General features: G+C 35.9%; 8 protein-coding genes, 3 long non-coding RNA genes and 3 pseudogenes across 28 annotated transcripts in view; 6 read left to right on the forward strand and 8 right to left on the reverse strand.

The window, feature by feature from the left end:
* Positions 1–4,932, reverse strand: part of LOC116123551 — a 10,703-nt pseudogene extending 5,771 nt beyond the window's left edge.
* Positions 4,933–10,105: 5,173 nt separating this feature from the next.
* Positions 10,106–17,453, reverse strand: LOC116123526. 5 transcript variants are annotated; one of them, XR_004127047.1, is made up of 10 exons: positions 17,065–17,453; positions 16,633–16,776; positions 15,467–15,607; positions 15,228–15,378; positions 13,713–13,837; positions 11,834–12,588; positions 11,552–11,736; positions 11,071–11,181; positions 10,866–10,930; positions 10,106–10,390 (listed from the first exon to the last, which is right to left on the reverse strand). It is a non-coding gene; the product is annotated as an uncharacterized LOC116123526 (long non-coding RNA). The 5 variants fall into 5 exon arrangements; XR_004127044.1 differs by having other exon boundaries at positions 10,710–10,930; XR_004127045.1 differs by lacking the exon at positions 10,106–10,390 and having other exon boundaries at positions 10,483–10,930; positions 11,834–12,067; positions 12,476–12,588.
* A 2,148-nt stretch (positions 17,454–19,601) lies between these two features.
* Positions 19,602–20,636, reverse strand: LOC116123527. Its single transcript, XR_004127048.1, has 3 exons — positions 20,446–20,636; positions 19,773–19,995; positions 19,602–19,682 (listed from the first exon to the last, which is right to left on the reverse strand). It is a non-coding gene; the product is annotated as an uncharacterized LOC116123527 (long non-coding RNA).
* Positions 20,637–20,706: 70 nt separating this feature from the next.
* Positions 20,707–21,898, reverse strand: LOC116123602. 2 transcript variants are annotated; one of them, XR_004127061.1, is made up of 2 exons: positions 21,485–21,898; positions 20,707–21,368 (listed from the first exon to the last, which is right to left on the reverse strand). XR_004127061.1 is itself a non-coding variant. In XM_031409350.1 (2 exons), the coding sequence occupies exons 1-2, from the start codon at positions 21,699–21,701 to the stop codon at positions 20,992–20,994; spliced, it is 396 nt and encodes a 131-aa protein (XP_031265210.1). In that variant the 5' UTR covers positions 21,702–21,898; the 3' UTR covers positions 20,707–20,991. The 2 variants fall into 2 exon arrangements, 1 of the variants encoding a protein (XP_031265210.1); XM_031409350.1 differs by having other exon boundaries at positions 21,683–21,898.
* Positions 21,899–39,634: 17,736 nt separating this feature from the next.
* LOC116123590 lies at positions 39,635–43,163 on the forward strand. Of its 7 annotated transcripts, XR_004127054.1 has the most exons (8): positions 39,635–40,687; positions 41,079–41,158; positions 41,265–41,313; positions 41,601–41,664; positions 41,834–41,878; positions 42,268–42,356; positions 42,537–42,633; positions 42,723–43,163. XR_004127054.1 is itself a non-coding variant. In XM_031409338.1 (6 exons), the coding sequence occupies exons 3-6, from the start codon at positions 41,287–41,289 to the stop codon at positions 42,928–42,930; spliced, it is 396 nt and encodes a 131-aa protein (XP_031265198.1). In that variant the 5' UTR covers positions 39,676–40,687; positions 41,079–41,158; positions 41,265–41,286; the 3' UTR covers positions 42,931–43,163. The 7 variants fall into 7 exon arrangements, 2 of the variants coding, with proteins under 2 accessions (XP_031265198.1, XP_031265199.1); XR_004127055.1 differs by lacking the exon at positions 41,834–41,878 and having other exon boundaries at positions 39,641–40,687; XR_004127056.1 differs by lacking the exon at positions 42,268–42,356 and having other exon boundaries at positions 39,646–40,687.
* Positions 43,164–50,857: 7,694 nt separating this feature from the next.
* On the forward strand, positions 50,858–51,649 carry LOC116123594 (protein SUPPRESSOR OF QUENCHING 1, chloroplastic-like). 2 transcript variants are annotated; one of them, XM_031409342.1, is made up of 3 exons: positions 50,886–50,912; positions 51,010–51,167; positions 51,280–51,592. In XM_031409342.1, the coding sequence occupies exons 1-3, from the start codon at positions 50,898–50,900 to the stop codon at positions 51,353–51,355; spliced, it is 249 nt and encodes an 82-aa protein (XP_031265202.1). In that variant the 5' UTR covers positions 50,886–50,897; the 3' UTR covers positions 51,356–51,592. The 2 variants fall into 2 exon arrangements, 1 of the variants encoding a protein (XP_031265202.1); XR_004127060.1 differs by lacking the exon at positions 51,280–51,592 and adding an exon at positions 51,599–51,649 and having other exon boundaries at positions 50,858–51,167.
* Positions 51,650–51,750: 101 nt separating this feature from the next.
* On the forward strand, positions 51,751–54,228 carry LOC116123552 (annotated as a pseudogene).
* A 29,937-nt stretch (positions 54,229–84,165) lies between these two features.
* On the reverse strand, positions 84,166–87,937 carry LOC116123553 (annotated as a pseudogene).
* Positions 87,938–91,414: 3,477 nt separating this feature from the next.
* Positions 91,415–108,757, forward strand: LOC116123523 (chaperone protein DnaJ). Of its 2 annotated transcripts, none has more exons than XM_031409283.1 (11): positions 91,415–91,670; positions 102,436–102,504; positions 103,094–103,189; positions 103,385–103,509; positions 103,943–104,138; positions 105,117–105,292; positions 107,286–107,415; positions 107,591–107,751; positions 107,820–107,902; positions 108,025–108,133; positions 108,533–108,757. In XM_031409283.1, exons 1-11 carry the CDS (start codon positions 91,464–91,466, stop codon positions 108,720–108,722), a joined length of 1,542 nt encoding a protein of 513 aa, XP_031265143.1. In that variant the 5' UTR covers positions 91,415–91,463; the 3' UTR covers positions 108,723–108,757. The 2 variants fall into 2 exon arrangements, with proteins under 2 accessions (XP_031265143.1, XP_031265144.1); XM_031409284.1 differs by having other exon boundaries at positions 108,031–108,133.
* LOC116123525 lies at positions 93,814–94,894 on the reverse strand. Its single transcript, XR_004127042.1, has 3 exons — positions 94,865–94,894; positions 94,266–94,309; positions 93,814–93,842 (listed from the first exon to the last, which is right to left on the reverse strand). It is a non-coding gene; the product is annotated as an uncharacterized LOC116123525 (long non-coding RNA).
* On the reverse strand, positions 97,133–100,677 carry LOC116123524 (membrane-associated progesterone-binding protein 4). Its single transcript, XM_031409285.1, has 8 exons — positions 100,491–100,677; positions 100,333–100,409; positions 100,163–100,234; positions 99,946–99,983; positions 99,316–99,359; positions 98,833–98,879; positions 97,856–98,030; positions 97,133–97,669 (listed from the first exon to the last, which is right to left on the reverse strand). Exons 1-8 carry the CDS (start codon positions 100,596–100,598, stop codon positions 97,502–97,504), a joined length of 729 nt encoding a protein of 242 aa, XP_031265145.1. The 5' UTR covers positions 100,599–100,677; the 3' UTR covers positions 97,133–97,501.
* Positions 108,758–112,255: 3,498 nt separating the features above from the next.
* Positions 112,256–114,883, forward strand: LOC116123522 (probable inactive receptor kinase At1g48480). Its single transcript, XM_031409281.1, has 2 exons — positions 112,256–113,804; positions 114,010–114,883. The coding sequence occupies exons 1-2, from the start codon at positions 112,457–112,459 to the stop codon at positions 114,636–114,638; spliced, it is 1,977 nt and encodes a 658-aa protein (XP_031265141.1). The 5' UTR covers positions 112,256–112,456; the 3' UTR covers positions 114,639–114,883.
* Positions 114,884–119,893: 5,010 nt separating this feature from the next.
* On the reverse strand, positions 119,894–133,337 carry LOC116123528 (probable serine/threonine protein kinase IREH1). Of its 3 annotated transcripts, XM_031409288.1 has the most exons (18): positions 132,551–133,337; positions 127,212–127,276; positions 126,925–127,107; positions 125,446–126,828; positions 125,037–125,209; positions 124,619–124,865; positions 124,326–124,418; positions 124,104–124,244; positions 123,918–124,010; positions 123,096–123,300; positions 122,602–122,687; positions 122,171–122,259; positions 121,397–121,448; positions 121,227–121,283; positions 120,959–121,132; positions 120,769–120,846; positions 120,258–120,435; positions 119,894–120,166 (listed from the first exon to the last, which is right to left on the reverse strand). In XM_031409288.1, exons 1-17 carry the CDS (start codon positions 133,191–133,193, stop codon positions 120,355–120,357), a joined length of 3,843 nt encoding a protein of 1,280 aa, XP_031265148.1. In that variant the 5' UTR covers positions 133,194–133,337; the 3' UTR covers positions 119,894–120,166; positions 120,258–120,354. The 3 variants fall into 3 exon arrangements, with proteins under 3 accessions (XP_031265148.1, XP_031265147.1, XP_031265146.1); XM_031409287.1 differs by lacking the exons at positions 119,894–120,166; positions 120,258–120,435; positions 120,769–120,846; ... (2 more) ...; positions 121,397–121,448; positions 123,918–124,010 and adding exons at positions 123,613–123,705; positions 123,799–123,869 and having other exon boundaries at positions 122,158–122,259; positions 124,175–124,244; positions 127,212–127,279; XM_031409286.1 differs by lacking the exons at positions 119,894–120,166; positions 120,258–120,435; positions 120,769–120,846; ... (1 more) ...; positions 121,227–121,283; positions 121,397–121,448 and having other exon boundaries at positions 122,158–122,259; positions 127,212–127,279.
* Positions 133,338–143,393: 10,056 nt separating this feature from the next.
* The window catches only part of LOC116123588 (protein TIFY 6B), a 4,371-nt gene continuing 3,585 nt past the window's right edge, over positions 143,394–144,179 (forward strand). For 2 of the 3 annotated variants that reach the window (XR_004127052.1, XM_031409335.1), the window contains exon 1: positions 143,395–143,602. Coding sequence is in view for 2 of the 3 variants with exons in the window: in XM_031409335.1 (XP_031265195.1) it covers positions 143,518–143,602 (85 nt within the window). In the remaining variant the exon portion in view is untranslated. Of the gene's footprint in view, positions 143,603–144,179 lie in introns of all 3 variants that reach the window. The other variant, XM_031409336.1, reaches the window with a different exon arrangement.

The raw sequence follows: 144,179 nt of genomic DNA on the forward strand, positions 1-144,179 counted from the left end.
TGTTTGGATCACTAGTGAGACCGTAGTTCCTTAGCCATAGCAATGGCTCAATTGTTGTCACAGTAGAACTTTACTGGATCAGCAATGCTTGGAACCACATCAAGTTCAGTAATGAACTTCTTGATCCAAACCGTCTACACAGCTGCATTAGGTAATGCGATATACTTAGCATCAATTGTAGAATCCGCTGCAGTACCTTGCTTTGAGCTCTATTAAGACAAAATATAAACTCGGATTGTAAGCGAAAATCATCTTTATCCATTTGGAAACTAGCATCACTTTATCTTCTTGCAGTGAGCTCATCTTCCCCTTCATAAACCAAGAACATGTCCTTAGTTCTCTTCAGGTACTTAAGGATATTCTTGACATCTATCTAGTGACGTTTATCTGGATCTGATTGATATCTACTACAAGTGCTCAATACACATGAGACATCAATCCGAGTACACAACATGGCATGCATGATGGATCTAATCGTTGACGCATATGGGATCCACTTCGTTTTATCTCTCTCATCGTGTGTTTTAGGACACGTATCCTTGGAGAGATAGATACCATGTGGCATCGGAAGAAATCCCTTCTTGGATTCTTCCATACTGAATCTCTTTAGTACCTTGTATATGTATGTACTTTGACTTAGGCCAAATAACCTACGTGATCTATCACTATAAATCTTTATTCCGAGGATGTAGGCTGCTTTTCCTAAGTCTTTCATGGAGAAGCACTTGGATAACCAAGTCTTTACCGACTACAAGTTCGGTATATCATTCCCAATGAGAAGTATGTCGTCGACGTACAACACCAAGAATGTCATTGTGCTCCCACTTACTTTGTTGTAAACACAAGGCTCATCTTCATTCTTGATAAAACCGAACTCTTTTATGGCTTCATCAAAACGAATGTTCTAGCTCCTTGAAGCTTGCTTAAGTCTATAAATGGACCTTTGCAACTTGCATACCTTATCAGCTTATCTGTCAAGAATAAAACCATCGGGTTGTGTCGTATACATATCCTCTTTAAGGTTTCCGTTCAGGAAAGCCATTTTGACTTCCGTTTGCTAAATTTCACAATTGTGATATGCAACAATCGCAAGCATAATCCGGATAGACTTAATCATAGCAACTAGCAAAAAGGTTTGTTCATAGTTAATACCATGAATTTGTTTGAACCTTTGGCAACCAGTCATGCCTTATAGGTATGCACCTTGCCATCTATGTCAGTCTTCTTCTTCAAGACCCATATACACCTTATAGGTTTTACCCCTTCAGGTGGATCCACTAGAGATCATACTTGGTTCTGGTACATGGAGTCCATCTTAGATTTCATGGCTTCAAGCCATTTAACGAAAACTGGATCTGATATAACGACTTCGTAGGTTATGGGCTCATTGTCTTGGTAGACCAATACATCACCATTTTGAGTCACGAGAAAACCATATCTCTTGGGCTCATGACATACTCTCCCAGACCTTGTAGTTCTTGTGCTACTTGAGGTGGTTCACTTTGATCCACGGATTGTTGAGTAACCTCCTCAAGATGTTCAAACACCTCTTGTGGCACATCTTCCCGTCCTTAGTCTAATGTATCTTATGGTTCTAGAACTTCATCGAATTATACTTTTCTCCCATTAGTACTTCTTAGGAAAAATTTATTTTCTAGGAAGACACCAGTACGAGCAACAAAAATTTTGTGCTCTTCTGGATGGTCGAAATAGTATCCTTTGGTCTCATTCGAATATCCCACAAATATACTTTTACAAGATTTTGGGCCCAGCTTGTTCAAAGTTAATTTCTTGACATAAGTTTTGCAACCCCAAATCTTTAGATAAGTCAAGTTGAGCTTTCGCCCACTCCATTGTTCATATGGAGTTTTATCTACAGACTTTGACGGCACATAGTTCAGTATGTGAATCGCAGTCTTTAGGGCATAACCCCAGAATGAGGTAGACAAATCACTAAAACTCATCATGGACCTAACCATTTCAAGAAAGGTCATATTCCTCCTTTCAAACACTCCATTGTGTTGTGGTGTATACGGAGGGGTGAGTTTTGATACTATTCCACATTCTTTCAAGTATGTTTAACTCAACTTACCATACTTGGCATAGTTGTTATTTTGAGAATATCCTTATTGTCTATTTAAGAACACATTATTATAAAACAGTTCCATAAAGAATATTATTCATACTCAAGGACAACAATCCATTAATAAAGTAATATCTTTACTTGTCCTAAGTGGACACTAAAATATTATTTCTAGAAATCGAGGAAAAATCATAATAATCCACAAGTTCCAAGTAACAAGCCCGTAGGCAAAATCAGACAATAAGATCCTACAGCTAATGCAACAACACGTGCTCCATTTCCAACTTATAGGTCCACCTCTCCCACGGCGAGTAATCTATTTTGCCGTAGTTCTTGCACATCAGAACAACTGTGAGTACCACATCTTATGTCAATGACCCAAGGTGTTGACGGGAGAAGTTAATCCCAATCATGAACGTACCTACAAAGAAGTAGCATTCTTCTTCCTTTATGCTAGGAAGGCCTTGCAATATTTCCTCCGGTTGATGGGATTCCCACAGTGAGGACAAACGCCCTTCCTATCTACAACAATTCCTTCTAACGAATTCTGAGCCTTTTCCTTCTCACTTGAGTTGGCTTCAACCGACGTCAATGATTCTGACATTTTCATGCCTGACTCAGTAGCCTTCAAGATATCTAGAAGCTCGGAAAGGGTATTCTTCTTATCATCTTCAATGAAGTCATAGACAAATTGAGAGTAAGAATCTGGCAAAGATTATAATATTAGGTCTATTGCTAAACCCTCATTAAGTCTGCATCCTAAAATCTCAAGCTTGTTCATATACTCGGTCAACTTGAATATATGATCGCCAATTTTGATACCCTATTCCATCTTGCATCTGAACAGTGACCGAAACACCATATGCTTCTCATTTCTCTAGAGAAAATAAAGAATATAAGTTAAGTCCATATTCTGGTACTGCTGTCGCAGTAATGGTGTCATTGATACAAGCATAATGTATCTTGTCATTTCTGCTTTTGCATCATGTGTATGTTTCATATATACATACCCAGTCTGATGGATAGAACTATCAACAGGCTCTGGTGACAAAGCCTGCTCAATAGTGTATAATCTATCACTTGACTGAAGTATATACTAGTCAACGAAATTCTCACCATTCCATTTGTCTCCCAGTTCGATGATTTGTTGCAGTGATAATGGGATCATATTGCTCAATTTTTTTAAGTGAATCTACAATACAGAAAAGTAAAGTCAATATAATGTTTATTATTATTTTGATATGGTCTTTTATTAAAAATGCTTTCACTATTTTCCTCAAGCCAATAGCTCTCACTATTAACTCGGGAAAGCCCGTTGGCTTTCCTAGTGGGCTGAGATCCCATCTAGCCCATTTCAAACCTTCGCTTTAGCGAACAAGTCAAAATAAGTTGATTAGGTAGGCCAACAAACTTAATCCATATAAGTTGATAGCTCCCACTACCAACCTCAAATGCATAGTAAGCCAACAAACCAATCACACAATACAATGACCGAAGCCATTGTTCTCAAGTGTGATTCTCACTATCAGTAGAGTGGACACTATATGTCGCCACGTACACACAACAAGTGTACTTCTCTACTATGCCTATGACGAGCTTATCAACCTTCGCTTTGTCAAACAAGCAAAACTCATCATTTTAAGTCGACCCATCACCATTAAGAAAAACTCCAATGATATTCAATCTCCCATTGGTGGAAATGTACCATTCGCTTTGGCAAATAAGGTTTCAACGAACAGTGGTTTGATTAAACTCATGGTGATGGACAACATTTCAATTTTGACTTAATATACTTTAGTTGAGTGGTTTTTTATTTTATGTCTCACCAATTTTATCTTTCTTAGCATGTTATAGTCATAACATACACCCTTGGCATGCATACTAAGCGTAAAATAAACGTGTTGGTACATAGCCTTAACTAAAACCGATTTTCTCAAGTCAAGAGGAATGGGTAGGTCAACCTAGGTTTAAAAGGAAATGGATTCTTCAAGTAATTTCGCCTTTTTCCCTTCCATCGCTTCTTGTTCTCGAACATTACACAACTTTTAAAAATAAAATTACATCTTACATTATTGAAAAGAAACCTCGAGTTACATTCGAGGGGAGTGAGATGAGAGAAAGAATTTACATTGGAGGTTTAGAGAAAGGCAGGGCATGCAGACCCTATTTTAAATTACGTAACCCAAAAAAATTAAACTAGGTTCGTAGGCTTATGCACCAAGCACCATGCATATTCACAAACAAGAATCATGCATAAACAATCAAAATTTAATTTTGATTGGGTTGGTAAATTACAAGTTACCCCTTGAATTTCGACAGTGTTATTTAAGTCCAACAAGTTTTAAAATTTTCATTTTAGTCTCTTGTATCGGGCCTCACTCAATTGAGCCTCCAGAATGTTTCTAACATGTAGCAACAATTTTTTAGAAAATTATGGATTAAAAATATCACCCAACAATGTGATCACGGCCCAAAATTCAGGCCATTGCATCTTTACGTGGGCTACCCAAAAAATCCAGATTTGGTGCATGTTTTAACGCGCACCAGATCAGGCCCTTAGCTGAAAAACCAAGTGCCAACCGAGGCCAAGTGCTGGGAGCACTTGGCCACCACGAGGCAACCCCAAAACAGCAGCCAATCAAGAGGATAGTAGTGGCGCATTCACATGTGCCACTGCTGCGTGCGGTAGCAGCCTTGGTGTAGTTGCACAAGGCTATTGCTATGCCATTTGCGGTGGCATAGCCCAAGGCCACATGCTGGAGCTTTTGGCCAGCACTCCTCCCCGTGCAGCAGCGTGCAATAGCCACACGCAATTTGTGAAGCAGTAGCACACGTTTGCATGCTACCATTACTACTTCTTGTTGCTGCCGTGCGCGACAGCACACAGCAGCAACACACCACCCTACAAGGCAGTATCCTCTTATGACAGGAATCAAGTTTTATTTGATTTCGATCCCCCAAATACAGATGCAAGAAAAAAAAACAGATTAGCAACACTTTAACCGCAGCAGATTTTTAACACAAAAAATCAGTTTTTATATATCATGCAATAACATAATTGATACATAACGAAATCAATTCAACCAAACGTTGAATAACAACGTAAAAGGTATAAGGAAGGCTCTGATACCACTATTAGTCGCTGATGGGGTTTACGCAGTGGAAAACAGAAATAAAATCCCTAACAACAACATTGAACCCAAGAACCTTATACTTGATTTATGTTATTTACATGTAATGCCCACATCGAGATACATAGCTTTACTTATACCCTGATACCCTTAGTTGAATTTTGTTAAAGTTATCTTGAACAAGTGTGAAGAAAATTCCCTAAAATTCCATTAGGGGTAAAATGGTCTTTTTACTCATAATTAGTTGAAAAAGTGGGGAGGGAAAAGAGATAGAATTTCATGGAGAATGCAATAAAAATAAGGGCATTATGGTAATTGACTAAGGGACATAGATGAAATTTCATAGAAAGTGCAAGGGTAAAATGAGAAACTATAAGTAATATTTTGTTATATTAAGAGTTGAAGAATGAAACCCTAGCCATTTCTTCTCCTCCATTCACGCCACCTTCCACCCAAGTTCTCTCAAATTTCTTCAATCATTTTTCAAGGAAATTCATAGATGTTGGTTTATTTTAGTGGAATTTCAATCCCAAGCATGCTTAGGTAAGATCCTTGCACTAAGATATGAGATTTAATTTTTAAAGTGTTGAATTCTTATGATTTGTGTTCATAGGATTTAAGAGAAAGAGAGTTGGATCAAGGAAGACTACTAAAGTGTTGGATTGCTCACATCTAAGGTAAGTAAATCCAACCTTATTTATGATTGGAGTAATATTTTGTATAGAATTTCTTTTATGCATGTATGTGCTTATATATGAAGAATTGTTGATGGAATAGATGTTGAATGATGGTTAAAATTTATCCATGAGAAGTAGTGTTTGTGTACTTGATGTTTGATGAGAGTTTGAATGAATTATGAAAGAATTGGAGTAGAATTTATGGAGTGTAAATCCTAGACAGGTTTGACGTTAATCTTGGTGTGTTTTATTCCAAATTTTGGTGGCTTAGAAGAGAGGTAGAAGTGTAGCCAAATTAGAGTTAATGTGTGCATATAAATTGTTTGATGAAATGTCAAAGAGAAGTGCATGTATGAGTATGATTATTTGTTATCTTGAGATGAGTTTGTAGATGGTAGAAAATGACATATTAACATTCCATATTGCATTATTGCATCCAAATATGTGAATTTAGAAAGAATAATAAGCATGAGCCCATCTACATGCATACATACTCATAAGAGCATTAAAGAGCAATAATGAACATTAAAGTTAAAGAACAAACAGAAAGAAATGAGAAATATTAAGGAAGTTCAAATCTGAATTTTTATTTGAAGAAGTGTAAAAAGATAAATGAACAGAAGGTTGTTGCGATAGGGAACCGTGAGTGACATAGCCCCGCATGCACACCGCCTTTAGTGAGCGGCCTCAGAATCAGAAAGAAGGATTGTACAATCAGTTAGAAGTGCATGTAGATGAGGACTATACCCAGAATTAGAGTATACACTCACACAGCCAAGGTTCCAAATTCATGCCTCAACCGAGTACGATCAACAAGAAAGAAAGAAAGAATGAAAGAATGAATGAATAAATAAATAAAGAATAGAAAAGAAAAGAAAGAAAGAAAGACTAGAATAGAAAAGAATAGAAAGAAAGGAAGCGTAGAAAGAAATACAGAGAAAAGAAACAGAAAACAGAATAAAAAAAATAGAAAAACAGAAAAGAAAATGCACATTAGCATCATAACTATGCATGATACCATGCCTACTATCATGAGTAATGAGAAATTAGAAATAGAGAAAGAATAGAGAAAGAACATAGAAGAATAGTGAAGTGTGATGTAAGGAAAGAAATTCAGAATATGAGCAACGGAGATAGAAGGGTAGCATAGCGGGTTTACTTACTGAGCAATTAGTCCGCACCCTATTGTTCTCAATGTTTTTGCAGGTAGTAGGTGAGATGCGGTCACTTGGAATGTCAAGAAACGGAAGGGTTTGGCAACACTGTCGAGTTGTTTTTTTGTGACTGTATTATATTATGTAAATATTTGTATATAAAGAAAAAATAGATATGGGCACATTATTTTATACTCATCTACAAGTATATTTTCTTATATATATCTAGTGAGTTTTACTATTATTTTACGAGTATACTAGCTAGAGAGAGAAAGTATTACATTACATATGAAATGATATTGAATATAAAATTTCCAGATTTCATACCAACGTTTAAAGGCTCTTTCAATCGATACGAATTGCTCCCACTCTAAGATAAGAGTGAATTCTCGTTATCCACACGAAGACAAGATGACGATCGACTTGCGGTCTCAAGTGCTAGCAAGACACACAAGCAAAAATGATGCATAATTTTCTTCAAGAAAAATTCTCTTCTCCTCCAAGTGAAAAACGTGAGAGAGGGCGAGGTGAGTGACTTGGATTTAATTAATGTGTTCTCCCATTTTATTTTAATTTTAAGTTGCCTTTTATATGCAACAAAAATTAAAACCTTAATCTAGTTAGGAATAAATTTATTCCATGATTAGAATAGTAAATCATCATTACCAAACAAGGTAATAATCGACATGACATCTTATTCAAATTCAAATATGATTTTTCATATTAATATATTATCTTTATTAATATCATCAAATATTAATATTGAATATATATATTTAAATTCCAATATGAATTTCATATTTCATATATATTATCGTCACTAATATTAATATCATCATATTAATATATTAAATAATATATATATAATATTTAAATATATGAATATATTTAAATATATAATCTCACTAATTTTAATTTCAATATGAAATTAAATATAGACAACGACCTCAACAAATTTAATTGCACTATGAGATTATTAAAATGTCCTTTCGTCTCAAAAGATGAAAATATATTTTCCATCATAAATGATGAAAATACCCTTTCATCACAAATGACGAAAATACCCTTTCTCATCAATTCATCCTTAATTTGTCTTCTATGTGTGTGACTCGAAGGCTCTCATCATATCGGCAGTGAGTAGTCTCACGATTGACACAAACAATCGTCCCACTAAACACAAACCAAAATTGGCCTCTGGTAATGGCCACTCAATAGAATTGGATTCAGCAAAGTAGCTTGCCTATCAACGATAAGGTTACCATGCAATCAGATCATTTCATCATCTGTTATCTCATCAAGGCTAAGGTACAAAAACAGTGTCAGCCTTAGTTATCGTCGATATCCTTGTATTCAGTTATTGGACTGATGACTGGAATAATAAATTGGATTGGGCAACAACTCAATCCCACTGCGGCAATAGTTTAGTGTCATTGTCATTCACTGAATTACGCCGTGAGATAACTTCTCCCGTACCTTAGAGTGATGAATCCTTTGTTGATCTACCATAGTCTTGATATACTTCTCAATGTAGCCAATCACTATCGTATTGATAGCTCTAAATAGAATTACGTTAGACTGGTGTCAAACTACACCAATCAATGCACAAGACGCTCCGGTGATCTCAAGTCTAAGGATCACATGCACCACCATTCGTTAAAGGATTTATTCTATAGACACCAGGGTTACCATCTATATGGAATCCTCTGGTGGGTCTATCCAATGAACTTGCCTACAACAAGCACCCATGTATCGCACCAAGTTGTCGGCAAACCTTGACAAGTGAGATCAGTCACTGTCTTTCGACATAGTCGTTCAACACTATAATAGTCTTACCGTATTATCTGTGTCCTTGGTCAGAATAATGCTAAGGCTACGAACATTTCTAGAATGGCCACTATATATGATCACAAGGTTCTCACTATCAAGATTTGAAGCACTTGATACCCTCGTCACGGTTCTATCATCGTAAGGACATATATCAATACACGCAATTATGATTTACATGATATAGAAGAAAAATGTATTTTATTGATGAATAAACATTATTTTAGAGAGTCAATTCTACAATAATTAATTGGCTCTAGGACACCTACTCTAACACATATGAAATTGACAACCTAATGCTTTTCATTAGAGTAGGACGAAGTTTGTATTGGTAACCTTAGAATTGACAATTAATTGTCTTTCGTCATAGTGGGATGAAAATGTAAACTTTAAGATACGTGTATCAACCTTATAATACATGCACTATTTATGTAGGACTTACACAATAACAGAGAATCGAATTTACTGTAGAATGTGTTTGAATTTATAGTTTACACTTTGTTGTCTTTCATAAGAGTAAGATGAAATGCAAACTCTGGACACATGTCATAATATATGCACTATTTAAGTACAACTTACGCAATGACAATGAATGAACCTACAACATAACTGTGAGTCTAAATTCTCAATTCACACTTTAAGAGTCTTCTCTTTTTAACTAGTGAATGAACCTACGACAAAACCATAAGTCTAAATTTTATAATTCATAGTTTAAGAAACTCCTTTTTAACTAGTGAAAAACAGATGAAGAACAAGTCAAGAGCATGGAGCAACTTAGGAAAGTGAAAGTGCAGTAAATAGGTAGGCAAAAATGTTGGCTTCTACTGGCAAAGATAATTAGGCAAAGAGATTTGGTAGAATTAACACGTTTTAAGCAGATTGATTGTATGTATTAATATATTTGTCTGCTATGCACGTAGGGAGCTAATATGTCATTATAAAATCAATAAACAAACCATCACAAGTTTCATATAATTGAGCAACACCATCATTATCTAACCAATTAAAGACAAGTGTGCACGAGTGAGTGTCTACCAGCCTTGACGAGCAATCTATCCCTTCGCTTATCCTAAACACAAATGATCATGTTCATGATCATGATTAATTAATCACATTAAATTTAAAGGTTGTAAAAGACTTAATAAAAGTTTCATGGCGGGGCCTTTGCCTTGCACAAAAACTTTGACAAATTCGTCATTTGATTCACTAATAATTAGAGTTAAAAAGAAGCTGGTGGGTCTACTCTTAAAAGCCCTTGTGGGGCTTGTCAACTTAAATCAATTTTATATGACAAGTGTGAGTAAAAAAGAAAACTATATAGGAAGCTTACAAGGTGGTTATATGGAGTTGCTTTCAGGAGGTTGCAGCTGGAAGCTGTAAAACAGTTGTTGAAATTTTCGGCTTAATGGCATAAGCAACAGTAATTTTTGCTGGGGTTGAGTTTGGAACTTCATTGTGGAAGGGTACTTCAAACAAAAGGGATTGGTAAAGGCACACTTCATCTTCTTTACAGTAATAGCCCTGTAAAACATGGCAAATCATCACCCACAAAATAGTTAATAAGCTGCAAAGTTAAGTATGAATTTATTCAAACTTTTTTTGCGCCCCATCTTAATGCTATTATAGTCTGCATAGCCGAATATCAATTTGATCTTAGAACATAGAAATTTTGGTGTTACATGTGTTTGCTATTTTAACTTTAAATTGACTATACTATGCAAATGATGTTTCAATCAACCCATTTACATTTCAGGCCCTAGATCTAGATCTTTGGTGTTATTCTCATTCAAACAGCAAGTCCATCAAAACCGTTAATATGTCCAATGAGTGAACAACATACATTGAGAACATTAGTGAAGAGCCATGAGCCTGCAGTGTCACAATGGGGCTGCAAGCCTGAACCAGGTTGTATTTATAATTACTAAAACACCCTTGATTCCCCTGGTGTTGGTATTGAAGGCGAGGGTCAGTACCCCAGGTTGAACCAGCGACGTACCTCAAAGCATGGTTTTCAGTATTTGCAACATAAAGGATGTTTTTCTTCGCATTGTAAGCCAAGCCCTAGAGAAGCATGTGGCCACAATGTTACTACTCAGTACTAATTCATCCATATAAAAATTGAAGCATGAGATACCAAAGCTTGATGCATGCTTCTATTCATTTATATTGATTATGACTGGAGGTATTAACTTAATCCTTACTTGAGGATGATTAAAGATGGCCGTGGCCTCCTCAAAGGATCCATCACGTAGACCTTCCTCTCTTGAGCTACCGATTTGGACCATAAAATTCCCATCTAAATCAGTTACCACCTGAAGTCCAGATGTGACAAGATAGTTAAATAACAATCCAAGCATTTAACCATGCTATTCATTACTGGATAAGGAAATATTGGATTAATATATACTGATTATATGCTATTCATTACATGGTGGATTATCATGAGTATTGATTAGTACTTACAAACATGTCATCTAAGTACCATCATCAAGCTTTTAAATATGCAAAAACAATTTGAAGCTGCATATTGTTGCAGTTTGAGCACATTTAAGAATTCTTAAATTCTTAGGATTTCAGATGCTTCTAACTACCAAATTCTGAGGACCACCAAGAGATATATACATATAAAATACAAGTCTGCAAGTGTATATTTGTTTAGAGAGGGAAAGAAAGAACACTTACTATTCTATTATGGTTACTGTCCGAAATGAAGAGCCAGTTGTTGAGGATATCAATGGAAACTTCAAAGGAAATGTGAGTAAGCGAGGCTCATTGTCTTTCTCCAAAGTCATAAGAAGTGGTGTATTGTCAAGGAGTTTCTTCTCACCGTAAAACAGAACAGCTGCCTCAACTAAATCACCAAGATCCTTAGGAAAAAAGAAAAACTTTTTCAATTTTCTTTCTAAAAATGTACCATTTGCTAGCAAGTTTTAAGTTATTAGAACTTGACAAAAATAATTATACCAAAAGTCTAACGTTGAAGATAATCCTCAGAATTTCAGTTCATAATAAAGTATTAGCTAGAGCAACTCCAAACTCATCTTGCACAAGGACAGAGCAGGGTGCCACACAATTGTCCATTTCCTTAAACAATCCAACTACTTTGTCTATTTTTCATATGAGATAGGATATAGCAACTTCCAAATAGCAACTCCCAAACTTCCATATCTCAGTACTTCTCGCCGAGAACCCTGCAGCCTGTCCATAAATTCTGTGACCTCAAGCTGAAATATTTTCTCAAAAGGCTCTCTTTGCATGGTCAGAAAATGAAACTTGGAAACAAATATTTTTATGCTGAGATATTGAACTGCTCATCATTGGGATTTTATGCATACCGAGTATGTAGCGAAACAATTTAAATGATGCAAGTTAACATTCCTAAACATAGTTCTCTAGAAGACAAAATAAAAGCAGTATCAAAGGAAACCAATTTTCATGATGGAGCATTGCATCAAAAGCTCCTTAAAATTTGAATGTTGTTGGGAGAAACTAAAGAAATGGATAAGAGGGGAAAACTACAAAACTAATTATGACACAAAATAATGAATAGTGTGAAACATTAAACATAGATTCACTCAAACTCTGCAGATATAGACCCTGTCTTACCCCCTAAGCTAAGAGATCTTTGTCACTGGTAGCACCTATAACCTGGACAGGCCCATTATCTGTTCTTTCTTTGGGCATGGCAGATGAATATTCTGAGGGAAAACTCCCATTATCTGCAATGGCACATCCATATTAGATCTCATTGTGCTAGAATGTAAAAATTATTACTGTCCCCTTTGAAACAATTGGTAAGAGAATATCATCAAAAAGAAGTTCTAATTGCAATTTCTTGATCAACCATCTTATTAAAAATATAACATGATAGGAACCCACTCCAATAATTCAACAATTGGGTTGGGCCATGGATCTTTCATTGGCTTGGGTAGAACTCTCCTTGGAAAACCAGCTTGCTAAGGGAGGTGCCCAAACCCTTTATAACCCACATGTCCACCCTTTCCCTCTCAATGTGGAATCCTAACAAGCACCACCTTCCATCCACCACCTCGTGACCAAGTAATATATTCCAAAAGATACGGTGATCATATTTGCCAACCTAAAGTATACACATAAATCTAGGTTTTCTTGTACAATTCTATTTCCATCACTTAGAGCTAAAATATTAACTTTTAAAGATCCATTCCTTTATCCAATGCTAGCTTCTACCTCAATTAATCACATTAAATAACAAACTTTCCCAAAGGTTGGTGCAAGAGGAATTGATTCTTAGACCATCTGCTCTACTGTTAGATATTTAATTAGGTAGGCTATCTTCTAGGGAATAAAACCTAGTTGCATCCATCATAAAGTCCTCAGAGTTGATCACTAAAATAGTCTTGATGCCATATATTTAAGAACATTCCAAGTGACTCACTAAAAGAAGTAATAATTTAAACATAAATAAATAAATAAAACACCTTCATATGCAATAGCTCCAATGATGGAAAATGTAGGGTCTTAAAATTTTAGGAACAAAGGAATATAAATATCTTAGTTAGTTGATTGCTTCTTGTCTAAGAAAGATTTTAGGTAGCATATTTCCAAACAAATTTCTATTTAGAACTGGTACTATATAAACAGGGTCTTAGTTTTCAGTTAATAAAAGACTTGATGAAATATTAGTTTCTTCCCTAATTCTATTTGTTTCTCTTCCTAATTCCTCTAGTTATGTCATCTCTCTTGTTCTTCTAATTTATTGCCCTTTATTTCCTCCTATTCTCACTATTTCCTTGTCTCTCGTATTTTTTATCCTAATGCTCATACATCAACCAACCTTGGACTAGTGGGAACTGACAGTTACCTTCCCTTTTTCTTTAAGCATAGACTTGAAAATAGAGGCAGCCGCAGCACGTATTGCTTGAACTTTTTCTTCGACAACCCTCTTCAATGGAAGGACCCAGCAAGAGAAGTAAAAACCTTGTGTAACTAGTATGATAAAATTGGCACATTAATAACCAAAAAGCATTTGCCGTGCTAATCCAGAAATAAATCAGACTAAACGTGAATCAAAGAATCTCGTCACTGGCTTACTCCTTGCTGACACATACTGCTTGAAAAGATACTCAATAGAAATCAATTTATGCGTCTACAAACAAGTTCAATATAAATTCTAATAATGATAAAGGGAGATTATACGAGATTTAACAACTCAACAAACAAAGCATAAAAAAACTTAATCATAGTCTGAAAAGTTCACTAAGCAACCATAGTCAGCCAAGTGTTTGAAAAAATGATCATATTGTAAACATATAAACATGTCTAGAGCTGTTGAATGCATGTGCATGAGATGTAGTTGTGCACAATATTAGTCTGAGATGAACTAAACTCCTCCACAACAGTATAGCAGTCTTCTAGTATGTACACTGCAGTCAGTAGAGTCAACCTTTGAATACTTATCACTCATACAAATCTTAATACTGGTCAGCAAAGATGAGATAAGAAACTGGAAGCCATTTAAAGGCCAAACAGAAAATATCACACATGCAGACAATCTTTTGGTCCAAATTAATAATTAGCTAGCCCTAGTCCAGTTTATTAATGGGCGCACCTAATTAATGATAGCATCACAAACCAGATATTTAACTCAAGTTACCAAACAGTACTCATGGAAAAATGATGAGAAAGATAAAGAATAAATATCATTTTAAATTAGTTATGTGACAAGACAACTTTGCAGTGAACAGTTCAAAGAAAGAGCTGAAATTAAACCTCATACATGTAACTTGACCAAAACTCTACGAGGGTTCTGCATGGCATTAACTAGCGATCTTCCCAAGCTAAAACAAACATGAACTAAGCCATATTAAAAGTGATGCATCCTAGTGAAACAATTAGACTTCCTCATTATTTTTTTTTTTTTTTCAGTCTAAAGGATAGAAACATAAAAGAGACAAAAAGACTCCACAAAAGTTACAAAATACTCAATGGGTTCGTCGAAGGCATATTTGATTAACAAATTTAAGGGGGTAGCTTTTGGTATGTTCCACACTAGAAATTTAAGTTCCCATTCGCATAGAAATGACCAAAAAAACAATTCTCTTATAGTTCCCCAAATCTAATGTGTTTCTGTTCGCGAAAATAGGTTCAAGTAGAATATGTATTATGCTAAAATGCTAAGTTCACTTTTTCTTCCAAGGATGAATGAAAACATAGATTATCAATTCCAAAGTAAAATTGACTTGAATTGGTTGGAAAAACATGGCTAAACTGACCAATTAAATAGACACCAAAAATATAGATGCTGAGTTACTCCACAAGGATGAAACATGTGATGCTAAAAAAGAGCTCAAGCTATATTCTCCTCATTAAATGATACCTTTCATTCAATAAAAGTTCTGGATCCTTGCGGTCTAATGCCTCAAACCGTGCATCACTGCCCCATTTCTTTCTGAATGTCTGATAATCAGTGTTGTGGTCAATATCTTGAAAATGAAAATATGCTCAATAAACCACCTCCGGCCTGCAGTCTTAAGTTTATACAACTTAGTATAATTGTTATTGAAGTAAACATTAGCAAAATAAGAAAACACTTGAATTCAATATAAGCTCTGAAACCTCTAATGCTTCTTCAAGTAACTGCTTGAATCCCTCTATTGCAGCCTTCTGAGCTGCTCGTTTTTCCTTACATTCCTCCTCAGCCTGTGTCTTAACATAGTGTTCAAACAAGGCAATCCTTGCCGATTGACTTGGGATGGCCTACAACAGAAAATGCCTTTCCCAATCAGCAAAGCAGCAAACTCATTACAGTATGAATGAGAAATATTCCCATCTAGCTGTTAAGACTCCCTGCAATAATAACAAGCAATAGCATAAACAGTCCAAGATAACAGAAAATGTTCACTCAATCAAGTCTCAACCAGATTATACTACTAGAGAATGGAAAAGAAACAACCAAACAATTGACAATCCCAAACAGATAGATCCCAACAATTCGAAGAGCTAGGGACCTCCCACAATGACACTATATTGATCTCTATCTTCACCAAAACTGACGCTTTCTTTATATTACCTCCATGACTAGCTATTCTCTCTACTAACAACTTTGATTCCCCACTCACACGTGAATGTAACTAATTTCCCTAACAACCAACAGCAAGGCACCTCACACTCTTTACACTTTCTGACCCGATTGTCCCTTATGCCCTTTGTATTGATAAACATGTTTAATGGGAGGTCTATCACTAGCACAATATACATAGACTGCAGTATGCATGAAAAAAAAATCAAATTTGAAATAAACACAGACATAGAGAAAGAAAAAAAGGAGTTGCAATATAAAATGAACTTGTAAGTTAGTGCATAATAAACACACCGTCCCAAGGCTAGTCATATTTAACAGGATAAACTAGAAGATCATAAGCCTAAACGACTAAAAGGTATACCCAAAAGATGAGGCACGGGCATAGACAAAGGATACAAGTAGAAAGTGCTATGGATAACATTAATACCATGGTTTTCAAAAATTAACATATGATACAACAAGAACAATATATACCAACTTAAGAACTATAAAAACAAACAAATAACAACTTAAAACTCAGAAATTCTACGATTGCCTCTTAAAGGAAGACAAAAATATTTTATAGGCAAATTTTTAATATCACATCCAAAGCTACTAACCAAAGATGCAATATTACTTTTTTGATATAAAACAAAAAGATACATTAATCAAAAGAGAGATGTAGAAAGTGGACTAGATATCTACTAAGGTGTGAGATCACCTGTGGTAAAAGGCCTCCAATTCTCAAACAAACTATTCAAAATCTTCAGACTTGGCACACCTTAAAACGGGGTTCAAATACTATCTTTGGCAGTTCCTTCTCCCATTTTGAGAATGGTGCCACTCCTCTTTCCTTAAGCATTTCCTATAAAATTTTCATTGGCATGTTAAACAATTAGTTAATGAAACTAGCATTTCTCACAAGCTACATTTGAAGTTGCATCGAAAAAGAATATTGACAGCAGTAGCAGACAATATCATTCATAAAATATATGTATTTAATACTAGAAATAACACAAGAAAAATTATAATTTTTATTTATATATGAATCTATAGGACAAACACTGGAATTCCAAAAGGAAGGACAGTCAAAACACCAACTGAAATTGTTAATCTGAGGGAAATTTTAACAAAATAAGAGCAATAAAGATACCATAAATTTAGTAATGCACTCCTCCTTTGATGGTCCACTTCATCCTTTGAATCTGAAGAAGAGTCAGACATGTTTACTGTCGCCATTAGCATCTTTTAACTTTTCTTTGTTGTTCTCATTTGGCAAGCCCTTCACCGCAACCTCGAAGTAACAGGAGTTCCAGAGTCCTGCAGCTTCTTCTTGATCAAATCCAGGGCAGAGATGATCCTGGCCCTGAGGTTCTCAGAGTTGTGGCATCATGTCCGCTTGTGTTAACAGCCAGAGCACTCAAAGTTGTTGGAGCAGATGCTTTTTCAATCATGATGTTAGTACTTGGCATTGACATTAAATGATCTTTTGAAATGCCATCATCCTGCTTCTTTCTTAATTCTGTCACCTCATTGGTGATCTGCCAGCTGCTTACCTAGATGACAAAGCAAAAAGTACAATTTGTAAAATATATGAAAGCTATAGCCGCAACATCTGAACATATTTAAGGCTTAGACCTCCCTTTTGAAATGCCATCATCCTGCTTCTTTCTCACTTCTTTTCCATTATAAGCCTTGGCAGAATGAATATCATATCTCTCACTCATAAATCACAGTTTATCAACATTATAAAGCATGTACTTTTTATTATATAAATGCTATGACAAAATAAAATGTTAGCAATTTTATATCCCTTATATAACAATTAGAATTCGCATAAAATTGCTTATTCATATTTATATATACTATAATCATCAGTAGACGCCAATAGTTTGTACACTAATCACTCACAGAACTAGTTTTTTTAATTAGAAAACATATCAAAATTTGCACAAATATGGCCATAGCTAAAATTAGAGAAGACAGGATGGCCAACCACAATTCAAGAAAAATTATGCATTACACTTAACCTTGGAAATAAAATGTACACTAGATCAACAACTATCTCTGGCATTTTGACCAAGCAAATATGTATTTAGGGATATCAAGACAGATGCAAGAGCAGAGAAATTGGTCATATTCACATAAAACCTAAAAATAATAAGAATAACAAAAGAATAAAACATATTCAAATTAAGAGGAAGGCGAAGGAAACAATACCTCATCACTTGAATCTCAATTCTAACAATTTTGTGACCCATTTAATAAAGTTATATCCATCATGTTAGTGCAATCCGCCTCATCTTTGAAAAGAATATAATTCAAAACATACACTGATGTTTATTTTAGTTTTCATCAAGTCATCCAACTTTTCAAGTAACAAACTGTGAATACATTAACATGCTCGCACATACATCAAATTTTTAAAGGTAGCAGATCCTAATGCATAAGAGTCAATTGCAATCTCCCCCCTAAGGTATCATCAATAAATGTGTTGGTAAAGGTTAACTTGTAGCACTTGAATATCTTTTCGAGAATGCTATTTCTTCAACAATTGAATGTGACATATATTAAAGATATTTGTATGATAGTATACAACATTCCCTTGTCAAGCTGAAGATGCCAAGAAAGAAATCGATGTTGTAGTGAACAATAGACTCACAATAACATTTATCAGAGACAGGCAACAATTGAATCAATCCTGAGAATGCATGTTGTTTTTTCAGATGGATTTAATATTGATTCATGAATTTCTAGTGCAGACTATAGATTTCATACAATATGATTTCTTTAGAGAATTGAATAAGACAGGTTGACACTATTCATACTAACATTCAGTATTTTGAAATTAGTATGAACTAAGGATATACACTTTGAAAAATAAAATTCAGAGCACTGTGTAGATTATTGTTAAACAAGACACAGCTAATGGGACAGATAATATTTCTTTCTTTCTCGAATTAAAAGAGAAAAGGAGCCGAGTAGTAAAATTTTAAACATTCAAATGTTACTGGTTAAGGTTGCAAATTGATAGAAAAATGAAAGACACGGAGATTCAGATTGTCCTTCAATCTCTTGCGTGCTCTAGACACTTTTTGCAACCAACCAACAACATTGTTCAATAAATATTCAATAAAATTCCTTTTTCTTTAATGTAATGGTAAACAGTCAAAGTTTTGAGTCCATGCAAGGCAATGAGATAGACACATGGTGCATCACTAACTTTATAAAAAATAGCAGATACAAAAGAAGCTTCACAGAATTCAATAAAAGTCCATATTTATATAATTAGGAGCAGACTTCAAATTCTCAAAAGCATCTGCTGACACAATAGCATCAAACCTGATAACAAAAGGATAACAGTAAAGTAAACCTTGGCCATAGAAGTTGAAATTGCAGTCTAAACTTGAAAGTCTATACTAATCTGATTCCTAGATGGTTCTCTTTCCCACCACCCAAATATTGCTCAAGTATATTTTCGATATAGTCCTAGTGGTTTGAGTTTGAGTAAATGTGAAGGCCACAATTTTGATCATGGTAACACACCAATCACAGCAAGGGGGAGTTTCAGTGATCCACAGCCAAATGCAAAGCACTAAAAAATATGAGATTGAGGTAAATAGTCAAGTGTGTTCTCTAAACTTGAGAAACTTAGCCCATGACAAGATCAGCTTACATTGATATTGGTAATCCAGCAGCAGCTAAATTTGCGTCAACCTTGATGCAATCAGCACTAGATGCAACAGCAACTTTTAGGCCTTTGCTTTTGCACTGTTTTACAGCAGCATTTCATTGGCCAATCTTTAATCGCAGCAACAAGTAATTAGGAAAATGATATTTGAAATTATTTAGCTTACATACCTGATTAATCAGTTCAAGGGCTCCTAGAAATCCTATTCCTTAATTTGGTTTTGCATACTGCAAGCATTGAACGAAATCAGAGGTTTTCATTGCAATATGTGGTTTAATAGTAGGTTAATGACCTTCTCCAGATATATCTCAAAGAACCTCTTTTTGGCCACCTCAGGATCAAATCCCTTCATTCCTTTAACAGAAGCTTCACCCCCTAAGAAGTTTGCCTCGCCTATTACATTGTCATAGGACATGTAAATATTAAAAGCTAAAATTACATATCAAAACTCCAATTTAAAACAATAATAGAATGATCCATCATATTCAAACATAAATTAGTTCTCTTTATATTAGAAAACTGTATCTTTGAAAGTAATATCAATCCCACATCACCTTTGCTTCCTCATTCAATTATAACAAGTTATCCACCTCCTTTTGTTTCATAAACAGAAAAACCATGTTTATATTAATGTAAGCTCCAAGCCATTAAACACAGCCCATTACAATTCTTCAATTGCTCATCAATATCATAGCCATGAAATTGAAGTTAACAATTAATAATCAATTTAGCCAAAATCAAATTGATTGTCATTCAATAAAATACTACAAAAAGATTACACATTGAATCGCTTTATCAAATAAATTGCTAAAATGCAAAAGTAATTAGTGACTAAGTTCTTACCAGTTTCCATGAAAGGGACAAAGTCCTCCACTGTAACTTCAACTCCCATTTCAGCAAAAACATCCACCCCAGCCCTTCTGGAAGGTTCCTCACCAATTGATATATGCAATTTAACACCAATAAAGTATGCTTAAAACTGTTTCTACTACGGAGAGCAATAGGGGCTTTAAGCAAATTTTTAAGAAATGAGATCATTTACTAATACTTTTAAGACATCCAATCTATTAAAAAAAAAAAAGAAAAAAGAAAAAGCAATTTCTTCGTTATTACTACTAAGCAATATCTTCATCTTTTATCATCATTTCTGAAGAATGAAATCCTACAGAAGATCAGAACAATATTATCACTATTAACTTCCTTGTGGCTATAGAATGTTTGACAACTTAAAAAAAAAAACTTCCAAATCCTATTAATTTGACAATGAAACTCTAACTGTTCATTCTTTTGGTATTCAAATATCAAAATCACTAATCGTCCACTCTGCAACTTGATCCTGCCTACTAACATAAATTTCAGTCCCCAAGTCTATTAATGGCCAGTGCCTCTTTACAGGTTCTGTACCAGGATCCTGATAGAAGTAAAGTGATTGAGATAATCTTCCAACATCAAGCCCCCAGGTCCTCTCTTCGTTGGGTATCTGTAGTCGCCCCAAACTGGGTGTGGCAGAATCTGCAGGATTTCCCGAGGTTGAGGATTGCTAAATGCATCACTGAGATTGAATGGCTCCTCAGGATACTCAGCATTTCTTGGAGAACGGTAAACATGATGAGCATCATATGGGAAGTTTTCCACATCTGTCAGATCATCAGGTTTGCACCAGGAATATCCTACTTCAGGATTTATAATCATCTCACTGTAACGAGTAACATCTGAAGTCACATTCCCATCACAAGGCTGGCCATTGTTCTTCCAACAGCTTCCGTCTGCGAAAAACAATTAACTAATTAATTGAAAAAAACACATTACAATGAAACGAAAGAGAAAGAGAAAGACATGCAAGCCATTCACGGTGCCCCTGAAGGCCCTCCTTATTGAGAACCTTTACAGCGGCAGGGAGAGATTTGAGAGAGAAAGGAATTGGAATTGGAGAGATTTGAGAGAGAGAGGAATTGGAGAGATCTGAAGAAGTATAACGTTGGAGAAGATCAAATAAGATAATATTCCGTTGTAATGTTTTTTAAATTTGAAAATATTCAAATAAATCTCCTTTTTCTATTTATCTCCAAAAAAAGCGTACTTTTGTAAAAGTGTTTCATTGAAAGCCTTCAAGAATCCTTTCTTCTGTTATTAATTTTTTTTTTTTTTTTTTTTGCATCACGAAATAAATAGTTTCAGCTTTATCTCTCATCCTATAATCAAAGAAACATTTGTCCATGAGCAATTCTTGACAATCTCCGGACAGAGATGAGTGTGCTTGACGGACACCATTGGAGGAGAACCATATTTATTAACCCCCTGCAGAGACAATCCTTTTTGCCCATAACCAATCACCAAGCCATCTTTAAAACACATTGATGGGTTTCATCACCTTCCAGCCTTCACCCACATCCAAAGACTTTGAAGAGCTCCTTAGCAACAAAGGGCCCCTTTGCAAGCCCATGATCCACTTTTTCGCCCAGCCCACCAAGAGTAACACGCCCCGACCCAAAAATTTTAAGCTTTCCCTAACTTGGATTCGAGATAGCAGGACCTAGCCTTTCTTCATCTTCCTTAACGTTACCTAACCCCAATTTTGGCATTCCTCTGCCATCATCTCTGACATTTCTCAAGGGAGGGCTACCAGATCTATCTCAACCATTCTCATCATCAACAACCGTTACCTGATGGCTAAAAGATAGGTCATCTCCGAATCCAACGGCACCACCACAATTCCCAAGACCTGATTTCTAATAAGTAACAACCTTGCATTGGAATACATTTGAGGTATAGGCTGACGCGGAGAGCAATATTCCTAGTTTGGAATATTTCTCCTCTACTTCCGACTATTTTTCTAGGCTTAATGTGCTATTTGCTTACTGTTATTTCATTTCTTCGTTCATTTGATTTTTTACAGGGATGGAATGGTGGAAGTAGAAGTAGTAGACGACCAATATTTTAGCTAGTAGAAGAGAAGAGAAGAGGACTGTAGTGAGACAACTGAAAAAAAAAAAAAAAAAAGGGTTAGAGAGAAAGAAAGCTTAAGGGTAGTAAAGTTTCAAATTTAGTGATGAGTTAGGCCCTTTAGGTCCTTTAGATGTTGAGTTCTTGTGTTTCCTTCTTTTATTTTTTGTATTCCTTTTCAATGTTTAAGTTTTAGATTTGGTAATGCCAAATGTCTTATCTCCCATAGAAAAGTAGTACATCTAGTGAACAGTTTAGGGCTTTTGCTATGGCCTCCTATGATGTATAATAATAAAAGAATTTATATTGTAGTATGACTGTTTGAAGAAAATGAATTCTTGATCAAAGCACCCACTACAGTAGGAAAGCAGCTAGGAGACACAGCACCCATCGTAGCAGGAAACTAGCTAGCCTACCGAAATGGATTACCCCATCTCAGAGTAACCCTCAACCCCTCCACCTTCTTGCACCTTCTCTAGCCCAACACCCATACACAAGCAACAAGCACAGCAAAGCACGAGGCTCACTCGCCAGCCACACAAACACTATCAGAGATACTCCTCCTTCTCAAAATTAGACCAGCTCCAATAGAAGAATCACCCCCTTGCTGCTTTAGAGACTTTTTACTAGTGATGTTACAACCATTCACAGTAACAGCTGAATCCTCTTTAGCGCCAACATGTTTTTTACCTTTATCTTTACGGGGCCGTTTGGATTAGGTTGAAATTTTTTAATGTGGGTAATATTGGTTTAATTGAGCAGATAACCGTATTTGACATTTTTGTACAAAAACATTTCAGGAAAATAAGATGACGAACAATTCCAAAAAGGGGGTAAATTGCTGGGAATAATATTACCTTGGGGGGGGTAGGGGGGGGGGGGGGGCTGTTATTAAAACATTCCTCTGGTAATCATAATTTATGTCCAATCTTGCCCCTAAACAGTGGATTATGCGGACGAAAATATCCTTTGGTATATTAATAATTACAAAATAGCCAATTTGCACAAACAGACGTATTTGTCCTCAATTTTTTTATTTTCCAGACGAAATTGCCCTATTTTTTATCATTTTTTTTTCAAAAATGCCACGAAGATTGGTGTACCCATATTATATATCCTCAGATATTTGCATATTGTGACCAATATGCCCTTGAACTTCATTAAAACTACAGTATAAAAGAAAAAAAAATTCACAACTGTACAGCCACGATTTCCTTCTTTGCACTAAAACTTGTTCACTGCCGCTGGAATCTTCTTCTCGTCGATCTCATTCACCAGTTCGTCAGTCCAATCGCTATTTCTGGTAAGTCATTTGCCCTCTTTCCTTTGTATGTTGTGTGATTTGTTTGGATCACGATGCATAACCCTAACTTGTCCATTTTGCCTCCATTGTTGGTCCACCATCTCTGTCGCAGCAACGTCGGGTCTTCGTCGCCCTCTATTTGCTCTTGATAGCACTCCAGTCGCGGTTATCGATAAGTTTGTCGCCTTTTTATGGTGTAGGAAGATTATTAAATTGATAGAGTTGGTTTGTTTCATTTTCGAGAGGGTAGTATTTTCGTGGAATAACCGATTTGATCTTGAAATTACATGAAAATAGTTTGAAATGGCAGTAGGGATTACGGTTTAATGTCGTGATTTGTTGTGTTTGAGGTTAGGGTTCCTTTGTTTTTTCTATTTAAGGTTTGGCTTGGTGTGTTCTTTTTTATGTGTGTTAGGGTTGAAATTGCTGAAATTGTGTGTATGAACTGCATTTTCAGTCACTGTTATAGTTGGAACGTGATTTGTTTGGATTGCAATTTCAAACCCTAACTTCTCCATTTTGCCTTTGTTGTTGGTCTAGCATCTATGCCGCAGCAACCTCTGCTCTTCATCGCCATCTGTTTGCTCCCAACAGCACTCCAATCGGAGTTTTTGGTAAGTTCCTCGCCTCTTTATGCTATAGGAGGATTATTAAATTAAGAGGGTTGGTTTGTGTCACTTTACAAAGGGTAATATTGTCGTGGAATAATCGATTTGATGCTGAAATGACATAAAAATAATTCAAAATGGTAGTAGGTTGCTGGTTTAATGTCGTGATTTGTTGCGTTGCATTTAGGGTTGCTTTGTTTTTTGTATTTTATGTTTGGCTGGGTGTGTTCTTTTTTATGTGTGTTAAGGCTGAAATTGTGTGTATGGACTGCATTTTGGGTTACTGTTATGGTTGCAATGGTGGCTGGAATTTCATGTGTTTATGGTTGCATTTTTTTGTCGATCTGTGCATGTAATAGTGCTTGAAATACTATGTATATATGGTCAATTGACTTGGCAAGGTAATTGAAATGCTGAAATTGATTTATTGTTGGAATTTTGTGTGCATTCGGTAATTATTTGAATAATATTGTGGTTGGAGCTTTGGCATGTCTGGGTTACTTGTGCTTTGGGTGATATTGCTGTTCTTTGGACTATTTTAGGGGGCATCTACATAGATTTTTGGCTGCACGGTTCGGGTGGGTTTAGTATGGTGAGATGATGGTGTTAGTTGATATAAATTTATGGGTATTTGGCATGTGAGTGTGGCCATGTTTCCAAACTGGAATAAGTTATTCTCGTTATTATTAGAAATGATATTTTTAGTTGGTATAAATTTATGGGTATTTGGCATGTGCTTGTGGCTATGTTTTAAATTTTGAATAACTTATTATTGTTATTGGTTAAGCTTAGGGTTTTCGGTGTTAATGTCCTAATCTGAAAATAGATTTTGGTGTCATTAACCTTTTTGAAACTAGAAAGATACCTTTCAATCTCTTCTGACTTCCCATCAAGTACCATGTCCTCAAACAAATCAAAATCAAAAAATTTGATAAACAGAAATAACCAATGACATAAATAATCAACCTTCAAATCAAGTTACACTCTAGTTGAATGCTAAGAGAAATGATGGAGTACAAATAAAAAAACCTTTTTGTGGTGGGATTATTGTCTTTTCTTACTCACAATTTCTACAAAAAAAAAAAAAAAAATGAAAGAGTATCAGATTTTATTTTCGATAAATGAGGTCATTGTATAAAAGAATGAAAATATTACAACCTAGGAGACCAAACCTCCGCTGCTGCTAAAAACCTTGGACATGCCCAAGAAACAACAAACTATACAACGAAAACAAAAAACATTTCAAATAAATTGTGGTCCATGAGGTATGAAATACTTTGCAACATGAGAATGAGAATTCATTGGTTAGAAAGATAATAAAAATATATTACAATCGTTATTGGAATATTTTTATTGGACAACCTAAGAATTAATCAAAATGGGTTAAGCATGCGTAGTTACGAAACTGGATAAAATCAAATCTGATTGGATTCCTGAGATCAAGATAAACCTGAAAATGTACATGCTATTGAGCATGCGAATTAGATTGAAATATTTATTGTCCACAACACAAAAATTAACAACAAACAATAAATTTAGTCCTAAAACAAAACTTGTAGTACAATAAACTTAAGAAAGCACAATAATATAATACCAATTGAATTTCTAAAGAAGACAGTGTTGAGGGATTGATGTGAAATTTTTGTGATGTTTATGTTGGTTTGTGTGATGGATGAGAAATTTTTATGTGTGGGACGTTGAGAATTATATGAGTGTTTGAGGTGAATTTTTGTTTGGTGGTGAGATTATTAAATTTTGCTGTTTATGTTGTTTAGGGTTTGATATTTAGTTTGATTTCTTCCATATACAATTGCTTGTTATTGGTTTAAGGACTTGTACATGCTTGACTGACTTTATTATGCTTTGATCCATGAATTATGTGAAACAGCTATGGCTCGTTTAACAGTCAGGCAGAAGATGCACTTGGTTGCCCTTTGTAATGTTTCTCTTTCGCTAGCTAGTATACTTGTGAAATATACAGTAAAACTCACTAAATGTATCTATATATATAAGAAAATATACATGTAGATGAGGATAAAATAGAGGGCCCATACTAATTTCTATAACTCTAGTTTCTCACTACTCAAGATAGTGGAAATTGTATCATGCATAAGTATAATGCATATGCACAAATGCATAGGATGTGCATTTTCTTTTCTGTTTTTTTGTTTTCTTATTCTATTTTTTGTTTCTTTTCTCTATATTTCTTTCTTTCTTTCTATTCTTTCTTGCTGATCGGACTCGGATGAGGCATGGATTCGGAACCCTGGCCGTGTGAGTGTATTCTCTAACTTTTTCTGGGTACAGCCCTCATCCACATGCACTTCTAACGGACTGTACAATTCTTCTTTCTGATTCTGAGGCCGCTCACTAAAGGCGACGTGCATGCGTGTAACAACTACTGAAAACTAGTACAATGCATGCATAATAACAATGTAAAATTGGGCCCAAAGTTTTCTTTGTCATTTCAATTCATATGTCTTTATACACAAAGATACTGTTTACAAAATTTGTTTTAAAAGACAAAACAGGGGAAACAGTGTAGCTATTCCTCTTCGCTTGCGACGCCCCTCCGACTGCAATCACCTAGATCCTGCATCCACAAAGGAGAATAACGGTGAGCACAATATGCTCAGTAAGTAAAACCCTCTATCTGTCTGTCCCCGTATGTATAACTCTTAATTCTTTCCTTATACTATTCTGATTCTATCTCTGTTTCTACTAAACATCATGGCCTCATCTTACCGGAGTACGGCCGGATGGCGTTCACACAGCACCATCTCACTCTCATGACTAGCGGGTGGAATTCACACAGTACCACCCGTTTAGTGACTACGGAGGTGGGGTCACAAAGCACCTACTCGGTTCTCCTAACTATCGGGTGGAATCACCTAGCACCTACCCGTTTCTCATGACTCTTGGGTAACGATCACCAAGCATTAACCCGTCTCTAGTCACTGTCATGATGATCACAAAGCATCAACCCGCTTCACTAAATGTTGGATGATGGCCACAAAGCATCAACCCTTATCTAACAACTAACGGTAGTGGTCACAAAGCATCTACCCATTTCTACTACTCATCGGGTGACGATCACAAAGCATCGACCCATCTCTAAGGGCTATTCGGTAGTGATCACAAAGCATCAACCCGATTCCCATGACTATCGGGTGATGACCACAAAGCATCAACCCATCTATTCTACTCTTCTAATTCACTCTATTCTAGCATTTTTCAATGCTCTCTACCCTTAGAGTAGTTGTACCCACCAAGCTCTCTACTTATAGGGTACTTCCATACACATTTTCTTACACTTCTTAGGTCACTTTTCCATATACAACTAGTGCCTATGGATGGTTCAACTTCACCAATGCACTTATGAGAAGCCAACATGCAATGTTGCAAGAATTAAGGTTCACTACTCCCACTCAAACCTCTATTAGGCTTCATCAAACAACTCTGTGCACTAAAAACTCTATTATAGCAATGACTAAAACTTTTTCTACCCTCCAAAATGGGGAAAAACCCCTTCACATGACCACAAAACCGGTCAAGAAAGCACTTCCAAAAAGGGATCCATAGCACCCCTTCATTTCCTCAAACTACCTTTCAACCCAACAACTCATTTCTCATATTTGCAAGGTATAACTCACAAAGCTAGAAATCTCTATTTAAACCTCCATACGGGCAATTATATGTACATCACATACATACATCATCATTCTATCAAAACCCTAATCAAGAGAATTTATAAGTCTCAACTTGGTTGGGTTTTACTTACCTTGCTATGAGAGACTTCACCAACTCTTCCTTTCACTTGGTTGCTTGACTTTTTCTCTACTCTTAACAAAAGAACAAAAACCCTTAACTTCAATATAACTTAAACTCACAAATCACACAACAAGAAGGATCCTTACCTTAGGAAGCCTTAGGTTGCTTTTTTCTACCCAAATCACTTCAAAACCCCTTGGAATTCCTTGATCAAAGAAAAGAGAATTGAGAGAGCAAAGATGGGAGCTGCGTTTTTTAGAAAAAGAATGAGGGTTTGCTAACTCTTATTCTTTTTAATGAAATTTATACCAAAGTATTCCATTTTGCCCTTACTCTTCTTTGGGAATTTCATTTATAATCCTTGATCTTCAAACTCACCCCCATAACAACACATTCTCCATGAAAAATCCTTACAATTAACTCCCCACTTTTCCTGCTAATTAGGGGTAGAATGGTCAATTTGCCCTTAGGGAAGAAAATATCTAAAACTCAACAAACATTTTAAACGGTCTGTCGCCGCGGCGAAGAAACTTCTGTCGCCGCGGCGAAACTGTCCACAGAGTTTCCCCGTGGTTTCAACACATCTTCGCCACGGCGAAGATTCTTCTTCGCCCCGGCGAATCTTGGTACACTAAACTTCTTCTATTTTCAACCAATTTTAGGGCAAACATTCAACACAACACTCAACCAAACAATATTACCAAAACCAACTCAAATAAGAGCGAAAGAAGAAACAACAACTATGTACCTCAAGTGGGGCGTTACAATGCGGGGCTAGGTCACTCACGGGTTCCCCATTGCAACAACCTTCTCTTCTCTTTATTATTTCTCTTTTCTTTCTCTTTGTTCTTTAATGTTCTTTAATGCTCTTTAATGCTCTTATAAGTATGTATGCATGTAGATGGGCTTATGCTTGTTATGCTTTCTAAATTAACATGTTTAGAAGAAATAATGCTATATAGCATGTGAACATGTCATTCTCTACCATCTACAATCTAATCTCAAGATAACAAATAATCATATTCATGCGTGCACTTCTCTTTGACATTTCATCAAACAATTTGTATGCACACACAAACTCTAAATTGGCTACACTTCTATATCTTTCTTAAGCCACCAAAATTTGGAGCCAAACTCCTTAAAATCATCATCAAACCTGGCCAGGAATTACACTTCACAAATTCTACTCTAATTCTTCCATAATTCATCCAAACTCTCATCAAACACCACATACAAAAACACCACTTCTCATGGTGGAATTCTAACCATCATTCAACATCAATTCCATCAATAATTCTCATACAAACACATACATGCATAAAAGAAGTTCTCTACACAATATTGCTCCAATCATGACTAGGGTTGGATTTACTTACCTTAGATGTGAGCAATCCAAACACTTTAGTCTTCCTTTGATACAACCCTCTTTCTCTTAAACCCTATGAATACAAATCATAAGAATCAACACTTTAAAACAGTAATCTCACATCTTAGTGCAAGGATCTTGCCTAAGGATGCTTAGGTTTGAAATTCCACCAAAAGTGAACCAAGATCTATGAATTTCCTTGAAAAGTGATTGAAGAAATTTGAGAGAATTTGGGTGGAAAGTGGCGTGAATGGAAGGGGAAGAATGGCTAGGGTTTCATGCTTGAACCCTTAATATAACATATTATTACTTATATCTTCTCATTTTACCCTTGCACTTTTTATGAAATTTCATCTATGTCCCTTAGTCAATTACCATAATGTCCTCATTCCATTGCATTCTATCTGTGTTCACTCCCCACACTATCAACTAATTATGGGTGGAATGACCATTTTGCCCTTGAGCAAGTTTTCCCCTGAATTTCATTAAAAATTTCCAAGGAGTTCTTCGCCCCGGGGAAGCACTTTCTTTGCCTTGGCGAAGCACGCATTTTATGTCACGAATGTAGGCAAAGAGTACATTGTTGCGGCGACAAAATCCCTTTGCCACAGCGAAGTCTGCAAAATTTTCCCCAAGCTAATTTCATGTATCCATCTTGGAATAAACACTACAACTACGGGAAATGAGATTACGTACCTCGATGTGGGTGTTACACCCTTTTAGTCTTCCATTTGGAGATGTTGGAAACCATGTACACCATGCTCGTCCTTCTTGGGTTGGCTAATGCACTTAATATATAAGGGTAGACGTAGGGTTGGTACATCATATGCCAGTGAGTCTACGTCTAGGTTTAAGGTTAGGTCGTTGAATTTACACACCATGCTTTTCCAAAGTGATGAGTTATGTTTTGAGAGCTGTAGGATGAATAGGGCTCTATTTGACAAATTATGTAATTTACTTACTATACATGGCAACTTAAAATCAACCCGTCATTCATCCGTAGAAGAATTAGTTGGGACCTTTCTTCACATCCTTGCCCATAACCAAAAGACCAGAGTCATGAAACGTCAAATGCATAGATCCACTGAGACGGTAAGTCGCAATTTTCACTTAGTCCTAAACGTCGTGTTAAGGTTGCATACCCAGCTGTTTAAAAAACTAGAGTCCATTCCCGAGAACTCAACCGATGACCGGTGGAAATGGTTCAAGGTATAGTCTAACCACTAAGTTTAGGATGCACATGTAGCTCAGTAGCTTATTAAAATCAAACTTAGTGTTTTCTCTAAAATATTTTTGTTGTTCTGTGTTAGAATTGTTTGGGAGCCTTAAATGGAACATACATAAAGGTTCACATGCCTACTGACGATATACATAGGTATCGGTCAAGGAAAAGTGAAATCGCAACTAATGTCCTTGGTGTATGCACACCTGACATGCAGTTTATATATGTCCTCCCTGGGTGGGAAGGTTCTGTTGCAGATGATAGAGTTCTTAGGGATGCCATTACTAGGAGAAATGGATTAAAGGTCCCCCAAGATAATATAACAAAATAAATTGTATTTTTAATGTTAGGGTATGCCATAATAATGCACTTAGTAATTGTTATTGACTTGAAATTGTTTATTTTAGGGCAATACTATTTATGTGATGCTGGATACACTAACGGGGAAGGGTTTTTGGCCCCTTATTGAGGACAAAGATATCATTTGAGTAAATGGTGGCAAGGTCACCAACCGACATCACCGTAAGAATTTTTCAGCATGAAACACTCTCAAGCAAGAAATTGTATTAAGCGATGTTTCGGCATCCTGAAAGCTTGATGGGGAATATTGAAGGACACATCTGACTACCCCGTTAAAACTCAATGTAGAATCATTATTGTATGTTGTCTTTTGCACAATTTCATAAGGTCTGAGTTGCCCATTGACCTGATTGAAGCGAAGCTGCAGGAAAAGGTGAACGATGAAGGGCAAGAGGATGATGATGGAGAATTGATCAGGCACGTTGAGCCTAGTGCCACGTGGACTTCATTTAGAGACAATTTGGCGGCTGAAATGTTCAATACTTGGATGGCTACGCAGAATGAATGATTGTGCTTGTGTTTAGTTTATGTGAAATGTTGTGACTTTTCAAATTTCTGTCTTTTCTGATTTGCCATGTATGAATGAACCTAAACACATGCTTTGTTTGTGGACTTTTACTTTGACTTATATTTGCCGTAATGTGGATGGTTGAATGTTAATTGATCCCGTTCATGTATTATTCTTGTTGATTTACTTAAAATTATGAATATCGCACATATCAGTAGCTCAGACACAGTGTATAAACGAAGTTGTAACTTGATTTTTTTTCCTAATATCACTAATCTGCCTTATTTTTTTTATTTTTTTTTGTTTCAGCAATATGGAGAGGTCAGCATCGCAACCCAATGAGTCTGATAGGAGTATTAGCATGCATGACAACCTTGTGCCTCGAAAAATGGCAGAAAGGAAAAGGCAAAGGCTAAGGGAAGTAAGTGATAGTGGACAAAAAAGGAGGATGTTGTGTTGGTAGAGTGTCTGCTGGAGTTGAAAGAGCAGCCACTTTGGAGAATTGAGCGGGGGTTCAAATGCGGTTACCTAGCTGAGGTCGAAAAGATGATGTGGGAAAAGCTTCTTCATTACGGTCTGAAAGCACAACCATATATCGACTCGAGGGTCAAGATATTGAGGAGGCAATATAATGCAATCAACGACATGCTTGAGAAAAGTAGCAGCTTCGGGTGGAATGATGAGGAAAAATGCATTACATGTACCAAGGATGTCTTCGATTACTGGGTCCGGGTAAGTATGCTTATGCTGGTTTATTTGTGTACATTTATTTTCTGAACTTCATGTTTATATGTACTCATACAAATGTAATATATCTTATGATGATTAACTTTTTTGTAGAGTCATCCTTTTGCAAGAGCACTGCGACACAAACCATAGGTGCACTATGATTCCTTTGTCGCCGTCTACGACAAAGACATGGCCAACAGAGCTAGTGCGAAGACAACAGCTGATGTTGTTGAATATTTGGATAATGACACTACTGACAACAATGATGAACAGATGGACATTGATGTTGATGTTGATGTAGATCTCGATGTCGATGGGCAGACCAGTGCCCCGTAAAAGGATGATGTGGTTGATTCTACTTGTTAGGCGACCGCTGCTAGTCAAAGCAGAGTTGTGGTCAGCAGTAAGAGGAGGAAAAAAAAGGCTAGAAAAGCAACAGACTGGCACGCCACATTGGGCAGGTTTGACACTGCCTTGGCTGGAACCCAAGTTGAGCTGAAGGGTATTGTTGACTACTTCAAGAAGGAGACCTAAGAGAAAGACCGTAAAAGGCAGGTGTATTCGATCATTTCTCAATTGGATGCATTCACAGTCACTGAGATGTTGATACCCACCACGGAGATTTGCAAGGAACCTCACAAGATAGATATCTTGTTTGGGTTACCAATGCACGTGCAGAGAGATTTTGTGAAGATGTAGCTTGGAGCAAGTAATGAGTACCGACCAACGTTTGATTTCTAGTGAAGTCTTGTAATGGTTTTTTTTTTTTTTTTTTTTTTTTTTTTTCTTTTGCTGCACAGGGTTATTAGTATGCTGACATAGTAGTTGTATTTTGCCCATATTCTAACTGCATATAGGATGATGTCTTTTGTTATGTTGTTGTCAAAACCATGTCTGTCTAGTAATTAAATGGTAATGCTCTATGTTTGCAGTTAGTACGGGAAGGTATGGATCACTAATATGGAATGTAAAAAACTCTTAACTTTGGTAGTGATGTATAAAAGGATGTCTGCATGTTTGTGCGTTTAATGTTGTTAGGAAACGATCAAGTCATGGCAACAAAAAACAAAAATTATTTACAACATGGATCGTTCCTTAGAACCAAGATCAGGGCACAAAATTTACAGTCTAGAGTTAAGAAATCATATGCACGTTTGGAGGCTCCTCCAACGTATCTCTGAATGGGTTTCACTACCGACTCAAGGGTAGAATCGAACCAACTGTAGTCCACATGAAAATAACCCCAAGAAACTAAAGAGGGATTTGCTAGATCCTATTTAGCCTTGAGAACCAAGAAGGAATCAAATAATATTTGATTCAATCAAAAAGGCAAACTAGCGTGGGAAGAAGAGAAAGGGGGCTGGAATATTTTAATCTTAGTCATTGAATGGAATTTTTTTTTTTAATTCATAAAGTGTTGCACTTATATAGTGCACACTTTGCCCTATTCCATCATGGAATAGACTTAGGCACCAACCCAAATACCCCTTGTATCCAAACAGCCTCATTTAGATATTTAAATTTTAATTATCATTATCTCAATTCAATTCAATTAATATATATATTAACATTTAACAATAATGATAGTTTATTTAAATATATATGAATGCATATTTAAACGTAATCTCACTTATTTAATTTTAATATCAAATTAAATGAAGGCTACGACCTCAACAAATTTAATTGCACTGTGAGATTACCAAAATACCCTTTTTGCCTAAAAAGATGAAAACACCCTTCTTATAAATTGGCTCTTAAATTATCTTCTATGTGTGTGACCCATAGGCTCCTCATCATACTGATAGTGTGTAGTATCATGATTAACATCAATTAATCGTCTCACTACACATAGACCAAGATTGGCCCCTAGCAAGGCATCATGGCCACCCGATAGATTCGAATTCAGCGAAGCAGCTACTTGTCAATGATATGGTTACAGTACAATCCAATTCTTTCATCATCCGTTTTCTCAACGAGACTAAGACATAGAAATAGTGTCAACCTCAGTTACTCTTGATATTATGTGTTCAGTTACTAAACCAATGACCTGAATTATAAACTGGATAGAGCAACAACTCAATCCCATTGTGGCCACAGTTTTAGTGTCATTGCCATTTACTAAATTACGCCGTGAGATAACTTCCCCTGTACCCGGGAGTGATGAATCCTCTGTCGATCCACCATAGTCTTGATACACTCCTTGATGTAGCCAATCACTACCATATTGACAGCTCTGAATAAAACTGCGTTGGGCTAGTGTCAAACTACACCAATCGGTGCACAAGGCGCTCAAGTGATCTCAAGTCTAAAGATCACATGCACCACCATTCGTTAGAGGATTTGTTCCATAGACATTGGGGTTACCATCCATATGGAATCCTCTGGTGGGTTAGTCTAGTGAACTTGCCTACAGCAAGCACCCATGTGTTGCATCAGGTTGTCACCAAACAACCTTGACAAGTGAGATCAGCCACTGCCTTTCGACAGGGTCGTTTAATACTATGATAGCCTTACTATATTATCTGTGCCCTCATTTCAAAATAATACTAGGGCTACGGACGTTTCTAGAATAGCTACCATATGTGCTCATAGGGTTCTCACTATCAAGATTTGAAACACTTGATACCCTCGTCATGGTTTTACCATTCTAAGAACATATATCAATACATACAATGATGATTTACGCGATATAGAATAAAATGCCTTTTATTGATCAATGAACATTATTACAAGGAGTCAATTCTACAATAATTGATTGGCTCTAGGGCACCTACTCTAACAAATGTCTGTTGTCTTAGTATGGTGAATGTGGCATTTTGATTTACTTATGGAAATTGACATTTAGTTCACCAGGAAAGTACAGTCAAGGTATACTAGCATTTATAAAGTGTCAGTTCTATAATTTTCGTTTTCTTTCCCTCTTTGATGTGCTTTGTTTTGTGGGTTGGTGTGCAGGAACGATGGGAAGACCACCACATTGCCCAATAGTAAAGACAGAAAGTGCAAAAGTTCGTGAACAATGTCAAGAGAGCTAGACAGTTTATATAGATAGCAATGTGAAAGATATTACGATTGGATATTTATGGAGTCAATTTGTTGTATGGCTGGGAATAATGCTTATTAACGTAGCTCATAATTGATTGATGTGCAGATATAAGCAGGACCAGTCATTCAGTACATGAAGAATGTTAGGAGATTCCTTTAGCCTTAAAGGGCAGTAAATGCAAAGGTACCAACCTTGCAACTCGTAAACCGACTAATGCTTTTAGTTATGAAAGATGTTTGAAATTGTTTGCTAATATAAATGAATGATGAACATATGTAGGTGCCACAAATCAACGAAGGTCAAGTAGGCGATTGGCAAACAGAAGGGGAGGGGGGATGTTGAGTAGTAGTATGTTTGACCTCCATTTGGGGTACGAAATTGTTTTACAATTTACATGCTTCATGCCATATTTACATAATATGTTTACCTAATACAATTGACTGCATATTTCTAATATGTAGGAAGTTGTGGAGGAGTTTTAAAGGAGACAACTTGCACAATTTCATCACCTTGGACTGCATGTGGTTTTTTATGTACATAGAAGAAGTGTACAAAGGGAATGTGCTGAAGTGGATTGACGAATTGAACATATTCTCAAGGAAATATGTGTTCATTCCTATAGTCCTCTGGTGAGTGAAGATATTGTGTTTGTAGGCATTTGTTTTATACTTACCAAACGCAGACATGGGTTGATTTCGGTTACTTAAGAGTTGACATTGATAATATGCATAAATTATGATGACAGGTGTCATTGGAGTTTACTGATTTTGTGCAACTTTGGTGGAGTTGTAAACTTGGAAATTAAAACTCAATGCACGGTGCTGCTTGATTCGCTTGGATCAGAAAACGGAATGACACTACAACCTCTGATTCGATGGTAAACTTTGATTATTTCACAATTATTTGCAAGCACATTTGAGCACATGATGAAATTGTATTGTTAGAGATGTGGTACTGGAATGGGTTTCAAATTGTCCAAGCTTAATTATGCAGGTTTGTGAGGGATATTTATGAATCAGGAACAATGCCCAAGCATTTAGCATTGGCTGAGAAACTGCCTTTGCTAGTGCTTAAGGTGATAAAACAGTATATTGTGTTGGTTGATGGTAATTAGTGGTTGATATGTTCAGTATTTCATGTATTTGTTGTGACCGATAAATGCACTCACCAAGTCCCTCAACAACAGAACGACATGGATTGCGGATATTTCGTACTGTATTATATAACCAAGTTTGTGGAAGCTGCCTCAGAAGATTTTTCAATCAACGACGGGTATCCTTACTTTGTAAGTATTGCAGTCGTTTAATTGATCAGGTTGATTTGTTTATTGTCTTTTCAATTATAATATGTGGGTTATTGTTGTTGATTTTTATTCTCCACAAATGATGCATGATTGGTTTACATTGGCTGAATTTACAGCATTCTGTGACAAACTGTTGTGTGAAGTTGAGTAGCATAGACTGCGTTTTATTCATTTATGTATGATTATTGTGTATTGAGTATTGTGTAATTAGTATTTGCAGATGTCAAATTGAGTTCACTTAAAAAATTGTGGTGATTATGTTCATTGTTGCAACGTGCGGAATTATGTATTATTATTGGTTCACAGATTTAAAGAGCATCGTTATTCAGCTTGTAGTTAATTTATTGGTACATTGCTTGGATTCAGCATAATGTAAATGCATAGGTACCCCAAATATGTGATATGACAAATGTACCAATAATTCTCACACTTTTCACACATAGTTTTGGCCTAGGATAAGTGGAAAAAGTTAATAGATTTCCTCAAATTTGGAAACTTGCATCTAAATTCCAGCCATGGTGTGAACCAAAAAAATATAATTTTTCTTTTGCCTTGAAAAAGAAAAAAAGGCTTCAATTGAACTAAAGTAGAAATTAACATGTACGAACTATGATTTGTGGCAATACACAAATCAGAGTTTAAAATAGAGTTTTAAATTGGGAGATGACAACTATATTTGTTGCAATACCAGGGTCAGGTGTTGAATGTATACCCAATAGAAAATACAATAGGTTTTTTTTGGAGTTTCAATAGTCTATGTAAATTTGTTAATAAATGATTTAAAAATAAAATACTTGGCTAAAATATAAGAAAAAGAATTTTTTTAATTGATCATTCTTTTATTAAACACGTTAATTATTTATACCCAGTAATCATTTAAATGACATTTTAGTAAAATGTAATCAAGACAGCTGCTGTTAGCCAACCAAACAGATTAATTAGTAATACAAGTACTCATCCCAAGGGCATCTAGTAAAAGAGTATTTCAGGATATCTGTTATTACTGCCAACCAAGTACAGTAATTATTAATATATCTCAATTGAACCAAGCACAATAATAATTTAAACCCGGTAATCTATAATGTAATATTTTTTTCTAGTAATCTTATTACTAAGATAAAAAAACATTATATAATCCAAACGCCCCCTACAAGTAATTACCTTTTACTGTAAAAAGAGCAAAATATGATCTATTATTATTAAGATATATTATTAAAATAGGTATTGTTTATTGTCGTTGACCATCGTTGACTGTCAACCTACTACCATTCGAATAATTTTAAATTTATGAATAAATTATTAAATTATTTATTTAACTTTTTTTACATATATGAACGTTTTTTTTTTCTTTTTTTTAATGGACTTTTCAAAAGCAACTTTTAAATTCTAAAAGCTACAAAAATCTACTACCATTCGAATAATTTTAAATTTATGAATAAATTATTAAATTATTTATTTAACTTTTTTTACATATATGAACGTTTTTTTTTTCTTTTTTTTAATAGACTTTTCAAAAGCAACTTTTAAATTCTAAAAGCTACAAAAATCTACTACCATTCGAATAATTTTAAATTTATGAATAAATTATTAAATTATTTATTTAACTTTTTTTACATATATGAACGTTTTTTTTTTCTTTTTTTTAATAGACTTTTCAAAAGCAACTTTTAAATTCTAAAAGCTACAAAAATCTACTACCATTCGAATAATTTTAAATTTATGAATAAATTATTAAATTATTTATTTAACTTTTTTTACATATATGAACGTTTTTTTTTTCTTTTTTTTAATAGACTTTTCAAAAGCAACTTTTAAATTCTAAAAGCTACAAAAATCTACTACCATTCGAATAATTTTAAATTTATGAATAAATTATTAAATTATTTATTTAACTTTTTTTACATATATGAACGTTTTTTTTTTCTTTTTTTTAATGGACTTTTCAAAAGCAACTTTTAAATTCTAAAAGCTACAAAAATCTACTACCATTCGAATAATTTTAAATTTATGAATAAATTATTAAATTATTTATTTAACTTTTTTTACATATATGAACGTTTTTTTTTTCTTTTTTTTAATAGACTTTTCAAAAGCAACTTTTAAATTCTAAAAGCTACAAAAATCTACTACCATTCGAATAATTTTAAATTTATGAATNAGAGTTTAGAATGAAAACCAATTCTTTGTACTATAGGAAAAAGAGTACTTTGGGGAGGCGGCTGATAATGAAGAGGCTAGTGGGCATTATAACCTTGGAGTAATGTATCTTAAAGGGATTGGAGTGAAGAGAGATGTGAAGTTAGCATGCAAATACTTTTTAGTGGTTGCCAATGCAGCTCACCAGAAGGCATTTTACCAGTTGGCAAAAATGTTTCACACAGACGTGGGGCTTAAATAGAATCTACAAATAGTAAATTTAGTTCTATTAGCACTTCAACAAAAATGACCTACGGTAACACTAGACAGTAGCACTTTTCCTTAAAGTATTACTGTAGACTATCTATGGTAACACTTAATGTTAAAATGTTACAATAACAATTTTCATATGTAACACTTTAATTTTTTGTAACACATTTTATATCAATGGTAACTTTATTTTGTGAAATGTTACTAATATAGGAACTACAGTAACATTTTTAAAGTGTTACAATAGATCTAATAATATAGTAGCTTTTTTATAATGTTACCATATAATCAAAATACAGTAATATTTTATAAGTGTTACCATAAACCCAATTATTTACCGGGAAAAAAAATGTCATTCCCGCCAACATGAAATGAAGTTGATTTTGTCTCATTTTTATTGTTTAGGGGACAAATCACATTATTTTGGGTTTATTTTGTCACTTTTCATTCATTTAGGGATCAAACAAACGTTTTACATATACCCAAATATTAACCGGGAAAATAACACTTAATACCGCCTAACTCAAAATTTCCCAAAATTTCCTAGCTAATACCCTCATAACTCATTCACATCGAAGGCAATTCTTTAGTTTGAGTTCTAGAGTCGCCTTTTCTTTTCTTAACCCTTGTTTGTTTCGCTAGATAAAGAATTTCCCACCCATTTTGCGACAAAATCTTGCTGCTGAAAACCCATTTTGCGACAATCAATCTTCTTCTCAATCAATCTTCTAATTGCTCTTTTCTTCTCAATCTTCTTCTCGTTGGAATTCATCTAATTGCTTTGTTCTTCTCAATCTTCTTCTTGTTGCAATTAGGGCAAAAGGTTTTAAGGTTTAATCAATCTATCTTCTTCTTCTTGTGATTAGCAAACGCTGACATTCCAGCATCGATCAACTCTCGGCAAGCTTGGAGCTTCAAGCGCTTGAGGTTTTGGCACTTGAGAGATATTAAAACAAGTGCATCGTCCCCGATGCCGATAGATCTACGGTCACATTTGAGATTTGATTTGGCATTGAGAGGGAGATGGTGACGATTCTGTCCCTTGATTCTGAGCCAGCGACGACATTCTAGAGAGCATCTTTTGCAATCACCAGAGCTAAGAGACTGGAAAATGCAAGCCAAGCACTCTTCGGGCAGATTTGAAATGAAATCAGACACTTCGTTGACATGTTCATGTGCAGCAGTGTTGTACTTTTTTCTTTCTCAAAATTTCTTTGATTTGCAGGTTGTTTTGTCTGGGGTTTTTCAGCTATCAAACTCAACTTTAACATGAGATATTGAAATTTCTATTTTTTTTTTTGTTTTAAATGTGATTTTTTGATAAACGAATATTTAGATGTTGATATTTTAATGAGTGAATGGATTTTTAAACAGGATTTCGAGCCCACGAAAGTTGAGTTGCTGGAAGATGACGAGATTTTGTTGTTGGAGTTTTCCGAGAACCTTCCAGTTGGGATGGGTGTTTTGGCTATTGGATTTGAGGGAATGTTAAGTTAAAAAATGAAAGGATTCTATGGAAGGTGACTGATTCAAAGTTTTTTCTTGGTTGTTTACAAATTACATAATATGCATTGAGAAAAGTATATGGATATTGCATATTAAAATCAATAAATTGCACTTTTGTATTGCAATGTGAATTGGGTTTTGTTCAATTGCTAGAAAATGTAGAACAAGGAATTAAAGTAAATTTTAATCTTGAAGTTTAAGTTATTGAAGGTATTTTGAACGAAATTGGGAGGGAAAATTCTTTAAAAGATGATTTTAAACTTATAGATTTTTTGTATTTGTAGATTTTTTGTCAACAATAGCAGGGCAAATTGTCTGATTTTGAACTTATTTTACTTTTCAGAATCTAGAGAAATTATAATGTAGATATTCTAAGACATGAAACCTCAATTTTTGCCCCTTCAGTTTCACAGGTGACTCAAGACAGGTTACAAAGTGAACCTTTGTCACCAAATCGAGCTAGTTTCATTTCTGAACAAAACAAGGTAACAGGGGAGGATGCTGTTTCTTACGCTTTTGTCTTATCATTATCTTTACTTATTAACATATGATAAAATTTCAGTAATTTGATGTCTTTAACATTTTTTTCAGCTTCACACAAAGGACTTGGAAGATGTCCAAACCATGGAGGAAACTAGAGGTGCATCTTGTAAACCTTATCAATATGGGCTCTATTTGTGGCATAAGGATGTGCCGCTTCATTATAGGATAAGATTATGTGAAATGGTTGATATAACCATCTGTTACCTAACGGCTCAGTTTTGTGGGGAAAAGGAGTTCTGTGTGGGAACAATCGAAATAGATATTCTTTACATGAATAGAACCTAGAATATATTTACATGCACTTATATTTTTGGCTAATTTTTTTCCTCCAGTATTTTTCCGCACTAACGAAATTCTCCTAATTTTGTTTATTTGGTTGCACAGAAGGGAGACCAAGCTCTGAACATAAACTTTAACCACCAGAAGAGTTCAACACTATATTACAAAGGTTGGTTTTTATTTTCCCCCCAATTAGCAGTATCACCATGCAAATTTTCATAACTGTCATTTCAATTTTACTTTTCTCCTGTTTTGTGTTTCATGAGCTTGTAAGTTTCTTGATGCATTTTTATTTTCTTTAAGACTAGTACTTGGATTCTGTTTGTGGTTTAATTCAGACTGTTGAACAACCAACTCCCCAGCCATCCCCGCCTCCTAAAAAGGTTATATTTTGCATCCAAATTACCAATTATTTTGAGAAGCTTGCAAAATTGCATGGTACTAACATGGATACTTTTGCAAGTATCTATGTTAGATGCTATGCTTCTTAATAATTCTCTGTACATATGATGAATTCATTACAAATTTACCAATGGAATATGATTGAATGACCAAAAAAATAAAAGATACTAATCAAGTATAGTAAGTAATAGAACTCTTCACTTTGAAATTTAATCTCTCTAGTGTCCATTGATGATCCAAAAGGCCTGAGGGCGTAGCTTTAAAGTAATTTAGTTAGTTTTAGTGGTTTCGAAATTAATCCTGCATATTTATACTCTAGTGTTTGGCAAGGTTAATTGTCATTTCTCTTCTGTAATTTTATATGTCTTAGTGATGTTGGTACTGCCAATGTTGATGGCATTAAGGATACAAATGGTACTACACAACTGTGTGACTCTAAAATAAGTGAAACTGCTCAAGGTAAGATTTAAAAGCCCACCTGTTTTAAATTGTATGGACCATTTATTGATTTTACTATGTACTAAGAGTTTTCCATTGTAATGTTTTGGTGGGGTTAAGGGGTAATGTTGGGGTGTGATTCTTATTCTGGTTTGTCGGTTGAGGGTTTAAAGCTCATCTTGCCCTTGAATGTAATTTTAGATGCAGGATTACATGACCAAAACTGTTCAACATCAAAAGAGATTGCTGGAAAAGGTGGCTCATTTACTCCTAATGGTTTCCCTCCTCCAGGATCTTGGTAAATGCTTGTTGATACCCATTACTTGCCCATTTTCAATGTCAAATTGTGTAAATTAAATTTTAATAAACTGTTATCCTCTACTTTAGTTTATCCGCTGGACAGGATAGAGAAAAAATGACCAGTCGTCTGATGCGAAACATAATCCAATTGGTTCAGGCCATGACAAAGTTACTCCTAGTGTTCCCAGGGGAAGACCTGTGCATTTTTTTAGTGAAGCTTCGGTTGAAGTACCAATTACATGTGAAATCAATAGCACTAACACTGGCTCTGAAAACAGTTCAAAGCGCAGTGTAGCAGGCAAGACAAGTGATGCCACGGAGAAGCAACCAGCAAGGAAACTAACCAGAATTTTCATGGTGGTTTTTGTTAGAATTTTTTGAATGATTGAGAAGTATTAACTATTGTTCGTAGTTAATTTTTCAATCATCTAGGTATTAGATTTTATGTATGTAAAGGATGTTGGGTGCCTATTTATTAGGCATATATACAGACAGACTTTTTGTATATGAAGGTTCACCATCAATGAAATGTTTGAAAAATTAATGTATCATTGTTTATAATTTGTATTATTAATATAACAAGTGTAACAGTTTTAATATATGTTATAACAGATACATTGATAACACTTTCAAAATATTATGAAAAATAATTTTGTAACATTTATAAAATGCAATGAATTATACTTTGGTAGCACTTTTAACATGTTATTAAAAACTCTTTTGTAGCATTTTACCAATGTTAAGAAAAATTAATCTATAACATTGTAAAAATGTTATAGATTTGTTATCTATAACATTTTGAGAATGTTACAAAATACTAAACTGTAATAGGTTAAGAATGTTACAGAAAACTTATTTATAGCATTTTGAGAATGTTACAGAAAACTAAATTGTAACATGTTAAGAAAGTTATAGAAAACTTATTTATAGCATTTTGAGAATGTTACAGAAAACTAAACTGTAACAGGTTAAGAATGTTACAGAAAACTTATTTATAGCATTTTGAGAATGTTATAGAAACCTTATTTATAGCATTTATGTAGTGTTACCAAAAATCATTCGTATCTACGAATAAGTGTTACAATATACTTAACAATAGCATTTTATTGCAGTTACTGAAATAATTAGTAGCATGCAAAAAGTGTTACCAATGTCTATTTTTTAGTAACATGGGCTATCATAGCATCCTTATAAATGCTACCAATCACCTACGGTAACACCATTTTTGTTGTAGTGTAGGGACCATTTGTACCTTTGTAGTTAATGCTATTATGGTAAATTTAGTTCTATTATGGCTCTCATCTCAACATGACTATGTATTCTCACTTTGTTTTTTGAGTATAGAGACCATTTGTACCTTTGTAGTTAATGCTGTTGTATTTAATTTGATTACAAGATGGCTAATTTCTAACTAAGGAGTACATTGTAAAAGTAGATTTAACTCAAATGAAATGTGCATCCAGCAAACTATAGAATGGTAAAAGGTACTTCTAACTCAAATGAAATGTGTTAAGGAGTACAATTGTAAAAGTACTTTGTACATTGTAAAAGTAGATTTACTACAGATGAAAGTGTATCCAACAAACTTTACAATTGTAAAAGGTACTTCTAACTCAAATCAAAAGTGTTAAGGAGTACAATTGTAAAAGTACTTTTAACTCATATGAAATGTGTATCCAGCAAACTATACACTGCTGAAGCTGAAAAAAAAAAAAAAAAAAAAAAAAAAAAAAAAAAAAAATCAGTTTTCAGATGCTGAACAACACTGCACAAGTTGCAAAAATGCAAACAATTGAGCTGCAACTCTAGAAAAAACACTCTCGAAAACTAAAAGTCTAGAACAGCTGGGAACATCCAAGCAACCTCCCCAGAATAAGCTTCACTTCCAGCAAACAAGAAACTGCAAAACCTACAGAATTGTCCATGGAACAGCAGAAAAATGCAGCGATTAAACTGCAGCTCCATAGCCAGCACCTTCCCAAAATTCTCCTCTAGAAACACCACACAGGCACAAAAGAAAGCAACTTTCTATTGCAACAACTTCAACATGCCCACACTTCACGGCCAACCAACCAAACACTGCAATCACTGCATAACACTCCTGGAAACTCAAAAAAAATATGCCCAAGCTTCATAATCAATAAAAAAGAACTGTACAAACTGCAAAGTTCTTCCGAAAACAACAAAAAAACATAAACTGCACAAACTACACAAGCTGCAGAAAACTCCTAAACATTGTACAAACTGCAAGTGCAAAGACACACAAACTCTGAATAGTCGTACCAAAAATCAAAATTCAGCCTTGATCTACATTTAATTAGGAAATCTATTCAAATCTGGTCTGATTCAAAAAATAAATCAGAAACATAAAAAAAAAAAATAGTTCACTCTAAAATTAAATTAACTTCTACCTATGATGGAAAATGGAGAAGAAACACTAGACCATAGTCAACTAAAGAAACTAAATTACAAAATAGAATCTAACACTAGTGTAATTTTCTTTTGTAGCTTTCTTACAGAATATTTTCGTCAATTCAAATATATTTCCATACAGACCAAACAAAAGTGTAAAGTTCTTTATACCTAAACACAGAGAACAAAGAATAACGAAAGTAAAAAATGTAGGAAGAAAAAATTAAAGTTAGAAATTGTAACACTCTCTAATTATAGTAAGTTAAAAATATGAAAGCCTTTAAGCCAATACCTATGCCAAAAAATATGCTAAGCCATAGCGCACACCAAGCTAAATTGGTATGAATCTTTCTTGTTTTTTTTTTTTTTTTTTTTTCAATTCAGTTCCTAATTTGTACCATGGAAGACATCAATCAACTGGAATCAAGGTAAGAGGACATAACAAGCCACACATTCCAGACAGGTTGCCATGTATCAAGAATTTCAAAGGACCACATTAACCTAAAGGCTATTAAAAAAATTTGAAACAAGCCCTATAGAGAGAGAGAATTATGTCTAAATCAAGCAAATAAATGTATCACATGCATGATTAAGGTTAAAAAACAATACATAAGCTTAAACATGAAAGAAGATTCTTATACTTCAAGGAGGAATGACCAAATCTCTACTCTAATACTTGGATCAACACCCTGCATTGCAGAATGAAGAATGAATACTCACAACAATATGAGAGAGAGAATGATAAAACCAAGTGGTCACAATTGAAAATTATATGGAATGAATAAGTCGACATATATGTCTGATCAAATTTTTAATAACATACCCCAGTATGGACATACACCACCTTCAATAAGTCTTCCATTGGTGTAAATAAGCTCTTCCATTGTTTGGCAAGAAGCGCATGTTTTCTTCTCCTACGGGACAATGGTGATTTAAGAGTACCCTTGAAAAAAGAAGAAACAAAACAAATAAATATCTTCATAAAAGGGAATGGAAAATAACAATTATAATTGGAAAAACAATGCAGAACAAAAAATGGAAGCGTCAATGGGCAATGCACATATACATAATAGACTAGTGAAATTTTGGAGAACTTCATAACAAAAAGAAAATAAAAGATAAAAGCACAAGCTTCTTTCCATATACATTGAGATGTGCAAACAAGACAAAAGTAAACGGGAAAAGGCAACACTCTTAACTCATCAACACTAACACTTACACTTTAAATTGGTCATCCCTACAATTATTCAGATATGACTCAGTCCATTTGTAAAATAAAAATGACAAGGTGCCACCATTTGTTTGGCTGAAGAGACACAAGATAAGACATGGAATAATAATATTTCAAGACAAAAATCAAACCGTCAGAAACACCAAACTGAATCTTGCATGTATCGGTCTCTTTTTTTGGGGTGGTTATTCGCCTCTACCCTAGCCTCCTGGACACAAGAACTCCAACTGTTAACCCTTAAATAACTTTTGCAGGACAAACAAATTGACTCCATTATTCATAAATGACAAACCCCCCAAGAGTGGCTCTTAGGATCGACATGCAACAAAAACACAAATCACGAGTGTTAGTAGAGTTAATTGAAATGCTACCTTCTGTCAGTAGAGTGAAGGGTGTTTGGGATGGTGGATGGCGACGACCTGGTGCGAATATGGTGGTGGCTACGGTGGTGACTGAGATTGGAGAATGTGGTGGCTAGCGTTTTCAAAATTGAAAGAAAATTTGGGGATAATTTTTTTGGGTCCCTATTTTAGGGAAATTGAAATTGATTTGATTTGTTTGAGGGAAAGTGGAGATTTCAAATTTTAGGGTATTTTGAAAAAAAAAAAAATTTTAAGTTTTAGGGGGAAGTGATGTGGCAGATGAGATGGCAGTGCCACATCATGATGTAAGAGAGTGATGTGAGAAACTGATGTAAAGGTAGTATTATTGTTATTAAACTAGACTAAGGCTGGCGGATTATTGATTTGGACCAAAAGATTGTCTGCATGTCTGATATTTTTTGTTTGGCCTTTAAATGGCTTCCAGTTTCTTATCTCATCTTTGCTGACCAGTATTAAGACTTGTATGAGTGATAAGTATTCAAAGGTTGACTCTATTGACTTCAGTGTACATACTAGAAGACTGATATACTGTTGTGGAGGAGTTTAGTTCATCTCAGACTAATATTATGCACAACTACATCTCATGCACATGCATTCAATAGCTCTAGACATGTTTATATGTTTACGATATGATCATTTTTTCAAACACTTGGCTGACTGTGTTTGTTTAGTGAACTTTTCAGAATATGATTAGGTTGAGTTGTTAAATCTCGTATAATCTCCCTTTATCATTATTAGAATTTATATTGAACTTGTTTGTAGACACATAAATTGATTTCTATTGAGTATCTTTCAAAGCAGTATGTGTTAGCAAGGAGTAAGCCAATGACGAGATTCTCTAATTCACTTTTAATTTGATTTGTTTCTGGATTAGCATGGTAAATGCTTTTTGGTTATTAATGTGCCGTTTTATCATACTAGTTGCACAAGGTTTTTACTTCTCTTGCAGGGTCCTTCCATTGAAGAAGGCTGTCGAAGAAAAAGTTCAAGCGATATATGCTGCGGCTGCCTCTAGTTTCAAGTCTATGCTTAAAGAAAAAGGGGATTAACTATCAGTTCCCGCTGGTCCAAGGTTGGTTGATGTATGAGCATTAGGATAAAAAATATGAGAGACAAGGAAATAGTGAGAATAGGAGGAAATAAAGGGCAATAAAATAGAAGAACAAGAAAGATGACATAACTAGAGGAATTAGGAAGAGAAACAAATAGAATCAGGGAAGAAACTAATATTTCAACAAGTCTTTTATTAACTGAAAACTAAGACCCTGTTTATATAGTACCAGTTCTAAATAGAAATTTGCTTGGAAATATGCAACCTAAAATCTTTCTTAGACAAGAAGCAATCATCGATCTGACTAAGATATTTATATTCCTTGTATAAATTAGTTCCCAAAATTTTAAGATCCTACATTTTCCATCATTGGAGCTATTGCATATGAAAGTGTTTTATTTATTTATTATGTTTAAATTATTACTTGTTTTAGTGTGTCACTATTGTTCTTAAACATATGGCATCAAGACTATTTTAATGATCAACTCCGAGGGTTTTTATGATGGATACAACTAGGTTTTATTCCTTGGAAGATAGCTTACCTAATTAAATCTCTAACAGTAGAGCGGATGGTCTCAGAATCAATTCCTCTTGCACCAACCTTTGGGAAAGTTTGTTATTTAATGTGATTAATTGAGGTAGAAGCTAGCATTAGATGAAGGAATGGGTCTTTAAGGGTTAATATTTTAGCTTTAAGTGGTGGAAATAGAGTTGTTGAAGGAAACCTAGATTTATGTGTATACTTTAGGTTGGCAAATATGATCACGGTATCTTTTGGGATATATTACTTGGTTACGAGGTGGTGGATGGAAGGTGGTGCTTGTTAGGATCCCTCATTGTGAGGGAAAGGATGGGCATGTGGGTTATAAAGGGCATGAGCACCCTCCCTTGACAAGTTGGTTTTCCAAGGAGTGTTCTACCCAACCCAATTGTTGAGTTTTTGGAGTGGGTTCCTATCAGGTTATATTTTTAATAAGATGGTTGATCAAGAAATTTCAATTAGGACTTCTTTTTGATGATATTCTCTTACCAACTGTTTCAAAGGGGACAGTAATAAATTTTACATTCTAGCACAATGAGATCTAATAAAAGGATGTGCCATTGCAGATAATGGGACCCAGAATATTCATCTGCCATGCCCAAAGAAAGAACAGATAATGGGCCTGTCCATGTTGTAGGTGCTACCAGTGACAAAGATCTCTTAGCTTAGGGGTAAGACAGGGTCTATATTTGCAAAGTTCGAGTGAATCTATGTTAAATGTTTCACACTATTCATTATTTTGTGTCATAATTAGTTTTGTAGTTTTCCCCTCTTATCCATTTCTTTAGTTTCTCCCAACAACATTCAAATTTTAAGGAGCTTTTGATGCGATACTCCGTCATGAAAATTGGTTTCCTTTGATACTGCTTTTATTTCGTCTTCTAGAGAACTATGTTTAGGAATGTTAACTTGCATCATTTAAATTGTTTAGCTAGATACTTGGTATGCATAAAATCCCAATGATGAGCAGTTCAAAATCTCAGCACAAAAACATTTGTTTCCAAGTTTCATTTTCTGACAATGCAAACAGAGCCTTTTGAGAAAATATTTCAGCTTGAGGTCGCAGAAGTAATTTATGGACAGGTTGCAGGGTTCTCGGCAAGAAGCACTGAGATATGGAAGTTTGGAAGTTGCTATATCTTGTCTCATATGAAAAATACACAAAGTAGTCAGATTGTTTAAGGAAATGGACAATTGTGTGGCACCCTGCTTTGTCCTTGTGTAAGATGAGTTTAGAGTTGCTCTAGCTAATACTTTATTATGAACTGAAATTCTGAGGATTATCTTCAACCTTAGACTTTTGACATAATTAGTTTTGTCAAGTTCTAATTGTTAGTGTATGCCCTAGGAACCAATCGTGTCATCGGTTCTGAGGCATTATGTTTTGTATATATATGTAAATGTATATAGTTTGTATATATATTTTATCTTATCAATAAAAGAAAGTGTTCTTATTTCACATGTGGTTTATTGCTTCATTTATATATATGTATTACATGTGAAATGTCCGGATGATACAAATCTTTAGAAGATCAAAATCATCAAAGTATTCCCTNATTATCTACAACAGTTATGAGGTGGTGGATGGGAAGGTGGTGCTTGTTAGGATCCCACATTGAGAGGGAAAGGGTGGGCATGTGAGTTATAAAGGGCTTGGGCACCGTCCTTTGGCAAGCTGATTTTCCAAGGAGATTCTACCCAAGCCCATGAGAAACCCATGGCCCTACCCAATTGTTGAGTTATTGGAGTGGGTTCTTATCAGATTATATTTTTAATAAGATGGTTGATCAAGAAATTGCAATTAGAACTTCTTTTTGATGATATTATCTTACCAACTGTTTCTTTATACAGTAACGAATAGCATGGTTAAATACTTGGATTGTTATTTAACCGTCTTGTCATGTCTGGACTTCAGGTGGTAACTGATTATGGGAATTTTATGGTCCAAATCGGTAGCTCAAGAGAGGGAGGTCTACGTGATGTATCCTTCGAGGAGGCCACGACCCCTTTAATCATGCTCAAGTAAGGATTAAGTTAATACCTCTAGTTATAATCAATATAAATGAATAGAAGCATGCATTTCAAGCTTTGTTATCTCATGCTTCAATTTTTATGTGGATGAATTAGTACTGAGTAGTAACATTGTGGCCACATGCTTCTCTAGGGCCTGGCTTACAACGCGAAGAAAAATATCCTTTATGTTGCAGATACTGAAAACCATGCTTTGAGGTACGTTGCAGGTTCAAAACTATCCTTAAATTGTTTCGAAGCCCTTTTAGGCTCTATTTCCGATTTTGTTGTAAGGTGACCTTGTTTTTTTTAAAGGCATTGTGTTACATTTAGCATAGTTCCCCAAGACGTTTTTATGGTTTTCTCAGACAGAAAAGAGTAGAAAACTATGTTCAGACGTTTTGATTTTAATCCTTAAGATAAGTTCACAAAGGAATTACATTACTAGCATTATCTTCATAATCTTTCGTGAAAAGGTTTTAATAGTTTCAATTAGTTTCAATGCATGTATTGTAGGGAGATTGATTTTGTTAATGAAAAGGTGCAAACTCTTGCCGGAAATGGAACCAAAGGCTCTGACTACCAAGGGGGGAGACAAGGGAAGCTCCCAGGCAAGATTGGATAACATGAATTAATGATGCATATTCTGGTTGCGTTCTTAGTGTTCTTATAAAGAAATTTGGCCCCTTTATTTACTGAATTGACATCTTTCTTGATATGTAAAAATTTTATTTCATTTTTTTCAGCTCCTCAATTCTCCATGGGATGTCTGTTTTGAGCTAGTAAATGAGAAGGTTTACATTGCAATGGCTGGCCAACATCAGATCTGGGAACACAATACACTTGATGGAGTTACTAAAGCTTTTAGTGGCGATGGTTATGAAAGGAACTTGAATGGATCAAGGTAATTCAAAGAATCAGTAAAGTGATCAGTTGATTCTTTTTTCTTTTACATCTTCGTACTTCACATATAAAATCCTTTTGGATATTTGTGCTCCAAATTGTGGAACCTTTAGGTTGATAAGAAAGAAAAAAGTTAAAGGTGATAAAGAAAAGTTTGATCAGTTTGAAGTCCAGGCTGAACTTGGATGAGCTTGTATTGAGAAAGGGCAGAACCTCAGTTCCGATGGCGACTGCCCTGTTAAATGTTTATAGCTCCTGAAAGGTCCATATAGTTATGTCTATCTATTTGTTTGCACTCATCACATACATCTGTGTTATACTAGAGCATTATTTGTCTTAATTTCAATTTTTTATTCATTTATATTTATGTTTTCCACTGGCATGATTCTCCTGGAAATTTGGCATTGATGTACTGATTTTTTGTTGAGGTAGCTCTACAACCACTTCATTTGCACAACTGTCCGGAATTTCATTATCTCCTGGTAATATATGCTGGGATTTTTTGACATATTTCATATTCTCAACCATTTTATAGTAGTCTAAATGTTTCTGTCACCATATCTGAAGTTTCAAATTGATGCTTATTTGTAGATTTCACAGAAATTTATGTTGTGGATAGTGAGACTAGCTCCATATGAGCACTCAGTCTAAAAACAGGAGGATCAAGATTGCTAGTTGGTTGTGATCCTTTTTTGTCAGACAATTTGTTCAAGGTAATTCAATTTAAAAATTAAGAAGCCTGTTTCATCTTGGAAAAATATTTTGGTCTTGAATAATTTTTTTTTACAGAAATTGGAGAAGACTTACAGTTCATATTTAGTTTATGTCATTTTGTCTTTTTCTCCTAATAGTCTTATAATGTATGATTTACAGTTTGGAGACCATGATGGAACAGGATCTGAAGTTCTTCTTCAACATCCACTAGCTGTCTTTTGTGCGAAGGATGGTCAAAATTATTTTGCAGATAGCTGCAATCACAAGGTAATTAGCTAATAGATGAAGATATTAAAGATATTTAGATCACTGTACCCAACCGACATTTGTTGAATTTTCTGACGATAAATTTAAAGCTTCATGAATGCTCATGATGCATTACTTGGGGGCTCCTGTTGAGTGTTGATCACATAACTGATAAAATGAATGTGAATTATCAAAGCTAACTTCTTGATTTTCATCTCTTTTTGGGTGAAATTTCAGATCAAGAAGCTGGATCCAGCTAGTAAAAGGGTCAGTACCCTAGCAGGGACTGGGAAAGTTGGTTTCAAGGATGGAACAGCCCTAGCAGCTCAGGTTAGAAAATAATTTGCGTCCTTCTTACTGAATTCTGCTCATGCTGTATTACTGGTGGCTAAGAATTCAGTATATGTTGCTTTGAAGGAATTTTAATTTCAAAAAGAAAAAAAAATTGCTTATATGTGTTACATGCATCTACCGTGAGAATTAGTTATACTTGTTTGTTGATTCACTATCTAGCAACAAGTTGCAAATGGAAAGACAATGTCTTGTTACCTGCCATATGGAATTTCAGATGCACTGAAAATGAGTTTCTTTCATTAGTTCATAGTGCTATTTCTGAGCCATTATGTGTGACTAGATTAAAATGTGAGAATTCATAATCCAAGTACCATCTCATATTTTAAATTTTGTTACAATCACATCTCTTGAATTATTACAATGAAGCTCTTTCATCCTTGTTAACCGAATGAACCAAATGAAAGTTGAGGATGTTTATATCACTCCCAAGAAACTTTCTGATTTATGATGACTGAAATTTCACTTTTTATGCATTTACTATTTCTTTCAACTTTTGGACCATCAGGAATCATCGAAGCAGAGAACGGTGTCTTCTTGTTTCATTAGCCAAACAGTATCAAAATTGACTGGAAGTTGTCTGATTGTACTGGCTGTGCCTTTGCATAGATTATCATAAGTACTTATTAAAAGTGTTTCGTTGTCAATTTTCAGGAAGCTTCTCATAGGTATACAAACAATAGTGTCATCAATACCTAGACTGAACAAGAAAGGCCTGAACTTCTTACTTTAGAGCTAAAAGGAGTTCAGCCTCCTGCACCCCAATTGTTGTTGATGTGGTGTGTCCATGAGGCAACCTCAGTATTAAATTTCTTTGCCTGAGTACCTTCTCAAAGGTACAGATGGTTTGTGTCACAAAGGCTTCACTTTTTCATTTGCTTTTGACCTTAATATTCTCTGCTTTAGACTACAATGCAGGACTGTTGAACCTGAAAACCGTGGTGTTGATCCCTGGATGGAAATCTTAGTCCAGAAGGATCAACAAGACTTCACTTTAGGAGACTCTCTCCATCAGCTTCAACAGGTATAATTAGTTGCAGGTATGCCACTTTTGTGTGCTCTATATTAATTGCCCCCACAAGTCAAAAGTCGTTTGAATTGAACTACTTTTGACAAGTAAACCATGTGATTGCTGTCAGTTTAATTCCCTAGCCTTCAGTACCGATACCAAGGGAATAAAGGGTGTTTTAGTAACCATAAATACAACCTGGTTCAGGCTTACAGCCCCTTGTGCCTGCAGGCTCATGGTCCTCACTAATGTTCTCAATGTATGTTTTCACTCATTGGACATATTAAAGGTTTTGATGGACATCTGTTTGAATGAGAATAACACCAAGATCTAGATCTAGGCCTGAAGTGTAAATGGTTTGATTGAAACATCATTTGCATAGTATAGTCAATTTAAAGTTACAAATATCAGACACATGTAACACCAAAATTTCTATGTTCTAAGATCAAATTGATATTCGGCTATGCAGGCTATAATAGCATTAAGATGGCGTGCGAAAGAAGTTTGAATAAATTCACACTAACTTTGCATCTTATTAACTATTTAGTGGGTGATGATTTGCCATGTTTTACAAGTCTATTACTGTAAAGAAGATGAAGTGTGCCTGTACCAATCCCTTTTGTTTGAAATACCCTTCCACAATGAAGTTCCAGACTCAACCCCAGCAGAAATTACTCTTGCTTATGCCATTAAGCCGAAAATTTCAACAACTGGTTTACAGCTTCCAGCTGCAGCCTCCTGAAAGCAACTCCATATAACCACCTTGTAAGCTTCCTATATAGTTTTTGTTTTACTCACACTTGTCATATAAAATTGATTCAAGTTGATAAGCCCACAAGGGCTTTTAAGAGAAGATCCACCAGCTTCTTTTTAACTCTAATTATTGGTGAATCAAATGAAGAATTTGTCATAGTTTCTGTGCAAGACAAAGGGCCCACCATGAAACTTTTATTAAGTCTTTTACAACCTGTAATGTGATTAATTAATCATGATCATGAACATGATCATTGTGTTTAGGATAAGCAAAGGGATAGATTGCCGGTCAAGGCAGGCAGGCACTCACTCCTGCACACTTGTCTTTAATTGGTTAGATAATGATGGTGTTGCTCAATTATATGAAACTTGTGATGGTTTGTTTATTGATTTTATAATGGCAGATTAGCTCCCTACGTGCATAGCAGACAAAATATATTAATACATACAATCAATCTGCTTTATCTAAATCATGTGATTAAAATAGTAGTTGACTACTTAAAACGAGTTAGTTCCACCAAATCTCTTTGCCTAATTATCTTTGCTGGCAAGAGCCAACATTTCTACCTACATGTTTAATGCACTTTCACTTTCCTAAATTGCCCCATGCTCTTGACTTGTTCTTCATCTGTTTTTCACTGGTTAAAAGGAGTTTCTTAAACTATGAACTATAAAATTTAGACTCATGGTTCTGTCGTAGGTTCATTCACTGGTTAAAAAGATGAGACTCTTAAAGTGTGAACTATAAATTTAGACTCATAGTTTTGTCATAGGTTCATTCATTGTCATTGCGTAAGTCGTACTTTAATAGTGCAATTATGGGGTCGATACATGTGTCCAGAGTTTTCATCTTCATCTTACTCTTATGAAAGACAGCAAAGTGTGAACTATAAATTCAAACACATTCTACAGTAAATTCGATTCTCTATTGTTGTGTAAGTCCTACATAAATAGTGCATGTATAATAAGGTTGATACACGTATCTTAGAGTTTACATCTCCATCCCACTATGACGAAAGACAGTTTATTGTCAATTATAAGGTTACCAATACAAAATTCATCCTACTCTAATGAAAACCATTAGGTTGTCAATTTCACATAGATATACATGGCTTGTATTGTGAGGTCGATACATGTCTTTAGAACTGGGTCATGTAATATTAAAGTTTTAATGTTGTGCAATATAATGTAACAAAGACACCCTAAAGGTCAATCTGAAAGTATATATGTCTAAATTAGGTTCAAAGAGTTAATCAAATTCCTGTTCCCTTATACGACAATATGATGTGCATCAGCTTGTTGTTATTGTTTATCTGACATCTTATGCATGATAAGCTAATATTATAATTGTTCTATTGCATTTGGAGTTTACCATTTTTGTCTGCTACATGATCTGAATGTCTTGAAAAAGTTTGTAAACATAGGTGGACGATTATAGATGTGTTGACCTTAGTGGCCTCTTGAAAGTAATGGCTAGTTATGGAAAAAGTGGTTTGTGTCTTTATCTAATCGCATTTTTGTTTTTTTTTTTTTTGTTTTGGATATTTACTTGCAAGGACGAAAAAGAAAATGATATTCTTTTATTACTAATGCCTAATATTAGTCCAGTGAAACAATAACATATTAAAAGCTTAGTGCTATCTAGTACTGGTTATCTCATATTTTAGTTGTGTACTGTAATTTCAAGGATGCAGATATTGGTTGATGGAAAATTCTTAGTCACTCATTACTTTGTAGCTTGTGGTTTTATTTGTCTAGCTAAAGAGGAAAAACTTTTGATTTTTTAATTTAACTATCTCTGGGAACAATCTTTAGATTTTGCTTCTTGTGGATAATTTGATTGATCATGAAAAGTTAAATGTTACAATCGTTAATTGTATCAAAGGAAAATTTTTAGAATGCGAAGAACATAGAGATTCAATGTTGGAGTTTTTTTAACTGCACAAAACAAACTTACAAATATAAATAAAGCCCCCAGAACCCTGTTGTATATCAACTCCATCTTGAAATTTGCAGAAGAAAATGTCAAGGCAAATAGTTCGTATGATAAACCCTGCAATCTAGCAGCTAGATCAAATGGGTGGTGCCTAGATTCATAAGAATAGATTCGACAATTTGGATAGAGTTTTGGTTGATGCACTATAATCATTGTATTGTATATCATGTAGCTTTCTATTGTAACTTGCACTTTAGCCACTAGATCAAGCACTTGTCACCTAGGAATGGTTGTTAGTGATCAAAAAAGATTCTTGAAATGACAGCCTTAAATGTAACTACTATACCATGTAATGTTTTATTGAAAATCTAGATGGTAAACTTGGTCACACAGTTTATGCATCAAAAAAGGGAAGGCAAAAAGGATTCTAGACTTCAGGTGAAATCTATTCACTTGGAGAAAATCTTTCATTGACTTCAAATTTTGAATTATTTTGAGGTTTTGACTCGTTTTAGTTTTGTATGACACTTTGATCTTTTTTTTTTTTTTGTATTTGTTTTTTTTTTCTGATAAGCTTTCTGTCAGCTATTCTTGGCAAGTATCATTCTTCAAGTGAAAAATCTACTGCAGGCGTTTTTTGTAAGCTGAAAACACGTCATGGCTCTCAAGCATCACATCTTCAACTAACCAAGGATGCTCTTGGTATTGTTGCTTCACTTGGCAAAGTTGTGGATGAAAATCTTAACAGTTTGATTGATCATGTATTCTATCTTTTTCTTCATCTTTCTCTGGTGATATTGTGCTTTTTGTGTTGGCTTGTTTCTTGTTGCTTTTTCTTGTTTATAATTAACTGATTTCATTGTTTCCCATCAATAAGGACCTTTTTAAGTTTTGCAATGGCCAAGAACTTGTTGTATTACATGATTTTCTACAGACAAATATATAATCCATTGAATTTGTTGCCAGTAGATTCATCCATAAAGCTTGCATGTTGTTGTAGTGTTGTTTGCTCTTGAGTGGTGAGTGAGGTTATGTTGTACATTGTTGCAGAGACCGTTAATGGTTAGAAATCATGTTTAATTTCTAGCTTTTGTATTACCGAAAAGTGTGACAAAGCTAAATGTTTTCAGTAATACCCAGGCTTGACATTTTTTTCATCTTCTTTGGAGTATAGGCTTTTCTCTGAGTACTTAGGAATGGACACTATGTTCGCAATTGTTTGCAAGACTTATGAAGGTGTTAAGGCTCTAGAAACATACGATAAAGAGGGTTGCATTATTAAAAGTTCTGGTCTTCATGGGCTTGGTGCTTCAATTGGGAAGACTATACATGACCGGTTTCTTGTTGTCTTGAAAACTTAAGGCATCAATTTGACTTCTGCTTTCCTGAATTATATAGACATGTATCCGCAGACATTCTAATTTTTTTTCTTTCTCCAGACCTCATGCCGATGAGTTTGTAGCTGATGATCCACAAAGGAGGCTTGATATTCTAAAGCCAAGATTGCTTAATGGGGAGTCTCCACCTGGCTTTCTTGGCTTCGCAGTGAATATGATTGATGTGGAAAGCAAAAACTAGCCAATTTCATTAGCCTCTTTCCGGAGAATTACCATTTAACTTGTTCGGCTTTGAAAGAGATCACAACAAAGCAATGATCCAGTTTGGCTGCTTTTTTCATGGTTGAAGTTGTAGCTTAAGATCAAGATTGAAAAGAGGTATGTTCTCAACAAAAATTACATTCAATTTTGTTTAATTTGAAAGATTGTTAGCAATTAGGGATGACTTGATGAAGGTAGACCTCTCTGTTAATTATTTTTATTCACCCTTCTTTACTGAATTGAAAAGCTTGCTAATATCGTTTTAGGGTTGATTGGAGTGACAAGTTGAGTTCCATTACATAATAGTCTCTGAAGAAAAAGTTCCTGGTAAGTGAATATTCTCACTTTTAATTCTAATTTTACATGTTCAAAATTTTCTTTTATGAAAGTTGAAGTTGTTGCACATTTATTTATTTATTATACAATAGTTCTTTTGTAGAATTTAATATGCACCTTTTATAAGCACTCTCAACACCCCGTTTTTTAATTGCACTCTATCACAAATTATTTTTTTATTAAATTCATCATCAAATTTATTCTTTCTAAAAAAAAAAAAAAAAAACTTGTAACTAATGCAAAATCAATAGATCATAATCTATAAAGAACTCATTGAAAACAAAAGCTTTTTGTTAAAAGTTAATGCGAAAGTCCTTGGAAGTTCTGTAATTTGTCACATAGCTTACAAGATTTATTTACCTTTTATTTTTTTTTCTTTAAATCATGTATAAATAAATCAAAACTGTATCGGACAAATATATTGAATCATCTTTAAATTTATGAGAAGAATGGAATACAAATTTATTTTTAAAATTTTAGTTCGAGAGTATACTAAAACAGGAAGTGTTAATAGAATATTTTCAGGTACAGGGTCCTGCAATCTTCCCCTTAAGCAATGTTACTGGTGAGTTGGCAGCCCTTGGATTACGCTCCAAGGAATCCAAGGACTGACCATAGTTCAAGAGACCATGATCTGGTGGTTAGCTGCCCCCAGTAAGGTTGTTGGGAATAAGATTGCCTTTTACGTTTGTTATGCAACGGAAACAAAAACTCTAACGCTAGCTTATTGAATATAATAATAACAAGTAGTAAAGCATAAATAAATTGCCAAAATTAAATGCAAAAATAAAGAATATCAGGAATTAACGAGGTTCGGTATTAAAACCTACGTCCTCGGGCGCTGCAAAAGAAAACTCCACTATCTCCAAACAATATTACAAACTTTTGGGCAATACAACAAATACCCAAAATAAAGGGAAGATACAACAAAACTTGCAAACTAAAGAGTCCTTAAAGAAAGAACCCTAAACAAAAGAAGTATAATGGAATTACATCTTGGGATACAAATAACAATGATTTAGGTCCTTATATATAGGCCTCAAAAGTTTCCAACTTTTCATTCCCAAGCAATGTGGGACAAACTAACATTTTGGCCTATTACATATAAGTCTCTAAACCTTTTTCCATTATCACTTCTACCCCCATGTGATTTGCTAAATGAGCCACTTTTTCCAACAAATCTCCACCTTGGCGAATTAGCAAACTTTCAAGTTTTGTATTCTTCTGTCAAATTTTGCAACACCTTCAAATGTACCAAAAGACACAGTCAAGCTCGCAGGATGTTGATCAAGTTCAAACAATAAATGAATTTGACCCTTGTCACTACTGAAGTCACATGTCTATAGGATTATGTTCTGTGCCAATCTTCTGGAAAATCATTTTCCCATTTTCAATATAATCCTACAAAAACTAAACCATATCTATAGTACATAAAATATACTGTAGAAACCATTTCACAACTTGCAAGTCCTTTACCAGGTCATGTATATGCCTGCTCACCATACTATGCTTGTGAAATATCAGGCCTTTGTGTACCCATGGCCCATCATACATTGATCAAATCGCTTGTACCACTGTCTTGGTGCTGCTTCAAACTATATAGAGATTTCTTCAATTTGCAAACCCAATTTTTCTTTCCAACAACCGTATAATCATCTGGCTGATTCTTGTAGATTTCCTCTTCCAAACTACCATGTGAAAACGCAATTTTCACATCCAATTGAACTGTTCAAAATCAACTGTGCCACCAAGGTTAGCAAAATTAGAATGGAAGACTTTACCACGGAGAAAACACTTCACTGTAATCAAATCCTTCCATTTGAGCGTATCCCTTTACTACCAACCTAACCTTGTGCTGAACATCTTCTCTTAGAAAATCTCTTCTTCTTTGCATACACCCATTTGCACCCAATCGCCTTCTTATGTAGGGATCGCATTTCATCATTCATGGCCGGTTTCCATGATTCACAATTTGAACTCTAACTACTGCTTCTTATAAGTAGTAGAAATCATCACCTACGATTGGAAGTGCATAAGCCACCATATTAGCGAAACGAGTAGGCTTGCGAATTTCTCGTCTTGGCCTATTGTATGCAATCGATTCCTGTTGCTGAGGAGATTCTGGGGTAAAATCTCATTTTCATCAATATTACCACATTAGTCACCTCAGAATCACTTTCTGTCTTGTGGACACTATCTGGTTCAACTGTTGTTTCAAACTCCCCCTGCTGCCGAGTATCCCCACACACATATGCCACCGTTTGAGCATTTCTGAATCTGCTCCTCTTGTACGATTGCAGCTGTCGTTCCAATAACTGTACTACCATTAAGTAATACAAGTTGTTTCTCCTGTTGCCTTTCATTACACAAGAGCGCCTGAAGAAACTTTTAGAATTCCATCTCGCATATTCACCGTGAAGCCTTTAGATTCCAAGCTTCCAAAGAGATGAGATTCTTTTTCAACTTCGGTACATACCGAATATCTGTCAGAGTTCTAGTCAAGCCATCATGATTCTTCAACCGAATTGAACCTATCCCATTTGTTTTACAAGCATCATCATTGTCCATTTAAACAACTCCACCACGTTCTTCAAAATTAAAGACCAGTCCTGGTGAGGACACTATATAGGTACTACCTGATCTATAATCCACTCATTTGATCCAGAGGTGGATGGTAGGCTAACAGACAGAAATCTGACTCATCCTCTTCACGCTCAACAACGCATGCATAGAAACGCTTTGCCCTATTTCTTTTTCAACTTCGGACAATCTTCTTCCATGCCCATTCTCATGACAAAAGGCACATTGATCCCTATTGAGTTTTCCCTTTGAACGAGATCTTCCTCTTCTCTCCTTTTTACGACTCTGATTTTGACTCCGCCATCTTGCTACAAGTGCTTCTGTTGACTCATCTCTATTCTCCCTCTGATCCTTTTTTTCGAATTTCATGATTGGACAGAGCAAACAAACTTCTTCAAAAGCAATTTTTTTTTCCCATGAGAAGTTGTATACTAAGATAGTCCAACTCATCTGGAAGAGATCAATTAACAACATAGCCTTATGTTCATCTTTGAATGTTTCATCCAATTTACAAATGAGCAATTAATCTGTTAAATGTATCAATATGGCTACTGATATTTGTACCTGGTCTCAACTGAGACGAAACAATCTTTTCATCAAATAGAGTCGATTCTCATTACTTCTTTTCATATATTTGTTTTCCAGCGCCTTCCATAACTTATTTGCAGACGTCTCTTTCATGAATGGATATTTCTGCTCTCTACAAAGACATGAACGAATCATTCCAGAAGCTTTTACATTCAACCTCACCCGTCTTTCTCATAGATATCTTCTGGTTTTTCCTCCTCCAGAACAATATCTAGATCCTACTGATACAAGCTATCCAATACTCACTCTGCCACAAGCCAAAATTATTTTGGCCATCAAATTTTTCAACATCAATTTTTGCATTTGAAACCGTTATCATCTTTACTGGCACGGATGGTGGTGCTGCGAACGGTGATACCTCGGACGATGAATCCTCGGACAATGACGTCATTTATGCCTTACTCAACTGGCTTGGTAAACAAAGTTCCCAAAACCAAGCTCCACAAATTATTATTCATAGCTAACCAACAAATCAACAATACCCTAAGTAGTAGTAAGTGCTGAAATGATTAAATACGCACCAGAAAAATTCCTAGGAAACATGGAGGGGTCCAAATGGTCCCACTTAAAATCCAGTCTCCTTAGACTTTTATCGTCTTTTTGACAGAATTTTCCTAACATGCATATAACCATACAAATAGCTACTCACTGTCCTAAACCTAGGCTCTGATACCACTTGTTATGCACGGAAACAAAAACTCTAACGCTAGCTTATTGAATATAATAATATAGTAGTAAAGCATAAATAAATTGCCAAAATTAATGCAAAAATAAAGAATACCAGGAATTAACGAGGTTCGTATTAAACCTACGTCCTGGGGCGCGAAAAAGAAAACTCCACTATCTCCAAACTATTACAAACTTTTGGGCAATACAACAAATACCCAAAACAAGGGGAGATACAACAAAACTTGCAAACTAAGGGTCCTTAAAGAAAGAACCCTAAACAAAAAAAGTATAATGGAATTACATCTTGGGAACAAATAACAATGATTTAGGTCCTATATATAGCCCCAAAATTTCTCACTTTTCATTCCCAGCAATGTGGACAAACTAACATTTGACCTATTATATATAGGTCCCTAAACCTTTTTCTATTATCACTTCTACCCCCTGTGATTTGCTAAATGACCCACTTTTCCACAACTTTAACATGGAGAATTTATATTAATCTAGTTGGGTTTTTTTTGCTTGAATAATTTCTTTCTATCACTATATCTTGGAGTTGGGATTAATCTTCACCATGAAATACATGACAAGTTACGCACACCAAATGTTAACTATTCCTATTCAAATTTTATAGGAGAATTTTTATAAGTTTTTCTCTATCATTCTTTCTTAAACTTTGTTACTGCCTACTGAAAATTTTGAACTATTTGGGATGGGTTACTTTCCTAATTTGAGCAAGTTGTTTTTTTTTTTTTTTTTTTTTTTTGGATATCACCCTATTCCAGATACTTTGTGATATCAGATTATTTGGACTACCCAAGCCAAACCAGATTAGAGGAAGATTTGATCAGTTATAGTTAACAAATTGGGATTTATATATCAACGATATATTTTCTTCATTTGAACTATTTTAAAGTTCTTTTAGTGGCTTTGTGGTCTTGTTGTCTTCTATTAAAAACTCTTTCTTCATAAACCAAATTCAACATTTTTCTGTGTTATCACATCCATTTCCCTAAATTTGATTTGATACTATTCGTTCATGTATAAAATAGATGATTATTAATCCTTTCGAAGGAAACAGTGATGGACATTTTGTGTCTATTATTGACTTTAGAAGGAAAGGAAACACTTTTGCTCGAAATTTCCTTTCTTTCTTTGTTAATATGTGCATATTAAATAATCAATTTTTGGGTATGATTCTTGATTTAATTACAGTATTTAATTATTGTGTTAATTTGTCATAAAATTGAATATTTTCCAATTGATATTTGCGATGTAGTTGAGATTGATCACGTTGGATGGGGTTATTAGAGTTATTCTTCTATGTATATATGAAATCTTTGATAATTATCAATTTATCTTTGTTTCAACAACTTGAAATATGTTATAATATAAATTTAATCATGTTATTGTTGTTTATAAAGCAGGTAGGTATTAGTTTCTATGGTATCAAAGATCTTTTGGTTAATCATGAGAACATTTCAATTGTATTGGTGATGAGAATTCATATGTATTGTTTTGATCAAATAAAAAGAGGTTCAATAGCTAATAAAAACTAAAAAGATTGATTCTTTGAGATCGTTAGATTCTTCTAATAGAATAAATAGAAATAGAATATATCGATTCTTTAAATGTTTATTTACATATTCTTCAATGTATTAGTCATTTTTGATACATGAAAGATATACGTATTTTCTTCCAAAAGAAAATATAAGAAATCATACAAGAAAAGAAAATATAAGAAATCATACAAGAATCATGTCCTTTTTTCTTTGATAAATGATCAAAGCTTCATCTAGTTCAAATTAAATGTACGTTAATACATTTATATAATATATATGTTTATAAATTATACAAACTAATATTATAAAAGGAAATAAGGTTATGGTTGCTAACATAATACAAGTTTTAAGATAATATATTTATGTAACTTAATATCATGAATATTAGTAAATATTAATTTCAGTCACTCTTTATCTTGACCATATATTTTGGTTTAATCTAATAACATAAATTTGTGTTTAAGTTTGTAGGTAAAAAAATAAGAGTTGTGGAATCTTCTTATATATATAGTGATTATTTTTAATTAAATTCTCTTAAATAATTAGATTGAAATCAATCAACTATTATTAAATAATTTTTAAATTATAATTCAAAAAATAAAAACATATAATTTACATTTGAATCATTTACAAACGATTCGGTCACTATCATTCGATCTACTGTCCTCCAATCTACAAAACCCCTTTGACCTTAGCTTTTGGTAATTTGTTGATTGCGGGCTAAGAAAGTGAAGTGGATTTTGGGTATTAACGTAAGAGTTAATGAACTTTTCTCACCCAAAAAATAGCGCAATGACATTTTCTCATCCTCAAACTTTTAAAATACCATTTTAGTGTCCAAAGCAATAATTCCATTAACATATTTTGTAAAAAACAGTGATATTCACTATAAAGATGAAAATACCCTCGATTATTCGAATTTAATTTTTTTTTATTATTATATGTGAAGTCAATATAGTCAATTACCTATATACCCATCTTTTTATAACGAAATTAATATCTCTAACAAAGTGTAAAAATTAGATAACAAATTTGTCCCCAATGTTTGTAATAAATAACTGTTGAGAATTTGAAATTTTGAGATATGTGCAATTACCATTTTGTCCCTGTAAGTGTTGNTCTTGAACTATTCCTTTTCAAATTTTATAGGAGAATTTTATTTAAGATTTTCTCTATCATTCTTTCTTAAAGTTAGTTACTGCCCTACTGAAAATTTTGAACTATTTGGGATGGGGTTACTTTCCTAATTTGAGCAAGTTGTATCTTTTTTTTTTTTTGGGTAATCACTACTATTCTAGATACCTTGTGATATCAGATTATTTGGACTATCCAAGCCAAACCAGATTATAGAGAAAGATTTGATCAGTTATAGTTAACAAATTGGGATTTATATGTCAGCGGATAAATTTTCTTTCATTTGAACTTATTTTAAAGTTCTTTTAGTGGCTTTGTGGCTTGTTAGTAAAAAAAACTCTTTATAAAAACTCCTTCCATAAATCTAAATTCAACCTTTTTTTGTGTTATCACATCCATTTTCCTAAAATTTGATTTGAATACTATTTGGTTCATGTATAAAATAGATGATATTTTTAATCAGCTTTCGAAGGAAATAGTGATGGACATTTTATGTCATATTATTGACTTTAGAAGGAAAAGGAAACACCTTTGCTCGAAATTTCCTTTCTTTGTTAATATGTTGTCATATTAAATACATCAATTTTTGGGTATGATTCCTTGATTTAATTACAGTATTTTAATTATTGTGTTAATTTGTCATAAAATTGAATATTTTCCAATTGATATTTGCNTAACATGACATTTCTAGGCTCAATTTTGAAATCATTGACAGGAAAAGAACCTGGTTGTACTTGTCGAAGGTGCCGAAATTGCTTGCAAAGGTCTTTGTAGAGCTTGAAAAAAAATCTCAAAAGATTAAAGAGTGTTGTGTGTTGTTATCTAACTAGTATATTGTATCCACTCGCTTCCATCTACATCTGATTCGCATCCAACTTGCTATTTTGTTTTAGCTTAGTACGTGTTGTTGCGTCGTCGTCATTGTTTGAAGTCCTCTAAAGCTTCGACGAATGCTTTGTTTTTCTAAATTTTGCTTCACTCAATTCCTATACTACATTATGTAGACGTAAAAATCTACTTTTACGGAAGAAGGGACTGATCCCATGAGGTTGAGGCCACTAGCGATCTGTTGCACCTGCACACGTAAGGAAACAAATATGAAATGACAGAAAACACCAGGGTGGTGTTTGCCGTAGGCACTCCGATGGTCAAGTCAGCAAGGCTGAAAGAGGCTAATTTAGTGAGGGCTGGAGAGAAGAAAGGTTACCAGAAGTCTAGTTAGGGACTGTGACTATGGCTGTAATGCGAAGTTCTCAAGCGGGAACTCCGGGGTCTGAAGGTGTAATGTGATCTCCTTTGTGAGAGGGCTGGCCTCTGTTTAAATTGTGACTGTATGGTTTCCAATTCTTGGTAGGATTGGGAGTCCTCATAGTAGTCGTTCCTCCCAAGGGTGTATCCTTTGGCCCCCTTATTCTGGCGTGAAAGAGAGTCCGAGCATGACTCGGATATAGACCTTAGAGGAATTGGAGTAGTAGTGGACTGTCTTATCAGAGTTCAAGTAGGAGTGTGATCCGTAGGTGATTGTAGGCTCCGAATTTGACCAGCTCAGAAGGTGTGCTGGGATCAAGAGGCCTGGGTCCAGATGGTATGGACTAACTGTACTTCATACCGAATGGGCCTCATTTGGGGAATTCTGGCTTAGGCCGTATCGGGACTAGTCCTAGGTTTTCCTCTTTGTCAGAAGTGTTCCCCTAGTTGGGCCAATGACATATTTTGGCCCTAACAGTTTGTCCCTCACTCTCTGAGTTAAGGGATGCTTAACTTAGAGAGTAGGAATCGCCTGTGGAATCTTTAGTCGGCCTTTGTGGTTGACTGATTACTGGCATGTTCATGCTCGCAGTTGGTGAGGTCTTCGGTGTGACTGACCAGTCGGATGGAGGTGACCGATTGCTTTTGCACCGTTTGTTCGTTGCTTTATTTTCTTTTCCCTTTTTCTTTTGTGTGCATTGAGTTCCGGTTTTCTTTTTAAAAGATTTTGAAAATTCTTGAGAAGAGGTTTTGCTCTAGAGAAGCTTAGAATTTTGGTTGAACGGAGCTTGAAATTCTAATTGAACAGAAAAAGGTCTTGTCGATTCATGATGGTTTGGGGGAGCACCAATTAGGAAACGATTGATTCTAAGAAAGCAGGTCGGTCGGTCGGTCGTTCAAGGCAAACGGTGATCAATGAGTACTAGGTTTCCAAGGGAGTAGGTCAGCCTGGATGAGTGGTGATAGGTTTGGACGGCGTTGGTCCGTCAGGGTGAGCGGTTATAGGTTTGAATAGAGTCGGTTGGTTAGTGGTGAGGGGCGAGTGGTGATTAAGCAATTGAGTTTGAAGCAGGGGAGTCAGTGAGTTAGTCGGTCGCTTAAGGCGTGTGGTGATAAAGTAGTAAGGTTTTGACGAATTAGGTCGATCGGTCGGGCAGAGTGAATAGATTTAGGGATGTTTGAGTCAGGGTCAAGTGGTTTGAGTAGAGCTGAGCCAAATGTCGGGAATGAGTACGAGGGTCCCCCGACCGTGGTGATGATGCCCGAAAGTGGGGTTATTCTGGTCTGTATACCGACTGGTGTGAGCGTTGCCACCCCAGGACAAGTGGTGCTAACCCGAGTGGTTCGGACAAGCAAAGGGGGAGTAAGGAAGACTCCGAAGGAGTTGGTAGTCAATCCTCATCCGGTAGTGGCTCCGAGGATGAGCCGAGTCAGCTCGGCAGTGCGATTCTAAGCCGAGATTATCCGTCTGTACTTAAGGATAATGACGTGTGGCGGATCTGGACGATGTATCACATTTTGGATTCAATCGAGATCAGGGCTCCACGGTCATACGAGCGGGTCGATTGGGAGGCAAAAGATTGGGTGAGTGTGTACGAGAAATGGTTTCACAATGGGCTGAGGTTTCTTATTCCTCGCCTTCTCTGGGAGGTGCTAAACCATTTCATGATTGCCCCGTCCTAGATTATGTCGAACGGTTGGAGGTTGTTGATGGCACTGGAGGACCTTTGCGTGCGGAACCAGGTGATGTTTGGGCTACATGAACTGCTGTATTCATATTTCCTGAAGGAAAATGATGAGGAGAAAGGTCAATATCTGATCAACCTCAGGCATAATCGGTCTCACCTGGTAACCGACCTTCGGTCGAGTGATAAGAACTAGAAGGATCAGTACTTTTTCATGAAGGGTGAGGCAGTCTTCAAGGAGAAAGGCCAGGGTGAGATTACGAGCACTTGGCGAGCCATTGGTGAGAAACTTTGTCTTTGTCTTTGTCTTGTACTTTGATTACTAAATCTTATTGTGTTTCTTCTTTGCAGAGCTTGAATTCAATCAGGCTGGGCAGAGTGGGGACGGCTTGGACGTGCAAACATAGAAGGTTCTAGCCTTTCCCAAAGTGCAGAGGGACTGACAAGTGGTTTTGGAGGAAGCTAACCTTAGGCGAGCCATCTTTGGGCTGGAGTAGAAGCGATTTAGCAAGGTATCCCTTTCCCTTCATTGAAGCAAACTTGGAATGTGCTTCTAACTCGTTACTACAATCATACCACTTACGGTAAGTCGAGGCTGAACCTATTAACCGTTGGAGAGTTTATGATTGCAAAAAGATTAATGAAGAAGTTGACCATCCCTAGTGTGAGCGAGTCCATCGCTAGGTGTCGGGAAAAACGAAAGAGGAATCCTCGGCCAGAGATGAGAGAAGAGCGGAAGATATGGTGGCATCTCCACGAAGTCGTCAGCCTGCCGCCGGAGCCTGATCATCCAAGACTGCGGTCTTGGATGAGGATACTAAGATGATTACCTTTAAGATTTCGGCTTCCGCGTCGACCTATTCTGATGTAGCTTCCATGACTTAGTTAGCTGACTCGTTCTTGTTCCCGACGGATGAGACTAGTTTTAACCAGATGGGTGCAATCACGGCCACTGATTAGGGGGTATCCTGTGCTTTCCAGGTATGGGCAAGAGTTTTTGCTTTATTGTGTTTATCGTGGTCGTATACTGATCAAATTGTTTTGTTATGCAGGCATTCACGAGTAGCCTGCATCTGAGGAAGTCCATCGTGGCGTAGGAGAAGAGGATACAGGATGTGTCCAAAGCGAATACTAGTTTGTGCCAGAGAGAGGTGGCAACCCAGAAGGCCAAACAGGAGAGCCTACAGCTTCTAAGGGAGGTCGAGGGTGAGCTAAAGTAGCTAAGGAGGGAGCTAGCCAAAAAGACTGCAGAGGTCGAGTCCCTAAAGGAGTAGTGTCCGAACATTGCCGATGATGCTATCATTAGGGCCAGGGGAGAGCTCATGCTTGAGTACAAGGCTGGGAACACCTCTCACAAGAATCCAGATGAAGACATCCAACTCATGCAAGAGATGATAGGGGAGGAGTGTGTCGCTGGGCATACGGAGGAGCAGATTGATGAGCAGGTACTAGAGTTTTCTAGCCAGTCGGGGCCATCGACTATTGAGGATGTGAGCAACTAGGCTATAAGGGCGAGTGCGGGGGCTGGTGATAGGGTGATCGAGTTGGAGATGGGTGAGACGACTCGCACCAATGAGACTTTGCTTTTTTTTTTTTTTTTTTTTGCTCATGTATTTTTTGGGCCTACAATGCCCTTTCCTAGCGTGTGTGCCTCACATTGTACTTGGAACTCAGCCGCTTAAGGCTTTTGCTAAATTATACTTGTGATTCTGTTTTTGATGCTTTCCTTATGGATGAATAAGTTGATTGCTTGTTTGTTCATAGATGCACTAGGAGTTGAACCGCATGCTTGTGTTATGATTTTGGTGCGGCCGAGTGACTGAGTTGTGTGGACTCTTTATTGGGTTATGTCGATGACTTGTTGATTTTGAGGTGCAAGAACCCTTCAATCGGTCTAGCCGACTGAATGTGTAGCTTTATGAATCAGGCAAGGCCGATCGAAGGTGTGAAAACTCATGAATCAGGCAGGGTCGATTGAAGGTGCAAACTCGTGAATCAGGCAAGGTCGATTCAAAGGTGTAAATTCGTGAATCGGGCAGGGCTGATTCGAAGGTGTAAACTCATGAATCAGGTAGGTCGATTCGAAGGTGTAAATTCATGAATTGGGCAAGGCCGATTCCAAGGTATAAATTCATGAATCGGGCAGGGTCGATTCCAAGGTGTAAACTCGTGAATCAGGTAGGGCTGATCAAAACTGTAAACTCGTGAATCGGGCAAGGTTGATTCGTAGGTGTAAACTCGTGAATCAAGCAAGGCCGATTCGAATGTGTAAACTCGTGGATCGGGAAGGGCCGATCGAAGGTATAAGAACTCATGAATCGGGTAACGCCGATCGAAGGTGTAAATTACTGAATAATACTTCATTGAATTTGGGCCATGAGGCCGATTGTCTATGAAGGAGGTGGATAGGCCCACTCATCCCTTTTTTTAAATAAAAACAAAAAGAAAACAAACATGTAGACGAATGAGTTCACCTAAAAGTAGTAGCATTTGAGGTGGATTGCATTCCAACTGTTGCTGATGTCTTTACCTTCGGGAGTTTGGAGTCAGTAGGCGCCCTTCCATACTTCTTCGGTGATTTTGTAAGGACCCTCCCAGGTAGGGTCGAGCTTGCCCGAGTTGATCTCGCTAGTATTTTGAAAGACCCTGCGGAGGACCCAGTCGTCTGTTTTGAAAGTTCTAATCCTGATGTTGTGGTTATAGTGTTGGGCGGCCTGTAACTGATAGGCTGCATTGCAAATGTTTGTCTGTTTGCGTAGCTCGTCGACGGTGTCTAGGTTCTGGCAAAGGTTCTAGTTGTTGATTTCTTTGTCTGGCCGAAGGAACCGATACTTCGACTGGAATGACTACCTCAGATCCATTTGCGAGGGAGAAAGGAGTTTTGCCCGTTGATGAGCGGGTTGTAGTTCGGTAGGACCAAATGACTCTAGGTAGTTCATCTGCCCATGCACCCTTGGCTTTCTACAAATGCTTTTTGAAAGTCTGCATGATGGTTTTATTTGATGATTCGGCCTGGCCATTGGACTGGGGGTTGTAGGGGGTAGAGAAGTTTAGCTTGATCCCTCATATGTTGCAGAAATCCCTGAAGCCTAAACTGATAAATTGGGATCCATTGTCGGTGATGATTTCCTTCGGTATCCCAAACCTGCTTTCTAGATGAAAGCTTTTACCTCTCAGACTTTGACTTGTGCGAATGCTTCGGCTTCGATCAACTTGGTAAAGTAATCAGTCACAGCCAACATGAAGATTCGTTGCCTAGGCGTGGTCGTGAGCTTTCCCACTATATCCATTCCCCAGTTCATGAACGGCCAAGGTGTGAGAGTGGAGTGAAGTCGCTCGGGTGGGAGGTGTGAGACATGTGCAAACCTCTAACAGCTGTCATATCTTTTCATATAAGCTGCTGAATCAGTGCATATGATTGGCCAATAGTATCCAGCGATGATCACTCAGTGTGCGAGGCTGCGTCTTCCTGCATGGTTTCCACATTCGCCTTTATGGAGTTCGGCAAGAACCCGTTTGGCCTCTTCTGGGGTTATGCTCTTGAGGTAGGGATCGGAGAATGACTTCCTAAGGAGTTGGCCCTCATACATGGTGAACCTAATGACTCTCGCTTTTAGGCAGTGTGCTTCGTTCTTGTCGGCTGGGAGCTCATTGTGTTCCAAGTATTTCACTATCGAGGTCATCCAAGAGTCAGCTAGTTCGATGTCCATTGCTTCTTTGGGCGCCTTGCTTGTTGGTTGTTTCTTCTAGTTGGCCGGCCATTATAGGAATAAAAATGGGATGGATGACTGGGAAAAACATTGAAAGGCTGAACCGAGGTTAGTAAGGGTGTCAGCATGAGTATTCTCCGCTCTTGGGACTTGGGTGATGGAGAATTCTTAGAATTCGGTCTGCAATTCTTTGACTAGGTTCAAGTAGATCGTCATCTTCGAGTCACGTGCTTGGTAAGTGCCTTGCAGTTGGTTGACCACAAGTTGGGAGTCAGATTTTACCTCCAGCCTCCTTACTCCGATTTCTTTGGCTAGGGAGAGTCTAACGATGAAAGCCTCATATTTGGCTTCGTTGATGGTGCACTTGAATACACATCGTATGGCCCGCTGGATAACGTCTCCCTCTAGTGTAGTTAATACTAACCCCAGCCTACTTCCATTCACATTGCTTGAGCCATCCACTAAGAGAGTCCACTTTAAAGGTGACCCACTGTTCAAACATAATAACTCTCTTTCTGCTTGGACGATGGTGTTCGAGGTGAAATCAATTATGAAGTCTGCCAGTGCTTGGGACTTGACGGCAGTACGTGGCTGGAAAGATATGTTGAACTCATTAAGCTCTACCATCCATTGCGTGAGTCGGCCTGATAACTCTGGCTTGTATAGTATCTTCTTGAGTGGAAAAGAGGTGAGTACGATTNAGGTAGTGGACCTCTCTGATCAGATCATTACTCAGTAACTTTTCAATCTCTTCATTAACAATCCGGTTGCACTCTGGTGCGAACTTCCTTCGCCTTGCTTCGCTGGCGGGTGATCTGGATCTACTTTGAGGTCCCTTGGGCTGACTCCTATCAAGGTAGTGTGGGACCAGGTGAAGCAGTCCTAGTTTTGTCTAAAGAATTCTATGAGTTTCTCTCTTGTTTCAGGCCTAAGGCGAGAACCTATATGGGTCTTTCGAGTGTATCTGCACTTCATCCAACTCTTCGATAGATGGTTGATCTAGCTCGGTCGGAGGGATTGGAGTAGTTGCTATGAAGCATTACCTTTGCTTTTGAAGGCATTCTTGTAACAAACTCTGGAAGCCTTAGAGTTGCCCTTGATTTCCCTTACTCCCCATTTTGTAGGAAACCTGATCGTTTGGTGGAAGGTGGATGGAACAGCTCGCTTGTCGTGGATCCAAGGTCGGTCCAAGATGATGTTGTATGGTGAAGGACAGTCGATCACTTAAAAAACGGTTTGCTTGTTTACTCTGCTGGCGTAAACAGGAAGGACGATCCCTACGATGGTGTATTTTTGCTCGGAGCTGAACCTGACCAATATGGTTGGTCGTCTATTGATGTTTGTTTCTTCCAAACGCATGGCCTTTACTGCTTTAAGGAAAAGAATGTTTGCCGAGGACCCCCTATCTATGAATACTCTCTTGACCAGGATGTTGGCGATCTGGAGGGAGATGATTAGAGCATCGTGATAAGGGGCAGCCAAGGTGACTGGCCCATCATCTTTGAGCTGGATTACTTGATGGGTGTGTGACCAAGAGGACGGATGGATGGATTGGATTTGATGGTTATTTTTGGCTCTGGCATAGCGTTTGGCTGAGGAATAACTGACCCCACTGATCTCTGACCCTCCTGAGATGATTGAGCAGAATCCTTTTGGCGTAGGTTCCCATAGAGGTGGAGATGTTTCTTTCGTGCTTTCTAGCTAATGGTATTCTTCCCTTTATTTATCAACAGATCTCGGAGATGTCTCCTCTTCAGCAGTGCGACGACCTCTAATTGCAGGGCAATGCAGTCGGCGGTGTTATGCTCATGGTCGCCCTGGAACTTGCACCACTTGGTCATGTCTCTCCTTGCTTCGACATTGAGCTTTCCTAGCCACTTAATGCTAGACCCCATTCCTTTCATGATTGCCACAACCTAGGCCGGTTTGAGTTGAGGTTGTACTTTGGGATTTTGTATCGGCTCGATCCAGTTGGTCTGTTGTTAGTTCTAAGTGGTTATCGGTCATATGGTTTTCTAACTTCGTTCAGATTGCATGGAGGGGGTTGGTAACGGGGTTCAATCGATCTGAGCTCTAGCCTTTTATCATTCCGCCTTGGGTCATACCTGGCATGACTTGCCCGATTCATCTCATCTTCCTCCCACCTTATTTGAATCACCGCTCTGGCCAAGGCGTCTTCCATCGTGGTGCAACCAAGCTTCGTCAATTCTTTGTATAATTCACCATCTAGGAGGAGACCCTTCCTGAAGGCGTCTATGGTCGACTTGGGGTTACAGGAAAGGATGGAGATTTTTTCTTTGTTGAATCTACTAACATATTCTCTCAGCGGCTCCCCCATTTTCTGGTATACTCTGTACAGGTTGGTCGATAGTTTCTCAAGTTTCTTGCTGCTGGCGAATTGCTCCACGAATGTGTCGGTAAGCTGTGCAAATGAGTTGATTGAACCGTTTGGGAGGTTAGTGTACCACTAAAGAGCCGGACCCGATAGGCCTGAACCAAAACTCTTACACATGCAAGATTCCCTTAGCGTTTGGGGTATCGAGACAGTGAACATTCACTGCTTGTACGAGGCTATGTGATCATCTAGGTCGGTTGCACCATCATAGGGTTTCATGCTAGGGATAGTGAATTTGTGGGGTATGTCAGCTAGTGCGATCGCATCCACGAAAGGCGAATCGGCATAGCAGTGAGGCTTGCTTTTTTTGGTGGGGATTGGCATTCCTGGTATGCACCTCATCACTACCTTTACGTCGGCCAGTCTCTTGGCAAATATCTATTCCATGGGAGAGGTAGATACCACTAGGTCATCCTGATTGACTTGGTTGGCCAGAGGATTCGCACTCGGTGCATTTTGTTGGGTTAACCCACATGTTGTAGCCTGGTGGATCATTCATTCGTGTATCATTTGGTAGCTTGGATCCCCGTTCATTTCCTCCAGTTGGGTGACTCCCATTATAACTGATCGAGTGTTTCACCCTACATGAATGGTTAGGGAGGTTATTTGATACTCGCTCTGTCCATTGGTATGGATGGACTCAAGTGGGATGGTTTAAAGTGGGTGACCGCCCAACCTGCGAGGATGAATGGAGTTGAATGGGGTTTATGTAGGGATGGTTGACTGAAGGTGAGGTAGGATGGCGAGGATGGGCGGTTTTTGTTGTAGCGGGCTTTCTGTCACTTGGACGCCTTGATCTTGGGCCTGAGGCAGATCAACCAAGAGGGGTTCNCAGGGTGAGCGGTTATAGGTTTGAATAGAGTCGGTTGGTTAGTGGTGAGGGGCGAGTGGTGATTAAGCAATTGAGTTTGAAGCAGGGGAGTCGGTGAGTCAGTCGGTCGCTCAAGGCGGTTGGTGATAAAGCAGTAAGGTTTTGACGAATTAGGTCGATCAGTCGGGCAGAGTGAATAGATTTAGGGATGTTTGAGTCGAGGTCAAGTGGTTTGAGTAGAGCTGAGCCAAATGTCGGGAATGAGTATGAGGGTGCCCCGACCGTGGTGATGATGCCCAAAAGTGGGGTCATTCTGGTCTGTATACCGACTGGTGTGAGCGTTGCCACCCCAAGACAAGTGGTGCTAACCCGAGTGGTTCGGACAAGCAAGGGGGAAGTGGGGAAGACTCCGAAGGAGTTGGTAGTCCATCCTCATCCGGTAGTGGCTCCGAGGATGAGCCGAGTCAGCCCGGCAGTGCGATTCTAAGCCGAGATTATCCGTCTATACTTAAGGATAATGACGTGTGGCGGATCTGGACGATGTATCACATTTTGGATTCAATCGAGATCAGGGCTCCACGGTCATACGAGCGGGTTGATTGGGAGGCAAAAGGTTGGGTGAGTGTGTACAAGAAATGATTTCACAATGGGCTGAGGTTTCTTATTCCTCGCCTTCTCTGGGAGGTGCTAAACCATTTCATGATTGCCCTGTCCTAGATTATGCCGAACGGTTGGAGGTTGTTGATGGCACTGGAGGACCTTTACGTGCAGAATCAGGTGATGTTTGGGCTACATGAACTGCTGTATTCATATTTCCTAAAGGAAAATGATGAGGAGAAAGGTCAATATCTGATCAACCTCAGGCATGATCGATCTCACCTGGTAATCGACCTTCGGTCAAGTGACAAGAACTGGAAGGATCAGTACTTTTTCGTGAAGGGTGAGGCGGTCTTCGAGGAGAAAGGCCAGGGTGAAGTGGTCTTCGAGGAGAAAGGCCAGGGTGAGATTACGAGTACTTGGCGAGCCATTGGTGAGAAACTTTGTCTTTGTCTTTGTCTTGTACTTTGATTACTAAATCTTATTGTGTTTCTTCTTTGCAGAGCTTGAATTCAATCAGGCTGGGCAGCGTGGGGACGGCTTGGACGTGCAAACATAGAACGTTCTAGCCATTCCCAAATTGCAGAGGGACTGACGAGTGGTTTTGGAGGAAGCTAACCTTAGGACGAGCCATCTTTGGGCTGGAGTAGAAGCAATTTAGCGAGGTATCCCTTTCCCTTCATTGAAGCAAACTTGGAATGTGCTTCTAACTCGCTACTACAATCATACCACTTACGGTAAGTCGAGGCTGAACCTATTAACCGTTGCAGAGTTTGTGATTGCAAAAAGATTAATGAAGAAGTTGACCATCCCTAGTGTGAGCGAGTCCATCGCTAGGTGTCGGGAAAAGCGAAAGAGGGAATCCTCGGCCAGAGATGAGAGAAGAGCGGAAGATATGGTGGCATCTCCACGAAGTCATCAGCCTACCACCGGAGCCTGATCATCCGAGACTGCGGTCTTGGATGAGGATACTAAGATGATTACCTTCAAGATTTCGGCTTTCGCGTCGACCTATTCTGATGTAGCTTCCATGACCTAGTTAGCTGACTCGTTCTTGTTCCCGGCAGATGAGACTAGTTTGAACTAGATGGGTGCAATCACGGCCACTGATTAGGGGGTATCCTGTGCTTTCCAGGTATGGGCAAGAGTTTTTGCTTTATTGTGTTTATCGTGGTCGTATACTGATCAAATTGTTTTGTTATGCAGGTATTCACGAGTAGCCTGCATCTGAGGAAGTCCATCATGGCGTAGGAGAAGAGGATACAGGATGTGTCCAAAGCGAATACTAGTTTGTGCCAGAGAGAGGCGGCAACCCAGAAGGCCAAATATGAGAGCCTTCAGCTTCTTAGGGAGGTCGAGGGTGAGCTATAGTAGCTAAGGAGGGAGCTAGCCGAAAAGACTGCAGAGGTCGAGTCCCTAAAGGAGTAGTGTCCGAACATTGCCGATGATGCTATCATTAGGGCTAGGGGAGAGCTCATGCTTGAGTACAAGGCTGGGAACACCTCTCACAAGAATCCAGATGAAGACATCCAACTCATGCAAGAGATGATAGGGGAGGAGGGTGCCGCTGGGCATACGGAGGAGCAGATTGATGAGCAGGTACTCGAGTTTTCTAGCCAGTCGGGGCCATCGACTATTGAGGATGTGAGCAACTAGGCTATAAGGGCGAGTGCGGGGGCTAGTGATAGGGTGATCGAGTCGGAGATGGGTGAGACGACTCGCACCAATGAGACTTTGCTTTTTTTTTTTTTTTTTTTTTTGCTCATGTATTTTTTGGGCCTACAATGCCCTTTCCTAGCGTGTGTGCCTCACATTGTACTTGGAACTCAGCCGCTTAAGGCTTTTTCTAAATTATACTTGTGATTCTGTTTTTGATGCTTTCCTTATGGATGAATAAGTTGATTGCTTGTTTGTTCATAGATGCACTAGGAGTTGAACCGCATGCTTGTGTTATGATTTTGGTGCGGCCGAGTGACTGAGTTGTGTGGACGTTTTATTGGGTTATGTCGATGACATATCAATTTTGAGGTGCAAGAACCCTTCAATCGGTCTAGCCAACTGAATGTGTAGTTTTATGAATCAGGCAAGGCTGATCGAAGATGTGAAAACTCATGAATCGGGCAGGGCCGATTGAAGGTGCAAACTCGTGAATCAAGCAAGGTCGATTCAAAGGTGTAAATTCGTGAATCAGGCAGGGCTGATTTGAAGGTGTAAACTCATGAATCAGGTAGGCCGATTCGAAGGTGTAAATTCATGAATTGGGCAGGGCCGATTCCAAGGTGTAAATTCATGAATCGGGCAGGGTCGATTCCAAGGTGTAAACTCGTGAATCAGGTAGGGCTGATCAAAAGTGTAAACTCGTGAATCGGGCAAGGCCGATTCGAAGGTGTAAACTCGTGAATCGGGCAAGGCCGATTCGAAGGTGTAAACTCGTGAATCGGGCAAGGCCGATTCGAAGGTGTAAACTCGTGAATCGGGCAAGGCCGATTCGAAGGTGTAAACTCGTGAATCGGGCAAGGCCGATTCGAAGGTGTAAACTCGTGGATCGGGAAGGGCTGATCGAAGGTATAAAAACTCATGAATCGGGTAACGCCAATCGAAGGTGTAAATTACTGAATAATACTTCATTGAATTTGGGCCATGAGGCCGACTGTCTATGAAGGAGGTGGATAGACCCACTCATCCCTTTTTTTAAATAAAAACAAAAAGAAAACAAACATGTAGACGAATGAGTTCACCTAAAAGTAGTAGCATTTGAGGTGGATTGCATTCCAACTATTGCTGATGTCTTTACCTTCGGGAGTTTGGAGTCAGTAGGCGCCCTTCCATACTTCTTCGGTGATTTTGTAAGGACCCTCCCAGGTAGGGTCGAGCTTGCCCGAGTTGATCACGCTAGTGTTTTGAAAGACCTTGCGGAGGACCCAGTCACCTGTTTTGAAAGTTCTAATCCTGATGTTGCGGTTATAGTGTTGGGCGGCCTGTAGCTGATAGGCTGCATTGCAAATGTTCGTCTGTTTACGTAGCTCGTCGACGGTGTCTAGGTTCTGGCAAAGGTTCTAGTTGTTGATTTCTTTGTCTGGCCGAAGGAACCGATACTTCGGCTGGAATGACTGCCTCAGATCCATTTGGGAGGGAGAAAGGAGTTTTGCCCGTTGATGATCGGGTTGTAGTTCGGTAGGACCAAATGACTCTAGGTAGTTCATCTGCCCATGCACCCTTGGCTTTCTACAAACGCTTTTTGAAAGTCTGCATGATGGTTTTATTTGATGATTCGGCCTGGCCATTGGACTGGGGGTTGTAGGGGGTAGAGAAGTTTAGCTTGATCCCTCATATGTTGCAGAAATCCCTGAAGCCTGAACTGATAAATTGGGATCCATTGTCGGTGATGATTTCCTTCGGTATCCCAAACCTGCTTTCCAGATGAAAGCTTTTACCTCTCAGACTTTGACTTGTGCGAATGCTTCGGCTTCGATCCACTTGGTAAAGTAATCAGTCACAGCCAACATGAAGATTCGTTGCCCAAGCGCGGTCGGGAGCTTTCCCACTATATCCATTCCCCAGTTCATGAACGGCTAAGGTGTGACAGTAGAGTGAAGTCGCTCGGGTGGGAGGTGTGAGACATGTGCAAACCTCTAACAGCTGTCACATCTTTTCATATAAGCTGCTGAATCAGTGCATATGATTGGCCAATAGTATCCAGCGATGATCACTCAGTGTGCGAGGCTGCGTCCTCCTGCATGGTTTCCACATTCGCCTTTATGGAGTTCGGCAAGAACCCGCTTGGCCTCTTCTGGGGTTATGCTCTTGAGGTAGGGATCGGAGAATGACTTCCTAAGGAGTTGGCCCTCATACATGGTGAACCTAACGACTCTTGCTTTTAGGCAGTGTGCTTCGTTCTTGTCGGCTGGGAGCTCATTGTGTTCCAAGTATTTCACTATCGAGGTCATCCAAGAGTCAGCTAGTTCGATGTCCATTGCTTCTTTGGGCGCCTTGCTTGTTGGTTGTTCCTTCCAGTTGGCCGGCCATTGTAGGAATAAAAATGGGATGGATGACTGGGAAGAACATTGAAAGGCTGAACCGAGGTCAGTAAGGGTGTCAGCATGAGTATTCTCCGCTCTTGGGACTTGGGCGATGGAGAATTCTTAGAATTCGGTCTGCAATTCTTTGACTAGGTTCAAGTAGATCGTCATCTTTGAGTCACGTGCTTGGTAAGTGCCTTGCAGTTGGTTGACCATAAGTTGGGAGTCAGATTTTACCTCCAGCCTCCTTACTCCGATTTCTTTGGCTAGGGAGAGTCTAACGATGAGAGCCTCGTATTCGGCTTCGTTGATGGTGCACTTGAATCCACATCGTATGGCCCGCTGGATAACGTCTCCCTCTAGTGTAGTTAATACTAACCCCAGCCTACTTCCATTCACATTGCTTGAGCCATCCACTAAGAGAGTCCACTTTGAAGGTGACCCACTGTTCAAACATAATAACTCTCTTTCTGCTTGGACGATGGTGTTCGAGGTGAAATCAATTATGAAGTCTGCCAGTGCTTGGGACTTGACGGCAGTACGTGGCTGGAAAGATATGTTGAACTCATTAAGCTCTACCATCCATTGCGTGAGTCGGCCTGATAACTCTGGCTTGTATAGTATCTTCTTGAGTGGAAAAGAGGTGAGTACGATTATGAAGTGGCACTGAAAGTATGGCCTGAGCTTCCTGGATGCATGGATAAGGACGAGGACGAGGACGAGGGCGAGGGTCAGTTTCTCCAGCTGACTGTATCGTGTTTTGGCGTCCAGGAGTTACTTACTTACATAGTAAACCGGCAGCTGCTTCGTATTATCTTCCCAAACTAACACTGCTAAGATTACTGTCTCTGAGATTGCCAGGTAGGTGTAAAGCTTCTCCCTATCTACAGGCTTAGAAAGGAGCGGAGGGGAGGTCAGGTATCTCTTCAATTGTTGCAAGGCTTCCTCGTAGGGAGGGCCCATTCAAACTTTTTAGATTTCTTGAGTGTGTGGAAGAAGTGGTGGCACTTGTCAGCGGATTTGGAGATGAAGCGGCTTAAAGTGGCCACTCGTCCTGCAACGCGCTGGACATCTTTGATGCAAGTTAGTGATGGTATATTAAAGATCGCTCTAATCTGGTTGGGGTTGACTTCTATCCCCTACTGAGTTACCATGTATCCCAAGAATTTACCTGACAAGACACCGAATGAGCATTTGGCTAGATTCAGCTTCATGTTATACTTCCTTAGGATGGCAAACGCCTAATTGAGGTGGTCAAGGTGTTGCTCGACCGTTAAGGACTTGATGAGCATGCCGTCGATGTAAACCTCCATGGTGTCCCCGAGGTGTTCGGCAAACATTCTATTGACTAGTTGCTGATAGGTAGCCCGATGTTCTTGAGACTGAATGGCATCACCTTGTAGTAGTAGGTTCCCCTCTCTGTGATGAAGGTTGTCTTCTCCTGGTCGTCGGGGTGCATCAAAATCTAGTTGTACCCTGAGAAACATCCATGAAACTTAGGAGCTCGTGGCCTGCAATCGCATTGACCATCATGTCGATATGTGGGAGCGGGAAGGAGTCCTTAGGCCATGCAGACCTTCCACTTTCCGTTCTTTTTCTTTACAACCATGATGTTTGCCAGCCATTCGGGGTAGTGGACCTCTCTGATCAGATCATTACTCAGTAACTTTTCAATCTCTTCATTAACAATCCGGTTGCACTCTGGTGCGAACTTCCTTCGCCTTGCTTCGCTGGCGGGTGATCTGGATCTACTTTGAGGTCCCTTGGGCTGACTCCTATCAAGGTAGCGTGGGACCAAGCAAAACAGTCCTGGTTTCATTTGAGGAATTCTACTAGTTTCTCTCTTGTCTCGGGCCCGAGGCGAGAGCCTATATGGGTCTTTCTTTCTGGGTCTTCCGGGTATATCTGCACTTCATCCAACTCTTCCATAGATGATTGCTCTGGCTCGGTCTGAGGGGTTGGATGAGACTATAGTTGCTATGAAGCATGACATTTGCTTTTAAAGACGTTCTTGTAACAATCTCTGGAAGCCTTAGGATCGCCCTTGATTTCCCTTACTCCCCATTTTGTTGAAAACCTGATGGTTTGGTGGAAGGTGGATGGAACAACTCGCATGTCGTGGATCCAAGGTCGACCCAAGATGACGTTGTATGGTGAAGGACAGTCGATCACTAGGAAAAGGGTTTGCTTGTTTACTCCACTGGCATAAACAGGAAGAACGATTTCTCCGATGGTGTATTTCTGTTCGAAACTGAACCCAACCATTATGGTAGGTCATCTATTGATGTTTGTTTCTTCTAGACCCATGACCTTCACTGCTTCAAGGAAGATAATGTTTGCCAAGGACCCCCCATCTATGAATACTCTCTTGACCAAGATGTTGGCGATCTGGAAGGAGCGTCGTGATGAGGGGCTGCTAGGGTGACTGGCTTGTCATCTTCAAACTGAATTACCTAGTGGGTGTGTGACCAAGAGGACGGATGGATGGATGGATTGGATTTCATGGGACTGTTGGCTCTGGCGTAGCGTTTGGCTGAAGAATAACTTACCCCACTAATCTCCGACCCTCCTGAGATGATTGAGCAGAATCCTTTTGGCGTAGGTTCTCGTGGAGGTAGAGATGTTTCTTTCGTGCTTTTTTGGCTGATGGTATTCTTCTTTTTATCTGTCAACAGATCTCGGAGATGTCCCCTCTTTAGTAGTGCAACGACTTCCAACCGCAGGGCAATGCAGTCCGCGGTGTTATGTCCATGGTTGCCTTGGAACTCGCACCACTTGGTCGTGTCCCTCCTTGCTTCGGCATTGAGCTTGTCTGGCCACTTAACGCTAGGTCCCATTCCTTTCATGATTGCCACGACCTAGGCTGGTTCGACGTTAAGATTGTACTTCGGGACTTTGTATCGGCTTGACCCGGCAAGTCTGTTGTCAGTTCTAAGTGGCTGGCGGTCATATGGTTTTCTAACTTTATTCAGATTGCGTAGAGGGGGTTGGTGACGAGGTTCAATCGATCTGGGCTCTGACGTTCTATCATTCCGCCTTGGGTCATACCTAGCATGACTCATCCGATTCATCTCATCTTCCTCCCACCTTATTTGAATCACCGCTCTGGCCAAGGCATCTTCCATCGTGGTGCAGCCAAGCTTCGTCAATTATTTGTATAGTTCACCATTCGGGAGGAGACCCGTCCTGAAGGCGTCTACGGCTATCTCGGGGTTACAAGAGGGGATGGAGATTTTTTTTTGTTGAATCTACTAACGTACTCTCTCAATGGCTCCCCCTTTTTCTGGTAGACTTTATACAGGTCGGCCGGTAGTTTCTCAAGTTTCTTGCTGCTAGCGAATTGCTCAACAAAGGTGTCGGTGAGCTGTGCGAATGAGTTGATTGAACTGTTCGGGAGGTTAGTGTACCACTGAAGAGCCGGACTAGAGAGGCTTGAACCAAAACTCTTACACATGCAGACTTCCCTTAGCGTTCGGGGTATCAAAACGGTGAACATCCATTGCTTGTACGAGGCTATGTGATCATTTGGGTCAATTATGCTGTCATAGGGCTTCATGCTAGGGATAGTAAATTTGTGGGGCATGTCGGCTAGTGCAATCACAACCACGAAGGGCGAATCGGCATAGCAGGAAGGCTTGCTCTTTTTGGTAGGGATTGGCATTCTTGGTATGCGCTTCATCACTGCCTCTACGTTGGCCAGTCTCTTGGCCAATGTCTGTTCCATGGGAGAGACGGATACCACTAGGTCATCCTGATTGAATTGGTTGGCTATAAGATTCGCACTTGGTGCATTTTGTTGGGTTAATTCACGTGGTGTAGCCTGGTGGATCATTCCTTCGTGTATCGTTTGGTAGCCTGGATTCCCGTTCATTCCTTCCGGTTGGGTGACTCCCATTGTAACTGATAGGTGTTTCGCCCAACATGAATGGTTATGGGGGTTATTTGGTACTCGCTCAGTTCATTGGAATGGACGGACTCCAGCGGGATGGTTTTAAGGGGGTGACCGCTCGACCCGCGAGGATGAACCGAACCGAGCCAAGTGGAGTTTGTGTAGGGACGGTTGACTGAAGGCAAGGTGGGATGGCGAGGACGGACGGTTCTTATTGTAGCAGACTTTCTGTCACTTGGACGCCTTGATCTTGCGCTTGAGGCGGATCGACCGAAAGGGATTCCATTGGCAAACCCTGTTCATGGTGAATCAGGGCTGAATCGTCGACCAACGATGAACACAGTTGATGCGACCTCTTATCTGAGGTCGTAGGTCCGTGCTTTGGAGTTTGAAGAGGTTGCATAGACGGAACTGTGGCGCGGAACCGATTGGGTGGTTCTTGACAAGGCAGAAGCTCAAGATCATAAAACTGACTTACCTTCTCTTTTAGAGATTGGTTCTCGGCCCGGATGGAGGCGTTTTCGGTTCGGATGGCAGAGTTCTCGGGTTCCAATGTTGTCACCTTGTCTGAGTGTTGTTGCATGAGGGCGGTCAGAGCCTCCAGTTTGGCCTCGAGACCAGGATTTGTGTTATTAGAATTGTCAGCCATTGAGAATTTCTTCACGTAGTAGGGTTTGTTAAGACGAAGGATTGCCAGAGGCCCCACGGTGGGCGCAAAACTATAGATGTGAAAATGTACCATTATGTAAAGAGGGACTAATCCCGTGAGGTTGATGTCACTAGCGATCTGCTGCACCTGCACACGTAAGGAAATAAACGTGAAACAACGGAAAACACCAAGGTGGTGTTTGCCGTAGGCACTCCGACGCTTAAGTAAACAAAGCTGAATGAGGCTAATTTAGTGAGGGCTAGGGAGAAGAAAAGTTACCGAAAGTCTAGTCGGGGACTGTGACTACGGCTGTAATGCAAAGTTCTTAAGAGTAGGAACTTCAGGGTCTAAGGGTGTAATGTTGATGTCCCTTGTGAGAGGGCTGGCCTCTGTTTAAATATTGACTGTGTTGTCTTCCAATCCTAGGGAGATGGGGAGTTCTCGTAGTGGTCATTCTCCCCAAAGATGTAACCTTTGGCCCCCTTATCCTAGCGTGAAAAGGACTTCGAGCATGATTCGGATGCTATGAAGGTCACTGTTGTCCAGCTATGGTGCACATTTGTGAATGTGGCACAACAAAACAACTATCCATGATTAGGTTTTAAGCATTACATTGGTAGCAGGTGTCCTTTAGAACTGTTATGGTGAGTGACATCAGTCATAAGAAAATGAGTCTTTCTCTATATATCCACAATATATATTTCGAGAAACAAGAAATGTGAACTTACAATCCAGTCAGAACTTTGATGGTATCATAAAACAACCACTGCATAGTGATGACAGGGCCAACAATCGTGATCCGAACAGGAAGACTTCTAGTCAACAGATTAAAGAGTCCAATTTTCTTCACAGCCTGGAATCATTATACCAAAACTAATGCAACTGATCACTTTTACTTGATATACTTAACATAAAAAGGAAAAACAAAAGGTAATTAAAAGGAGCTACCTGTATCACATTTTCAGCCTTTTTATTGTAAAGAGAGGCAACAATGTTGTCAGCAGGGTTAGAAACTAAAGTACCAACAGCTCCAGCTGCATAGGCTGCTAAACATGTTACTCCAAGTTGTTGAACTCTGGAGCAATCTTCCTTTTTCTTTTGAACAATTTTTTTATATATGAGATCCACCGAATGCTCAAACGATGAAAACATGATCATAGAGACTGCAAATAATGATTAGTCAAAACAATTAATAAAAGAGAAATGATGAAAAGGTTGTCAAATTAAAGACTCAGATTAATAACTCTAAGAAGGCAAGAATAAGCTAATAGCTAACTGTTACTCTGTTAGCCAGTGGCACTCAACTGATGGCAATTTTGATAATTAAGCACATATGTTCTGCATACTGCACTCATGGGTACTAAAGCACTAGTACAGTTTCTCATTCCCATAGATTAATTTCAGCAGAGGTTAAAATATGATACAGCAATGAAAGATAGAAATATAACAAAGAATGGAAGCATAACTCAATTGAAGAAGACAGCCAATATAGGTATCCAAGGCCCTCAAAAGTACAGCAACTAACACTGATCACTACCAACACGATGCATCAAGTCATGTCACAACATGCCATTAATCTCGTTTTAACCAATTTGCTCAAGCTCTTCTGGAAACACCACCCATTCCAAAAACTTAAAGTCTATGGGAAAGATTCTGAAACTGTATTTAAGCTCTAGCACACACTCTCACATGCAAGGCCAAATTTTGAATTGACAGACAAGTCAAATTGATCGAAAACACATACTAACACATAAGAATCCAAACAAGTATTCTAGGTCAATTATGTTTTTATAGTATGTCGAAAACAGCCAATCCCAAAGACATAAACTTAAAGAAATTGACCCAACCGTATTGTTAAACTCTTAACAGTTTTAAACTGATAATTGATGGAAATCATAAGCAGGAGTGCATAACTAGATAGGGACTGTTTTCAGGAATGCTAAAATGTAAGCCTCCCAAATATGCTAGACATGTTTGCAAATACAATAACTATTATTCTACCAAAAGATTGTTAAATTAATTAGCTAATACAACTTAACAAAAATTATTGAAAGCAGTGAATAGTAACATTACATGGAAGATTCCGACCCCAAATTCCCCTGTAGAAACTGCAATCAAATATGTTCCAAATTTAAGTAAACATCATGAAAGAAGGAAAAAGTTGACATCAAGCTTTTGGGGACCATACCCAGCGAGTCCTTCAGTTGNGTTACTCTGTTAGCCAGTGGCACTCAACTGATGGCAACTCTGATAATTAAGCACATAAGTTCTGCATACCGCACTCATGGGCACTAAATCACTAGTACAATTTCTCATTCCCATAGATTAATTTCAGCAGAGGTTAAAATATGATACAGCAATGAAAGATAGAAATATAACAAAGAATGGAAGCATCACTCAATTGAAGAAGACGGACAATATAGGTATCCCAGGCCCTCAAAAGTACAGCAACTAACACTGATCACTAGCAACACGATGCATCAAGTCATGTCACAACATGCCATTAATCTCATTTTAACCAATTTGCTCGAACTCTTGTGGAAACACCACCCATTCCAAAAACTTAAGTCTATAGGAAAGATTCTGAAACTGTATTTAAGCTCTAGCACATACTTTCACATGCAAGGCCAAATTTTGAATTGACAGACAAGTCAAATTGATAAAAAACACATACTAACTCATAAGACTCCAAACAAGTATTCTACGTCAATTATGTTTTTTTAGTATGTCGAAAACAGCCAATCCCAAAGACATAAACTTACAGAAATTGACCCAACCATATTGTTAAACTCTTAACAGTTTTAAACTGATAATTGATGGAAATCATAATCAGGAGTGCATAACTAGATAGGGACTGTTTTCAGGAATGCTAAAATGTAAGCTTGCCAAATATGCTATACATGTTTGCAAATACAATAATTATTATTCTACCTAAAGATTGTTAAATTGATTAGCTAAGATATTAGCCAATACAACTTAACAAAAATTATTGAAAGCAGTGAATAGTAAGATTACATGGAAGATTCCGAGAAACTGCAATCAAATATGTTCCAAATTTAAGTAAACATCATGAAAGAAGGAAAAAGTTGACATCAGGCTTTTGGGGACCATACCCAGCGAGTACTTCAGTTGCATGAACTTTTGGAAATTCATCACTCAAACCCTTTGCAAAATGAGGCTGAGTTTGAACACGAACTTTGACTGATTCAAAAGGGCAGAGTGCTACATCAGCAAAAATTTGAGCCGATGCACTGGAGAAAAGAATATGGAAGTCCTGTTATAATCTACCAAGACATCAGAGTAAAGCCTCTTAAAATATTCGTAAAGTCCAAATTTGCAGCTGCCTTGAACACCATATCCACAAAACTTTCCTGACCAACCTCTCCAAAGGGAAGAAGGGCCTTGTTCTCTCCAAAGGGTAGAGAACCCTGAGGACATGCTTATGGATTTCATCGGAGGCCTCCCAAGAACCAAAGGGTTTGACACCATACTGGTTGTAGTGGACCGCTTGACTAAATACAACCATTTCCTACTTCTGTCACACCCTTATACAGCCAAGGAGGTAGCCTTAGTTTTCATCAAGGAAATAGTGAATCTTCACGGGTTCCCTCAAACCATCATCTCAGATAGAGACAGATTGTTTATGAGTCATTTTTGGCAGGAAATTTTTGGAATCTCAGGTACAGCTCTGAAATTCAGTTCGGCTTACCATCCTCAAACGGATGGCCAAAGTGAAATGGTGAATCGGTGTCTAGAGACTTACCTCCGCTGTTTCTGCAGCTCACAGCCCCGTCAATGGCCCAACTGGTTATCATGGGCTGAATTTTGATACAATACGACGTACCATCGATCCACTAAGATGACACCCTTTAAAGCATTGTACGGTCGAGACCCTCCGACTCTCCTTAAACTCACCGATTACTCCTCTGCGGTCGATGAAGTAAACCAGCGGATCCGAGAACGCAATGCCCTTCTTCAAGACCTTAAACATAACCTGGAAGTAGCACAAGCTCATATGAAAACCCAAGCAGACAGCCACCGAAGGGACATCCAGTTCTCTCCAGGAGATTTCGTTTATCTCAAGCTTTAGCCATACAAGTTTAAATCTCTAGCCACACGGTTGAATGAAAAACTGAGTCCCCGATTCTATGGACCCTTCCGAGTGATCGAAAAGATTGGTCAGGTGGCATACAAATTAGAACTACCCACAGTAGCCCGTATTCACCCCGTTTTTCACGTATCCCAATTGAAGCTCTGCCTCCATAGTTCAGTCCCTGTACAGCCTCTACCATCTTGTCTCACAGAAGATCTGGAACTTTAGGTTCAACCCGAGGCAGTGCTGGATGTGCAGAATCTGATAAATGGCTCCACCGAGGTACTCATCAAATGGAAAGACCTGCCTAATTTTGACGCCACCTGGGAATCTTTTGAGGTCATCAATACTCAGTTTCCTCAATTCCACCTTGGGGACAAGGTGGCACTTCAAGGGGGGGTATTGTTAGACCCCCCATACGTAAGGTCTATGAGTCCAAGGGCAGGGGAAGGAAGAGGGGCAAGGGTACAATAAGTGTGAGTCAAGTAGAGAATGATGACGTGTGCAAGGAGGGTGATTAGGCATGGGAAATCTGTTGTGAAAAGGGACACGTACAGGGAAAGTTTTTTATGGAAAGGGACACCTTGCTGTCAGTTGGTTGAAGAATTGATTATTTAAGAAGATGAAAGTCAGGAGGGGAGATATCTAGAATATTAATCATTGGCTGGTTAGGGAGGTCCCCAGCTCCTCGAATTGCTGGGAATCTGCTTGTTATTTCTATTTCCTTGTCATTTGGCTGGTTGCTCTATCTTAGTTTCCATTAATATAAACTTCCATTTCTTTCACTTGTGCATTTCCTGTGTTTGTGTGCTGTGTGTGCGTGGCTGTGGTTCTATTTGCAGGGAGTTCCATCATATAANAAATAAAATAACAGAGAGGTAAGTGGTGATCTGTTAAGAACAGAAAAGAAGAAATTATAAAGGATACCCATCAGGGCTGATGTAAACAGACAAGCTTTTTTCCTCTGAATCACCACCATTGCACTAATATACAAAGAACAATGAAAAACAACAAAACCAAAATTATTGTTAATCAGTAAGATTGGATAAGGAATGAAACATGAAGATATGAAAGCAGATCTACATCAAGAAATTAAATCAAGAATTAAGTTCAAATCTACCGGCAGCTTCATGGAACCAACACATCACAGTAAATCATCCTCACAAATTTGTAGTAAAGCAATTCAAATTTGGTTAGCCTTTCTCGATTTCTTAAATTGATATTTGTTTTTTCTAGTACAATTCTCATTACACAGCAAGTTAATTAATATCTACAAAACCTCAAAAAAAAATGTCCATAACTCATGTGCATAAGCCAAGACATTCAAGGAAAACGAAGAGAACAACACAAAACCCGATTCCCATAAATTGAACAAAACAAAACCTGATTCGCATAAATTTAACTCAAAGAACACAACTTACAGCTGGACAAAGCAAACTATACTGGCCAGGGACACATTTCTCCATATCCATCCCCAGCTCCTTCAACTTAATCGTCAAAACATCCAACGGCCGCAAACCCAAACACCGACTACCTATATCCTCAGAAAGAACCCCAAAACAAACACAAAGATCAGTTTCATAGACACTCTTTAAATGTACTCAAAAACATATAAAATTAATCCATTCTCTGTCCTCAGAGATATTAATTTTACAAATACCCTTTAAATGAATATATCGGCTAAATACAAAAGCACGTGAAACAAACAAACCTGGGGCTGAGGAGAAGTCATTGGTTTTGGTTTTGGGTTTGAGAGTCAAAGGATGATGATTATTACTACTATTATCAATGGATTTTAAAGCCAAAGCAGGAAGAAGCTGTGAAGAGGATGGTAAGAGGCGTGTATTAGAAGGAAAGAGGAATGTAAGAAGGTGTGCTTTCGAGGTTCTGCGAGAGCCCATGAAGAATGAGAGTCTGTGTTGAAAAAGAAAAACGCATTCTTAGTGTTTGAAACAAATGTGTGAACTAATTAAGGGGTTTGTTCGGTGGGTTTTCAAAAGGGTTTAGGCATGGCTCAGTCTGGCATGGAAGCCCAATTGAAACGCTGAAGACAAAGAAAGGAGTGACGGTTTATTGTTTTAAGAATTTTGGTGTCTTTTATTTTCTATTTTCTCAAAAGATATTGAATGAAAACACACTTTCTTAAAGAGAAAATGTATGGTAAGTGTTTGATAAACTGTGTGAATGAATGAAAGGGTTTAGGCAACAGGCATGGCTCAGCCTCCCATGGAAGCAAAGTGAAGGCGGAACACAAGGAAGCGAACGGTTTGTTATTTTCTATAAGGTTTCACACCAAATCCCAAAATCTTTTCTATAAACAATAATGATAAAGTTACAATCAAATCTCACAATTTTTTCTCACATCCTTCAACGTGGATGTTATAATTCGATATTGATTATCTTGTAAATAGATAGATTGGATCTATATAAACAAGTAAGTCCCATTTTAGGAACTAATGAAAGACGAATTATCACGTAGGAAATTGCAAACGTAGCATTATTCTATCATAAATTTTATGTTTTTATTTTTTATATTTTAAGAATATTTAAAATGGTTGAAAAATGTGTTTTTATTTTCTATATTTTTTAGAATATTAAAAATGATTGAAAAATATGAAGAATGAAATGTGTTCGATATATATGTTTGAAAACAATATGTGAAAACACGAAAAATAAAAATGCATTAAGTGAAATACTTGAATGGTCAAGTCTTTTTTTTCGTTTTTTCTTCCATTTTCTCGAATAAAATCATAAACGGAGGAATGTCTCATTCTAATCTATATGGCATTTATATGGATTACATCTTTCTCGTTAATTACATTTTTATTATAATCCTTTCACCAAATAAACATCAAAATAAGTAACTGCTAAGTCAGTTCTTGTAAGTAAAATCATATATAACAGAGAATGAAAAATATTACCCAAGAATGCCTAAGAGAATCGGTCTCGAGTCATCAGTTCCGTTGTACGAAGCCAATTCTTCTACACTGAACAATCTCTAACAGCAGAAGCAAAATCAATTCAAATTCGAATTCAAAATATATGCAAAACTGAATAGAGATCATATAATGATCCGAACCTGCTGGGGTTTGAATTTGATGGAGGAAAACCTTGTAATTAGAGCAATTAACGCCACCAAAGCTGTGATTCCAACAAATGGAGACGTTAGTATCTTCTTAACAGCCATCGCAACTCAGCTTTCGAGAGTCTCGAATCAAATAGGGATCAGATTGTGAAAATGGAAAAGTAATTGGATTAATTTAAGCTCAACTGTACGATTTTGAGCCCTAACTTTTACTGCAGCGCTTAACTGTTTGAATAAAATTTGAATTTTACATTTAACGTGGGAAGATTATCATTTAAGGACACTTATTTTGTAAATTTCAAAAAGGACACTAGATTTGGAAAATGTCATAGAAGGTTCAAATTTTTACTAGTAAAAATGATTTTTGTGCTTTCTGTATTGGCTTCAATAAGTTAGAGAGCAAGGGCTAAATGGTAATAAAATTGAAAGAATGGTTAGATAGGAATACACTTGGAGATCTTGATCAAAATATCAAATAAGCCCCTGAAGTATGACAAACTCATAAAAATCCCGATTGTTGTCGAATAAGCAAATCCCCCCGTATTTTAAGACACAAAACCTCCCCAAAACCCTTTATAACCGATAACTATAACAAGCAGCGTCTTCTTCAAATGCTCCTCAACTCAAACTCGTGAAAATTATGCCCGTAATCCATGCCAATCTCAGCCACGTAACAAATTTCCGTCCAATTCCATGCCTCAAATATGGAATTTCGAGTAAGAATCAGAAATGTCATCGACGTGGGACAATCAGGGCCGCTGGAACTGATCACTATTCGACTTTGAATGTCGGTCGGAACGCCACGTTGCAGGACATCAAGACTTCTTACAGAAAGCTTGCACGTAAGGTCAGTTGATTGTGAACAGAGCTGACTATTTACTAATTAAATTGCCTTAATAATAAATTTGGAAATTTCACCATTTTAGTTCCTATTAATAACTTTATGCTATTGTTCAAGACAATGTTCTTAGTAGTGGATACCAGCTAGTTCAGCTTGTTCGACTTTTTCGAGAGGCTACTAATAATTGAAGCGAAGGCGGTTTCAAATGATTAAGTGAGAAATAGATGATGAATATCATAAGGGCATTATTTGATAGTTGAAAGTAAGGAAAATTATTATACATTCATATTCAGACGAAGGAAAATTATTATACATTCATATTCAGACGAATAACGAACGAACCTTTTAGTTTTACTAAGCTTCATTGAGGCGAAAAGGTCATGATTTTGGTTCATAGTATGGAAACTTCATTTTGTGTTTGTATGTTTAAATTGAATTTCTTCTTTGTTGTTTATTTTTCTTATGTACTTTGTTGTAAAGGATTGACTTGATTACATTTGTGATTAGGACTAAGATTATAATGTTATTTTTAAATTGTGAAATTTGGATTACAGTTTAGTTTTAGTTGTATTGTATGATTGAATGACATTGTTCATTTATTTTCTTGAATTTGGTTTATTGTAGAATTAATTAGGGTATGAAAGCCTATGAGTGAATAACAATAATTACAGATATACACATTATTTAGCCCATCCTAATGTAAATTTCTGGCTATTAGTAGGAGAGAAAAAACCCAGAATAGTTGACCTTGAGAATCTTCTGAAACAAGTTTAGACTTGTAAAAGTAGATAACATATGTATCTCCTTAATATTTTTATATATGCTAGTTTTTCCTGGTACCTAGCATATATAAAAACATTTTTTTTGGTAACTAAATATACAGCACATTCATGTTTGTATGATGAGAAATTTGTTTTGAAAGCACCCCCTGGCATTGAGTTCGAGTTGTATCAAGGGGTGGCCAATTATCATACCTAAAAAAAAAAAAAAAAATCGCTTTCAACACCAGACCTGGCAAAATCAAACAGACAATTTCATTCAATTACATTACAGTTCCAATTTAATGGTCAGGATAGCTTCGCTATAGAATATAGATCATGCCAAGATGGAGACTAAAGAGTACAGGAGCTTTCTACAAATAAAAAATTGTGAAAACTGCAACTCAATGATGCTCCAGTTCTTTTAAATTATACCTCTCCACCTCCGTCCTGACTCCATCTGAATTGCAACCTGGTTGTTTGGCTTCTTCAGCCTTCTGTTTCTCCAAAAGTTGAGCACCTCTCTTAGCCTTAGCTTCAGCTCCTTTCAAATATTTTGTGGGATTTCCTTGACTATCATAGTAACGCCCTACCGCTGCCAGAAAATCTGACAACAGGAGTAAGGCTTGACTAAATACCAAAGACTGTTCATGTTCATCGACATTTTAAATTTTGTATTTCTTTTAAAATTGCTCGCTTAAGCCGCTAACAAACAGAAATATAGTATCCTGATTCATGTGCATCTAATGATTTTGATCACTATAACTTGAAATTTTGGACATCATTTAATACCCCGTCTAATCCAATTCAACAGTTGGAAAGGGAAATTAAAAAGAAGCTATTGATGCTAACTATACTCTTTCAACCATAAGATTAAATAGATTAATGGTCTCAAATTTTAATCAAAAGATTAGTAACAATTCTGAGATGTTAATATCTATATTGAAGGTTGCTTTGACCCTTCTATTATGTTCTAATTTATGGCTTGACTCCTAAGTATGTTATCTGTTTTGTGCGCATGAGAATCTATTAGACTTAAATGTTAAAGTTGAAGCCCTACTTGATAGCTTAAGTTTTTGGATAAAATGATTATTTTACAATTCTGAAAATTCCAATTTTTCTAACTGCGAATTAGCAACAAGTATCATTTCCCCATGCAGACTAGTAACTAATTTCAGAAATCTATTAATTGATTTCAATAATGTAGATCTCAAAGCATCAAACACTAAAATTTCATCATGAACATTGACATCAGATCTAGACTCTATATCAATAACATTTGAACAAGGAAGAAGTACAATTGTAGTAATGAGTGCTTAATTTAAATTCAATGAAGGAGCAAAGGAAAAGAGATGATGAATGATGTAAGACTCACGTGTACTTCTGATATAAAGTCCCGCCAATCAACAATGCTCTTTACCTACAATATTAATAGTGAACCCAAAAATGTAATGCATATTTAACTGAAACTTAGCAAAGCATGAAGCAAAGGTTTTTTTTTTTTTTTTTTCTTTTTTCGATAATAGAAAGAAAACTGGCCAGCAGTTCAGAAGAAAAACTCATATAACAGGGATTGCTAATGAAGTCCAAAACATCTAACTACTGAAATTTTGCTCAAATTTCCTTTTTTTCCACTGTTTGATCAGCAACCAATTTGTATTTACAAGATCAATCAAGATCAAATAAGATCTCAGAGGATTGGAATGTTAACAACTACTTATCTTATATGCCAAGATAACAGTGTAGTGATAAAGTAGAGCTAAACTTTGGCATAAAAGATCAAGGAAGGACCCCTTGACAGGTACTAGAGCACTTCAACAAGATAAACATACAAAACAATTACCTCTGTGCTGGATAGACCATTCAGTGAATCAGTGAGTCCATCTCCTGCGTCAAAAACAACATAAAAGAAAAAAACAATAAATGAACAGTGATAGTGAAGGATAACAAACAGCAGTAAATCACTCCATTTGTTCGTAGTATGTTTAGATCTCATCTAGCGTTCTTAGAATAAAACCGAAAACAGTCAACTACCTGAAAGAAAGACATTACGCAATACTTCTTAAACCTCTAAAGAAATAAGGACTTAGAGAAAGATGAGTATGATAATGAAGTACTAATATAAGCCTCTCCTCTGATTCAACATAAATTAACATTTAGGTAGATGCTTATTGACGACGTTGTGTGTATATACCACTGTGTGCATATATATATAAATGAGTGAAACGTTTACATGCTAAATGTTTTATTCGCATTGCTCTAAATTTTGTTCAATTTCAGCACTTTGCCGGAAGAAGACACTAACATACAAGATTCAACCAATTTACTTAGCTTTTCAAGCCGACAAGTATTACTATATACAATCCAAGCCTTTTCATTCTGTTCTTATTTCATCATCACAAACATCTATATAAAATAAAGATAACAATTGACCATTTGCACCTGTAAAGTTTCCTGAAACAAATGCACGGGCCATCTCTGAGTTTGCAAGAAAAGAAAAAGCTATCAGAGCAGTCTAGAGACATAATTTATAAAATACAATGAATCTAACAACGTTCTACTCTTCGAAAACCTTGAAGATGCTCAAATTTCTATGTACAACTTAGTTAGAAACAAAAGAATAGCATTTAGTGAAAGAACAACCACAAACCTTCCAGCAAAAGATGGTAACCTCCTCCCACACCATAATGAGATTTCCCTTTCGTTACATCGAACACCGATCTAATTCAAAGCACATATCCGATAACCTTTCAATATTACAGAAGCAATTAATCAAAATTTTCAAAGAAATAAAATCTGGAGACAACCCAGTTGAATTAAAACACTTATAAAGCGAAATCATTTCATAATAATACTTCTTCTTAGCTAGTGCATCAAACAATATGTTGAATGATGAAATTGGAGAAATGGGTTGCGAATTAATCATGTAATAAAAAAAGTTCAATGCTTCATTCAGAGTAAAGTTACCCGATCGACAATTTTCTTTGAGGAATTTAGCAAGTGAGGATCGTTCAAGGGGTTTTTCGAAACAATACAAAACTTCATTTTTGGAGCTTGAATTTGTGAGATTGTGCAAGTGAGCTAACAAAGATGAAATATTACCTTTCAGAAATGGGTTTTGAGAGATTGAAGGCGAACGAAATGGGGATCTCAAAGCCATGTCCGAAGAGCGTTTTTGTGGGTGGATTTTCCGAAGCATGGTCATTTGCAAATGGATTAAAGAAAAATGTTTTGACAAATTTCAGAAACAACCTTTAAGGTTTTCAAACTTACAAACTTATGTCAAGTATCGATCTTTTCCTCACAAACCACCTCCATGATTTCGAAAGTTGTTCACTTAGCACCCTGAAAGTGAAGGTTAAAAATGTAAATCCACGTTCAGGTGCTTTCTACTTTTTAAAAGGTCATATGAATAATGGTTCGTTGTCATACTAACAAAATTATCATATTACCAAAGATTATTAGGCTAATTATATTACTAAAATATCTATTTTACTAAAATAATATTTGGTATATTTCATTATGATCACTAATTTTATATTATATAATAGAGTTATATTGATAAACTTGGGGTTTGATAAAATAAAAATAATCTACTTTCTCCAAAGATTAGCCTAGGTACGCGTAAACAGGTCACATCTTGGAGAAAGAAAAAAAAAAAATTCTAATTTATGAAATAGTGGAAATTTTTACAATCTGAATGATACCAAACTCTATTTTGATGTGTTGAATGAGCTAGTACTAGTAGTGGCCTACAGAGATGGGTGTGGAGGCTAATCCAAGAGGTGATCTTGAAAGCTGCTTGGAGATGGAGGTGATCTCTCTGAGTCTAAGAACAGGTCTCATCTCAGGCTGCTGTCCTCCTCCTCCTGGTGACTCTGAAGAACACTCCTCCTCTTTGATCTTTTTCACTTGGCTATGGACTGGAATTGGATTTCGATTCCCCGAAATCATTTGCCCTTTCTTCTTCAGCTCCATCTTCCTTTACTTCACATCTTACCCTCTCTCCTTCCCTCCTCCTTTTTATCCTTGATGTTTTCCAAGTTAAGACAAGAGAGTGCAGCCATGAAAGGGTTTGGTGAAAAGAATAGACTTTGACCATTGTTTTGGACCACGTTGAAAACGTTTTAAATTATTTTGTTTCATTTTAAGATTGTCTGTACTTATCTCATGATAAGACACGGTGCGCATTATCATCTTCTAGAATATTACAGCAAGACGTATATGTATATATGTATATGTATATATATTCAATCAATCCGTAAACATTACATACGTATATCTGATCGATTAAATTGTATCACCGTCTTATTAATTCGTATGACATTACATTAATACGGTAACGTCACATGCAATCGTCCTATAATTAGACAAATACACATATTTTGATGCATTTGGCAGCCCTTGTGATATAGTCCAAGGGATTGTTTTCTTTATATATTTGTTGTTGAATGTGAACCATGAGGTGAATGAATGTGTTTTAAGTCAAAATATATGGGGCAGTTCCAACTGCTTCAACCAAGAAGTTTATGCAAAATGCTTCCTTTCTAGGCCTAAAATTGTGTCATTTGAATGGGAGTAGTTAAATTAAAAATTCATGTGATATTGGCTCGTGGTATGGCTGACGTTATACTATTATCATACTTTCCCATATGAATTCAAAATGTGAAAATATATCGATCTATTCTTTTATAGATCTGAACAAGAAAAGGAAAAAAAAAATCATCTCTACTTTCGAATAGAAAATTATACATGTTTAAATACAAGGAAAATAATACAGTCACCGACGATAGTATATCGAATTCATGCACCGAATGACAAGGCAAAATCTTGACTGTTGATTAATTTTAACTTAATATTAATTAACGGTCAGGATTTTGTCACGTCATTCAATACATGAATTCGGTGTACTACTTCGGTGACTGTAGCATTACTCTAAATACAAAACTATCGATGAACATGGAAGATAAATATTTTATCACTTCTGTCAATTTCCTCTCTCCCAATTTTCTGATATATGTATATAATCATCTGGGAAAGTTAAGATCTAGAGTACAAGAATCCTACCTGTGTCTTAATTTAAACTCGGCACGTCTTGGCAAGATAATCACATCCTTCGTAGACTTCCAGTCCTGGCTGATCCAGCTGATCTACTTCAAAACAAGCGCATCGCTTACTCATCTTTCCCGTCAAAGCAATTTCTATAGGTCTCTGAACTAACCTCGGGACGCCGCTTTCACACCAGACCTGGCAAAATCAAACAGACAATTTCATTCAATTGACATTACAGTTCCAATTTAAATGGTCAGGAATAGCTTCGCTATAGAATATAGATCATGCCAAGATGGAGACTAAAGAGTACAGGAGCTTTCTACAAATAAAAAATTGTGAAAACTGCAACTCAATGATGCTCCAAGTTCTTTTAAATTATACCTCTCCACCCTCGTCCTGACTCCATCTTGAATTGCAACCTGGTTGTTTGGCTTCTTCAGCCTTCTGTTTCTCCAAAAGTTGAGCACCTCTCTTAGCCTTAGCTTCAGCTCCTTTCAAATATTTTGTGGGATTTCCTTGACTATCATAGTAACGACCTACCAGCTTGCCAGAAAATCTGACAACAGGAGTAAGGCTTGACTAAATACCAAAGACTGTTCATGTTCATCGACATTTTAAATTTTGTATTTCTTTTAAAATTGCTCGCTTATAGCCGCTAACAAAACAGAAAATATAGTATCCTGATTCATGTGCATCTAATGATTTTGATCACTATAACTTGAAATTTTGGACATCATTTAATAACCATCCGTCTAATCCAATTCAACAGTTGGGAAAGGGAAATTAAAAAGAAGCTATTGATGCTAACTAAGTAACTCTTTCAACCATAAGATTAAATTAGATTAATGGTCTCAAATTTTAAATCAAAAGATTAAGTAACAATATTCTGAGATGTTAATAATCTATATTGAAGGTTGCTTTGACCCTTCTATTATATGTTCTAATTTATGGGCTTGACTCCTAAGTATGTTATCTGTTTTGGTGCGCATGAGAAGATCTATTAGACTTAAATGTTAAAGTTGAAGCCCTACTTGATAGCTTAAGTTTTTGGATAAAATGATTATTTTACAATTCTGAAAAATTCCAAATTTTTCTAACTGCGAATTAGCAACAAGTATCATTTCCCCATGCAGACTAGTAACTAATTTCAGAAAATCTATTAATTGATTTCAAATAATGTAAGGATCTCAAAGCATCAAACACTAAAATTTCATCACATGAACATTGACATCAGATCTAGACTCATATATCAATAACATTTGAACAAGGGAAGTACAATTGATAGTAAGGATGAGTGCTTAATTTAAATTCCAATGAAGGAGCAAAGGAAAAGAGATGATGAATGATGTAAGACTCACGTGTAGCTTCTGAAGTAAAAGTCCCGCCAATCAACAATGCTCTTTACCTACAATATTAAATAAGTGAACCCAAAAATGTAATGCAATAATTTAACTGAAACTTAGCAAAGCATGAAGCAAAGGTTTTTTTTTTTTTTTTCTTTTTTCGATAATAGAAAAGAAAACTGGACCAGCAGTTCAGAAGAAAAACTCATAATAACAGGAGATTGCTAATTGAAGTCCAAAATCATCTAACTACTGAATATTTGCTCAAATTTCCTTATTTTTCCACTGTTTGATCAGCAACCTAATTTGTATGTACAAGATCAATCAAGATCAAATAAGATCTCAAAGGATTGGAATGTTAACAACTATTTATCTTATATGCCAAGATAACAGTGTAGTGATAAAGTAGAGCTAAACTTTGGCATGAAAAGATCAAGGAAGGACTCCCTTGACAGGTACTAGAGCACTTCAACAAGATAAAGCATACAAAACAATTACCTCTGTGCTGGATAGACCATTCAGTGAATCAGTGAGTCCATCTCCTGCGTCAAAAACAACATAAAAGAAAAAAACAAATAAAATGAACAGTGATAGTGAAGGATAAAAGACAAACAGCAGTAAATCACTCCATTTGGTCAAGTAGTATGATTAGATTTAGATCTCATCTAGCAGTTCTTAGAAGTAAAACCAGAAAACAGGTAAACTACCTGAAAGAAAGACATTACGGCAAGTACTTCTTAAAACTCTAAAGAAATAAGGACTTAGAGAAGATGAGTATGATAATGAAGTAATAATATAAGCCTCTCCTCTGATTCAAGCATAAAATTAACATTTAGGGTTGATGCTTATTGACGACGGGTGTGTGTATATACCACTGTGTGCATATGTATATAAATGAGTGAAACTGTTTACATGCTAAATGTTTTATTCGCATTGCTCTAAAATTTTGTTCAATTTCAGCACTTTGCCTGAGAGAAGGACACTAACATACAAGATTCAACCAATTTACTTGGCTTTTCAAGCCGACAAGTATTACTATATACAAATCCAAGCCTTTTCATTTTGTTCTTATTTTCATCATCACAAACAACTCTATATAAAATAAAGATTACAATTGACCATTTGCACCTGTAAAGTTTCCTGAAACAAATGCACGGGAAGCATCTCTGTGTTTGCAAGGAAAAGAAAAAGCTATCAGAGCAGGTCTAGAGACATAATTTATAAAATACAATATATTTAACAACGTTTTAGGCTCTTCGAATAACTTTGAAGATGCTCAATTTTTTATGTACAACTTAGTTAGAAACAAAAGAATAGCATTTAAGTGAAAGAACAAACCACAAACCTTCCAGCAAAATGATGGTAACCTCCTCCCACACCATAATGAGATTTCCCTTTCGTTACATCGAACACCGATCTAATTCAAAAGCACAACCAAATAAACATCAAAATAAGTAACTGCTAAGTCAGTTCTTGTAAGTAAAATCATATATCACAGAGAATGAAAAATATTACCCAAGAATGCCTAAGAGAATCGGTCTCGAGTCATCAGTTCCGTTGTACAAAGCCAATTCTTCTACACTGAACAATCTCTAACAGCAGAAGCAAAATCAATTCAATTTCTAATTCAAAATATATGCAAAACTGAATAGAGATAATATAATGATCCGAACCTGCTGGGGTTTGAATTTGATGGAGGAAAATCTTGTAATTAGAGCAATTAACGCCACCAAAGCTGTGATTCCAACAAATGGAGACGTTAGTATCTTCTTAACAGCCATCGCAACTCAGCTTTCGAGAGTCTCGAATCAAATAGGGATCAGATTGTGAAAATGGAAAAGTAATTGGATTAATTTAAGCTCAACTGTGCCATTTTGAGCCCCAACTTTTACTGCAGTGCTTCACTGTTTGAATATAATTGAGTTTTACATTTAACGTGGGAAGATTATCATTTAAGGACACTTATTTTGTAAATTTCAAAAAGGACACTAGATTTGGAAAATATCATAGAAGGTTCAAATTTTTACTAGTAAGGGCAAAATGGTAATAAAATTAAAAGAATGGTTAGATAGGAATACACTTGGAGATCTTGATCAAAATATCAAATAAGCCCCTGAAGTATGACAAACTCATTAAATCCCAATTGTTGTCGAATAAACAAATCCCCCCTTATTTAAAGACACAAAACCTCCCCAAAACCCTTGTATAACCGATAACTATAACAAGCAGCGTCTTCTTCAAATGCTCCTCAACTCAAACTCGTGAAAATTATGCCCGTAATCCATGCCAATCTCAGCCACGTAACAAATTTCCGCCCAATTCCATGCCTCAAATATGGAATTTCGAGTAAGAATCAGAAATGTCATCGACTTGGGACAATCAGGGCCGCAGGAAATGATCACTATTCGACTTTGAATGTCGGTCGGAACGCCACGTTGCAGGACATCAAGACATCTTACAGAAAGCTTGCACGTAAGGTCAGTTGATTGTGAACAGAGCTGACTATTTACTAATTAAATTGCCTTAATAATAAATTTGGAAATTTCACCATTTTAGTTCCTATTAATAACTTTATGCTATTGTTCAAGACAATGTTCTTAGTAGTGGATACCAGCTAGTTCAGCTTGTTCGACTTTTTCGAGAGGCTACTAATAATTGAAGCGAAGGCGGTTTCAAATGATTAAGTGAGAAATAGATGATGAATATCATAAGGGCATTATTTGATAGTTGAAAGTAAGGAAAATTATTATACATTCATATTCAGACGAAGGAAAATTATTATACATTCATATTCAGACGAATAACGAACGAACCTTTTAGTTTTACTAAGCTTCATTGAGGCGAAAAGGTCATGATTTTGGTTCATAGTATGGAAACTTCATTTTGTGTTTGTATGTTTAAATTGAATTTCTTCTTTGTTGTTTATTTTTCTTATGTACTTTGTTGTAAAGGATTGACTTGATTACATTTGTGATTAGGACTAAGATTATAATGTTATTTTTAAATTGTGAAATTTGGATTACAGTTTAGTTTTAGTTGTATTGTATGATTGAATGACATTGTTCATTTATTTTCTTGAATTTGGTTTATTGTAGAATTAATTAGGGTATGAAAGCCTATTAGTGAATAACAATAATTACAGATATACACATTATTTAGCCCATCCTAATGTAAATTTCTGGCTATTAGTAGGAGAGAAAAAACCCAGAATAGTTGACCTTGAGAATCTTCTGAAACAAGTTTAGACTTGTAAAAGTAGATAACATATGTATCTCCTTAATATTTTTATATATGCTAGTTTTTCCTGGTACCTAGCATATATAAAAACATTTTTTTTGGTAACTAAATATACAGCACATTCATGTTTGTATGATGAGAAATTTGTTTTGAAAGCACCCCCTGGCATTGAGTTCGAGTTGTATCAAGGGGTGGCCAATTATCATACCTAAAAAAAAAAAAAAAAATTGTTCTATTTTTTTTTTTCATTTGTTTAGCCCTTTTGTTTCCAAGGACAGCTTCATCTTTTTTCTTCTCAGACCTTGTCCCTGTTGTATCTTCTTTTGGATGGCATAATTTTCCAGTTTCTTACTAAAACAAAAAATTCCTTTTTTTTCACAGTATCATCCGGATATAAACAGGAGTCCTGGGGCAGAAGAAAAGTTCAAAGAAATAAGTTCTGCGTATGAGGTAACTACTTTTCTTCCAAATGTAAATGCATCTTCCTCTATCTTCTATGTGGTTGCCTATTGTAAATATATTTTCGGATTCAATAAAATTACGTGGTTAGTTTTCTAGGAGTGCCAGCTACACTTTCTTTTATTTTTTTACTCTCTTTAACTCTTTTTTGTTTGTTTCATGCTAATTGTGAACTATTTTGTGAATTATCTAAATAAAATGAAAACATAGTACAAAGGCATTAATCCACATAAGGGCTGGACACTTGGCATGAGAAGAAGCAGCAAGTGTAAAGGAGAGTTAGTTTCTTTTAAAGAAAGAAAATATTAGAGTGTGAATTGGAAAATTTTATTAGCGTTTCTCTTTTTCTAATTTGTTCTTAAGTATTTGGCATTGAATTTTCATTTATTTATTTCCTGGATTCATAATTTCTGTGTAAGTGGCATTGTTTTTTTTTTTTCTAGTGATGACGTGTTGATATTGATCTAGGGGATTCAACCTCTAAAAATTTTCAGACTCGATTGCTTATGTTGTATATACATTTTCTGCTTTCTCTTTATCTCCTTAATTTTATTTTTTGGCTAATAAAGCATTTGTGTAGGTCCTGTCAGATAATGAGAAAAGATCTTTATATGACCGCTTTGGTGAGGCAGGTATAAATGGACAATTTGATGGATCGGGCGGTGGTTCAGAGGGGGTAAGGTCATATTTGAAAGTGTTTTCATAAACAGCCATATTTTGGTTGTCATGTGAACATGATGTTTTTGCTATATGCTCTCAAGAGACCAATTCTGTTGCTTTTCTTTTCTTGTTGGGGTAGTGATGGATCCAAGCAGTTGTTGATGCATGATTTTGCTTCTGGTTTTTTGACATATCTACATTTTATTTTCAGGTTGATCCATTTGAAATATATAATGCATTCTTTGGTGGTTCAGATGGGCTCTTTGGAGGAATGGGTGAGGCTGGAGGCATTAACTTCAATTTGAGAAGCAAAGGAAAGTGGAGTTTGGACATTCAGTAAGTATCTGGAGAGTAATCATTAAATATTGACCTATTAAAACAGCCCCCCATTTTTAGTAAATAGATGCCAATAAAATTATGACATTAAGAACATTGAAATAAGAAAAAAGATAATGGAATACAGAAATCTGTTGGTGAATAGTATCAACACATACAATAAGTTTATACGTAATGCGAGGATGTCTAACTTACCTACTTGATGCATTGGTGATACATGAAGAAGGTAGTTGTGCGTTTTTTGCATTTTCTCAAGAAATAATAAGAAACACAGTGTCTTACAATCACGACTTTCTGACAACTTCTTTTGCTTTAGTTTTCGTTTTATATTTTTGTTTATCATTATTAGTATACCTCCTAATTAATTTAAGTGTACTGCTGCCTAAATGCAGAATTTTGTGTTTTTCTTAATGTGAGTTTCTTTACATTGTAGGTACGACCTCCATTTGAGCTTTGAAGAATCAATTTTTGGAGGACGGCGTGAAATTGAAGTTTCTTGTTTTGAAACATGTGATAACTGTGGTGGAACAGGTGCTAAATCTAGTAGTTGCATTCAATCATGTAATGCTTGTGGCGGTAGAGGGGGGGTTACAAAAACCCAGAGAACACCATTTGGAATTATGTCACAGGTAATTTTACATACTAGAAAGACAATGATGATTGTTTATGGTATTGTAGTTGCTTCTAAAGTTTTTTATCGTTCAGTAAGGGAGACTGTATGTTGCTTGTGAGTAGGATTTGGCAGGTGGACCTGCTATCTTCTGCTTTTACATGAAATGAAGTCCAACATGTTGGGATATGCTATATTGATATCCTTTGCAACATGAAGGCAGCTCACTAATGTTCTTTTTGCATCATTGGAATCTTAATGAGAGTGTGGGTACTAGTTAGTGTAGGAGGGAAGGGCCTTTCACAATTGGATCCTGCAAATTCTGGCAAATAAGGCATGAATTCACAGGCTGCAAGGCCTAAGGTTTAAACTCCAAAAATTAGAGTAAAGAGAATAGAATTTGTCTAAAGTAATATTGTTGGAACCAGAAAATTTTATTAATTTAGACAGGTTATTATGTTAGACTGATTAAAATAACATAATCACAATTACCATTTTTTGAGACATTTAACAAGATTAGCATACGTATATGATATAAATGCCTAGAATTCACAATTTATATCTCAAAATTAATTATTTGGATATGATTTGATTTATCTTAATTTTAATTATGAATAAAAGGTTTATAAACAATCAGGTTTAGGTTTGCTTTAATACAATTCTTGGATGAGTAGGAAAGGTCTATAAACGGTATTAAGGTTTATTATAATAGCCCTTTTACTAGATTAGGGCTATTCACAATTATATGAATTGTGAAACTATTGTGGCCATTTTCCCATCCAATTTGGGAAATTTGTAAATTACTTTCTTTCCTTTTATCATCTGACATAATTAGGAAAAGTGATATGTCATGTGTTCACATTTCTATAATGCGTCTTTTTATATGAGAGCAAGTAGTATTGCTTAATTATGTGTTACTTGATTTATCTGCATCACATTATTTATAGGTTTACCTCCTGTAGTGTATACTGCACTGATGTTACTGTATTATTTATAGGTATCTACTTGCTCCAGGTGCGGTGGTGATGGCAAGATAATAACTGATCGTTGCCGAGTATGCAGTGGCAATGGTAAAGTACAGTCAAAGCGAAGTATGGAAGTGGTTATCCCACCTGGTGTTCATGATGGGGCCACCATGCAAATTCAAGGAGAGGGGAGTTTTGATAAGATGAGGTGAGTATACAAATGAAGATTGTTAAGTTTTCGCCCAATGCAAAAGCTAAATTAATAGGTAAAGGCTCACCAATAGTACTTAAGCTCTAACACTTTCCTCGCTTGCAATGCATGTTGATTGAACACATTAATACATCAGGAGGAGCACAAGACTTACTTTGTTCACCTGATTTTGATATATTTAAAGTCATCATTCAATCTAAAAGTTTAAATATGGTCTAAAAATGTAGTACATGTTTGATACTTCTTGTTTATAGGCTAAAAGAGGTCTTTAAATGTTCATATCTCTCCTTGTTTTATTTTCTTCCATTGTTTGGTTGCAGTTCACTAAGAGTTCGTGGATAATTAAATAAAGGCCAAAATGCATGTTCCCACCCTAGATTTGGCGAAACGACAATTTCCACCCCTAGTTTGAGAAACTATCAACGTTCCAGCCATAATAAATTTAGATTTGACCATTAAAATACCTATTTTACCCATCAGATTAATTTATTCTAAATTAACTTAAAATTAAGCAAATCTTTGATATTTTATCCAAATTGATCAGAATTTAGTTAATCCTAATTAAAATCTACCCAGACAAACACTCTCTAAATTCATTTATCACCCAAACAAAATTTATCTGGCCATCAAAACTCAAATCAAAATCCATACAAAATTTTCGTTCTTTTCACAACATTCTTTCACCATTTCACAGCCCCACTCAATGATCAAAACCATAACTAGTAATAAAAAACAAAATAAATTAAAACAAAAAATCACAATCCAAAACAAATTCACAGCCGAAAAGGAGAACAGCTGGAGGGTGGACAGTGTCCTAGAGATGGCTTGCTTGTGACAGACCAGGAGGGAGGTAGCATTGTTGCGGCCATATCCGCCATGCCGTCACTAATCCTCTAGGTCCAACAGCATGCAAACCCAGCAGCTCCAATCAATTAGTTGATTTTGGGATTTTTATTTTTGATTTGATTTGGAAGAAAGAAGGTCATGGTTTCGTGTTTTGGAAGGGGCAGAATCAATTTGTTTGTTTGCTTGTATAGATTGATTGTGTTGATGGTGTTAGATGGATTCAATTGAAGTGGGTTTTCATATTCGAATTGGGGAAGATTTGACTTTAAAATATTGGGAGATTGTTGTAACAATGGGGATAGCAAGCTTTTTGACATCGAAGCCAGGGAGCAACCAACCACGGCCTGGCAGCGACGGCCAAACCTAGATTGGCTTGCCGGCCAGTGGTTATGTAATATTTTTTTTTTTTAAATTTACATGTTTTTAATTTAAATTGGATGAATTGAGATTTGAATTAGAGCTTAAATAGTTTTTGCTTTTTGGAGTGTTTTGGTTTGTTTAAATAACATATTATTGTCTTAATGACTAAATTACCCTTAGCGTTAAAGTTAACAGTTGAAAATGAAAAATGGGTTGAACATTGATAGTTCTCCAAACCAGGGGCGGAAAATGTCGTTTGGCCAAACCTGGGGGGGAAATGTATTTCGGTATTAATTAAACTGTTTCAATGCTTACTAGGAGAAGCTCAAAATTTAAGTTTCTTTACTAAGCCCTTTTAATCTCTTTTAGAAATTTTAAAATATCAAAGGCAATCTTTTTTCATTTTAAAAATTCCATAGTACTGACTCTTTAAATGACTTTTCTGGTAACTGTTACAAGAAAACTTATTTTGAAGTTACAAAATAAAATGAACTGTTTTAATTGAAAGCCAAATGACCAAATGTTTCTTAATCAACCTTATTATGCTAACTTTTTAGCCTGTTTCTTTCTGTGATAAAAGATGATTTTCTTATTCCTTCGTTTTTCTTTTTTTGGTTTTTTAACTGCAATATTATTCTCAACTATTGGATGCTCTCGACACCATCAAAGAAAAGATTTTGTTTCAATTTTCAGAATGGTGTTCTTTTCCTGAGTCTGCTTTTGATTCTGCTTAGTATACAGGAACTGATTGAATAAAGCTCCTCACACTTCTTTTTTCCTTCAGGAGGAAGGCTGGTGATCTCTTCATAGTCCTACATATCGATGAAAAACAAGGAATTCAGAGGGACGGCCTTAATCTTTACTCAAAGATAGATGTTGATTATACTGAGGCGATTCTAGGGACTGTAAAAAAGGTTGGTTATACTTCAAATTTAGAAAAAAATTGGAATCTTCCTTTCTAGACTGTTATTTTATATAGTGTTTCTTGCCTCTTGAGTCTTGAGAATATTTTTATCCTTTTTATGATTTTATATTTCTGATGAAATTACATGAATATATTTTGATGTTAAGATCTTAAAACAACTGTAGGTAGAAACTGTTGAGGGAATGAAAGATCTTCAAGTTCCTTCTGGGATACAGCCTGGAGATGCAGTTAAATTGCGACATATGGGCGTCCCCAACTTCAATAAACCTTCTGTTCGGGGTGATCATATCTTTATAGTGAACGTTCTGATTCCCAAAGATATCAGGTATGAGATCTTTTACTATATTAATCATCTTCTTAAGATTGAGGAACTTAATGTGATGGTCATAACAGTGACACAGAACGTATACTTGTTGAGGAACTAGCTTCTCTTAAATCATCTCGTAGAGGCCATTCGGTTTCTTCCAACAATACAGGTATTTTTTTCATTTTAACTCGATGTTATAAATAGGTCATTGTACTGTCGAATGTTTGATGAAGGTAGAATGGTTATTCAAATTTTCTGGTATTTTGATACATTTATGCTGTTCCTTGCCAGAAACAGCCCATGGCAACTCGGACCAAGATAGAGATCACAGAAAACATACTTCAAGCCAAGGGACCAAACGTTTTGGGAATTTATGGAATTCTATTAAGGACTTTTTGGGGTATGTATCGGTGACAGTTCTTATAAGATATGCTCTGATTCTTAAATTCATATGTGCTTCGCATTGCAATTAGAGAGGATAATCAAACTCCCATCTTCAGTTTCTTCAGTACCTTTGAGTCCCTAGGCATAACCAGGGGATTTTCGACCAACTGAGGAGTCTAATGCACTACATGCAATTGTATGTTATTTTGAATATAAATAACCTAAGAGAGAGTAGATTCTTTAATTTTCGATTTAGAGTTGTCGTACGTTGTATGTTTATGCAAACTTAGATGAAGTTCATTAGATTCAAGAACTAAAAGACATTTACTAAATCAGACAATTTAGTTTCCAGCCAGCAGTTAGCCTTTCGTTTACATTGTTGATCCTCCCGTCCTAACTATTTTTAAACTGGCAGGCAAAGGCAATCCGAAGAAAGGTTTGCATCAATTAGTGTCGACTCACCACAATCGCTGAAGGTTAGCAAGCCAGATTCTTTGCTCATGGTTTCAGCTTTTACAGTGTTTTCTGTAACTTTTATTATTAACCTGATGACAAAGGCAAACAAATGTGTGTCACTGCCACAAAGAGATCATAAAATGCAATAAGAACACTACAATGGCATTTTTCTGGCCTTATTGAACATGACTGACTCATTCTTGTTTGATCCAAAATATTTGCAGCTTATTCAAATTCTCCAATCAAAAATCTGCCTTAAATACATGAAAATTCTCACTTGCGGATGTTTTCTAACGAACTTTTGCATTTTTTAAAGTAATATTTTCAGGTGTACATATATATATATATATATACATCTTGAAATTTTAACATGCTCAGACATTCTGAAGTTTTTAATATGTAGATCGAAGGTTAACTATTGGTTGTTGGCTTCGATTTTTTGGATTTGTGAAGTCAAGAACCGATCGCTGGCTTTTGATTTGCATTCGATCGTTGTCTTGAAATTTTAACATGCAAATCAAAAGCCAGCGATCGGTTGTTGACTTCACAAACTCAAAAAATCGAAGCAAACAACCAATCGTTAACCTTCGATCCACATATTAAAAACTTAAAGAATGATCGGAGAACATATAAATATGTAAATGTTAAGTGAACCAATTAGCTAACAATAAATGTGGCTCCAAGAATAATAATCTATTGGCCTCTAATAACTCAAAAATGGTACAATAAACTCCGTATACCCAAAAAGAGGACTTGTCCTCTTCAGTCTCTCAAAAATTTAATTACAAGAATTAATGGCATAATTTTATGGCCGTTTTGTTAGATTTCAGGCAATCTTTCTTGTTCATAGAATGATGACTAAATAAATATCAAATTATCAAACCAAAATTTTCTTTAGGTTTGGTGAGACTTCTACATCAAACATCTTTTAACGATGCAATAGGTTTTAAATGAACAACTAGAATTCTAGAGCAATTTTAAAGGGTATATTATAAGTTTAAAATTTTTATTTTATTAAGTAGTGTTATTAAAAAACCCATTTCATAACTACAACAAAGAAAAAATAATTTAAAATAATTAGATCAAGGCATTATAAGTAACATAACAGATAAGAATGTAGGGTATTGTTTGACTCAAAATATAAATATCCCAAATGGTTTGAAAGAAAATGGGTCCGTTTGTTTTGTTATTTTGGATATGATTTTTGATATTTTTAGGGTTGGGTGAGAATAACGAGGTAGAATTTAAAAATTAACAAAAACACTCCCTAAGTTTGCTAATTTACTAAATACCCCAATAAATAAATTTTTTTATAAAATAAAAAAAACACCCCCACCTACAGTCGCCAGATTCCGACCACCACAGCCGAAATCTAGTGTTACAGCGCACGACCAGCCAGATCTGGCCGTTAGTGTGCCGATATAGCCTTTTTCCGGCCAGTTAATCCGTGGCCAGAAAAGGTCATATCTTTAGCCGTGGATCTAACCTTTTCCGATCAAATCCATAGTGGGTCTGGCCAGAAAATGATAGATTGACACACTACCGGCCAGATCCAACAGGTAGTGTGCCATTATACCAGATTCCAGCCACCTTCTGGTGGTGGTGGTCGGAACTCGACAAATGTGGGTGAATAGGGGTGTTTTTGTTAATTTTTAAACTTTTTTTATGAAGGTGTTTAGTTAAATTAATAAACTTAAAGGATTTAAAAATAGTTTAAGAAAATATAATAGTATTATGAAGATAATGAAATAAACAGTTATTTTGAGAATATGATTGAGAATAGGATATAAAATATTGAATCAAACGAACCCTTAACTTCTTCGAGAGGACCAAAATTATGATGTCGGTACTTTTTATTAATATCAAGTCAAATCATGTATAAATGTCGTAACTTTTGGTATGACCAAAGTTTTTCTTGCTCTTATCTATTTTGAATTTAAGAATAAATACAACTAAAACTAAATAAAAGTTTCGTATCACTTCGAATGAATCCAAAACCTCAAGTTTACGTTATTATTTCAAGTTGAGAAATAAGTTGTTCATACAATTTACCAACATAATAGAAAATTCATCTTTCTTATATAAGTGATAAAAGACTTATAAAAGTATACATTTTTTCAAATCAACCACCGTAATATATGTAGCTAAATAAGATGATAATAATATTAATTTAAAAGATGATTAAATCCTCTTGACTTGCTGCCTAATTGACCCTTTCAAGCATAATTTAATTAATTGTAACAAATTACTATAAAGAAATATTATAAAAATTCTTCCTTTACAGTAAGATATTTATTTCTTGCACGCTTTTTTATTTTATTTGAAATAATTTTGCTTTGATTTGCTCAACTACCCGTAGAAAAATATGTATATTTTGTATTATAATTAATTTTTTTGCACTTTGGTCCCCTTATTTTTCAAATCCAAAATAGAATACATATATAATTTTTTTTGCACTTTCGTCCTCTTATTTTTCATAAGAATAAACTTTCCATTATAATAAATTATGATTTTTCAATGTCATGTCTTAAAAAACTTGTCTCCATATAATAATAATTATTTGTATTAACTTTGTATAAAGAAAAATATCACGAGTTCGGGCTATTTCCAAGTTTAAATAGGTTTATTTACACGTTATTCATCTATATTTATCAAGTATTTAATGATTTATCCGTTGATTCTATATTGAGTAATACTATTGTTATCAAAGGATATGCACTTAATGACGTGATGCAATCTTGACTGTCGATTAATTATAAATTAATATTAATCGACGGTTAAGATTATATCACGTCATTCGATACACGAATTTGATGTGCATCCTTCAATAACTGTATTATTTTCTTTCTATATTACATCCATTTATATAGAAGAGTTTGTAGGGTGTTGTTATTATTATTTTTAATGTCAATAAAAATACAAAAGATATTATCTATTTTAGGATATTGTTGGAATTTTTAGACAACAAAATCAACATGTGTTGTCTGAAAAGCCCTTTTATTTTTCCCCAACATAACAAAATTCGGATAATCCCACAACAAATAAAATAATAACAGCTGTCTAAAAATTAAGAGCACAAAAGAGACAAAATACAAACCAAATCCGTAAAAAAAATAAAAAAAATAAAAAGAAAAAGACAAGCAAACTCATCCAAGTAAAATAATGTTTTAAAAAAGAACAAAGCTGAGTTGACTGTTATGTACAGCTAGGGTTCCCTTTTAACTATAGTATATAGTACAAGTTATGGGTCAATATCGATAAGACCCATGTGGTTTTAAAAATATTAAAGATAACCCTAAAGGTTCAAAATTGAGTACTTGAGTGTCTTTTTTATGCTTTTTAAAGTACAAAGAGTTTATTATTGTTTTGTAGGGTGTGCATAATTTATTTCAATTAAGTGTTTACCAACCTTAAGTTTAACCAAATAAAGTTATGTATGATGAAAATCTACACCAAACCATAAAATATAAATATTTCATAATAAATTTATTCAAATAAATTTTAACTAAATATATACCATTGGCCAATTAAACTTCAAAATAGATTGGATTTATTACCTTAATTATCAAAACCCAAATTTAAGTTTTTCAGATTTTTCAATAACTCCCCTAGGGGGTCCATTGCAAAATATTAGACCTTAGTAGAGTCTCCCTTACACTTAACTCTCCCAGCCTGTCTGTCTCCCTTTTACTCTTCACTCTCTACTGTCTTGATTTGAGCCTCCGCACACTTTATCTTCTTCTTCTTCCTCTACAGCTCATCCATGTCTTCTTCTTCTTCTTCTTCTTCTAATTCCTCTTCCTCTTCTTCTTCTTCTTCTTTACTTTAAAGCTCTCATAAACCGAAGCAAAAACGACCCACATTGCAGAAAAACTCATAAAAAATGAACCTTCATAACCTCTCCTTTCTTCTTCTTCTTCTTCTCTTCTTCTTTCATTTCCCTTCTTCAAAACCAGATCTCTCTTCCGACCGTGCAGCTCTTCTCGCCCTCCGCTCCTCGGTCGGCGGCCGTACGCTCTTCTGGAACGTCTCGCAAGCGAGTCCCTGCAACTGGACTGGTGTTCTTTGTGGACAGAACCGAGTAACGGTGCTCAGACTCCCCGGTGTAGCTCTGTCCGGAAAAATCCCACTTGGCATTTTCGGTAACTTGACCGCTCTCCGCACTATCAGCTTCCGTCTGAACTCTCTCTCCGGCCAACTCCCTTCTGATCTTGGTCTCTGTTCTAATCTCCGTAATTTATACATCCAAGGCAACCATTTTTCCGGCGAGATCCCCGAGTTTTTGTTCACTTTACATGGCCTTGTCCGGTTAAATCTCGCCAGTAACAATTTTTCCGGCGAGATCTCTTCTGGGTTCAACAATTTGACGAGGCTGAAGACTTTGTATCTCGAAAGCAACAGCCTTTCTGGTTCAATTCCCGAGTTCATGTTACCAAATCTTCAGCAACTTAACGTTTCAAACAATTTGCTAAACGGGACGATTCCGAAAGCCCTTCAAGCTTTCGGGTCAAGTTCATTTCTGGGTAATTCTCTTTGTGGGAAACCGCTTGAAGATTGCCCAAAAAGCGACAGTGTGATTGTTCCAAGTAAACCCATCGGTGGGGATAGCAATGAGAAAGGGAAAAAGAAGAAGCTTTCCGGCGGAGCAATTGCCGGCATTGTGATTGGATCCGTTTTAGGGTTTCTCTTAATTGTAATGATTTTGATGATTTTGTGTAGAAAGAAGAGCAGCAAGAGAAGCAGGTCAGTTGACATTGCTTCATTGAAGCAACAAGAAGCTGAACTTCATGGAGAGAAAGGAACTGTTGGGGAGGTGGATAATGGTGGTGGGTACTCGGTTTCGGTGGCGGCGGCTGCAGCCGCGGCAATGGCGGGAAGTGCTAAAGGGGAAGTGAATGGTAACAGTGATGGTCCTAAAAAGTTAATATTTTTTGGAAATGGAGGGAGAGTTTTTGATTTGGAAGATTTGTTAAGGGCTTCTGCGGAAGTTCTTGGAAAAGGGACTTTTGGTACTGCATATAAAGCTGTTTTGGAGATGGGAACTGTGGTGGCTGTGAAGAGATTGAAGGATGTAACAATTTCTGATAGAGAATTCAAGGAGAAAATCGATGCCGTTGGCGCAATGGATCATCAAAATTTAGTCCCTCTTCGAGCTTATTATTATAGCAGAGATGAGAAACTTCTTGTTTATGATTTCATGCCAATGGGAAGCTTGTCTGCACTTTTACATGGTGAGTTCAAATCATGGCTTTGCCTTTCAGATTTTGTGCTTTTGGTTTTGTTTAGTTCAAGTTTTTGCTTTCATGAATTGAATGATTGATCAAATTAGTGACTTTTTTATAAGCATCAAATTTTGTTTGAACCAAACTCCATGAACAAAAGCATCAATTTTGATTGGTTTCATAAGTATTTTGCATCTTGTTTTGAACATTTTAGGAAACAAAGGAGCAGGTAGGACTCCATTGAATTGGGAAATCAGGTCAGGCATTGCGCTGGGAGCTGCCCGTGGCATCGAATATCTGCACTCTCAAGGCCCTAATGTCTCCCATGGAAACATAAAATCATCGAACATTCTGCTAACGAAATCTTATGATGCGCGAGTCTCTGATTTCGGCTTAGCGCACCTCGTTGGCCCTTCCTCTACCCCCAACCGGGTAGCCGGCTATCGTGCACCAGAGGTCACTGATCCTCGCAAAGTATCCCAGAAGGCTGATGTCTATAGCTTTGGTGTGCTGCTCTTGGAGCTTCTCACCGGAAAGGCCCCAACTCATGCCCTCTTGAATGAGGATGGCGTCGATCTTCCCAGATGGGTGCAGTCCATCGTTAAAGAGGAGTGGACTTCAGAGGTTTTCGATCTCGAGCTCCTCAGGTACCAGAACATTGAAGAGGAGATGGTTCAGCTCTTGCAGCTCGCCATAGATTGCACGGCGCAATACCCTGACAACCGCCCTTCAATATCCGAAGTAACAAGGCGTGTCGAGGAGCTATGTCGTTCGAGCATTCGAGAAGAACAAGATCCTCAGCCTGATCAGTTGATCAATGCAGATGATGCACCTTCACTATGAGTAGTTACTGAAAATTCATCCCAGAATTACAATGTTGGTTTTACTTGTATGTCTGATTTGGAGCCATCAATCTTCATTGTTTCATTAGGAGCCAACTGTTTTTCATCTTCATTATTAGTCCTTGTTGCACTAGATTTTTTTTTTTTTTTTTTTTTTTAAATTTTAATTTCCATTAATAGTTTGAGGTGGAAACCTGTTCAAATTGTTCTTGTTGGGTGGAAAGATGGTGGTTGTAATTATTGTCAGATTTGCTTTTGCTTTTAGCTTTTGCTTTTTGATGCTTACTTTTGATCTGTTCTGGTTGAGATGTTTAAGATGTTGGTTGCAAGTTGCACCTTGCACCGCGTTTCTCTGAGCAATTTCATAAAACAATAGAATAATAATAATTTTTAAATTATGTTTTTCGATATATGTACATTCGTTCAATCTCTTTTTCGAGTTTTTGGGTTTAAATCTTGGGTCATTTATCAGAATAATATCGTGGCTTACCAAGTTTTTTTAGTTTATAGAACGTTCAATAGATACCGAGAATTAGTTGACAGACACGCAAAGTTGGCTTGAACATCCTGATTATCTAAAAAAAAAAAAAAAAAGTACAAAAATCATAATACCTGCAAGCTATATACGGTGATATAAGTTAAATCCATTATCTTTCGATTTGAGTTTTCATTTATAGATTGATATAGTCTAAAATAAATGAATACGAAGAAAGACTTTTCATTTATAGATTGATATAGTCTAAAATAAATGAATACGAAGAAAGACTTATAGCATCTCTAAAATACTCTTTATATTATCCAAACTCTTTATTATAAAGAGTTTATCCATAGAAACAACAGTTCAACAGACTCTTTATTCTTTAAATATAAATTAAAGAATGAGTTTGACTCTCCACATTTAGGAAGTCAAATTTCACTCTTTAACCTAATTTTAAATAATAAATAACATATTTTTTATGCATTTTATTTATGATTTATCTCTTATTCAGTTTCTTTCTTAAAAAAAAAAACATATTCTCTCTCCTAAAATTTAAAAAGTCTATTGGATTTGAATAAAAAATTTGTTCTTTATATTTAAAAATCAATAAAGATGTTCTTTAAAATAAAGAACACCATTTGAGATGCTTTTATATACGCAAAGGTAAATCACAAACGTCAATTAATCTATTTAGGTCTATTGAACACCATACAAACGCAGTTACTTTCCACTATTAGAACACTAAGAATTTGGATAATTAGCCCACATGACTAAAGGCTAATTATCCAAATTCTTACGGTGATATCTGTTAAATCCATTATCTCTCGATTTGAGTTTTCATTTATAGATTAATATAGTCTAAAATAAATGAATACGAAGAAAGATTTAGAGCATTTTCAAATGACTCTTTATATGACTTAAACTCTTTATGAGTTTGACTCTCTATACTTAGAGAGTCAAATTTCACTCTCTATCATAATTTTAAATAATAAATTACAAGTTTCTATACATTTTATTTATGATTTATCTCTCCTATTAAGTTTCTTTCTTTAAAAAAACATATTCTCTCTTTTAAAATTTAAAGAGTCTGTTAGATTTGAATAAAAAATTTGTTCTTTATATTTAAAAATCAATGAAAATGCTCTTTAAAATAAAGAACACTATTAAAGATGCTCTTATGTACGCAAAGGTAAATCACAAACGTCAATTAATCTATTTAAGTCTATTGAACACCGTACAAGCGCGGTCACTTTCCACTATTAGAACACTAAGACTTTGGATAATTAGCCCACATGACTAAAGGCTAGTGGTTAGAATAAACATGTTGTGCTGTTGCTCTTTTTGTCAGTGCCCAAAGTAAATTTGCAGTCTTAACTCTTCTTGGTATGTGTTTGGGTTGGGAAACCCTAAGAGTCAGGTTTGATTTTGTTAACTTTCATTTTCCAAGAAAAGTTTTATTCTTTGTTCAATGATTTAGCATCCTACAAAGTATGCTTAAAAGAAAGTGATGTCTCTTTTACTTTTTTTACATTCATTTTTATCTTTACAATTCTACATGGGAGCATAAATTATACCTATATGTTATACATATACGTATACGTATACGTATGCTCTTTTATTAAATAAATAAATATTTTTAATCTAAAAAAGTGTAATGTTTTCTCTTTCTGGCTAGTATACTTGCGAAATAAACAGTAAAACTCGNGCTTAAGATGTTGGTTGCAAGTTGCACCTTGCACCGCTATTCTCTGAGCAATTTCATAAGACAATAGAATAATAATAATTTTTTAATTATGTTTTTCGATATATGTACGTTCGGTCAATCAAATCATATAAATCCATTGTGAAGGAGGTTTGTTCTCTTTTTCGAGTTTTTGGGTTTAGATCTTGGGTCATCTATCACAATAACATCGCGGTTTACCGAGTTTTTTTAGTTTGTAGAGCGTTCGATAGATCCCGAAGATTAGTTGACGGACACGCAAGTTGGATTGAACACCCTGATTACCAAAAAAAAAATAATAATAATACAAAAATCACAGTATCTGCGAGCAGCTATATACGGTGATATAAGTTAAATCCATTATCTCTCGATTTGAGTTTTCATTTATAGATTGATATGGTCTAAAATAAATGAATACTAAGAAAGACTTGGAGCGTCTCTAAATGACTCTTTATAAAGAGTTTATCCATAAAAACAAGAATGCAACAGACTCTTTATTTTTTAAATATAAATTAAAGAGTGAGTTTAAATCTCCACATTTAGAGAGTCAAAATTTATGCTCTATCCTAATTTAAATAATAAATTACAAATTTCTATGCATTTTATTTATGATTTCTCTCTCCTACTCAGTTTCTTTCTTTAAAAAAAAAACATTTTCTCTCTTTTAAAATTTAAAGAGTCTATTGGATTTGAATAAAAATTTTATTCTTTATATTTAAAAATCAACGAAAATACTCTTTAAAATAAAAAATACCATTAGAGATAGTCTTATACACGTAAAGGTAAATCACAAACGTCAACTAATCTATTTAGGTTTATTGAACATCGTACGAGCGCGGTCACTTTCCAACTATTAGAACACAAAGACTTTGGATAATTAGCCCACATGACTAAAAGTCTTACACCGGAAGGGTAGTGGTTAGAATAAACATGTTGTGCTGTTGATCTTTTTGTCAGTGCCCAAAGTAAATTTGCAGTCTTACCTCTTCTTGGTATGTGTTTGGGAAACCCTAAGAATCAGGTTTGATTTTGTTAACTTTCATTTTCCAAGAAAAGTTTTATTCTTTGTTCAATGATTTAGCATCCTACAAAGTATGCTTAAAAGAAAGTGATGTCTCTTTTACTTTTTTACATTCATTTTTATCTTTACAATTCTACATGGGAGCATAAATTATACCTATATGTTATACATATACGTATACGTATACGTATGCTCTTTTATTAAATAAATAAATATTTTTAATCTAAAAAAGTGTAATGTTTTCTCTTTCTGGCTAGTATACTTGCGAAATAAACAGTAAAACTCATATAGATATGACAAATTTATACATGTAAATGAGTATACAAAAATTGGGCTCATTCCTATCTGTAAAAACATTGAAAACAACGAGGTGAATACTATTTGCTCAATAAGTAAACCCGTTAAGCTACTCTTCTTTTTCCGTTGTTCAGATTCTAAATTTCTTTCCTTACAAACATTTCTCTCTTCTCTGTTCTTTTCTATTCTTTCTCTTTGTTCTTTCTTTATTCTTTCTTTTTATTCTTTCTCTCTCTTTTTTTTTTTCTTTTTGTTTACTTTTTAACTGAATTGTAACTAGAAAAGGGTTTATGAGTGACTAATTATATATTTTTACTAAAAAAAAATCATAATTTATTTTTGAAATTATCATGAAAAACCCCTTATAAAATTAATACATTTATATGATAGAAAAAACTTAAGATAGTGGTAGTACCAAGTTCCTATATGAGTATAAAAACTTTATGGTGGACCAAAGTTTTGATTTTTAAAATATAAAAGAAAAAAGTGGTCCTATGTGGGTGAATGATAGTCTATATTTTGGTAGCATCCAATGCTTCAATTTTGTTTTTGTTTTATAATACAAAGTAAATAAAATAAAATAAAATAAAATGTTACACTTTTGTCACCTTCTCTTGTGTATTTTTGTGGGTTTGGATAAATACAAAATTCTTCATCACATGATACAAAAGTTAAGACATTCATGCCAGTTTATCTACAAAATGGATACCAACTACCAGTAACTTTCTATAAATAATTAATTGTCTTTTCAAATTGGGCACTTTTTATTTATTTACTTTAATCTTTTTACCCAAATCACATAAATAATTGGATCAAAGTTTTTTTGTTTTTTGTTTTATATTTAATAGAAGGGATTAAGTTTGAAACTCATATATCAGTAACTCAAATAGTTAGGATTAATTAGAGAGAGTGTAAATGGACGCATTGTTTTAAAACCCAGACTAGAAGATAAACCGTTTTGTTGCCCGAGCTACAGGTCAACCGGTCCAACCGATTAGACCGATGATGTCAGCGATAATTTCATTTTTAAAAAATTATTATTAATCCCTCAAATTTTAATATATTACAAAAGTTCCCCTAAAGAGTTCAAATTAGTTGCTAAAATTTTTATTTATTTCAAAAATACCCCAAAAGTTACCAATTAATCCCTAAACTTTTAACATATCTCCAAAACACCCCTATAAAAGTACCATTAACCCTTATAATTTTAAAATATTATAAAAACCCCCCTAAGACCTGAACTGGACCGAAAAAACTGCCAGGTCTTGGTCCGAACAACCAGTCCAATCCGATTTTTAAAACAGAGAATAGATTTACGATCTCATATTTGATTCCCCATCTGAACATACCCGGTTTAAGTGAATGCTTTGAAGAAAATAAAAAGGATTGAGTTTAATAAACAAAAAAAATAGTTTTATTTGTAATTTTAATTATTGAAATATGAAATTCATATTTTTGTGACTTTTGAAATTTGAATTTGAATTTTATTTCCTCTCCATTTGGTAAACCCATTTGCATTAATTTATTTTTGCCTTTATATAATACAACTTTGTCTTACATAACATTACGTTTTATGGTTGGTGAGCCACATGTCACAATTATATTGGTTGGATAATTTTTTCTTCTGACATTTTACATTCTTACCCTTATCTTGTTCAAATTCATTAAGAATAGGATTTACAGTAGAATTATAAAATACTTAACAGAAACTTTAACAGGAATAGGATCATAGTAGAAGACTTGACAGAAACTAAGGAGCTTTCAAAATTTGAGCAATATTTTTACAAGGGTTTAAACATAAATGAGGGGATGTGTTCTCATTGCTATGGATTCAAAAATCACAGAGTAAATTCATAAGCCAAAACAGAATTATAAGTTAGAAACGTTTTGCACTTCTCAGCTCAAACAAAAATCAACAGTAAAAATTGAAACCCCAGTTGGAGTTTTTTAACTTTTTTACCTATAACAAGAAAGACCACATCCCGAACGCAGCTTCTGTCGCGAGTTTTCTATCTGGAAAAATGCAGAACTCAAAACGGGTTATAAATGACAGTGGAGATAAAGAAAGATGAAGTGGGAGTTGTGAGAGTTTGAGATACCATACATGTACAAAGGTATACAAACAATGCCGGTGAATCGGTACATCCTCATCCATACAATGTCAAAAGCTGATTCCAGCTTCTGATACGAAGATACAGTTGCTATGCATTAGGGTTTTTCGGATCATCCTTCCAACCCTTTGAAAGCAGATCATAGTTGATTGATGCAAGCTGGGAAAGATTCTAATAGCCAAAAGCAAAGGAAAGCAAGTTAGAATTGTAAAAACGAGATTTAAAAAAGGGTAAATTTGGAGGTGGGTTGTTTCTGAGGGAAGGGGTTAAAAAGAGGAGGACAGGGAGACGGCACCAAACTTGAATTATATGAAACAAAAACAAACGGTATAGATTAGCCATGAAGGAAAATAGAATTCATCAACATAACATAGGGCTAAACGGCAATGATCAATGGGCCCGTTCTCAAAAGGCTAGCTATAAGTTATAGCTAAATTCTATTATATAGCAAATTGCACCAAGTCATTGTTAACTGAATTTTAACGACAGTGGTTAAGAGAATACCTTGAATGAGAAATTACTGAAGGAGTAATTGACAGACGAGCCAGATTCGAACTCTGCAAGACCTCCACATTCATCTCCCTGTTTACATTGTTGTTCAAGAGCAAGTCAACCCCACAATACACATACATAAAGAACCTAAAAGTTCTACAGATCAATTTCCAAAACTATGCTACTTTTTAGGATGCAATACCACTTCTTCTTGGCGATTACTCAGGCAACTACTGCTGCCACTTAAGCTATCAGCATCACTGGAGTCCTCAAAGTCACTCGCTGGATATGCATGGTCATCTGAAGTATTCCATGAGTAGCGACTAGTGAAGTAACTGGTATCAAGTGCACTCTCTGAAGTGGGAACAAATGCAGCCTGTGAAAAGTGACAGCTCACACGGTTTGGTCAATCAAAGACCTTAAATTATAAGAGTGCATCATATGTCTACAAATGAATAGAAAATTACTACCTTCTGCCTGGCCAACGTGTCCCAGTTGATATCTTTGAAGAAGATATGCTGCTTCACCTGCATGATAAGATTTCTCTTCCATTACTTCAGTTTCTAAAAAAAGTAGCAAACATGAATTCCAAAATAATGAAAAAAGAAGCACAAAAACTTTAACTAAGAACCGAAATCACCTCTGATGCTCCTCCAGCTCCAAGTCTCAGATGTGGATCTTCGGTCAATAATCTGTAAAAGTGACACATCAAGAACCATAAGATACTTCAGAAAGCTTTATCAAATTCATAGAACCAGAAGTCTATCTCGGCCATACACCCACACATTAACTCTTATCCAAAGAAAAGGCACGTTGTACAAAGTTAGCAGAAGTAATAAAATGAATTTAAGACATAACATGTTATAAGCAAGAAATCATGAATCTTAAAAATTCCCTAATATAAATTTTCATGAGCCTACATTTTTAACAGTCAATTGCATACCAACACACAGTTTAACTGAGAAATTTCTATTAAGAAAAAAAGAAGATTCTCATGTTTTCCCATGTTAGCCTCCATAGAATCTTTATTAGATAAATTAATGAACCAAAAAAATAGGAGAGATGTAGGCAAATAACAGGCTAATAAGCACAAAAGGTGCACAACCCACTATCATACAAAGGAATTAATAAAATCATCGAAACAGGAGTCGATTATCAAACTTAGGCAGGTCACTTTGAAATTTCAATTTAGCATCAACGAAGGAATAAAATACTAACTGATAAATTTTCAATGATTAAGTTTTTTTCTGGACAAGGGCCATATTAAAGTCACTCATATCTAATATAATTATAAACAATAATTGGTCAGATGATACAGCAGTGAGCAGTCCTTATTACACATATGATACCCTGATGGTATGTATTTCAACACAAATGTCTGAAAGCAATACTTGGTAACCAATGATTTTCTTACCGATCAATAAGATCTTGTGCTTCAGCGCTTATTTCATCGGGTACGCTAGGCCAGGGTATTTTACGGTTCAGAATATTATCAAATATTTGCTGGAATCAAAACACACAATAAGAATTGGGACGAACTGAGAACTGATTCAATGGGAAAAAAGGGAATTAAGATGTAAACTAATGTTTTAACTCTCTCAATACATATACGCCGAGCACAATAAGTCCCTACCCATCGACTAAGGATTTTAAACATCTTGAATTCTTTGTCTAATAATACCACAAAAATAAGGACAAATCAAAAAATAAATATAGAAATATATACCCCAAAAAAACTTTAAAACAAAAAAACTAAAAGGAAGATGCTGAGAAAATATAAACACGTCAAAGAACCAGTAGAAAAGTAATTGAACCACGACTTGAAACAGTTGAGGAGCAATTAACCTGAGGATGCTCCGCATTAAAGGGTGGTATGCCGACAATTAGTTCAAATAGAATGACACCCACTGACCACCAATCCGCTGTTGTGCCTGAAATAATTTTATAACACAGAAACTCCTTAACATTATTTACAAGTAAGCATCACATGATGAAAAAAGCATCAGCTGATTAGATATATACTAAAAATGTAGTAGTCAGGTGCCCACTATGGTTTTAAAATTGCAAGATATTTCATTGTTTGCAGTAATGTTATAGCTAAATTGAAAAACATTTTAACCCATGATTAATCGTTTGGATCAAACATAACTGAGCTTTTAGGCATAAATATCCCTTCAAGGATGACACACTATTTAACACCATGTTCAACTGTAATATGAAATAAACAGATAAAGAATATTATAACTTTCAGGAATAAATGTTCCTTCAAGGATGATGACAGTTTAACACCAAGTTCAACTACAATACAAATAAACTGATAAAGAAGATCATAGACAAACCATGTCCAGTTCCCAAAAGTATCTCTGGTGCCAAATAATCAGGTGTGCCCACAGCAGAACGTTTCTTCCGCCTTTCTCGCTGATGCTCTGATACGGTCAACTGCGGCTCATCATCCTCCATTATTGATGTGCCACTAACTGCTGGACCAGATAAATCATCTGTGCTGTTGATGAGACCAACTTTGGAAAGCCCAAAGTCTGTCAACTGCCAGATGGAATGAAAGATGACTTCTAAGTTTAAATTTAGAAAAAAACAAAAAGAAATGCAAACCATCAAAAAAAGCAAATTGGGACCAAAAAGAAAAGGAAAATACAGAACAAATTAGAACCATACAAAAAAATAAATTACAATAATTGATGTCTTGCTTCTAGACAGCCTAAGGCTTTGTATGCCAACATGATCAGGTATTAACGTTACATGCAACCTAAAAATCATCATATTTAAAATTACAAAAACAAAATATTATCGAAAAAGACACACCTCATATAAGCAAGGAAAAATTGAAAAACTAGTTACCTTGATATGACCATCATGTGCAATCAACAAATTATCAGGCTTCAAATCACGATGAACCACGCGAAGAGAATGTAAATATTCCAAAGCAAGCACCTGGGACCCACAAAAAAAAGGGAACAGAATGTTCACATCTAAGAGTTGAACCATAAAGAAGCAACAAAAAAACTCCAAAATGAGAAAACTTACAACTTCAGCAATGTATACACGAGCAACATCTTCATCTAAGCAGCCTAAATTTCTCAACAATGAATATAAATCTCCTCCATTCAAATACTCCATCACAAGGTACAAGTTCTCACNGTTACCTTGATATGACCATCATGTGCAATCAACAAATTATCAGGCTTCAAATCACGATGAACCACGCGAAGAGAATGTAAATATTCCAAAGCAAGCACCTGGGACCCACAAAAAAAAGGGAACAGAATGTTCACATCTAAGAGTTGAACCATAAAGAAGCAACAAAAAAACTCCAAAATGAGAAAACTTACAACTTCAGCAATGTATACACGAGCAACATCTTCATCTAAGCAGCCTAAATTTCTCAACAATGAATATAAATCTCCTCCATTCAAATACTCCATCACAAGGTACAAGTTCTCACGGCATGTAAACGAATAGAAGAACCGAACCTGATACAGCTTCCACTCAAGTTAAAACAGGAAAAGAATTTCCAATTCAAGTAAAATTCTTTGCAAGCTAGAACTGCTCACCACAAATGGATTGCGGACAGAAATCAATATATCACGTTCTGCTAATATACTTTCAACTGCATTCTTCCGGATCATATCTGCCTTTTTAAGAACCTAACAAAATGGCAAAAACGGCAGTTATATGCAGACTGATAAAAAAACAACTCTATATTTAATAGGTCTTATAATAATCAAACAAATTACAGCAAATCAGTAAAGATATTTATGCTTATTTAATGCAGTAAAAATTAATAAATGTGGACCTTCTAAGCAGAAGCACAGGAAAAAACAATAATAATATAGCAATCAAGTACCTTTATTGCAAAAAGATCCCCTGTGGTTCTCTTTTTCGCCAAGAAAACCCGCCCAAATGCCCCACGACTAATTGGTTTTATTATCTCAAAATCATCTATCGAGGTACGATCCTTAGAAGAATGTATAGGACTTGTTCTCAAGCTACGAACAACATCATCTTCCAAAGGAGCATCTTCTTCAATTACAGTACTACTTATATCAACTTTGTCATCATCCACCAGCTCACAGAGCTGCAAATACTTCTCCCTACATTGTCATAATTCACTATGCTAAGCACAACGAAATTCCATTCAGATTATTTAAAGGCCATTGTTACAAAAGTTCCTTAACAAAAATGTCAACCAACCTTTTGAGTGGAAAGGTAAGTGTGAGCATGTCTTAATAAAAATTCAACAAATAAAGCAGCAAAACACTCACCGAATCAGCTTCTCAATACGAGTCCCAAAGGTCTCCACTGTGAGTGCATCGAACTTCCTACGGTCAATGACAACCCTTAAGTCTTCAAGACAAGTTAGCAAATACTGAATGGACCTTTCATCATTCAATGGTGTAGTTGCCGAACATCTTGCAATATCAGCAAGTTCATTCATCTGCATAATCCAGAAGGAAATTTAGCTCATCACCACCAACATTTGAACTAATATACAAAATCATCATTGAATACTAGCAAGTACTATGGCACAAATGAGCCAAGAAATACATACTATATTTATACATAGTAGCAATATTCCACTTGTAGAAAATAAGTTGTAGTCGGTACCACAATCTTATTAATAAGTTGTAAAGTATATCAACTTTTTATATAAATTAAAAGACAGAAAAATACCTGTGGAAAATCATCATGCTCAGAGTAAGTACCCTTTCCAGCCAATAACAAATCTATTTGACTAGTCCTAGGTGTCAATAAAGGAGACCTTGGAGTCATGCTACCTGCAGATGATGTTGTCATTCCTTGGTCTGATTTTGGACCAAAACGAGTTTTACATGACATGGACGGTAAACCCTTCAGGTCATCCATAAAAACAGAATTATCAGCTTCAGGAACATAGTCAAGCATGTCCTCCGAACCCCTCCGAGACCAATCACTGAATTTTGGAGAGAGAACATCAGATTCTTCAGTCACACTCGAATTTGAAACCTTTGCTACATCTGGGCTTCCTACAACCGCCTGAGGGATATCCTTCTGTCCAAAGGATTCCATCATCTTCTCAAGGGTTTCTGAGATTCTGACAAGTCGTTCATTGACACTTAGACCCTTTTGGTCACATCGATCAGCAATTGCACAAATTCTGGAGTGATCTTCCACATGTAAGGTTGGAACCTCTTCCTCACAAATACGACAAATTATTGAACTACTATCATCAGAAATATTTTGCTGGTCTCCCCAATAACCCCAAGAAGCTTTGTGTTGGTGCTTGGATGAATGTTCCAAGTTTTCTTTAGGAGGAGGAAGCTCGGGTGGCTTAGAAGCTGTCACATCCACATCAGATTTTCCTCTTCTGTGGTTTGAGGGTTTCAAAAGTTCATTCTTACTTTCAGTCTGCTCCTTTGATGTAGGACTTTCCTTGATCTTTCCAACTGGAGATGGAAGTTTCTTCCAAGAGGACATTCGATCCCTGCTTGCAGGAGAATCCAAGTTCTTTGCAGTGTCATCAGTGGGACAAAGAATGTTACCCTCTGGAAAAACAGGCTCTTTCTTCCAATCCATGCCACGTTGCTCCTGACTATAAGATTTCCTGGCTGAAGCTGCCTTGGAGGCCTTCACAGTACTGGGAACTTTTGCATCCCTTCCAATGCCTTGAGTAATTCGTTTATCTGCTGAATGCAGGACCCTAGACTGACGAAGCTGCAAGACATTTACATCCTCTGCCAACCCACTTTCCTTGTGGAACTGCAACAATCTAGTACACCTTGTGAGAATGAAAAGCATTTTGGTATGAAGTTGCTTTAGCACACCAGGCGGAAGTTCCTGACGCCTATCATCCAATTCCTGTACTATGCCTTCACACTGAAGCCAAAACTCTCCAGGTGATGTCATAGCACAGCTCCTAGCCAAAACCAGCAAGTCCTCAATGGTTTCCTGCCAGTCAGGATGAGTTTCTGCATTTTTTTCAAGAATTCCAACCAGATCCCCAGCGAAAACAGCCAGATCAGAGTTCACTTCTTCCTTTGCTTTGTCAAATTTTGCCCGAATAACAACCAAGATCTCCTGTATATAATAGCAAACTTTTTAAATCCAGTGACTTCTAAAGCACAATCCATCCATAACCTGCAAGGAAATATAACACAAGAGAAACCAAAGTACCTCCAGATTATTTATGCCTCGAGGCTTCATAAATGGGAAAGGCCGTACACCTTTAGAGTTTAATTCGTGGGAGAAACTTTTGATATCAGCAGGAAACCTCTTTCTTGGAGCACTTGTCACACGAAGTATAGCTTGAAATCGGGGAGATTCAGACTCCTTTGGGTTTTCACAATCATATGAAGTCTACAAAACAAATATCAAACTTCAACAAAATTGTAAAAAACAATAAGTAAGAAAAATACCTAAGAATTCAAGAAGAGTATCAATGAAGATCCTTTCAACAATACCTCTGGTGTACAGAGTTCTGAACTTCTTAATACCCCAGTATGGCCCCATGATGATTCATATCGCCCTGCTAAAGTGATTCAAGGCGTCAAAAAGAATTTAGGGAAAGAAAGCTGATACATTTTCCATTCACTTTTAGAGTGTTAGCTGAAAGCATTTTTTCAAACTGGCACCCGTGTCTAAAGCAAGGATACACCACAAGGAAGCCATTGTAGAGAAATTTGCAAACAAAAGCAAATGCAAAAAATACATGAAAAAGAAAGTTGGAAGCAACCCCAGAAATGCATAATAACTTGGACTGGGTATTGTCTCCTTCGGGTAGGAAAACAATGAAGATGATGCAAATTAATTAAATATAGTCCTTTTCAAATGTCCACTCACATATAGCTTTCGTACAGAATTTCAATCCCGTTTTCTTCATGTTGGCCATGACAAGAAAAGAACTATACACTGGTTTAGAAATCAGCTTCTTGTTTCTTGGAAATAATTTTAAGACTCAATTACTAGCCATAAAGTAACAAGTCTAAGATGGCAATCGTTTTCTTCCTCCGAAATCAGAATAGAACTAAATTGATTTATTATCTAAATAGATCTGAATGAATGAATTTGAATAATATGAATGAATTTTTAATTTATAGGGTAATAAAATTGTTAAGTTGTTTTGTTTTTCAAATAAAAAGATTTGAAAATGGACATTTTGACATATATATGTCCACTTGATATTAAACGTCCTATTCTTTAATTAATTTTTATGTTATATTATTTAAGTTTTATAAACTTAAAAGTAAATATCAATGAAAGTAAAAACCTAGTTGAACTAAAATACTTGATCAAGAAGTTTAACATAATAAGAAATGTACGGACTTGCAAATGAAACAATGTTGACATTCTATGAAGAAAGGTCTAAAAAAGGTTTAATAAAATGGGCAGAGATGTGATATTAACCAAGGATAATATTGCCAAAACAATTAATACAAACTATACAAACGTTTTTCATCAAGTGAAAAGTAAAAAAAAAAAAAAAAAAAAAAAAGTTTTTTTAACTCGCTTAATTTTAGCAAAAAAGTCTTTGTTAAGGTAAAAAGCAAACAACTGAAATGATTCAAATTCAGTTAATTTAGCCTTAAGTTGAAAAAACAAATAAGCCCCAAGTTGATATCATAGACCAACTAAACAGAGTAAAAGGCAGACCAAGATACACTCAGTCAAAAGCATTGGACTGTTACCATATGCATCTCAAACTCAAATTGCATAGCATGAAAAAAAAAATAATAATAATAATAGAGTAGAACCTACCTAAAATAATATTGTATAAATTAATAACCTGTCTACATAAACAAAAAATCTAGCCATAAATTTGATTAGATAAATTAATAAACATTAGAAAATAATAAGCATTGAGATATAATTTACAGATTCTAAGCATTTATCTAATAGAAGCATGTTTAATCGATCTATATATTTCCAACAGTAGTGATCAAGTGTAAATTTCTTTCTTTCTACTTTGGGCTAACTTGTCTCACATAATAACATGTCTAAAATAATAAAATTTTCTAAACCTACAAAAATTATAGGTTTCACAGGATAACAATATCATCACCATTTCTAGAATAGTTTTATTTCCCCATTAAGGTAAGAAAGAAAAACGAGCAAGAAATAATAAGGAAACAAGGATAAAGAAACCATAACAAAATCATATATCCATGTTTTGTTTTCTTTCAATTCGTAAATTGTTACTCCCTTTACAAGTCTACGTGATATTGTAGTTCAATTATAAATCATAAGCACTCCACAAAAAAGTCCATGGAAAATAATAACACTAATATAGATATATAGATATATAGATATATATTAATGGCTTGGGAGCTTTCCTCAGAAATAAGGGTTAAATTAATATGGCTGCCTCAACCCTCATAAACTAAGGGTTCAATTGATACAGCAACCTTAAACCGAGCTTATGGAAGTACATCCTGTCTTCTTGGAAGATGTATGGGTTAGTAAGACAACACTTGGTGACCTAGGTTACACACATTGCCAACTCGGCATATATCTCTCCATTGATAGATATAATGGATGCCTCTTCTCCTCCACACAGGCAGAACCTTATGCTTCCGATCTCTTTTTATGTTAATTTACCATATAAAGTGTTAATTTAAGTATAGAAAGTATTGTAATTAAGTTCTAGTGCAATGTAAGTTCCTCCATCGTGCCCTTATCCCACTTTCCTTACCATAGAAATGGGCAAAATTAGGTTGTATCTACCCATTGATTTGAATAAGACTTTATTTTTGTGTTAAACAATAGAGACACCAAACTCCTATAACTATTTTTTTAACATTGTAATCAGGTTATGGTTACCATAAACCACAAACTCTTGCTTTTTCTAGTCTTCAAACAAAGCTCACTCTCATCATGACTTGGATATTCAAAAAGATGGCTTTTCCCAATGGAAGAGAAGTAATAACATTCATTCACGCGCGTTTATAATGAATAGAGCACTAGCTGAAATGAGAGGCATAAAGAGGAATTGCTCCAAAATAGCAATCTTTCTTTGGAAACTTGATACACTAAAGACTGATATCAGCACATTGTCCCTTGGTAGCTGAAAACATTAACCACAGTACAAAAGAATGCCTCAAATGATATGAAAGATCACCAAATATTCAGTCCCAAAAGAATCCAAATTTTTAACATTCTTCTCCTTCCTAGCATATTAAACTAACTGATCTCCCAGATAATTCACACATTTAAATTATTCTAACTCCCTAAATTCTTGAAGTTACTCTGATATATTTAGTAAAGTGGATAGCTAGAACTATCCTGTAATTGAGAAAAGAAATTAAATAAAAGACGTTCTACCAACTCGGAATAAGTTGGCACATGGCAATTCTTTTAGATTGCCATGCGATGTGGCTCTCTCAAGGAGTATGGCTCATTACATCTCAGACCACATATCTTCTCTTTCCCTTTGTTTCTTCATTGATATATTTATACTCCTTGATTTGTAATTCTCCTCCTTAGCATAAAAAACTAACTGCTCTTCCCAAATAATCCNCAATATCATCACCATTTCTAGAATAGTTTTATTTCCCCATTAAGGTAAGAAAAAAAAACGAGCAAAAAATAATAAGGAAACAAGGATAAAGAAACCATAACAAAATCATATATCCATGTTTTTGTTTTCTTTCAATTCGTAAATTGTAACTCCCTTTACAAGTCTACGTGATATTGTAGTTCAATTATAAATCATAAGCACTCCACAAAAAGGTCCATGGAAAATAATAACACTAATATGGATATATAGATATATAGATATATATTAATGGCTTGGGAGCTTTCCTCAGAAATAAGGGTTAAATTAATATGGCTGCCTCAACCCTCATAAACTAAGGGTTCAATTGATACAGCAACCTTAAACGGAGCTTATGGAAGTACATCCTGTCTTCTTGGAAGATGTATGGGTTAGTAAGACAACACTTGGTGACCTAGGTTACACACATTGCCAACTCGGCATATATCTCTCCATTGATAGATATAATGGATGCCTCTTCTCCTCCACACAGGCAGAACCTTATGCTTCCGATCTCTTTTTATGTTAATTTACTATATAAAGTGTTAATTTAAGTATAGAAAGTATTGTAATTAAGTTCTAGTGCAACGTAAGTTCCTCCATAGTGCCCTTATCCCACTTTCCTTACCATAGAAATGGGCAAAATTAGGTTGTATCTACCCACTGATTTGAATAAGACTTTAATTTTGTGTTTAACAATAGAGACACCAAACTCCTATAACTATTTTTTTAACATTGTAATCAGGTTATGGTTACCATAAACCACAAACTCTTGCTTTTTCTAGTCTTCAAACAAAGCTCACTCTCATCATGACTTGGATATTCAAAAAGATGGCTTTTCCCAATGGAAGAGAAGTAATAACATTCATTCACGCGCGTTTATAATGAATAGAGCACTAGCTGAAATGAGAGGCATAAAGAGGAATTGCTCCAAAATAGCAATCTTTCTTTGGAAACTTGATACACTAAAGACTGATATCAGCACATTGTCCCTTGGTAGCTGAAAACATTAACCACAGTACAAAAGAATGCCTCAAATGATATGAAAGATCACCAAATATTCAGTCCCAAAAGAATCCAAATTTTTAACATTCTTCTCCTTCCTAGCATATTAAACTAACTGATCTCCCAGATAATTCACACATTTAAATTATTCTAACTCCCTAAATTCTTGAAGTTACTCTGATATATTTAGTAAAGTGGATAGCCAGAACTATCCTGTAATTGAGAAAAGAAATTAAATAAAAGACGTTCTACCAACTCGGAATAAGTTGGCACATGGCAATTCTTTTAGATTACCATGCAATGTGGCTCTCTCAAGGAGTATGGCTCTTTACATCCCAGACCACATATCTTCTCTTTCCCTTTGTTTCTTCATTGATATATTTATACTCCTTGATTTTTAATTCTCCTCCTTAGCATAAAAAACTAACTGCTCTTCCCAAATAATCCCACACGTTTCCTTTATTATAACTTCCTAGATTCTTGAACATGTTTAGCTCTAATATATTAAATAAAGTGTATCACTAGAACTATCCTGTAAAGCAAATGAAGAAAAGGCGTTCCACCGACTCGGAGTTACTTGGCATCTGGCAACCATTTTAGATTGCCATCCACGTAATTCTCTCGAGGGATAAAGCGCATTACATACCAGACCACATATCTTCTCTTTCCCTTTCATTTCTTTACTAATAAATTTATATCCCCTCCTTCTTAGCAAAATAAACAAACTAATCTTCGCAATTAATCCCTCACATTTCGGTTATTCTTAATTCCTAGATTCTTGAACATGTTTAAGATTGTCACTCTTACTTTAGCATATTAAATGAAGTGAATCACTAGAACTATCCTATAATTGTGAAAAGCAAGGCGTTCCACCGACTCGAAGAAACTTGGCACTGGGCAATCATTTCAGATTGCCATCTATAGAACTCTCTCGAAGGGTAAGGCTCATTATGTCCTCACCCACATGTCTTCTCTTTCACTTATAATAAGTTTATACTTTCTAACAAGAGTAAAGCTCATTCGCCGCCTGAGTAATAAGTTGATTCTTTCATCTAATCAGAGATTATGGTTTCATCTATTAACAGTAAAGCTCATTACGTCCCTGACTAAATGAATTTATACTTTCTATTAAAAATAAACGTTCATCTACTAACAGTAACGCTCATCACTTCCTCTAACTAGCTGTCATTTCCTTCGTTTTCCTCTACTTAAATAAGTTTTATTTTTCTTCGTTATCTGAAATTTCTCAAACAAAACAAAAATTACCTGCTTCAGATGATGATTCGCCGCTCTGCAACCGGGACTTCGCCAGCAAACTCGGGCTCTGTTCTCGAGACTGCCCACTAATCGACCCGCCATCGCCGCCAACACTCTCATTAAACCCCATTTTCTTCTTTCCACTCCCACTTCCACTCGCCAAAGATTTTCCCGAACTCAAATTCCCATCTCCGCCGCCCCTCGACAAATTACTTGCTGCCGCTTTATCTCCCTTAAAACTAAAGAAACTCTCCTGCGGCAACGGCCCCGACCGCGTCTTTATCCGATTCAGCCCCAGCGACGACGCCAGAATCGGCGACACCGCACTCGCCACCTCCTTCTGCTTAGTCGGAGACGACTTCGTAGTAGTAGTCGAGGTCGACACAGTCGGCGTTAAACTACTCGTCGTTTCCTTTCCTTTAACTTCCTTCTTCTTGACTCCATCTTTGACTTGGGTTTGCCTGCACGAGACGCCACCGAAGCTCGAAGTAGTGGAACTTGCGATCTGGGTCGGGTCGTCTTTAGAACCGGATTTCGGTTTCTTCTTGTCGGATCCGATCGGGGAGTTGGATCCGAAGGATCGAGGGGAGTTGGATCCATCGGAGTCGGAGGATTTCTTGGAAGAGAAGAAGAGTTTGCTCTTGAACACCATTGTTAAGGTTAATTAGAGAGTGATTTTGAGCAGCCTAGAATGTTACATATGCCGGGCTCTGAAAGAAACATTGAAGAAGACGAAAACAGAAGAAATGGAAAATTTGAAGTGGGTTTTGGGATTGGACAAATTTTTTTTTTTTTTTTTTTTGGGATTTTTGGAAGACTGCGAAAAGGGGGAGAAAGAAACGGAGTGGAAGCAAAATGGGGGAAGAAAAAAATATTTTGAGTCAAGTGGAGTTCATTTATAATTTCTTTTTAACTGTTATTTTTTTACTAGAGGGCAAATAAGTAAATTGCTATTTACATTAAATAAAATTGTATTTATCTTCTAATAAATAAAATTTAAATTATAAAGTTATAACATTTGCAAAAAAAAAATCATATTATAAAGTTTTATATTTTATAATAATACACATTCTGATTTATCGTTGTTATAGAGATTTTTGTTATTTTAAAAACTTTATAAAGATTTACGTAATTAAATAAAATTAGAGAGTTTACAGGTTTCGTGTTCGATATTATAAATTTGTCGTTCCATGTTTCTAGTCAAATGTAACTTCCACAACTACCAACCCATTAACTAATTTTTTTCTTTCTTTTTCCTAATCTGCTTATCTTGTTTCTTCCTAGCATCGACATCTTCTTCTTTATTAATAATTGGTCAATGTTAGTTTTATGATTGAAGCCGTAGTCAAAGTTTTGGTATTTTTTTGTCCTATTGCATCGAAGAATTGCTTGATTTTTTAATATCGAAAATAAATAAATAAAAATGAGTCAAAATAAAATATCTTTACAAGAATATTCCCACGAGATCTCAAATTGTAATATCGAAATCTAATCATAGATTGAGAATTCAATATATATCTCAAATATATTAATATTAATAAAAACAAATAAATACATTATTATGAGATGAAGAAAAAATTATATGCTATGAAAATATACCACAAATTTCACACTCAAATCAACCCATGGGCCTGGTCAAACTCCATCACAAGTGGAACTTAATCAAACCATGGGCCTAGTCAAAGTCCACCATAACTGGACCATAATCAACCCGTGGACCTGGCCTAAGTATACCAGTATACCACTAGTGAATCTTAACAAGCCCATGGCCCTGAAAGAGTCCACCATAACTGAATCTTGATAAACCCATGGGCCTGGTCAAAGTCCACCATAAGTAAATAATAACCAACCCATGGTCTGGTCAAAGTCCACCATAAATATATAATAATCAACCCATGTGCCTGGTCAAAGTCCACCATAAATATATAATAACCAACCCATGTACCTGGTCAAAGTCCATCATAACTGGACCATAATCAACCCGTGGACCTGGCCTAAGTATACCACCAGTGAATCTTAACAAGCCCATGGGCCTGAAAGAGTCCACCATAACTGAATCTTGATCAACCCATGGGCCTGGTCAAAGTCCACCATAAGTACATAATAATCAACCCATGAGCCTGGTCAAAGTCCACCATAAAAATATAATAATCAACCCATGTGCCTAGTCACAGCCCATCATAACTGGACCAAAATCAACCCTAACCCGGACTGCCAACCCTAACCCGGACCGCCAACCCTAACCCGTCAGGTTAGGCGCGGGTTGGGCCAAGTTAACCCGCTTTTTGACTTTTTTATTTTATTTTATTTAAGTTTAAATGTTTAATTAACTTTTCAATACATATTAACAAATTAGATAAATGTAATTGTTAATTTCCTTTTCAAATATCAATAATAAATTAAATTAATTTTTTTTTGTTAACATTCCAAATATTAATTCAATTTTAATACATTAAAATTGTAATATAAGAATATTAAATATATTCATTTATTAAAAAATAAAATAAGAAATTACAATAATTATTGCCTCGTTAAAACCTCACCAAGAAAAACTCAATACCAAAACTGGTAAGGAAAAAGAGTACAATAATTGACAATTAATTTACAAGTTACAATTTACAAAACACTAATTTTTGGGGATCACTAGGGCCTCCCTCATCCATATCATCTATATTACAAATTGAAATGATTCTATTAAAGTATCGTCGACAACCCTCGTATTGACCTTGATGGCGCGACCGTTCCCATCTCGAAGACATGTGAGGACTTCAATCATTTGTGGTGTAAGTTTAGTCCTCCTTTCATTTAAAATTCTTCCACTTTTTGTACTAAATGTTTGTTTGGATGAGACGGTTGAGACAGGAACAGCGAAAACATCCAAGGCAAGTCTTGATAATACCGGAAAAATCCATTTTTTGGCTCTCCAATGATTTAAGAGATCATGTTGGCCTCTGTTGTGGATCTACTGGTAACATTTCAGGGTTGCCAATATTGTTGAAGCTCATTACTCTGCGACTGCATGGAAGACAGTACATTATTAGTTGTTGTTGTTGGGGTGGTGTGGCCTCAAAGAGGAGGTTGTGCTTCGGATTCAGGTCCTCTTCGCCTATTCAGTGCACCCCAAGAGTAGAAGTCTTCATTTGTTTCTTCTGATGCAGCTTCCCTGGATGTTTTGTCCTCTTTGCGGGGTTCCCATACCCTGTTTTTCATACTAGAAATATACTTCGAAAAGTGTATTTTTTACCTCTCTTTATTTGATTGGCATATACTTCGGTTTGTAAATTTTCCACATAATTGTCAAAACCATTTTCCTAAACCTGCTAATTTAATTCTAGGATCAAATATAGCACCTAAACAATAAAGAAAATGAATGGGTTCCAATATTTTTTTAAAAAAAAATTTCCATTGCCTTTATTGGTGCATTTAAAATTACATTGTCTTTTGTTTTTTATAATAACTCATAATTGTTATAATTGTAGTATTACCAATGGACTAATAGGATATAACACACCAGAAAGTTGTAAAGTGGATTGGTAACAAGTTTTAAGAAAGAATGAAATACTTTAACTATTTGCCACATTTTCTATCAAATAATTGAGGACATCTATTATTGTGCTCCAAAATAACTAATTATATTAGCATAAGGTAAACATGAATCAAGTATTAAATAGTACTATTCCATCTAACAGGCATGTCTAATGCAAAAGTTCTAGGAGACATATTTGATTTTATATAAGCTCTTAAAATTCAGCATTTCTTTTATACTACTAGTAATCCAAGCTAAACAATCTTAATTCTATTAATATTTTCTTTAATTGTTTTCATACCACTTTTCACATTAAATTAATAACATGGCATGCACAACATTGGTGAAAAAACTTCAAATTGTTATATAAAGGATAATTATTTTAAAATAATTATAGCTTTACTATTAGAACTTGCATTATCTAAGTTAAACTTATCACTTTACTAATAACCATAATCTTCTAAAACTTCAACATTATTATAAATTTGTTCACCACTATGATCCAACCATCCATTAATCTAAATCCTAATAAAGATTTATTTAATTTACATTCATTATCAAAATAATGACTAGTCACACAAATAATCTTGTTTAGCTCTACCACTCCAAATATCGGCAGTTAGAGCCACACTAACATGGCAAGTATGTATTTTATTTTTTAATTCTAATTTCATTTTTTTAAACAATTTTATTAAATCATTTCTAGTTGAAGTTTTAGAATAACTTTTTAAATCCTGGAAAAATGAATTTGAACAAATCTTTCAAAATATTTATCTTCAGCTATATTAATAGGTTTATCATTGCAGCAATATATAAAGTTAACTGTTCCCTATATACAATCAGACTATAACGCCAATCAGTACCCATATTAGTTATTTTGAGTTTGATTGCTTTCTCTATTTCCATGTTGATTAATATGTTTATTAGCATGTCTTTTTAAAGTACTAGTACCAGTACCTGAATCAGCTTTATAATATTTCCACAGTATTTGCATCTCCTTTTCTTACTTGAATGCTAGTTTCTGTCTCGTAAACTTGTCGAAATGCGTCCAAACGTCTGATGTGGTCTGTCTTCGCTTCTGACGGCAGTTGATGATCCCGCCTCAGCTGAGATGAAGTTTGACGAGCACGACGATTACGAGGATGACTTCTAGAACCACCAAGAGCTGTTGGAATCGGGGGCATAGTTTGAGGTGTATCGGATTCTGAGAATGGAAAGCGGGACTATTTGAATCTCCTCCTTGCATTTATGTTAGTAAAATCAGCGGGATTAGACTAGGATAGTAGTTTCCGTCACATTGTAATTGATGGGAGATAACATCTATCCATTGTAGTGAAAAAAAAAAAATTGATGTAAAAGAAATAAAAATTAAAGAAAGCGAATTGGAGTATGGAAATTAGAATTTGGAAAATTGGAAATATGAATTAAAATTGCAAAACTAATAAAAATTAAAATTGAGCAAATTGCAAAAACTAATAAATGAATAATTGAGACTTGAGAGATTAGAGATTAGAGAAGATAGAGATTGAGTTGTGAGAAAAATGTGAGAGTTTAGGGCCAATTTATAGGAAAAAATGGGAAAGAAAAATGACGAAAATGCCCCTCCCAACGGCATATTTTCAAGGGTAAATGGTAATTTGAAAAATAAAAATAAATTTTTTTATTTAATTTTTTAATTTTTTTCGGCAACACCTCCGGGTTGCACAAAGCCAATCCGGCGGGTTTTCGGGTCTCTTGCAAAAGAGACAAAATAGCAACCCGTCGGGTTGCGGTTGCCATTGTGCAACCCGGCCCGCCCGGGGTTTGCTATCGGGTTAGGGTTAACTCGGACCGCCAAGATGGCGGTCCAGGTTTAACCCGCATTTTTCCTAGGCCGGTTAGGGTCGCCCGCCTAACTTGGCCCAAAATTTCCACCTCTACACCCCAACAGGCAACTCGTAATACTTCAGTCTCTCAACAATGGGTTCCACCTGCCCAATTGTGAGCTACATGTCGGGATTTAAAAAAATTTAAGTTTAGATTGTGTTCAATCTTTATTGAATTGTTTTTTTTAAATGTAACTTCAATCTCTTAAAATATATTTATCCATATTCAACTTCAAAATACTCCCAAAGGTTTGGTTTAGTGTAGAGAGCCATTCAACTTTGGCAAAGTCCTATAAAATATGATCTAAGGTTACTATTACAAAGTTGCATAATGAATCATAAAACTAGGGGGTTCAAAAGAACCGATTGGAACCGAAATCGTGGGGTATCCTGGGGTTTTTGGGTTGCGTTTTCTCTACTGGTCGTGAATCGGCCATCAACAGGTAGGTTCCTGTTCCAAATTTTTAGAACCGTTACTGTGCGATTCCGATTCTTATAGTTAGGAACCGAAACCGAAACCGAAACCGAAACCGAAACCGAAACTGGGAACCGAAACTAATATAAAATAAAATTAAAGAGTAGGGGGTTAATAAAAACTTTTGTAGAAAAAGTAATGTGAATACATTTATATTTATATTTCATAACATTTAAAACAAGTTGGTTTGACTTTTGAGAATCTATCTTTACAAAGTAATGGAGTTTGTAATTTTGAATTTATAATTTGTGATTTTATTTTTGTTAACAAGTTTCAGGGGGGTATTTGTAAGTTTTTAAGAGTTTTTTTGCTATTTTAAAAACTTTTGGGGGGTCATTGTAATTTTATAGGGTACCCAGAATCGGAACTGGAACCGTTGTTACAGGTTTCGGTTCTGGGTACCTAGGAACCGGAACCAGAACCGTCAGTTCCGGTTCCGGTTCCAAATTTCAAGGAACTGTCAGTTTCGGTTCCTTAAAAAAATACAGGGTACCCAGAATCAAACACTCCTAATAAAAACCATAAATCTAACAAAATTATACTCCATCCCCCTTTGATCTATTTAATTTGTTGAATATCATAGTTTCACCCTAAATTTTTTGTCAATTTTATTGTAATTCTTCGTTGTATTTACAAATTATCGTAAAATTTATACACTCATAATCAGGGGCATAGCCAAAGTATGCTCAATTAGGTCAAGTAACCCCATTGAAATTCTAAAATTAATAAAAATAAGTATATATTATATAGTAATTAACAATTCTAATTCTTCTCCCTTTATTAGGATTAATCAATGAAGAAAATTACCCATATTTGATTGTAAAATTTTCAGAATATAAAAAATCATCGATAACAATTATAAAATTGATAATTTGATATGTAAAACTTTTAAAATTATATTTTTATTCTTATTACTTCGATATATATTTTAGAGTAAACGACATATTTCCACCCAAGGTTTGACGAAATCCCAGTTGGTACCTCAAGTTTTATTTATTCCAGATTCTCACCCTTAAAATAACACTGTTAACATTTTTTGGGATAGTAAGGGTTCAATTACCATAATGCCCTTAACCCTAAATTAATAAATTATGTTTTAACCCCTAAATTACTAAAATTATAATTAACCATCTTATTTTGAAATTACTTAAATTACACCCTCAGTGACTGCGCACAGTCTCGGTTTTCACCGGATCTGGGCTATTTCCGATGGCGGCGAAACCCTTGGTCACCTCCATCAACTTCCCCATCGTCCATCGTCCAAAACCCCTCTGGTTCCCGATTCATTGGGCCCTCCAATCGCCGGCGCCGTCAGGCTTAGGTTTTCGTCATTCTTCGCTGGATTCCGGTCGATTTCTACGATGAAAATCTAATTCGACGTCACCACTGCAACCAGCATCTCCTAATCTATAAAACCCCTATGTCCTAGCACCCATTTAGTGGCCATTCACCGGTGGAGACCAATGAAAACCAATAGCATGTGGCGGCTGTCATGGCTAGCGATCGACGAGTGATGAGGGGTTGTCAAGGGTAAGGTTTTATAGATGGGAGGATGGGGGTTCGAATGATGGTGACAATGGTGATTTTGAGTGGAAGAATCGCTGGAAAAGGGCAAAAACGTTGGCGGTGAGATTGGCTAACATGCACTGGAGCTTTGTTAGGGGCGGCGATCTGTTAATGTGCGTCTCCTTTGTGAAATGACCAATTTACCCTTGAGCTGTTATATCTAACAATTTTTTGTTACTTTAATGGTAAAAATATGGAATAAATGAAACTTGGGTACCAACTTAGGATTTCGTAAAACTTTGGGTACGACTACGTCGTTTACTCTATATTTTATTATATATATATTCATTAAAATACAAAAGTATTAAGTGGGCACAACAAAACCAGTCACGTGGACCGCCGAAGCACTAACTCCCATTCACATTCAAATGGTTTTATCAAAAGCATTTAAGACGGGTTGGTTTTTGTCTTTTTTTAATGCATCATGCAGAACGTGTTTTTTGTTGACCTTATCTTAAGTTGATCATGATAGAGACTCCCCCACTCAAATTTATCAAAGTTAGAAGAAAAAGATAAAATGTTTTTAATTTTTTTTTTTAAACTCCAAATTATTTAAAATTATTAATTATTATTAAATTAAATACATGTATTGACTTATGATTCCATATTAACGTTAATAATCACTTTATATATTTTGGTTTTTAAAATATTAGTACAAGAACTAAAATATCAATTTAATAATATAATTCTATGTGAAAATTAATCGATACGTATTTCTAGAATCCATACAATATTATCAAAGTGTTGACCGCATTAAAAGATAAAATTTTAGTAAAAAAAAATTTCGCATTAGAAATGTTGGATGAATTAAAAAATAAATATTGCCATTATAATAAGAGCAACCTTATTTATGATTATTTAAAATCAAATATAGATATATGATAAATATTATAAACTTATAATATCTTGAAATTAAATTTGTTTTTTATAACCAAGGTGTCTGACAGTCAAGAGACTCAAGATTAGTACGATAATCCACAAAGTCATTGTCTTTCACTTAAATCGTAGATATTCAAATGAGGAATCGAGTCTGAGATTATATGTCTATCCGCGTTATTATTAATTCACTCTAATAATTTAGACTATCCACGAATGCTAATAGATATTATTTTAAAAAAAAAAAAAGATTGGGACAAAGTATTTGGCTTTTTTTTTTTAATTAAATCCTACAACCCACATGCAATATTCTCCAAATAAAGAATAAATTTCTTTTAAAAGTTTTAAAGAGTGTGTGTGTCACCGAAGCACTTAGAAAATTGTGCCTTGTCAACTTTGGACCACATTACACGCCACCAATAAAACAAATTAAAGATAAAAAATAAAAACAATTATAAAATATTTAATTATATAAAAAGAAAAATATTATTTTATTTATTTTAATATAATTATGCATGGCAAATGTGAGATGGTTGCATATTAGTTTAGGTGTGGGCCATTCTCAGGTGAAAGAATGGGAGCTGTCACTTGAGCCAAAAGGCCGCATGGGCGGTGGTGAGATTTAAGAAAACAATGTGCTATAAATTAATTATTTAATAATTCTGATTATAATATTATTAAATTAATATATTTGATTTAACATATATTATTTTAGTTTACAACATGTTATAAGATTCCGCCGAATACGTGATTTAATAGATAAATTTAATTTAATTAATTATCACAAGGAATTATTTTATTCATTTTAACTTTAATTTTATAGGTTTTTTTTTTTTTTTTTTGTTGAAAAGGTTTTTGGTAGAATTAAAATGCATAAATATATTTTGTACTTATAAATAGGCCACATGATTGGATATGGATAGTGTCACATCCCACAACGTTAATGAAAGTAGTTTTTAGGGTTCATGCGATGTTTCCGTGAACCCCAAAAGCAAATCCGTGTAAGATTGGGTTTAAAATGAAAAACGTTTACTTTGTTAAACTCGGTGTGGTGTAACAAATGGTATCAAACAAGTTTACTTTTCGATGGTATAATGTGACAACTTCACTAGGGCAAGGGCCAGAAGGTGGGAAATTTATTACACAATAAAGAGCAAAAGGAGGTTTCATAAACTCCTAAATTTGAATCTCCCCTGTTTTAATAAGAGTCGTCACTAGTGATTGACAGTTCTAACGTTTCGAGGGATTAGTTGAGGTGCGTACAAGTTGATCCGGACATCCCGTGATTAAAAAAAAAAAAAATTGTCACACAATTAAAACGAATGTAAAAGTACATATTATATATATAGAATTAGGATCTACACTCAGTGCATGAGTGAATGAATGGACTAAAATGTTATAATCTGATCTCTAATATCCACTTCTTGTAATATTATTACCAAACTTAGTAAGGCTGGAAGTTGAAAATTTATAATCAGAGCCACCAAACAGTTAGGACCACGTATATATTTTTATGAAAATAATTTAAATAAAATAATTTCATATATATATATTATATTCTAATGATTTTATGTGTCAATTGTCTTACCAAAAATACAAATAATAAAATTGTAAGAATTAGAATGTGAATTAATAGAGAAATTAAAGTGAATTAGATTAATTTTGTAATGAAACGACGGAAATTTTTTTCTAACTCACCTCTTTAGTTTCAAAAACTAACAATATCACCCCTTTCTCAAATAACTTTTAACATTTGACCTAAACATTTTTGACACCAAGAAAGGTTCTTATCAATCTTTATGTTAATATTGAAAATACATTAACTTAATTATTTGATTTCGATCCATAAAATCAAACACTAAACTTATAATGGTTTGACATTTGAACTGTCAACTGCTCTAATATTTTACATTTTTTTAAACATTAGATATTGCAGTTTATCAATGTGTATGAATTAAAGTCTTGAATTAAGTCAAAATTTAAGTTACCATGCTTGGATGCTGGATCATATATCAATACCCTGAACCTAAAGTCAAGGTCAAATTTGTCTTTTTAAAATTCAAAAATTGACAATGTCTCCCCTAATTTTCAAACTAAGAGATAAAAGTTACCAAAAAAAAAGGGGTAATACTTTTAATTTATGAAAGCTAGAGGGGTTAGGGTAATTATGACATAGATAAGGGGTAAAAAAATAATTTTTATACACACGCGCCAAAACTCAATTCACCTGGCAGAACTTACGACAAACAAAAATAAATAAATAAATCATAAAGCCACGAGCCCACAATTTTCCTGGTGAAACGTTCACTCACCAGTCACAACTAACAAGATAAAAGTTTCACGATTCCCGTCACGTGTCGGCTCCAGCGTCACTAAACGCCCCCAAGCTTTCAACATACGAACACCAATCTTAAAGTTGGGTGACGCACGTGGTTCCTCACCGGCAAATCCCGGTCGCAAACTGGATCACCCGGTCACTTAGAATCTTTAATAATCCGACGGTCCACATCTTCCATGTGATAAATAAAGTCAAATTTCTCAAATCACATTTTAAATATCTCCTCTCTCTTCAGCTTCGTCTTCTTCTTCTCTTTCTCTGTCCACTGAAACTGAATTATTTTTCTTTTCTTAGTTGAATCAAATCGTTACGTCGTCGTTTTGTTTTGAGATGGAGAGAGATTTTCTCGGTTTGGGCTCTAAGAATTCTCCGCTTACTGTGAAAGAAGAGGCCTGTGACGGCGCTAAGGAGTCAGGTATGCTTATATGTTTTCGTATATTTCACTGAATTTCTGGATGTACTCTCCAGTTGATGTAAATTTTCCTTCGTTTTCTCTGTAAACAAACATATGTTAAGGAAACATCAAAATTGATGTAGAAGCTGCTCCGGTTGGTGTGATTTTTTAACAAACTAAACTTGAGAAAGAAAATTTAATATTCCTTAATTTTCTCTGTAAACAAACAGAAAATAACAGAAAGGAAAGGAACGAAAATCTAGAGAATCATACTTTGTTCGAACAATTCAACTGTCTTGAATTTACTTTAGGTTAAACAAACAAACAGACTTGAGGTAGAATTAAAGCATTGTTTTTATCTTTTTACTGTGGAATTTCTTTTTTACTGTCGAAGTTAGTAGTAGTTAGTTAAATATTCACGATTTGCACATTCTTTTAAAAAAAAAATTACTATATGGAGGGATTCTAACGTGCGCTTTGAGTGCGGGGTACACCAGAAGGTCAAATGGTCAAAGCCTCGGTTGCGAAAACGTTGTAAATATTTTATTGAACAAGATAAGGTTTTTGGTTTGGTAACGTGCGAAGGGGGTTGTTAATT

The sequence above is a fragment of the Pistacia vera genome, unplaced genomic scaffold (assembly GCF_008641045.1).
Source record: "Pistacia vera cultivar Batoury unplaced genomic scaffold, PisVer_v2 Contig143, whole genome shotgun sequence".
Lineage (NCBI taxonomy): Eukaryota > Viridiplantae > Streptophyta > Magnoliopsida > Sapindales > Anacardiaceae > Pistacia > Pistacia vera.

Excerpts from the sequence above, each read along its gene's own strand:
- LOC116123524 (XM_031409285.1), bottom strand. The coding sequence starts at position 100,598 with ATGGCTGTTAAGAAGATACTAACGTCTCCATTTGTTGGAATCACAGCT. Across the intron at positions 100,235-100,332 it reads ATTCTCTTAGGCATTCTTGG|ATCGGTGTTCGATGTAACGA; the intron begins GTAATATTTTTC and ends CTTTTGAATTAG. Across the intron at positions 99,984-100,162 it reads TACCATCATTTTGCTGGAAG|AGATGCTTCCCGTGCATTTG; the intron begins GTTTGTGGTTTG and ends TTGCAAACACAG.
- LOC116123594 (XM_031409342.1), top strand. Across the intron at positions 51,168-51,279 it reads AGGAACTTGAATGGATCAAG|GTTGATAAGAAAGAAAAAAG; the intron begins GTAATTCAAAGA and ends TGGAACCTTTAG.
- LOC116123523 (XM_031409283.1), top strand. The coding sequence starts at position 91,464 with ATGCCCGTAATCCATGCCAATCTCAGCCACGTAACAAATTTCCGTCCA. Across the intron at positions 103,190-103,384 it reads CGGGCGGTGGTTCAGAGGGG|GTTGATCCATTTGAAATATA; the intron begins GTAAGGTCATAT and ends TTTTATTTTCAG. Across the intron at positions 104,139-105,116 it reads CATTTGGAATTATGTCACAG|GTATCTACTTGCTCCAGGTG; the intron begins GTAATTTTACAT and ends TATTATTTATAG.
- LOC116123522 (XM_031409281.1), top strand. The coding sequence starts at position 112,457 with ATGAACCTTCATAACCTCTCCTTTCTTCTTCTTCTTCTTCTCTTCTTC. Across the intron at positions 113,805-114,009 it reads CTTGTCTGCACTTTTACATG|GAAACAAAGGAGCAGGTAGG; the intron begins GTGAGTTCAAAT and ends TGAACATTTTAG.
- LOC116123528 (XM_031409288.1), bottom strand. The coding sequence starts at position 133,193 with ATGGTGTTCAAGAGCAAACTCTTCTTCTCTTCCAAGAAATCCTCCGAC. Across the intron at positions 127,108-127,211 it reads CAGAACTCTGTACACCAGAG|ACTTCATATGATTGTGAAAA; the intron begins GTATTGTTGAAA and ends TTTGTTTTGTAG. Across the intron at positions 122,688-123,095 it reads ACTTTTGGGAACTGGACATG|GCACAACAGCGGATTGGTGG; the intron begins GTTTGTCTATGA and ends AAATTATTTCAG.
- LOC116123590 (XM_031409338.1), top strand. The coding sequence starts at position 41,287 with ATGTCCAAACCATGGAGGAAACTAGAG. Across the intron at positions 41,665-42,536 it reads TTCAACACTATATTACAAAG|ATGCAGGATTACATGACCAA; the intron begins GTTGGTTTTTAT and ends ATGTAATTTTAG. Across the intron at positions 42,634-42,722 it reads TTCCCTCCTCCAGGATCTTG|TTTATCCGCTGGACAGGATA; the intron begins GTAAATGCTTGT and ends CCTCTACTTTAG.